Raw genomic sequence first — 144,179 nt, forward strand, 5'->3', positions numbered from 1 at the left:
GCATCCTTGCCTAATATGTTGGTAAATGAAAGAGTCAGAAAAGGGAAACAACACTTTATACTGAGTGGGAAGACTCTTCTGTTGGCTGACCCAATAAATCGAGTCTCCACAGAATACTGAAGCTGGAAGGAGACCTTTGAGGTGGCTGAGTACTCTCATTTTACGGAAGTGGAAACTGAGTTGGAGCTTTTAACCCGCCTGAGTTAATGAGAGACGGTCTCCTAACCCAGATCTCCTGAATCCTGAAGACCAGTGTGCTTTGTGTCACTCCAAGGTCAGCTTTATGGTAGGTTTATATTAGACCAGTAATCACCTTATCCAACATCAGTTACTTGGTTCGTTGACCTAAGCACACTATAGCAAGTATTAGCATTTAAGAGAACTAGTTTCTTACTTTTAGTATTTTTATGTTTGGAATCAAATGCTTCTGGAGAATGGGCTGCAAGCTACTTCTAAAGTTGTCCTAACAGCACCTGGTACACACGCAGCAGTAGGGATGTGAAATTTCTTTTGCAGAAAGAGAAGTTGAGGCTAAAATGGATCTCTAAAATGGGACTACCTGACCAGCTAGCTGGGTCTGTTGAAAAAGAATAGACTGACTCTGATCCTGTGACCAAGTCTATACACATACCCCATGTCTTACTTTTCCTCCACACTTCCTTCCTAAACATTTTGTGGAAGCCACCCTTCAAATTTCTTCCCCTGGTAAAGTTACTGCTTCTGTGACTTTGGCAAAACATGAGCTCAGAGATGCAAATTTCAGTTGCTCCTGTGTATTTCTCCTGTTTACCTGGAAGCCTTCCTCCTGTGCTTGACAGTGAACAGAAAACCCATGCGACTGTACAGAAGCATGCCTTGTTTTTAGACAGTTCGAAGAATGGCTAGAGAATCTAACTAGGCAATTAGCAATTTTCTCATTTGCCTAATTTAAAAGGTTTTTTATAATTGTGTTGCTAACATTAAATTGGTAATGAGGCTCTTAGTGGAATTTTTTTTTTAATCCCAATAATTTTTCTTCCTTGTGCCTCAAAAAACGGTCACATGTATTTCTGTAAACAGTAATTAGTCGTGCCTCCTCTAGACAGCTCCAAGAGACAGCTTCAAGTGCTTAATTTATAACCCATGCATTGGTGGCTTGCTGATGGCAGGCTCATTTTGTTCAAAGGGTTTCAGAAATGTCTGAATTAGTTGCTAGCATTGAGAATCTGGCAGACGTTTTAGAGAAGTTCGAATTCTTCATTCCTTTTGGAAAGTCTGAAGGTCTAGCATGTACACTCTTCTCTGTCCACAGCAGCAGTCGAGTGCTCCTTAGGAGAGAGCAGGTCAGTCAACCAAAGCCTGCCCACACAGTGTTGACAATCCTGTGCGCTACGCACCCTCGGGCACTCCCCAAACACCTCCACACCCATACTTGCCCAGCCTGTCACCTGAGGACCTTGTGGGGCAGGGCAACATGCCACACAGGGAAATCTAGCAGTCTTCAGTGCCCATTCCAATTTTACTACCCTTTTAGGATGGCCCGTGCTTTGTATTCTAAAGTGAGAGGGGTTAGACAGCAAATCTCTCCCTGCACTTCTGGTACTTTTTATTTAACTCAGGAACTGGAAAGCAGAGTGCCAAGAAGAGCAAGTGCATACACAAGGTGAATCATTTTCTTTTACTGAGTGCTGAAAGGAGTTCCCATTGACGTTTTATCAGCATCCCTACGCGGGCTGTAAGCAAAATGTTCTCCAGTTTGGTCTGAAGTGAGGAAAATGCAATCATTAGGGTTCTGCTTCACCCAGGTAGAGATTAGAGGCAGTGTTTTAATATTTGATACTTACCTTGGGACCAAATTTTAGAGTTTAGTGACTGACTAGACACTTTGTTAACTAAATCTATATGAACACTTTATAGCAACTGTAGGCCTAGTTTTCTAGCCTAATTCTTTACAGAACTGCAAGGTAGCTGCTTCCCTTTCTTCCTTTGTAGATAGTCTTCTTTGTTATTGCTATTAACCAAGATTTAAAATCTTTAAAGGGTACATTATTATTATGAATAAATATTTCTGCATTCCCTTAAAACCTTTGGCAATCTATATGACCCTTATATAAGGAAATGAAAAGATGAATAGAGTGATTATTGCCAGAAGCAAAAGCAACTATGACTTGAAAGCTAGAGGACAGTGTCTTCAGCTTAAACCTGCCTTTCTCCAGGTGAAGTAAGGCTGAATATTACCTGTTTACTATTTGTTATCCATCCTTTCCAAGCAACAGTCTTTTCTAAAAGGATGCCCACTGTTTGCAGCATAGGTTCTGAAAAGGTCTTCAAAAATCAGGAAGTCTGCTCCTGTGTCACGTGAGACTGTGAGGGAAGAAGCACTCGCATACGTTGTAAATGTAGAGCAGGAGATGGCCTTCTGGAGGAAAACTGGTGATAACCCTGGTCCCAGGAACTGTGCTGCTCAGAATTTATGTGCATATGTGCCAGTGCAGGATAAGATGTCTATGAGGAAATTCAAGCCCATCACTAAAGGACTGGTGACATAAATTATGGTATATCCAAAAGTAGACTATTAAGCAGTCATTGCGAGAACAGAATGAGGCAGACCTATCTGCACTAATGTGGAATGTCCACATGTAAAGTGAAAAAAGCAAGTCTAAGCCGGTCTAGTGTGCTGCCATTTTTAAAAGATACATGAATGTAAATCTGGTTTGAACATCTGAAGGATACACTAGAAATGGATAACAGTGGTTACTTCTAGGGAGGGGAACTGAGGGGTGGAGAGGGGAAAGGAGATTCCTCACTGTTTTTGTTGTTGTTTTTTAACCACGTGTATGCATTATTTTTTCGCTGCTATGTTTTTAAAATGAACCAGACAAGGGAAATGGTGATACGGTTATTGAGGAAAGAGCTCTCCCCTCACTGGTGTGTTTCTGAAGGGCCTCTGTCTAGATACCAAACCTTGCCCTATCCAGGGGTGGGTATAGTGGATGCTGTCGAGCACTGGTTTTCCTATTGGATTCAGGTCTGCCCTCCCAAGGCCTAACAGCTTTTCCCCATACCAGTAAATACGGACAGCTTTGCTTCTGTACCTCAACTTCTATTTTGTGCCGACTGGTAGGGCAAGTGGACACGCAGGAGTCAAATGTTGGTCTGTTAATGGTAGGAGAACGGCAAGGTAAATCAAAGGAGCAGAATGGATCCAGTGATCTGGATATGTTTGCAGAGATCTGTGTTCAGAAAGGTAGTTTGTTATTTATTAAGCATTTATTAAATACCTTCCTAAAGTTCTGAGATACCACTGGGACATTGAGTTAGGACTGAAACATATGTGCAAGAATGGCTCATACCAAAATATTAGCTCATCAGTTCAAATCCAACGTAATTCTCCCTTGAAATAGAACCACATATTAACTTGAAGTAACCAGTAATACAGCATCCTCTAAAGATTTTAAAAGAAAAACATAACCAGAAGGCCCGGTTTTCAAAACTGCTGCTAAAGGCCAACAAATTAGCTGGAAAGGAGGGATGAAAAGGAATAAATCTACAAAGTACTCTGCCACAGAAAGCAGATCCTTGTAGTTTTTTTTGGTCTCTTTCCATGAGATAATCACTACCTTGCTGAAAATGGGAAAGGCAACCCCTGCCCATCCCAAAGGGGAAAAAAAGTATTCACCCAAACAGCTTCTACTTGTTTTTACCATATATTCCAGGTGTACGTGTATGTGTAGGGGTTTTTTTTGTTTGTTTGTTTTTACATTTATACAGTTTACATTGCTTGACCCATAAATAACACTTGTAAGATTAATAGGGCCATAGTTTTAAAGAGTATTTACATAGCCCCACCATGCATACAGAGCCTTTTTAATATTGAAAAAAAAAAAGGGAACTTTCCATCACTAGGCAATATAAATTTGACCATCTAAACTTATAAACCCTGACTAAAATACAAGCAATCATTTCATCCATAAATGCTGTTTCTGGTTCCCTAACAAATCTAGCACTGCAGTGTAACAAACATCTTACATTTCAGGGATATAAAAATATCAGCTTTAAAATCTGAACTGTACAGTATATACATTAATATTTGCACCGTTAAATTAGGAATACACTTAAGTCTATGAAATACTACATTATAAATAGCAATGTTCTTTTCGATCTCTAGCTGGAGCTAATACAATATAATGTTTACCTGGCTAATGAGAGTTGGAAGGGGACGACGTGGCCTCGCATGATGGGACGCACAGTGTTGGCTGGGTCACATGACTACGTGCATGCCACACAACAGGACAGACTGTCAGGACCTGGGCCAACCTGGTGCAGATAAAGGACAAACACTAGTGCTTTACAAAGGTGGCTCAAGTTCTCCATTGTCTAAAATCGACACCCCCATCCAGTCACCTCTCAACAGGTTCTTGAGGCTCTCTTGAGGGTTGGAGATCAAAGCAGCTGTATCAAACTGTGATGCACCCAACAGGCACGAGAGGTCACGTCCACCTGGCACCATCCAAGGAGGGTAAATGGAGAAATCACACCTTCCAAAGGTTAATCTGACACTGTAAACAGCAGTCGGGGTCTCATTTACATGGGCAAAGCACTTGAATCTATTTTAGCAACTTTCCTATGGAAGAAAAAAGATTCGATGTAAGATGGTTAATGGCTAAGCTTAACCATCTCCACAGCTACTCGGTTAAGAAATGATACAGTTTTTGCCCTTGTGTCCCTTTTTCTTCTTGGATTTAGTTGTCCTCTGGCCAAACTGAGGAGTGGGGAGTGCGGAAGTTGGACTAGAAAGGTCGTCTGTATAGTATGCATATCTCTGCGGCCGGGGCTGAGGAATTGGTTGTCCAAGAAAGTATCCTTCTTCTTCTGAGTCGGAGGAGGAAGAGGTGGTGGAGGAGCACCAAGAGCCGTCGTCCTCCCCGTGGAGCCCCAGGAATCGAGGGCCCCCCGGGCTCCGCAGGGTGTAGCTGGAAGCGGCACGGGCGTACTGCCCATAGAGCTCAGCGTTCCGCACGTAGGCCTGGATCTCCCGCGCGCTCTTACTCTGGATAAACTTCTCATAGTTATCAGGGGCGTAAAGCCGCAGCCTGTCCTTGGGAGAGTATTTTCTTTCTGTAACAAGGTTCAGAGCATTGTCCGAGCGGGACTTCCTACTTCTTCTGCGGCGATGGTGATGAGACCGGAGTCCCCTTTCTTCAAAATGGTACACCCGTCTCCGAGTTCTCTCGCTCATCGGTGGCTGCCGGATTTCGATGTTCTCATAGCTTCCGTTGTCAATGACATCATCCGAAAACTTGACCTGCTGTGGCCTGGACTGAGACTTGGACCTTCGGAGCACTGGCAGGTGGACTGGTTTCTCCTCAGGCAGAATTTTTTCTGGACACAACTCTGAACTGAGACTCTTCAAGGACTCTGTGCTCCTGTGCAGCATGGAAGAGTTCAAAGTCCCCATATTGCTCATTTTCTCACAATCTTCTGCCTCTATTTCCTCGAAGTTTTGCAGAGAATATAACGATGGCCTTGGCTTGCTTTCTCCATCCACCGAAGCCCCTAAAAGAAAAGCCAAGACAAGATGTGATTCTCAGTAATCCTGACACTCTGACAGTTCTTACCAACAAGCTTCTGAAAGGAAGCATTTCAAAGTGAAGTCTCTCAAACCTCAGTATCTGATTAATGATCACTAGGCAAAACCAACATACTATAATATACACTTAATTGACAAGAGGTATGAATTTTGTTATTGAAACAAAGGGCCCAGCATCTCCTACGAGCCCAGCCGTTTTGGAGCCAAACGTGAGTTACAGCCCATGGGATGAGCACCAACTTGAAAAGCTCTTCGTAAGAGTCCTGTCGTTAGCTTATTGGTACGACACATAGAAGCTTCTGTCTCTCAACCCATTAAAGTCAGATTGCTTCATCTGAACGTCTCTGAATGCAGTCCTTCCCTTTGCTGTCACACGACTAACATTATGGTCCTCTTCCTATAGCCAGACTAGTCTTATACCTGGTTGTGCAGCGCAAGGGCCACGTCCAGCCCACAGCCTATTTGTGGATAGAGTTTCACTGGGACACAGCTACACCTAGTTGCTCCCATGCTATCTATGGTGTCTTCCACAATGACAGAGTTAAGTAGTTGCAACAAAGACTGTAAGGCCCCAAAAGTACTCTCTAGCCCTTGACGGAAGAAGTCTGCCAAACCCCTGACCTAGACCTTCATCCAGTCTTCTGCCCCTTCAACCCATAAACTAATAATGCCACTTCCCTATTAATCTCATTTTAAAACTTTTCTCAAAACCAATATTGTACTCCTTGTTATAACAGGGCTCAGGCAAGTTAAGAGAAATGGATGTAACCCAGACAGCTGCAAGGAACAACAGGAAGTGGTGTGAACTGTTGTCAAATGGAGGCTACACAGCTTCCTACTTTCTAAAGAAAGCCTGTTTTTCAGCCCATCATTGTCAAGAAACGTCAGCACCAGCACGACGTATACCAAATGTTGTCTATTTTTGATATTAACTGTTAAAACACCTGTCATAGGGCCTAGCAAACAGGAGGTGCTTAATATTTAGTCTTGCCCACCATTCCTCAGGTCCCCTTTATTGTAGGCCTTAACATTGACAAGCCTGACCAAAGCCAGGGGAGTAGCTGTCTTATCCCTCCTTGCCCGGTACCTGGCACAGGGTCCCTCCTGGCGGCAGGCAGCTGCTCAAGCCTTTCCTGCCTATGTTACAATGTAACATAACCTTTATGAAAGGACTGAATGTCGTTCCTTGGACTGTAAAACTAGCCAAGTGACAGCAGTATTTCTGTATCCAAAAACTTACTGCAAATGTAAGATTCAGGAGAGCTGGGTTCCAGGTTCAATCTTGTCTTTAAACACGTATGTAAAGTTGGCATTTAGCCTCTCGGCACCACTTGCGGTATCTTAGTTCCCCGACCAGGGATTGAACCCTGGCAGTGAAAGCACCGAGTCCTAACCACTGGACCACCGGGGAATTCCCTAGCCTCTTGGAAATTCAAGTTTCGTCATTTGTAAAATGCAATAATATCCACTCTATCAAGTCATTTTAAGGACGAAACATAGATAACTGACATGAATGTGTTTTGAAAATTATTTTGTGAAATTATTTTATAATCTGGGTAAAAAAAAACTTAGCTCTTTTTGAGCTGTCTGTCACCACAGGGCAATTTAGGAAAATACAAAAAATGTTCTGTGCTTATAGAGTACACATGTTGATTTTAATATCTTGAAATTCACAGCATGATCCAAAGAGTCCAATATCTTTCTTCAGATACAGATGCAGACTCCATGATCCCAATAAATTCATTTCTCCTCTTCAAAGCAGGGATAATAAGACCTATCCCCAAAGACTGTACTGAAAATATATTTTATATGTATGCACACATGTATACACGTGTTTGTTTTGCTACAGGGTTTTTGGCATTTAACTGAAACTCCTTCCTCTCCTTGGTCTACAGTTGTAAATAACATAGCCCCCACTGGTGCTGACCTGTAATTTGTGGAATGAACTTTTTAGGGGCTCCTTTTTCAAATACCCCATAACCCCTAGATTATGTACCTGTGATATTAGACAAAGCCAAGGAATCCATAGAATCCCGAACGCTCTGCTCTGGTTTCAAGTCTGACAAACACTCCAGGGAATCTTCATACCACTGTGTTTGATCATGATTATATCCCGAAGCCCCATGGTCCAGATCCAATTCCTGGAGCCTTCGACTGCTCGCAGGGCCCGGGTGGCTGCCATAAGCAGAATCGCCCAGTCCATCTTGTGACTGTGCCCAATACATATCAGATTGGTATTTTTTACTTGCAAGGCTCTGGTTATTTTGCTTTAACTCGGTCTTATTTTTAACCATGTTATCAGATATCCAGTGCTCACTGGCTCGAATGTCCATCTCATTGGGCTGCTGCTGAAAGAGGCTTTTATCACCAAACTTGAGGAGCAGCTGCGTCATATAATCTTCATGCTCAGCCCATTCTTCAGGGTCTTCTGGGGTTTCGTGCTCTACTCTGCCTTTCCAAAATTCTTCATTGACGAAACTTGCTCCTTGCCTGGAAAGACTCAGATCATCCAGTTTCCGAGAAAGGGTGTCGTCGGCATTGCCTGAAAGGCCAGGGAACTTGTAGTTCAGAGCAGGGGACAAGAGGAGAGACTGTCGACACTGATCCGCTGACCGGCTGCTTTTGCCCATCCGGACACTTCTTCTGGAGTCTCTGGATCGAGCCGACTGGAACGCAGAGTCCGAAGAATCCGAGGCATGGACGTCTTCACCGAGGCTGCATGTCTTTGAGCAATAAATCTGACCTTGTTTGGGAAGGAAGGGGCATCCCAACAGAGAGGTTTTGCACTGGGCGCAGGAAAAGCAGGCCTCTGTAGCGTGCCAGTGCCGCCCGTCGTAGGTCATCTGCGCATGGTCCACACCTGTTTCAAAAAAGGATCCAGTAACAGGTCACAGCTCCATCTTGAAACAAAGGCAGAAGAAACAGAAAAGACAGACTGTGGGCATGAGGGAACGCTTGGGGGTGATGGGACTGTTCCAGATCTTGACAAGGCTGTGAGTTACACAGGGGCAATTAATTCCCATTATTTGCAGATTCCATATTTACAAACTTGCCTACGCGCTAAATATTTTGTAGTTCAAAAATCAATACTCAAAAAAAAAAAAAATCAATACTCACAGAGCTTTCAAGGTCATTTGTGGACATGTGCAACGTGGCAAAAAATTTTGAGTCAAGTGATGCGTGTGTGTGTGTGTGTGTGTGTGTGTGTTCCAGCTGGGGTCAAAGGGCACTACTGCACTCACACCTGCGGCCGATTTAGGGGCATTTTTTCGCATTTTTTGTGCTTTCTGTGGGTGGTTTTGCTGTTTAAAATGGCCCAAGCATAGAGCTGAAATGCTGTCTAGCGTTCCTAGGCGCAAGGAGGCCTTGGAGAAGCAATCCATGTGTTAGAGAAGCTTTGTTCAGGCAGGAGTTACAGTGCTGTTGGCTGTGAGTTCAATGTTAATGAATCAACAACATATATTAAATAAGGTATCTTTAAACCTAAACATACACAAAACAAGATTATATATTGATTGGTTGATGACAATGTTGCGACCAGAGGCTCACAGGAACCTAACCCACTGTATCCCTAGGACCAGTGGCTCAGTGTGGGGTAATTCAGTGTCCACGGCAACTCTACAGAACACGCCTAGCAGAAGTAATGAGAATCCAGTGTACACCCATTTATCAGAACTCATCAAGCTGAAACATTTAAAACCTATACATTTCACGGTATGTAAACTATCCCTCAATTAAAAAAACAAAAAAAAAAGGAAAGAAAGAAAAAAGAGTGTGGGTAATCAGAGACAGACTGATGGATAAGTGACAGAGCCAACCGGCTGGGCCACGGACGCACCAATATGCTCGCCGCAGGTCTCACAGTACTCGGCGTACAGGGACTCGAAGCAGCCGCAGCAGAACGGGCGGCCGTCCTTCATGATGTACCTCTGTCCCCCCAGGACCGTCTCGCACTCAAGGCAGCAGAAGTGTTTCATGTGCCAATGGCGACCCTCTGCTTCTGTGCACTCATCAGCAAAAATTATCTTCAGAGGAATATGAGGCCATAGGATGAAAAAAAATCATTGTGAACGATTTTAAAGGTCAAGTAACTGCACTGGATCTTAAAGCCGCTTAGACAGTGTACTTTGTTTCTTACAGCCTTAAGCTTAACTGACTAACTTGATTTAGCTATAAAACAAGAACAGAAAGTGAAAACATTGAAAAAGAGAAACTAAGTGCATGCTTATGCTTTAAAAAACAAAACAGAATTCTACATTGGATATCATTCACTTGGTCCTATTTCTGCTCCGCAATCACACTTTGTTGGCATAATCTGGCAAAGAATACATTAACATTGAAATAATTTAGCGGTCTGTGCATCTTTTAATAAAGAAAACTCATTAAAGTGGCTGTGGAGTCAACATAGTTAGCGCTCTCTGAATGCTGGATTATGTGAACACCACTTGTGTAGATAACACTTCGTTTGACGGTGCCGTCTCCAGATTAAGGACTTTTAATTTTTTTACATTTTTGGTTTCAAAAAATTTTCAAATAGCACATCATTGAAAAAACTTAAACATATAAAAGTAAAAACTGAAAGTTTACTGTCACTGATTGAAGTAGACTAGGGAGATAATAATGAATAAATGCAATGAGGTTCTCTGGATGGGGTCTTGGAATAAAAAAGAGACATCAGTAGGAAAACTGAGGAAATCTAAATAAAATCTATGGTTTAGTTAATGGTATTACACCAGTGTTAACTTCTTAGTTTTGATGCATATACCATGGTTATGTGAGACGTTTTAACAATAGGGGAAGCTGGGAGAAGGGTACACAGGGACTCTCTGTATCTTTGCAACTCTTCTATAAATCTAAAATTACTTAAAAATGAAGAGCTTAAGGAAAAAAATTTCATTTCACACCACCAGCCCTCCCCTGAGTTAACATGCTCACCACTGTTAACTTAGTGTATGTCTTTACATACCATTTCTGAGTGTTTGCAAATATGTATACAATCTTGTTCTTCCCCCCTTTAACAGAAGTAAGATCAATTGCTGCATACTCTTCTTGCAACTTGCTTTTTTCTCACAGTCCATCAAGGACATGCTACTTATCAATACACAAAGACACCTGCTGCTTTCTCTTTATTAGCTGCATATTATTCCATTGTACCAACTTGAAGGGTTATCTTAAAAACGTACACACAGAGCTCAAGCAGGAGAGATCTGTATTTTGCTTAGGTGTGAACAGTGGAACATTGGCTTACTAGAAGCTTATTTTTTTCCAGTGTTAAGGGATGAACTTTTTTACCTCGTCACATGCTGAACACCGGGGTTTGAGCAGCTCAGCATGGTGCCGGCCACAGTGAATTTTTCCATCCTGATAAAAATAGATGAGGTCGACCAGCAGCTCGTTGCACGTGCAGCAGACAAAACAGGATGGGTGCCAGCATACTCCAGGGCCCGCTCGAGAGGCAAACACTGCAATTTCACCTCCATTTATTTTCAACCCACACTAAAAACAAAAGGATTTAGATCTTAAATGACCCCTTTTTAATGACTGGATTCTCAGCCTTTTCCACTTTATGCTAAATCCCAAGTTTGTCAGCGAAACTTTAATTTTTGTCCCCTCCTATTTTTTTTTTTTTTTTGCAGTACGCGGGCCTCTCACTGCTGTGGCCTTTCCCGTTGCGGAGCACAGGCTCCGGACGCTCAGGCTCAGCGGCCATGGCTCACGGGTCCAGCCTCCCCGCAGCACGTGGGATCTTCCAGGACCGGGGCACGAGTCCGCGTCCCCTGCATCAGCAGGCGGACTCTCAACCACTGCGCCACCAGGGAAGCCCCCCCTCCTGCTGTTTAATGTTGGATTGTTCGTGATTCTCCACTGGAATGAACATGCCTCAGATTTACTACCACACTGGACTGCTCCTCGGACATGCGCAGTGGTTTTCTGGAGGCGTCCTCCTGTTGGATATACTCCTACTCTGAGGACAGCCAGTAAGGAGGCCCCGAATGTCTTCATTACACCCCTGCGTTCTTGAGCACTAGGTGCACCCCAGCACCGCACTCCAAGCCAAGACCCCACGTAAGGCCGTATTTCTCCCGATGCTTACATGCCTCCCCCATAATACACAGCAGTGTAGCCAGTTACCAACACGAATCCCCACGTAGTAAGAAGCTACGCTGCCTTTCCTTCTCTCAGTTTTTGGAGGCTTTTAGGGCCCACGCCTGTGCTGGCGCTGCCACCTACCCCCCGAGCTGATCCACGCACATCACTACTCATCCTAGAACCGGCTACCTGCTCGCACACAGCGTGCATCACTGCTCTGGACAGAAGTTTAATCGTCCCTCTTCCGAGTGCTTCTTTCTTCCGCTGAGCACTGAACACTTGCAACTCTTTTTTCTCCTCTTCACTCAAAGTCTGGCAATACCGCACCTTCACAGAAAGAAACAGAAGCACCACTCTGAAGCAAACAGCGTCCGTCACCAATTCTTTATTTCCAGAATCAAGTTTCAGGAAATAAAACAGCAAGTTGAGCTGGCCTGCCCCCGTGAATCGCCAGTTTAAAAATGACCCCATACGTTTAAAATGACCCCAAATCTTGCAGCCTCTCTAGCAAAAGGGAAGTGCAATTTGAAGGAATAGTCCTTTTTTTTTTTTTAAAGATGAAAAGTTTAATTTAAACTCTTAACAGCAGAGTCACTAAAAAAACATAAGACATGAACCTCTCTACAAAAGGTTTAAACTTGCTAATTGCCACCTTCAGTCTACATTCTACAGGCACTCAAGTCCACTGCAGGCCTGAGCCACCATAAAGCACTGACTCTGGGTGAAGGGGTAGGGAGATCGCAGGAATTTGTAGGCTCCTGATAACTGGTGGGTGGCTGCAAACACTGTAAAAACCAACTTGTGTTAAGTTTATTGCACTGACACCCTTTTCTCTCCTAAAGAATGGAAAGCTGTATTCTCTGGCCCAATTTTAACTGAAGAAGGACAAAAGGGCCCTAGCCAGGGAGGAGCTGGGGTTTATGGGAGGCGCCACGATGCTCAGGGTGGATTTTTTTTTTTTTTTCCTAATTAGCCTTCTTCCTGTTATTTTACCTCATTATCATGTGGTGGCAACTGGTACAAAAGCTGTTTAATTCGGTGTTTCTCTCCAGGGCTGTTAACATAAGGAACCTTTTCCTCTGGTAAGCAAGCAAAATAGAGCTGGATCTGAGAGAGAGAGAAGAGGACGTCAGCACACAGGAAGCGGACACTTCAGCTCATTCCATCTTCGAGTTACCCTGCCCTTTAGGTACTGGCTCTGGCCTCGGACAGGATTTGGCTACTGGTAGCTAATGAGAAGAGCAGCTGAGCCAACTCAGCAGAACTGCAAACCCTCAGATAGCTAGCATCCAGCTGCTAAATTGCTCTTCAGGAATGCAATTCATAGTGACAATTAGGGGCACCATAAATTATGGACCATAAGACATGCACATTTAATGCTAGGGTCAGCCGAGAGAGTCCTAAATGAATGCTGGAAATGACCACACAGGGCTGTGTGACACTGTCCACAATCCAGCCACGACACAACACATTGGATTTGCTCTCTGAATTTTACACGTTGCAAAGACAAAAGCTGTTTTGTTAAACTCTGTAAACTCTCCCTTATCAGGTTCTCTCAAGTTTCAGCTTTCTTTGCTTGCATGGGTGCTATTTTCTAAATATCTGGAGTCAGTTTCCCCAAGGAAACGGGAAGGGAGCTGTATTAACCTGTACTTAGTTCACTTGGAAAGAACTCCGTTTTTGTTTGAGATTTTTTTTTTCTTTCTGTTGTATCTAAAGGAAATCCTTAATGAGTACTGCGAAGGATACTGCAGTGCTGAGGAAAGATGAAAAGGATTGAAGGAAAAAAAAATATGAGATTAGGCAATTTGGGGCCTGTCTGCTTCAATATCTTAGTGTCTCACAAAACCTACTCACCCTAAGCTGCAAGAAGGGTTCTCATTTAAGAAGCAGTTTATCAAAACATTGCTTTCCTACCTGGAGGACCAGCTCGCCACCCTCTTCCACTGTATCAGCCGCAGGAGCTGGTATGGTTGTAAACACTTACTGAATACTAGCTACCTGTGTGCCAGGTATTGTTCTAGACCCTGGATGAATTGGAGCTCCCATCAAAATGGGAAACACAACCATAACTCAGAAGCAATCATACGCCTAGTTGGCTCTTTTAATTTCAAACTATCTTGGCCCTTATGTCTAACACCAGCAATTTTTAATAAGTTCATCATTATAAGGATATTGGGAAGATAAAAATAGGTACACAGAATGTTCTCATCTTCCTTAAAATAACAATACAACAAAGCACAAAATGCGCTCTTTAATTTTTTTTCCAATTTACACCATGTGGTGACAGAATCTTTCACGTGCAAGGTTATCAAAGGGCAAATCCTACGCAATAACACTTCAGATGGTCTCTCACAGCTCTGTATCTCCTCTCTTCCAAAGCAAAGGCACTGCTGAGAACTGACTTGGAAACTTTCCTCTTTCCTTTGATTACCTTTTTGTTGTTACTGAAGTTTTTTAAAAAGTTAAACTCCTCCCACTCTCTCCAAAGGGACACCCCAGTCAGAAATCCACATGACAAATGCATAGGCAGTACTCTGGTCTTCACTCAGTAGGGCAAAAATAGCATCCTTATAGGGCTTCTGGATCCAAGAGTACAAAAGGGATTGAAAACGTCCATGGAGAAACTAAGTGTGACCTTAAAAGCAAACATTTAAAACCATCCAAAGAGTGAGGCCCAAGGACACAGCATGTCACTGTGTGGGGAAAAAAAAAAAAAAAACAACCCTTGAAGACCTTATATCACATTGAAAAATAGAAAAGCAGAGGACTCGGTTCCTACCTGCTCGGGTCTGAGGCCTGGGGGGACCCAGGCGTACTCCTCCAGCGCGCAGCCCGAGTCGTCATCGGACGTGGAGCTCCGCTGGCACCCGAAGGCGAGTTTGCTCATTTTGGGCTCCATCTCCAAAGGCATCATAACAAAGTCAAACAGCCAGCTTCTCAGTCACAGGACATCAGACAGTGGCTGCTGTGGACAATATAAGACAAACCGAAGAGATGAACCCGAAGGCGTTGCTCTCACCCTCCAAGAGCTTTTACTGAATTCCCGCGTACGCACAGCGGGGCCCAGAGAAAGGGACCAAGACGCCAGCGTCACCGTCCCCAGGCCCCCGGAACTTAGAATCTAGGGCCGCGTGATTCGGAAAGAGGCCCTTTACCAGCTCAGCATTTCAGAAAATGCCACCCAAACTAGTTTACTTCCAGATGCCTTGAAAAGGTGCTTCTCTACACACTGTTCATTAGAAAGGTTCTCATGAAAACTGCTTTGCTGACTGCCCACAAATGAAATCCTGCGAAGCCTCGGGGGTTGTAGGAAGAAGCTGGGTTTGCGCCCCCTGCCTTGCCCACTACTGTGTGCCGTGAAAAGATGGCTCCAGTCACCCCACTTGGTTCCCTGCATTTCCTCATCCATCTTCCCAGCGGAGCACGGCTGCCTGCACAGATTGGGTCGGCTGGGCCACACTGCTTAGGTTTCAGGTTTCCAATAAAGTTGGAGAGGCACTGAACTTCGTTTACTCATGGAGTAGAAATAGCACTGTTAAATCCTTTCACAGCACATTAAATCCGCAAGCCTTTACTATCCATGGGCTAAAGTCAGCCAGACGTTCAGTAATGAGTTCCTTCATAAGACAGTAATTGAATCCAAGCACCAGGTTAAAATAAAATCCAGCGTGGTGACAACTCGTGTTTAGCGGTGTTACTAGAAGGCTTCCACTGAAAAGCTCTGCAGTACCTACTGTCCTGCATGCTCTCAGCCTGCTGCGGGGCCCAGATTCTTAAACACTGCGCCACCAGGGTAAGTCCGGCTCTGAAAGTCTCCTCAGATGAAGGCCTATAAAGGTGTCAAGACAACAGTCCCTGACCTACAGCCCAGGAACTTTGTTATCACCATGTGTGTTCCTTCTAAGTTTCTTCCAATTCTGAAAAATCATCCCCTGTCCCCAGGCACTAAGAAGAAAAAAAAGATACAAGACTTTCAGGATCAGATGCAGCTTTTTATACCTGCCCCTTTCCCTCCACCAAAAAAAGGAAAGAAATATACAGATAATTAGCCCAACCCCATTTTAAAGCAAACAAGGCTCGGGGAAGTTAAGTGACTTGCCTAAGGTCTCACAACTGAAAACCAGAGTCTAGTCACACTGCGTGTCTGACACATCAGACTTCCAAAAACTCTTCTGCCTTAAAAAAATTCTCTCATTTGCTGCAACAAGTAGGAAAGACAGTGGAACGTAAACATTGTCAGCCTGACACTCAGTCATTTGTCAGTGACTCTCACAGTGCAACACTAGATACTTGTTGTTAGAACATGGTACCTATTAAAGCCTGTGAGTATGAAAACTGACGATTTTTCTCTGATGAATCAAAGGACACTAAAAAATTAAAATTGTAACAGTTCACAAATGCGAGGCCAAACATCCAATGGCTACAATCTTTATTAGGGAGGACCAATGCCCAACAGTAGATATTATTCCAACTAATAAATGTAACTTTCATTCACCCCAAACAAGAAGTAAAGTGACCTCATTTCCTGCCCCACCACTGGGAGGGACTGACCTTTTACACAAGACATAAGTTCACACCGGTGCACTTCATTCACGTCTGAGGAAAGGCTTTCTAAACATTGGCACATTCCTTGTACTCCTCAGTAAAAAAGGACGTGTTAATGAAAGTCAGAACATTTCTTGGATCTAGTCTTTCCCTTTTGTTTTGAAAAAAAACCACTCCCCCCAATGGAAGGAAGAGAACTAGAGGTTAAGAATTTAATCAGTAGCTCAAAATCCCACACCAGGAGAATGGGTGCCTTCAATGCAAATGAACCTGAATCATGAAATACGCACATCTTCCCTTTGCCAAATCTGGCCGAGGAAGGAAATGTGAAGGTACCTGCTCTGCACAGACTTAATAAGATCATAAATATTAACTAGAACCTAAATCTTAAATGTCACTATATTTTAAAACAAGAGAAAACACCACAAATTAAGACAAACTGCAAATTTTCCAGGCTAGAACAAAGATGCAGATTGCCAAAGAGCTGAATTACTTTGACAGCTATATTGCCTGGTTAGCCTTCTGTGGAAACTGCACAGAAAATGACTACCCTCATCAAGGGAAATAACTTAGCACTCAGTGCCATGGTCCTGTTCTCCCAATCACCTGGACGTGCCGGCCGCGTCTCCAGCCTGCAGCTCCCACAGCCATCCCAGCCTCGGTTCAAACTGAACTGTCACTCACCACTCATCAGCGAAGCGACGAACTTCGTGATGAACTGAAGGAACATGAGTGACACAGGTGCAGCTTTCAGTGTCCTTTGTTGACACTCTGACAGCTACCTCTCACCTCCGTGCCTAGCCTGGCATGATCAGTGCTGTGACATCTGATCACCACGTCAAGCAACCCCACGAGGGCGTATCTTGCTTAAAACCGAGGAGGAAACCGAGCCTCAGAGAGATCCTCCACGGGTCAGCTGTCCAAGGGCAGTGGCCTTAGAACTGGGCTCATTGGGTGACCTTAAACCCCTGCAGCCCTGCACTGCCCCCTGGGTGGAACCTTTTCTTTGGTGAAGTAGTCACGCTGCTGCACTGCAGACATGCACAATGACACAGCCGGACGGGGTGGGGGGGGCAGTCCACTTCACCCAGAGGGGGCATTTTAAGGAGGACATACAGTCAAAAAGGATTATAAAAATTCAATGGCCTCATGAGCTGTTGCTTCAGCATTCTTAAATTTGGAGAAAGCCTCTCGTTTTCCTTTATATCAGAGGATAATTACTTAAAATGACAAAACATTACATTTACTAACAAGTTCTAAGAGCTGGCCAAAAAATAAACATTAAAAATATATATATAGGGCCTTCCGTGGTGGTCCGGTGGACAAGGCTCTGTGCTCCCAATGCAGGGGGCCCAGGTTCGATCCCTGGTCCGGGAACTAGATCCCACATGCAAGCCGCAACTAAGAGTTCACATGCCACCACCAAGACCCAGCACAACCAAAGAAAGAAAGAAAGAAAGATTAAAAAATAGTAAGTTACTTCGCGTGACCCCCACGTGCCAGGCAGTGGTATACATGCTGCATTACCACTAGGTATTTTTTCTCTACCTGATAGCATAACAACCTGAAGTTGGATTTTTCTTTTAGAAATTACCCATCTTGTCAGCAGGTCCAGAAAGCATACTGTTAAGTATCTCGCCATCTCAGACTTCGTCATATGGAAGCAGCATGGTTCTTGCACATGCAAGAATGTATAAAATAACTGACAAAAATGTGATCTCACAAATATACCTTATGTAGACATTTACATTACTACATGGTATTTGCTTTGCGGCACAAGAGAAAGAGGGAAGCCTGGCCATTACTTGTGCTCTCTGGGTGATGACGAAGGGTCTTCCGAATGCCATCCACACGTGGTTGTGTTTGCTTTGCCAAAATACTACCTTTTAGGCCAAACATGAAACCACGCCTGAATTAGATCTAACAGGAAAATTCCGTTCATTCTCTTTCCAGGTGCTGTCTCTTAAGGTTGACCTGTGAAACAGGGCCCACAAATCAGGTTTGCAAGTAAGCTGAATGATAACGGAAACAGGACTATTCTGCTGCGGGCTTTGATATGGAGGGCAAGAGCTCTTCGAGATTTCTTTTTAGCAGAACCACACTTAACGTGGACAAGAGTGGCCCCGTCCTGTGACTCGGCCTTTAGTCATTTTGTATGTTATTCACTACTTTTGTACATTTTTATTTTGATGTAATTTCAAACTTCAGAGAAGTTGTAAGAAGAGTAAGGAACTCCTAGACAGCCTTTCACCCAGACTCACCAGCTGTTTGCATCTTCCTTCCTTTGCCATGTCACCCCCACCTCGTCCTCCTCAGCCTCACCAGCACACCCACACACTTCTGTGGGAACCATCTGGAAGTATTTTTCACATTCTCTTGCCTAACCCCAATTAAATTAAACATGTTCTCTTAAAAAAAAGTTTATTTAAAAACAAATAAAACTATGTGCGGGCTTCCCTGGTGGCGCAGTGGTTGAGAGTCCGCCTGCCGATGCAGGGGACACGGGTTCGTGCCCCGGTCCGGGAAGATCCCACATGCCGCGGAGCGGCTGGGCCCGTGAGCCATGGCCACTGAGCCTGCGCGTCCGGAGCCTGTGCTCCGCAACAGGAGAGGCCACAGCAGTGAGAGGCCCGCACACCGCAAAAAAAAACAAAAAACAAACAAACAAACAAAAAACAACAAAAAGACTATGTGCAAGGTACCGTGTTATATGTTAGAGATAAATAGAATAAAAAAGCCAAAGCAGCTCAGGCCGCCAGTATTCCGTGCTTATTCTGAGGCAGGTTTATTGTCCCGGTCTTGAAATGCTGCCATAAACTGAATGAACTCAATCACAAGTGAATGACAATCATGCATTAACCAATTCTGTGTTAGGTTTGTTAAGGAAATGAACCAGTAGGGATTCCACCGCTCCAATGTCTTTATGATTCTGGATGTAAATAAGTCTGATAAGGCAGGGAAAAGAAGTGAAACGGTTTGAGTCTGACCATGAAGGAAATGTGTAGGGGAAGCAACATCTTTAAAGCTAAAACCACTGTCAAAGAGGCCTGAGGCTGGGTAAGGAGAGATGACATCCTTTTTCCCAGAAACACGAGGATTCGGGGTTGCTCCCCAAAAGCCATGCAACGAAGTTGAAGAGTTCCATTTCCCCCCTTGTCCTTTATTTCCCTTCTTCCTTCAAAATAGTTTTTTAAAAAAAAAGTTAAATAGCTACTTCTCACCATTTAAAAAGACTCAGAGACAAACAGCCGGCAGATGTATGACTTCTCAATCATCATATACTTGTCAAGAGAACACCTGACCCAAGGGACAGAAGCAGTGCTGAGGGAAGGCAACCTGTTGCCCCGGGCATTCGGTAAGCTCAGCCCTGAAGTCCTCAGACCTTTGAAAAGTCACCAAACATTGTGGGACCTGGTTCTTTAAAACAGCAACTATTTTCCTTCCAAAGATGGCCTAAGGATGTGAAAGTTTTAAAGAAGAAAATAATTATATGAATATAAAGAATTAGAGTTACCACTGACATGTCAATCGCCACTGTTACTTCCACTGATTACACACATCTTGAAGCTGACCAGAATAAGAACACTTTAGTAACAAAGACCGAATGTTGACAGGGGAGTTTCATCTTCTTTGTGAGTTCGGGACACTCTAGACTCCTGAAGGGCAAAGAATTTTGATACACTATTGGTCACTACTAGCCCTCAGAGTGAGCTTCTAACCAGTCCCTACATAAAATCTCTGACACAGACATATACACACACACCCCATGTCTGCGGAGCATGGCAGGGTCTTTCCAGGTGTCTTTGGCAAAGCAAAAATTGGGAGCACCCAGTATATGACTGGCTGTGAGATGGCACTTGTTCCCCAAATTCACTCATTTAGGGAGGGGTTCCTTGTGAGATTTACTTTCCAGATTCATTTACTTCACTCACGCATTCATCCTTATATTTAAAGACCATTACTGAGTCATTCTGGGAAACATCAAAAATCAAGGAAACTGACATTTATTCCATTAAAAGCTAGAACTTAAAAAACAAAAAATGTACCCACTGTGATAGGAATGTTTCCAAATTCCATTTGGAATTTCCTTGCTTTCTCTAATGGTGGTATGTGTGTAAGTTACATGTGATTTAGCCTTTGGCTGATCGTTTGTTTTCATTTTGAGTAGAAAATGAATAATATAAAGAACACTGGCTTCAGGATTCCAGCAAATGGAGTTCTAAGTCAGCCATCCAGTTGGGAGGAGGTGAGGGCTCTCTCACAATGCTGAGGTGATGTCCAGAACTGCATGGCTTCAGACACGTGCCTTTAATTTGTTGCTTTCGGTATTCTATAAATTAGGCAAATACAGTTTGAAAAGTTGTCCAAAAGTATACAGAATAATTATGCTGTGGACAAGGGCTTAAGCATTCCTCCCATAAGCACAGTAATCACTGGTTAAGGAAGATAACATACAGTATGTGAAGGTGTTATTCAAACTAAAAAACTGCCTTATTATTTTGCTATGCTGTTTTGGCCATTTGGAGATCATTTATTTTCTACTGGGCTGTATGCTGCATCCAGGATAGTTAAGGATTATTATTTTGATTGATCTTGACATATACATAAATGAGCCTTTACTATTTTCCTTAAAAAGCTTAACAGGTCAACACAGTATATGAAGGTCCAGAGGCAGTAAAGAGTTGACATTTTGCTGGAAGACACGTTCTTCCAAAGAAGCAACAATAGATGACCATGGTCATCTATGCACTGAGTAACATTTTCAAGAATTACACATCTCAAGCAGAAGACTTTGGGTTTAACCCTAATGAGAAAGAACAAAATGCATATGAGTAGGAGGGTGCCACTCCTGGTCTTAAAATTAAAAGAGAAAAGGAACCTGGAAGGGGCCTATTAGCCCACTGCCATCAAGAGAGCCTAAACATGGTGGCTTGGGAAGAGAAAGTAAAAGGAGTCGATAAGAAAGGGGGAAACTGGGTCAAACAGAGTTCTGAGTCCTAGGTGGCTGAAAGATGATGCACCAATATGGAAATACTATATAGGCGAGTCAGCAGGGGACTTAGGATTTGAGAGCATTGAGGAGAATGAGTTCAATCAGATTCAGATTGAGGTTATAACTGTACATCAGTTCTGGTATGGTTCCTATTATTCATCATTTTCTTGGACCAAGTTACCAAATCAAATTAAAATCATGCAAATAGAAAACAATAATTTTCAGCGCCTGCCATTGAATAATGAAGTCTAAGGTCATACCCCTAATTACAAATACTTTTCCCAATGAAATTCCACTGTAGTTCCTATGAGAAGACTACCATAGCATTATAGAATCCCTAGGAAAAAGTATTTCTTGTGTGAACACGCCCAGGGAAGTTAGAAGTCCTTTGATCACCAAAAACCAGAACAGATACTGATTTGTGAAGTCAGTTGGGCTAACATTCCCTAAGTGTCCCCTGCTGCTAAGTGCCATCCTGTGGGCCACAAGCTGCTTAACAACTTCTTTGTTAAACTGCTTGTTAACAAGGCCTTTGTACATAGAAGATGCAGATCACACACACCCATTCAAGAGCTACTCTAATTCAGCCGGGCTAAATATTCAGGTGAGTTAAATTTAGCTACAGACTAATTTGGTAGTACAGAACCTCCCAACACTTCCATCCTTTTCAACACACACACACACAATGTATGCATGTATGTATGTATGCATGTATGTGTGTGTGTATATATATATCCTAGTTTTATGATGTCCTTAGCTTAAAACTTTAAAAAAGTCAGAGACCTGCAAAAGCCATAGGTCTTAAAACTATTACAATCAAGATTTGAATTCTAGTAAATGACACTAAACTGTAATCTCTTTAAAGTTTTCACACAAACAGCACTCAAGCCTACTGTCTGCTAAAGACAATAAAAAAGTCATGGCCAACAGAGGCCAACCCAATTTGACTTATACTGAAATGAAATGATAACTGTAAAATAAAAACAGAATGAAGGTATCCAAAGATATTGCTTACGGAAACATTCCTTGGCTAAAAGGACTTCATACCAGCAATTAGTGGCATTAGGCCATGTGCCCTTTGACCTTTTCTGTATTTTCCAGGTAAACCTCCATCCAACTTGTACATTTTCCGACAGCTGAGTGGCCCGTCAGGCACCATACCATTGCCAAGAAGCTATCCATTTTTCCAAGAGGAAATGTGGAACTCTGCAGGGTTTCAAAGCATTCTTATTTCATGCACAAATACATTCCACGACAGAAAGACAGCCTGCTTAAACAAAAGGAGGAAACATTATGACAAAGCATGGTCCCTTGCTAGAGCGGCGCTTTGGGGGTCAGGTTATTTGGCTGTAAACCGGTCTGTAAAGATAAAACCCGAAACGCTGGCTACGGTGTAAGACGGGCCACGCGAGGCACTGTTCTAATGAATTCACTATTTTCCATAATGGGGGGACGCAGATACTTTCTCAAAATCGTGTTCAAGTCTCCTATTGATTTTTTGAATTTCCATTTTCAACGGCGGCCCAAGGAAACGGCAGCCAGACTTGACTCCAATGTACACACAGACTCGGGTTTCACCCCGTCACCTGTTGGCTCTCGAACAACACTCTTCTTTGTGAAACTTACAGCCCTCATTTGAAACAAGTTTCCAGAGAAAACACTTCAAGAAAGTGTTTGAGAAGTCACGAGACTCGAGTTGTAAAAACAAATTCCACACATAGCCTGACTTAGCTGACACAGATTAACGTGAAAACCCGGGCTTTTTAAAAAGGCCGCGGGAGGGGAGTCGGAGGAAAGGATGCCACCGTCCTTCGGGAAAACCCTGCGGGCTAATTCGAGATGCGCCGCGGGTGATGGGCCGCCGGGCTCCGCCGGGCCCTCCGCGCCCGCCTCGGGAAGACGCTCGGAGCGGGAGCCCGCGCCCCCGCGCCCCGCAAACCCACCCTCTGCGCCGCGCTGGCTGCTCGGGCCGCTAGGGGGCGCCCGGGCCGCGGGTCCCACTCGGCCCCCGGCTCCTCCGCCTCCGCGGCCTCCCGCACCCAGAAGCCGAGCTCCAGACCCAGCGGCGGGGAGAGAAGCTCTCCTCGGCACCGGCGCGAGGCCCGCGAGGGCAGCCTCCCGAACCCCTCGCCACCTCCAGAGAGGGCCCCGCGGCGCCCTCGTCGCAGCGTCATCTCCCAGGGACCGCACTCGCCCCGCGGATCCCCGCGTCTATCCCCAGCTTCGGACGCGAAGCCCTCCCCGCAGTCTCAGCGTTCAGCCGCTGCCGCCCGGCTGCCATAGAGCCCCGGGACCCAGACGGCGGCTCCCCACCTGCGGCCGCTCGACCGAACGCGGCCTGCAGCCCCTCCGCGGAGCCCTCGGCGCGCACTCGCCGCCCCCCGCTCTGCGACCGGCCAAGGCTGGCGGCCAGGCGCGGGTGGCTCCCGGAGGAAAACAGGGCTGGGTGCTCTGCGGGTCACCCGCGCCCACCCATTTCGGGAGGAGACCCCAGCAGGGCGGGGACGGAGGGGCGGGGGCAGCAAGCGCGGGGGCCCCGTCGCGGCGCAATGCTGGCCCCACCCGGCGGGCGAGGGGTCGCCACCGCCCGCCGTGACGCGCTCACCGCCGGCCGGTCCTCCGCGAGCGCCCGTTCGGTGCAACGCGGAGATCCTCACCCGCGGCCGCCAGCTAACCTGCCGTGGGGGAACCGGCAAGAGGTGCCCCAGTTCCCCAGAGACCCTCTGTCCCCGACGGCGTCGCCGACTCTGCTTCCCCCGTATTTGAGTTGCCTACCCCAGGCCACAGCGTCCCCCACGCCCCAGCCCCGCGCCTCTACAAGATCCTTCACCGCGGAAAGAAAAAACCCGTCTCCCCTCTAGCCCCGGGAGCCGGCCCTGGGCCGGCAATCTTCAGAAGTAACCAGAGCCCGCATTAAAGAAAAGTAACCATTTCGCTTCCTGCCGGTCCTACCCTCCTCGCAGCGCTGCGGGCCGGCAGCCCGGCTTGTGATCCACGCCCTGCTCCGCACCCGGCTCCAGTCCGCAGGAGGCGCCTGCCCGGCCTGATCTCGCTGCCACCCGCTTTCCAGGAACTGTCACTGCAAACCCTGCCCCTGGCAGGTCTCCACGAGGTCCCGCGCACACGCTACTCCTCGAAAAGTTACCCCCCCACTTGGCCAGCCTCGTAGCTCGAGCACCTACCTCGGTCAGCCCGCTCCGTTCCCGGGAGCCCTAGTGAGTGGAGCAGCTGACATGCAAATACCCCAGGACGCTTATGTAAACTTCCCCCTCCCGCAGGTGCACGCGCGGGCCACAAAACGCTGGGAGCATATGCAAGGCCACCTCTTAAAGAAATCATCTCCACTCTGCCCATAACAATGATGTCAGCAAATGGCACGTTTAACCAAGTTCTCACTTGGAAGGGGTCATTAACATATGAATTCTCCTCTTAGGACTTTCCTCGCATTTCGGAGAGATTCCTACTGCTTAGCGCAGGAGATTTATTTTTATCAGTAAATAACAGCAAAAGAAAAGGAAGCAGGTCGCGGGATGCACTCAGTCAAGCACATGAATAAGAGTTTTTATAAATAGGTTAAGTGAGTATCATTATTCAAACACAAGAACTATGCTCATACTCAAGGCTAATCTTGTTTCTGAGCTACTTATAGGTACACTAAGAGAAAGCGAAGCTTGACATTAGTTGTCTACAGAAAACAAAGAGAAGCAAAAACAGGACCTCAAAGCAAGCCCAGAAAGAAACGATAGATTAATAACGCACAGCAGAGGACTGAGTCTTCAGAACTACAAATTTTAATTTCTACAATAGCCTCCTTATCACAAGGTGAAAAAATGCCAAAGGAAGGGAGAGAAAAACATGCAATATTTAAGAGCTCTATCAGTTTATAAAATGCACATAAATGAAAACAACTTAAAATGGTCACCAGTTCCTTGGGTATCCTATCTCTTTTTCAGGCTATATATATTTTAAAAAATCCTTAAACCATCAGGATTCCTTGGGAGTGATTTGCAACATATATGTTTCTACAGTATACAACTGAACAATAGCCCATTGTAACTGACTTAAAAATACACAAATAAGTTGCCATAAATAGAGCAGTCAAGTAAATAATTCTGTGGCCAATTTCTGTTATCTCCGCTGCAAGGCAAGGCAGCTGAGAAGCCGCTTTTTTTTTTAAACTTACTTTTTTAAAGTGGCAGAGACAAGAAAAAAAAAAAAAGGTTGCACCTCGGCTGGTAGACTAGCTTGGAAACACTGATTTAGACAACAGGATTTGTAATTTAAATAGACTCTCTGTTGGCAAATCTAGACTCCAGTTTTGAATACAGTTCCCAAACAGTTCTCATATAGAACTCCTCTAGCCTTCAGGTCCTGTGGGGATTTGTGAGAGGGTGGTGGTGGACCTCACAGGTGACCACTTTCCTCTGTGGGGCTGTGAAATTAACCATGAATACCTAGGCCAGATTTCCTTTTTCCTATTTCCTTCCCTTTGGGCTTTCTCAGGGAAGTCATCAACTGACAGTGTACAGTCCATTACTGATTTAAATCCAACCCTGAACTATCGTGTCATTATAATAAAGGGAGTATCAGCACACCAATGCTTCAAGCCTGGTGGATGGATCCTTTTTGAAAGCTTTTAACGGAGAACTACACATTAGCCAAGGCCCCAGAACCCTCCCAACTACAAGCCATAGCAACACTTAGGAGTATTAAATGTCAGCCATTGTAAGTATGCTTCCTCTCATGCAGTTACTTGTAAATACTGTTTGTTACATTTTCAACCAGTACTGTCAGCTTTATTGCCTATTGTAAGTGTTTTCAGTGATGAAGCAGTTTGGAGACAGTTAAGAGCTTCCCACTAAAGTTTCAATCTGAATGCAGCAGACCTTCGTCTGGTCTGAAAGGCACTGTTATTGTCAAGGGTGAACTTATTCAGGATGCGGAGCAAGACCCCCAACCAGCATCCTTTTGTTTCAGCCAGGAGGAATATTCACTGCTTGCAGATCACACTTGCTAGGAGGTTGAGAAAGGAAGCCCAGAAATTCACAGGACTCGGTTCCCTCTTGCGATCCTGGTCTCTGCTCTGCTCTCACTCAGAGAGGCCTTTTCCAACTACCCATCCCAAATATCACCCCCCCCCTTTTATTTGTGCTATTGTCTTCACAGCACTTTGCTTGACATTATAGGTCTATTTGTTCATGTTTGCTTTCTTCTCCCCTAGAAGGTAGGGACTTTGGGGATTCGTCACTATATTCTCAGCACTGAGATTCATGGCTGGCACTTAGCAGACAAGTTCAGTAAACACGAGTTAAATGAAGGAATGATTTTTGGACATTCCTCTCAGGCCCTCACAGCCATACCATACCTGAACAAGGAATGTTTCTAACCTAAAAGCCAGACTGAACTCCAGTGTCCTAATGGAGGAGACTAAGATAGAAAGACAGAAAAATGCCAAGGGCAGAGAAATAAAGAAGGGAGCATTTTGGTTGTCAAATGCCAGTCACCTTTATTGGGTCTGGAAGAAAGAGGTAAACATACAAAATATAAAGCACACCTGGGCTCTATTCCTTGGTTCTCCTATGATTTGTATATAGAGACCTTGAGGTCTTTTCTGCTCCTTCTGTTTTTTCATTTGTAAAACAGACCTGCTTTCTAGCTTTAAGAGTAAGAGTTGCTCTTGGTCTCAGACATTTGGAAGGATTTGTAGCTAAAAGCCAGTCATCTAGGAAGAGTATATTTAAATGACTGGATGTCTAAGTTTCTGAATAGAAAAGAGAAATCAAGGGCTCTAAAATTCATCAAATGATATTTCACTCACTAAATTGAAGGGGCAGTCGGCATAAGTAATGTTAAGTAAGGTGACAGTTTTAGTTTTCAGGACAGCAGTTGGGTAGTTCTGACTATATAGAGATAGGTAACTAAAAGAATCACAACACCTGTAGGATGCAATTTCTAATGAAAATAAAATAGCTTAAAAAATGAATCATAGAGGACTTCCCTGGCGGTCCAGTGGTTAAGACTCCGTGCTTCCCATGCAGGGGGCGTGGGTTCCATCCCTGGTCAGGGAACTCAGATCCCACATGCCGTTCGGTGCGGCCAAAAACAAAAAACAAATCACAGAATCAGGCAATGTTAGAGTTGACAACAACCTGTAGGACCCTACATCTTGTCCAGAAAAAGAAACCGAGATCCAGAAAAACAATCTTAATCATAATTCTTCATGTTTGTCACCAAATTTGTTACCACTAAAAGTTTACGAAAAATGTTTTACTTTCTTGTTAATTTTAAACATTTGTGTCGTATTTCCGATGGGGCGGTATATCCTGCTGGGTCACTGAACATATGCAAATTCTAGCATTAGCTAAATCCGTAGCAGCCCCAGGGAAGGGCCCAAAGGAAGATATCAGCTCTTCTCAGAGTTAACAGGCTGGATGGTGTTTTATAATAGGTTGCAGTTTCTCTAGGTCTCAAATTACTTTCTTTCCCCCTTTGATTACATTTAAAGCAATGTGATTAGAGAGCAATGGTTCTTTAACATTTTCTACACCCAATCCCTCTTCAGATTTACTACTCCAGTCCTCCCAGCCATCCGTCCCCTCCCCCAACTCCTACCTCCTTTGTGAGTGAGGAAAATCCTCCCTGCAAAGTACCCAGATGCACTGGGTTTGGAGTTGGGAGACTTAAAAGTCTATTCTCCGTCAATTAGTAGGCTCTGTGACATTGGGATAAATCATTTATCTAAGGTATTAGTTTTTTTCATTTCTAAAAATGCTAGTGTTTGGGCTAGGTCGGTGGGTAGAACTTCTGAGAAGGGAACGCAACTAATTTTTCAACTAAAATAGCAATCTTTTTTTTTTTTTTTTTTTTTTTTGCGGTACGCGGGCCTCTCACTGTTGTGGCCTCACCCGTTGCGGAGCACAGGCTCCGGACGCGCAGGCTCAGCGGCCATGGCTCACGGGCCCAGCCGCTCCGCAGCATGTGGGATCCTCCCGGACCGGGTCACGAACCCGTGTCCCCTGCATCGGCAGGCGGACTCTCAACCACTGCGCCACCAGGGAATCCCGGCATCTTTTTTAAAAAATAAATTTATTTATTCATTTATGCATTTTTGGCCGCGTGGGTCTTCGTTACTGCGCGTGGGCTTTCTCTAGCTGCGGCGAGCGGGGGCTACTCTTCGTTGCAGTGTACAGGCTTCTCACTGCGGTGGCTTCTCTTGTTGCAGAGCACGGGCTCTAGGCGCAGGGGCTTCGGTAGTTGTGACTCACAGGCTCAGTAGTTGTGGCACATAGGTTTAGTTGCTCTGTGGCATGTAGGATCTTCCTGGACCAGGGCTCGAACTCGCGTCCCCTGCATTGGCAGGCGGATTCTCAACCACTGTGTCACCAGGGAAGCCCCTAAAATAGGAATCTTAATATAGAAACTGATGAACGTAAAACTGCTCTGTTGAAGCTCTGGGTTGGTTTCTTCCCAAACCCCTCCCACAACTACCTCCCCAAACCTACTCTTCCAACGAGGACCTCAGGCTCCTTCATCTCAGACTAGATGCTCCCAGAGGCTCCGCCAGTTCTAATACTTTTTGAGTCTCTTAAATTTTTTTTTTTTTTTTTTTTTTTTTCAGTACGCGGGCCTCTCACTGTTGTGGCCTCTCCCGTTGCGGAGCACAGGCTCCGGACGCGCAGGCTCAGCGGCCATGGCTCACGGACCCAGCCGCTCCGCGGCATGTGGGATCTTCCCAGACCGGAACACGGACCCGCGACCCCTGCATCGGCAGGCGGACTCTCAACCACTGCGCCACCAGGGAAGCCCAGTCTCTTAAAATTTGATAGCTCGTTGTGACACTAATACCAGGCAGGTGTCTTGAGTCTACAGCCCAGGCTGGGTGGGAGAATATGGGGTCAGGTCCTTTGATTTGACTCTCGCTCAGGGTTATGACTTCTAATAGAAAATGGCAACCGTCTTTGCCCAACCCACTCCTCACTTTCAACTGCTCTGAAATAGCCCTTCCCCACCCCAGGAAACGTTTCTTTCCGTGGACAGATAATTAAACCAGGATTCAAGCACATTTCCTTAAGTTCTTCAACTTTCTCTACTCCTGTAGACCTGTGGTTTAATACAAACATACTTAAGATTTCATTGCTGAAAAACTGCCAAAATATTAAGAAATAAAGAATAAATCTTCCAGTAAATATTGAGAGATCTATACATGAAAAGAGATCCAAGACAATATTAAGATGCAAATCCCAATATATAGTATGATCACATTGTTGTAACTAATAATATATGGGCTAGTGTGTGCATAGCAAAACTAGTTAGAGGAATATAAATACCAAACCATTCATATGATTTCTAGGGAAAGGCAGATGATGGGAAACTATCGCTTTTGAGTTTACAGTTGACCCTTGAACAACGTGGGGATTAATCCATGGATAATTCCCTATCCTCAGTTCCTCTGCATCCAAAGACAACCAACCACAGGCAGTGCAGTACTGTGCAGTGCGGTATTTACTACTGAAAAACATTCAAGTGTAAGTGGACCTGTGCAGTTTCAAACCTGTGTTGTTCAAGCATCCACTGTATATTTGTAAAATAAATGTACTTTTATATGTATCTTCACGTTACTTATAAACTTTTTCTTTTTATAATGATCATATAAAAATTTTGTAAATGGTTTAAGAAACATTAGAGAAAATATTCTACAATATTAATATAAGGAAGAAAAGCTCAGAAGCAGAAAGTGACTTTCTTAAGTTATTAGCTGATATAGGAAGAAGTATGAATACATAATTCTTCACTGTGCTATCTTCCGCTCAGTCACAAACTTCAAGGGTGAAATCTCTGCTGCATTATTTATAATACTTTGGGAAGGGCGTGTCACCAGTCCCACATTTCCATGGAGCCAGACATATTGGAACAGGAGCTGCCCCAGCTTATGCCTCATGAATCCATCCATTGATTCACCGATAGATTCTTTGGTTGAATCAAAAGATATTTGTTGAACGGCAGCACTGTTGGACCTAGACCCTCCCCTTAACTTAAGGACTTCGTATTTAAATTTCATATTCTATTTATATCTTAATAAAATAGAGGCATAGAAAAATACACAAGATGAGCGGGGAAAATAAACAACTGGTCTAATTTTCCAAAATACATAACAAACCATGATATGTTGTGATTATACAGTTGAGGTGTGGTTAAAATTCTAATACAGGAACAAGAGGAAATGTTGATCAATCAATTCTGGTTGGAAGGTGAGAATCCAGGAAGGTGAGGTGACATCTGAGCTGGGCCTGTAAGGATTTGAATAGTTAATCAGGGTAACGAGTGGAGTTGGGTATAGGAAACAGGGCCCAGGTTGAGCCAGTCAAAGGTGCACCAGGCTCTAAATGGCTGTGTGCCAGGACTGCCGGGACCGCTCAGCTATTCCAAGGGCTACAGGGAGCCACAGAAGCTTAAAGAAAAGTGACATGACTGTATCTATGCCCTCGTTAGAAAGAGGGCAGAGAGAACAGTGCAGGGAAACCAGATGGGAAGAGCCTAGAAGCCGCTCCAGCAATCAAGAGCAGAAAACACAAAACAGTGCGTCTGAGGGCGTGATTTCTGAGGGTGTGATTTCTGAGGGCAGACAGACTGGACTGTGGTGGCCCAGTGTGTATGGTGAGGACTGAGGGGTGGCCGATGGGGGCTGACATTCTGAAGGAGTCAGTGTTCCCTTAGTTTACTGGAAAGACAACCAATGCTTTAGCCCTGATATAAACTCCAGCTTAAAACCGCGGATATATTTCACTGCCCATGGGAGACAAACTCAAGGTAACCTGAAGTATTTACATTTCTGCTCAAACTATCTTCCTGTTGGAATCCACCCTTAAAATATAGCATTGGCGGGCTTCCCTGGTGGCGCAGTGGTTGGGAGTCCGCTTGCCGATGCAGGGGACACAGGTTCCTGCCCCGGTCCGGGAAGATCCCACATGCCACGCAGCGGCTGGGCCCGTGAGCCATGGCTGCTGAGCCTGCGCGTCCAGAGCCTGTGCTCCGCAACGGGAGAGGCCACAACAGTGAGAGGCCCGCGTACCGCAAAAAAAAAAAAAATATATATATATATATATATATATATATATAACATTGGCATCCTCCAGTGTTAAAGAGCTCAGGGTCCATCACTATGAAGGAAACAGGCCCATGACTTTCAGGTTGAAAGATAATCTACGCAGAAGAACTACCCAACCAACGCAGCTGCAGAGATGAATCGAAAGTGGAAACTTACTGTGTTATGTGGGGTCTACGCCTAGCAGTTAGTGTTTTGTACAAAACATCTACATAATAAATATTGCTTTGTCTTAAATTTTAAAGTTATAGAATATTTGCTGCTTTTCTTCATGAACTACATGATCAAAGCTATTTCACTCACCTGTGTATTTTCTTATGCTATTTAAACTCTCCCCTACCTAAGATGGTTGATTCTCCACAATGAAAAATCTGGGCCAATCAAGGCAGGCCAGCTTTTAACAGTTACCGTGTACAATAAATAATCAACGCGTTCTTACAGGGACTTCCCTGGTGGCGCAGTGGTTAAGAATCTGCCTGCCAATGCAGGGGACACAGGTTTGAGCCCTGGTCTGGGAAGATCCCACATGCCTTGGAGCAACTATGCCCGGGTGCTACAACTACAGTGCCTGCACTCTAGAGCCCGCAAGCCACAACTAGTGAGCCCGCGAGTCACAACTACTGAAGCCTGCGTGCCTAGAGCCCGTGCTCTGCAACAAAAGAAGCCACCGCAATGAGAAGCCCGCGCACCGCAACAAAAGTAGCCCCCGCTCGCTGCAACCAGAGAAAGCCCGCGCGCAGCAACGAAGACCCAACGCAGCCAAAAATAAAAAAAAAATTTTTTTAAGTCTGTGGCTTACAAAAAAAAAAAAGCTTTCGTACAGAGGTGTCAGCAAAGAATTATTTCAAGCAGCCTCTTGCCAAATGAAAAGGGTCAGCCAAGCTTTCCATAACATTTCTTTATCTTATCTAAGATCCCAAGTCCCTTTCTGCAACTTAAACAAGGTGACTTTGTAGTGGGGACTGGTTTACAAGCTTTAATTAGATTGTGCCAGGGCCAGGAGTAAGAATTCAAATTGTTCTATTGGATTGACTCACATAGTTCTAGATAAGTAACTGTCTTTTTTTTTTGAAATTTATTTTTTTTTTAAACAGCAGGTTCTTACTAGTCATCCATTTTATACCCATCAGTATATACATGTCAATCTCAATCTCCCCATTCATCCCACCACCACCACCTCCCCCCACCCCCTGCTTTCCCTTCTTTGTGTCCATACGATTGTTCTCTACATCTGTGTCTCTATTTCTGTCCTGCAAACAGGTTCATCTGTACCATTTTTCTCGGTTCCATATATATGCGTTAATATGCGATATCTGTTTTTCTCTTTCTGACTTACTTCACTCTGTATGACAGTCTCTAGATCCATCCACGTCTCTACAAATGACCCAGTTTCGTTCCTTTTTATGGCTGAGTAATATTCCATTGTATATGTGTACCACTTCTTCTTTATCCATTTGTCTGTCAATGGGCATTTAGGTTGCTTCCATGTCCTGGCTATTGTAAATAGTGCTGCAATGAATACTGGGGTGTATGAGTCTTTTTGAATTATGGTTTTCTCTGGGTATATGCACAGTAGTGGGACTGCTGGGTCATATGGTAGTTCTATTTTTAGTTTTCTAAGGAAACTCCATACTGTTCTCCATAGTGTCTGTATCAATTTACATTCCCACCAACAGTGCAAGAGGGTTCCCTTTTCTCCACACCCTCTCTAGCATTTTTTGTGTGTAGATTTTTTGATGATGCCAATTCTAACTGGTGTGAGGTCATACAGCAGCAATTTTGATTTGTATTTCTCTAATAATTAGTGATGTTTTGCAGCTTTTCATGTGCCTTTTGGCTAACTGTATGTCTTCTTTGGAGAAAGGTCTATTTAGGTCTTCTGCCCATTTTTTGCTTGGGTTGTTTGCTTTTTCAATATTGAGCTGCATGAGCTGTTTATATATTTTGGGGATTAATCCTCTGTCTGTTGACTCGTTCGCAAATATTTTCTCCCATTCTGAGGGTTGTCTTTTTTGTCTTGTTTATAGTTTCCTTTGCTGTGCAAAAGCTTTTAAGTTTCATTAGGTCCCATTTATTTATTTTTGTTTTTATTCCCATTACTCTAGGAGGTGGGTCAAAAAAGATCAAGAATGTTCTTCTTATGTTTTCCTCTAAGAGTTTTATAGTGTCTGGTCTTACATATAGGTCTTTAATCCATTTTGAGTTTTTTTTTGTGTATGGTGTTAGGGACTGTTCTAATTACATTCTTTTACATGTAGCTATATACTTTTCCCAGCAACACATATTGAAGAGACTATCTTTTCTCCATTGTATATCCTTGCCTCTTTTGTCATAGATTAATTGACCGTAGGTGAGTGGGTTTATCTCTGGGCTTTCTATCCTGTTCCATTGATCTATATTTCTGTTTCTGTGCCAGTACCATATTGTCTTGATTACTGTAGCTTTGCAGTATAGTCTGAAGTTAGGGAGTCTGATTCCTCCAGCTCCATTTTTTCCCCTCAAGATTGCTTTGGCTACTTGGGGTCTTTTGTGTCCCCATACAATTTTAAGATTTTTGTTCTAGTTCTGTAAAAAATGCCATTGGTAATTTGATAGGGATTGCATTGAATCTGTAGATTGCTTTGGGTATAATAGTCATTTTCACAATATTTATTCTTCCAATCCAAGAACATGGTATATCTCTCCATCTGTTTGTGTCATCTTTGATTTCTTTCATCAGTGTTTTTTTTTTTTTTTGTTATTTTTTTTTTTGTGGTACGCGGGCCTCTCACTGTTGTGGCCTCTCCCGTTGTGGAGCACAGGCTCCGGACGCGCAGGCCCAGCGGCCATGGCTCACAGGCCCTGCCGCTCCGCGGCATGTGGGATCCTCCCGGACCTGGGCATGAATCCATGTCCCCTGCATCGGCAGGTGGACTCTCTACCACTGCGCCACCAGGGAAGTCCTCATCAGTGTTTTATAGTTTGCTGAGTAACAGGTCTTTTACCTCCTTAGGTAGATTTACTCCGAGGTATTTTATTCTTTTTGTTGCAATGGTGAATGGGATTGGTTCCTTAATTTCTCATTCTGATGTTTCGTTGTTAGTGTATAGGAATGCAAGAGCTTTCTGTGCATTAATTTTGTATCCTGCAACTTTACCAAATTCATTGATTAGCTCTAGTAGTTTTCTGGTGGCATCTTTAGGATTTTCTATGTATAATATCATGTCACCTGCAAACAGTGACAGTTTTACTTCATCTTTTCCAATTTCTATTCCTTTTATTTCTTTTCCTTCTCTGATTGCCGTGGCTAGGACTTCCAAAACTGTGTTGAATAATAGTTGTGAGAGTGCACATCCTTGTCTTCTTCCTGATCTTAGAGGAAATCCTCTCAGTTTTTCACCATTGAGAATGATGTTTGCTGTGGGTTTGTCATATATGGCCTTTATTATGTTGAGGTAGGTTCCCTCTATGCCCACTTTCTGGAGAGTGTTTATCATAAATAGGTGTTGAATTTTGTCAAAAGCTCTTTCTGTTGAGAAATCTATTGAGATTATCATATGGTTTTTATCCTTCAATTTTTTAATGTGGTGTATCACACTGATTGATTTGCGTATATTGAAGAATCCTTGCATCCCTGGGATCAAATCCCACTTGATCATGGTGTATGATCCCTTTAATGTGTTGTTGGATTCTGTTTGCTAGTATTTTGTTGTGGATTTTTGCATCTATATTCATCAGTGATATTGGTCTGTAATTTTCTTTTTTTGTAGTATCTTTGTCTGGTTTTGGTATCACGGTGATGTTGGCCTTGCAGAATGAGTTTGGGAGTGTTCCTTCCTCTGCAATTTTTTGGAAGAGTTTGAGAAGGATGGGTGTTACCTCTTCTCTAACTGTTTGATAGAATTCACCTGTGAAGCCATCTGGTCCTGGACTTTTGTTTTTTGGAAGATTTTTAATCACAGTTTCAATTTCATTACTTGTGATTGGTCTGTTCATATTTTCTATTTCTTCCTGGTTCAGACTTGGAAGGTTGTAACTTTCTAAAAATTTGTCCATTTCTTCCAGGTTGTCCATTTTATTGGCATAGAGTTGCTTGTAGTAGTCTCTTAGGATGCGTTGTATTTCTTCGGTGTCTGTTGTAACTTCTCCTTTTTCATTTCTAATTTTATTGACTTGAGTCCTCTCCCTCTTTTTCTTGATGAGTCTGGCTAATGGTTTATCAATTTTGTTATCTTCTCAAAGAACCAGCTTTCAGTTTTATTAATCTTTGCTATTGTTTTCTTTGTTTCTATTTCATTTATTTCTGCTCTGATCTTTATGATTTCTTTCCTTCTACTAACTTTGGGTTTTGTTTGTTCTTCTTTCTCTAATTGCTTTAGGTGTAAGGTTAGGTTTTTGTTTTTGTTTTTTTTTAATTTATTATTTTTACTTTTGGCTGTGTTGGATCTTCACACTTTGCTGCGGTGCATGGGCTCTAGGCACACGGGCTTCAGTAGTTGTGGTGTGTGGGCTGAGTATTTGTGGCTCACGGGCTCTAGCGCGCAGGCTCAGTAGTTGTGGTGCACAGTCTTAGTTGCTCCGCAGCATGTGGGATCTTCCTGGCCCAAGGCTCAAACCCGTGTCCCCTCTTTGGCAGGCAGATTCTTAACCACTGCGCCACCAGGAAAGTCCCAGTTAGGTTGTTTATTTGAGATTTTTCTTGTTTCTTGAGGTAGGATTGTATTGCTATAAACTTCCCTCTTAGAACTGCTTTTGTTGCATCCTGTAGGTTTTGGATCGTTGTGTTTTCATTGTAATTTGCCTATAGGTATTTTTCAATTTCCTCTTTGACTTCTTCAGTGATCTCTTGGTTATGTAGTAACTTATTGTTTAGCCTCCATGTGTTTGTGTTTTTTACGTTTTTTTTTCCCTGTAATTGATTTCTAATCTCATAGCGCTGTGGTCGGAAAAGGTGCTTGATATGATTTCAATTTTCTTAAGTTTACTGAGGCTTCATTTGTGACCCAAGATGTGATGTATCCTGGAGAATGTTCTATGGGCACTTGAGAAGAAAGTGTAATCTGCTGTTTTCAGATGGAATGTCCTATAAATATCAATTGAATCTCTCTGGTCTATTGTGTCATTTAAAGCTTGTGTTTCCTTATTAATTTTCTGTCTGGATGATCTGTCCATTGGTGTAAGTGAGGTGTTAAAGTCCCCCACTATTACTGTGTTCCTGTCGATTTCCTCTTTTATAGCTGTTAGCATTTGCCTTATGTATTGAGGTGCTCCTATGTTGGGTGCATATATATTTATAATTGCTATATCTTCTTCTTGGATTGATCCCTTGTTCATTATGTAGTATCCTTCCTTGTCTCTTGTAACATTCTTTATTATAAAGTCTATTTTATCTTATATGAGTATTGCTACTCCAGTTTTCTTTTGATTTCCATTTGCATGGAATATCTTTTTCCATCCCCTCCCTTTTAGTATGTATGTGTCCCTAGGTCTGAAGTGGGTCTCTTGTAGACAGCATATATATGGTTCTTGTTTTTGTATCTATTCAGTGAGCCTGTGTCTTTTGGTTGGAGCATTTAATCCATTCACATTTAAGGTAAGTATCAGTATATATGTTCCTATTACCATTTTCTTAATTGTTTTCAGTTTGTTTTTGTAGGTCCTTTTCTTTTCTTGTGTTTCCCACTTAGAGAAGTTCCTTTAGCATTTGTTGTAGAGCTGGTTTGATGGTGCTGAATTATCTTAGCTTTTGCTTGTCTGTAAAGCTTTTGATTTCTCCATCGAATCTGAATGAGATCCTTGCCAGGTAGAGTAATCTTTGTTGTAGTTTCTTCCCTTTTATCACTTTAAATATATCGCGTCACTCCCTTCTGGCTTGTAGAGTTTCTGCTGAAAAATCAGTTTTTAACCTTATGGGACTTCCCTTGTGTGTTATTTGTTGTTTTTCCCTTGTTGCTTTTAATAATTTTTCTTTGTCTTTAATTTTTGTCAATTTGATTACTATGTGTCTCGGAGTGTTTCTCCTTGGGTTTATCCTGCCTGGGACTCTATGCACTTCCTGGACTTGGGTGGCTATTTCCTTTCCCATGTTAGGGAAGTTTTCAACTATCATCTCTTCAAATATTTTCTCAGATCCTTTCTCTCTCTCTTCTCCTTCTGGGACCCCTATAATGTGAATGCTGTTGTGTTTAATGTTGTCCCAGAGGTCTCTTAGGCTGTCTTCATTTCTTTTTATTCTTTTTTCTTTATTCTGTTCCATGGCAGTGAATTCCACCATTCTGTCTTCCAGGTCACTTATCCATTCTTCTGCCTCAGTTATTCTGCTATTGATTCCTTCTAGTGTATTTTTCATTTCAGTTATTATATTGTTCATCTCTGTTTGTTTGTTTTTTAATTCTTCCAAGTGTTTGTTCTTTAATTCTTCTAGGTCTTTGTTAAACATTTCTTATATTTTCTCAATCTTTGCCTCCATTCTTTTTCTGAGGTCCTGGATCATCTTCACTATCATTATTTTGAATTCTTTTCCTGTAAGGTTGCCTATCTCCACTTCATTTAATTGTTTTTCTGGGGTTTTATCTTGTTCCTTCAACTGGTACATAGTCCTCTGCCTTTTCATTTTGTCTGTCTTTCTATGAATGTGGTTTTCATTCCACAGCCTGCAAGATTGTAGTCCTTCTTGATTCTGCTCTCTGCCCACTGGTGGATGAGGCTATCTAAGAGGCTTGTACAAGCTTCCTGATGGGAGGGACTGCTGGTGTGTAGAGCTGGGTGTTGCTCTGGTAGGCAGAGCTCAGTAAAAGTTTAATCCACTTGTCTGCTGATGGGTGGGGCTGAGTTCCCTCCCTGTGGCAACCCAACACTGGAGCCTACCCGGGCTCTTTGGTGGGGCTAATGGCAGACTCATGCCAAGAGGTACTTCCCAGAACTTCTGCTGCCAATGTCCTTGTTCCTGCAGTGAGCCATAGTCGCACCTCACATCTGCAGGAGACCCTCCAACACTAGCAGGTAGGTCTGGTTCAGTCTCTTACGGGGTCACTGCTCCTTCTCCCTGGGTCCTGATGCACACACTACTTTGTGCGTGCCCTCCACGAGTGGAGTATCTGTTTCCCCCAGACATGTCAAAGCCCAGCAATCAAATCCTGCTAGTCTTCTAAGTCTGATTCTCTGGGAATTCCTCCTTCTGTTGCTGGACGCCCAGGTTTGGAAGTCTGACGTGAGGCTCAGAACCTTCACTCCAGTGGGTGGACTTCTGTGGTATAATTGCTCTCCAGTTTGTGAGTCACCCACCCAACGGTTACATGATTTGATTTTATTGTGATTGCACCCCTCCTACCACCTCGTGGCAGCTTCTCCTTTGTCTTTGGATGTGGGGTATCTTTTTTGGTGAGTTCCAGTATCTACCTGTCGATGATTGTTCAGCAGTTAGTTGTGATTCCGGTGCTCTCACAAAAGGGAGTGAGCGCACGTCCTTCTACTCCGCCATCTTGAACCAATCTCAGTAACTGTCTTTTGATGAAAGTTACTTTCAATAGTTCCTTTCTCCTTTATGCTTGGAGCCCTTGCCTCTTCAGCATTGTATTTGCATTGAATTATACAGGGGCTAAGGGCAGGGATCTCACCTGTTTTGTTTAGTGATGGATCTATCCCAAGTGCTTAGATACACAGGCCTGGTCCATTAGGTACTTTGCCTGCTACATAGTGGAGTCTCAGTGAATATTTGTTGAGTGGTCAATGACTGGTTCACATTTGACCTTCCATAAACCCTGACTCAGACCTTGTTAAGCACTCCTACTTTTATATCAATTATCTATCTACTGATTCTGTTTTTATTTTTATTTGGATAAAAAAAGTGAGTCAACTAATTTAGGGTTCAGTTCTCTAGTTTTAATATTTAAAGGAACCTCATCAAGTTTATCATTTAAGTTACTTGTTCTTTTTAGCATATAAGATCTGATATGAACACAAACCAATTGGCTAAATTGAAATCTCTTTAGAAAGCTCAAATTGTTAAATCATGTGCTCCACCCACCTCCAGACCAATAGCCTCTTTCCTCCTCTATTCCAAGTCTGTTTATGGTACCACCAGTACTCCCAGTAAGCCAGACATCTGACCATCACAGGTGCTTCCTTCATTAGGCGCCCTCCCTCTTGCCTGCCCTCAGTCAGTTGCTTATCAAATCTTTGCATCTTTTCTATTTTCTCTGTTGATATAGAAACAGAGTGTATATCCCATCCCTATCCCTCTGTGTATATCCCTCTCCCACCCCTAAAACTGCTGCCCACCCATCTCCCCAGCCCTGGGATGCTACTGCAGCCTAACATCGCCTCAGGGCTTCTCTTCCCTACACTCATTCTCCCTCACTTGACCACCACAAAGCTATGTCATTCTCCTTTAAAATTCCCTTCTTCAGCTTTCCCAACACCTCCATGGAATAAAGGAAGGTCCTCCATTTCCAGCCCCTACTGATCCCTCCAACCCTATCTCCATCACTTGTCATACCTCACCTTTGGCTCCAGAACTGGTGGTTTCTAAGTGTATCATGTTGTTTCAGGCCCCTTTGCCTAATCCCGCTGCTTCCTCTACTTGCAACTGTCTAGCCACTCACTTTTATTTGCCTGGCTAACTCTTACTTCAGGACTTAATTTGGGATGGGTCCAGGAATGTTCCCTGAGGCCCCATCAGACCAAAGGTTTCTACGCTGCACTTCCATTGCTCCAAGACCCTCCATTAGCCCCAAGATACCTATCTTATTCAGACCAGTCCCTACACCATAATTACTGCTTATTTTCTTTTTCAGTTAGAAATTCTATTAACTCAAGTGACGTGTTTCTCTTCCTCTGTGCACACAGCTTTGGGATAACCCAGAGGGTCAAACTTTCCACTCAGCAGCTACACCAATGAGGATAGGCTGTAGTCACTATTTTGGTTAATATTAGTGTATGGAAGAGATATATTTTGAGAAATAGACCTCCTGATGTTCCTAATTCCTTCAGAGAGCTTTCCCAAACAAAAAGCAGTAACATCATCCCATGATGATCATGGTGAGGAAGCTGTTTGTCAGGGATAAAACTGCGGTCTGGGTGGATCTGGAGGCTACAAACATCCCTAGCGCCCTTTGGGGAAAGGGAGTGCTGCCTCATAGCAGGCCATCGAGTACCTCGTACAGGGCCTTCCTTTCACTGAACATGCAGTGACCTAAAGATGGGGGTGGGATAGAATGAGCAGTCAAGTATGTATTAGAATTGCGTGTCACTTTGGACATATAGTATGATGTTACTGCATTTTATCTGGTGATATATCGAGTAAGAACATAATGTCAAGTGAACCTCTATTATGATGATGATTATTAAGCAGCTATAACGTATGGAGTACTTGTATGCTAGGCCTTGTGCTAAATCCTGTACATTAAAGACAATCCTGATAACCACGTGATAAGGTAGATCCTATATTCCTCATTTTACAAATGAGAAAAGTAAGGTAAGTTGCTCAGTCATCTCATCATCAGTGACTTAGTGCAAGAGCCTGTATTCAGAACTGCGTCTGACATCAAAGCCTACAGTCTTAAACCACTACGTTATTTGCTTTTGAAGCAGAGCTTCTTATAAATAGTGAAATAAAATGCTTTGCTTTCCCTAACTTGTCATTCAGTGATATCACCAGAAAGTAGGAAGGATAATTCTAGAAGTTTCATACTGCATTATTTCATCTAGAAATAAAGCAGTGATCGTCGGTCTCACTGAGGGGAGCACAGCCAACACACTGGCTGTGCTGACCTCTAGGACCAGTATGTTGCACAGCTCAAAGGAGCTGGATCACCCTCAGCCCCCAATCCTGCGGATCCTCAGACAAATGCGGCTCTGAGCTTTTGGAAGCAGTTCACTGCACCATTTTAATTTCTACAGATACAAAATCATTTATTGTCCAAATACAACAAAACTGGCCTGTATTTGAAGATCATTTATATAACAGTTGCTCTGATGCAACTATTCGTCATTACAGTATCAGGGTGTGCTAAGCTCCTACTCAAGTAAGGGTATCACTCTCGGATGGGTTCTGAAGCCCACCATAAGCTCCTCAACTTAGAGGAAGATTATGCTGAACAAAGGGCAAACCGTGAGAACGGTTCGCTTTGTAGCTCGTGTGTGACCCACTCTGCTGAACGCATCTCACACGACATCCTGAAGGCAAAAAGGCACTGAAGTAATAACGCAGCCATTAATAAGCCTGTCAGACAAAATTGATTACAGCTCAACTCCCAGGACCATAATCCACTATTATTATTATTTTACTAAGGTCCTTCAGTTCAGTTGTAGCACATGAAAGAAACAAAAGACAATAGAATTAATAGTCTGTCTGGCAGCATTTCTTGGCAATTGTAATTGCCAGTATGTTCCCCAACAAAAATTTGTTGCAGATGAGCACAAATAATAGGAAACTATTAAGACTCATATAATACCACACAGGCTTGTAAAGACAATCTGCTTCTTACTGAAGGGCACACATTTTTTACTTAACACAAACTCTAGCTCTGATTTAAGACTGCTGACTACTTTGTTGCTTATGTAATAGAACAAACCACGTTTCCATTATCCACCATTTCTGAAGTTTTTAGCTTCTTTCAATAGATGCTAACAAGATTCCAGGAATCTCTGAAATGCTTCTCTCCACCTTTTGGAAAGGTAAGTTTCGGAGGGGGAGTAATTTAGTGAAGACTGAACGTATCATTAGCAAAATAGTTTTATGACATAATGCTTTCAGGATGTAAAGAGTCAAATGTTTTTTGAAAAAAATCCAACGACATGGTTAGATAACCTCTTCAAATGGAGCCACCATTCAAAAGATAAAAGAGGAGCGCCACTTCCTGCACAAGCAACATTTCTGATCATCTTCTTGTCCTTCCAAGAATCTTTACAGTGACTTTCCCGAACATGTAACTCTCTGATTCCTAAGAGCACCGTTCATGAAGTGCATTTTTTTTTTTTTTTTGCACAGTCAGGGAAATTAAAATCTACAGAAGAATGCTTGTCACTCTACAGAAAAATGTTTCTCATGCCTAATTAAGAGAGTTCTTAGGGAGAATAAGTACGATGTTCACATACGTAACTATTTGGGTTCCTTGAAAGCCTATAGTAGGAACATCTAGGCATTTTGACGCTGATGCTGTGTAATAAAAAGTTTAATTTGTAGTGGAATTATAAGGGGAAAAAGAATTCAAGATGACCACTAGTGTGCTAGCTAGGCTGCAAATTTTCTGTGCGTCGTGAGGAAGATATTCTCACCGCTAACAGCGCTAGGACAAATTAGGAAACAGTGGGCTGGGACCTCTGCCATGTGACTCCTAGAAGCTTGTCAACGGGTATGGCAGCCAGGACCCTCACTGGGTAGATGCTCGGTGGCAGTTTTTGTTTTGAGTAGGTGAGGAACTGTCAGTTAATTTAAAGAATGGCTTGGGAATGAATGGACATTTATGGTTCTGTTTTTTTTCCAGAGGGTTTTATGTGTTCGACAGCTCTTAAAGGGGAAATATAGGGGCTACTTACCCAAGGTATTAATAGGCATGATTTTATTTTTTAAGTATTTGCTTCTCTGCTCCTTTATACTTCCAACTCTCAGGGACCCACATTTTACACTGGCATGTATTCTTAGGGCATATGGGGAAAAAGGGCCAAGTTTCAGATGTCTCTTTTCTCTATTTCTTTCCTTCATTGTAAGGTTTCCTTATGGAGCTTTCAGTCTTAGGTTTCCATAACCTCCTAATGCAAAACAGGCTAAGAGGAGCAGTGAATGTCACAAACCACGTGTTGCTCTGCTTTCCTTTTCTTGAGGAGGAAAAATCCAGCTTACAAGAAGAGTATGCAAATTTAGCAGTTCACTGAAATTAAAGATGTTATAAAGGTTTCTTAACCCCAGTCTTGGCCATCTTGTAATATTTTAAAATATAAATTGAAGCATATGATTGTGATAAGCTCTGATTTTACTTAGAAGCACAGAGAAGATGCTAAGACCATGGATAATAGTTCACAAAATTAATTTTGACTTATGGGGCAATCTGAATATTTTCACCTCAGCCAAAGATAAGAGACACACACAAGAAATAAACTGTAAGGATTTCATTGTGAAATGGACACTAGCGCTTTCTGAACCCTGGATTAACAATCTCTATCTGGGCTTCCACAGACTTGCATAAATTATTCAAAATTTTTATGGCTCAATTCACCTGTCAAAGAGAAGGGCCTTTTGACAACACTTCACACCTGTTACTTATCTAGAACAGTTCTGGGCTTAGAGACTCCCCACCTGGATGAGCATGTCCAGACTTCCCTCACACTCATTTTACACAAGGGGATAGATTCTTTGCAGTGCTGGGTAGTAAAGAAATTAAGACACACACTAAAATCCCTGGAATTTTCCCAAATAGACTATCACAATACAGATCTTAACTAAAGTAATCACAGAAAAGAGCACAGACCTTTACAAAACCATCATAAGAGACAGTCTATTTAGAGCTCTTCCATGTAACACTTACACAAAAAACAAACAATTAAGGGCCATAGACTTCAATGTCTGTTCTAAGGAAAGCACCAACCAACCAAAAACAAACAAACAAGTAACAAATTATGAAAGCTGATTTTTCTTCTAGGTCCTACAGTCCTAAGAAATGTGAATGTCCAAAATAAATTCTCATCAGAATATTCCCAGCTGGAGTAACGCTCGGCTGTGGAAATCTTTATCCCCACACTTTCTTCCTTCCCTAACTCAATTACCATAATAAAGGGATGAAGCCTAGGTCAAGTTTGAGATTCCCACATCCTCCACAAATCCATCCCTGTGGTCCTCCCATCATCAATCTGCAAGTAATTCGAAAGGGGGTCCTGGTTATTTAATTAAGTGACAAAGGGGATTCTTGGGGAAAAGAGGTTTGACACAAACATCTACTTTAAATTTTATGTCTGTGGAAAAAACAACAACAACAACAAAACCCCCACTTCCTCACAAAAATCATACATGGATTTTAGAAGATTTAAATGATCATCACACTGGAGTATTAATTCTGCTGATGGTTTTTTAAAAAGGGAAATGAGATGCGAAGAAAAGTGGAGTCCTAGGAAAAGTCTATGTCATAAAATATGAGGGTATTTAAAAAGCAGGGGATGGGACTTCCCTGGTGGCGCAGTGGCTGAGAATCTGCCTGCCAATGCAGGGGACACAGGTTCGAGCCCTGGTCTGGGAAGATCCCACATGCCGCGGCTAGGCCCATGAGCCACAGCTACTGCGCCTGCGCGTCTGCAGCCTGTGCTCCACAACAAGAGAGGCCGCGACAGTGAGGGGCCCGCGCACCGCGATGAAGAGGGGCCCCCGCTCGCCGCAACTAGAGAAAGCCCTCGCACAGAAATGAAGACCCAACGCAGCCAAAAATAAATTAATTAATTAATTAAAAAAAAAAAAGCAGGGGATGTTAAAAGTTGAATGCAGATTTCTGAAAACAGAGTAGGCTCAGAGGCGCCTCTCCGGGACCAGAGTCCTGGGAGTGGTGCCAGGAAAGGAAACTTCTTGTTCAGGGAAATCTGGTAGGCAGAGTATAGGAAAATTGCTTAGTTATAATCCAAGGGTCTTTAAGGAGAATATTCCGATGATGAACAAGTGTACCTGCCTCCCAAATGAGCACATTTGGGCAGAACGTCTGAGTGCAACTTGGGTCACTTGGAACCGATTCTACAGACGGGGCTACTTCCTCTCCCTTTTGGTGGCATCCAAGCATGGTAAGTACATTAGGGAACTATACTGCTGCAAACTGGGCTGTGTTGAAATTAATGAGGTTTGTATTAGTGAGGACACTTTTTGTAAGTAACAGAAACCAGACTAATTTAAGGGAAAAAAGGGTGGGGAGTGATCATTTGCTGGATGGATACAAGAGGTGTCTCAGGCAACACAGAGCAGGATTGTAGCTGAGCTTCAGAAAATGTGATTCAGAAAGAGAAAGGCTCAGAAAACTAGACAGTATTCTTTCTTCCTCTAGTCTTCTGTCTGCTGCTTTCTGGTTAACATTTTGTGCTTCTTTCCTTTCAGACAGGGCTTGGTGGCTCCTTAGTCTATGAGGTTAAAAAATGGCCCCCTCTCAGTTCCGGTGTTGGAATGCAACATGACCGCCAAGGGCCCCACTCCTTGACCATGTATCCACGTGGGTACGTGGATTTGGATTTGGGCATCTGTGTTTTATGGGCTGCAGGCCAGTAACTCCCAGTGAAGGTGGACCTGTTTCTGTCCTGCACAGATACTCCAAAACTGTCTATTAAATGGATTAAAAAATTCTATTTGTACAATGGGGCAAGAGAACTTGCTATTAGATATTATGGACGGGCATTGTCCCTAATAACGGTGAGCCAAGAGAAATTGATGCTGAGCTGGTTGACAGTTTAAGAATCACCTGGAAAGCCTAAAAATATATAGATGCCTGGACCACATCCCTATAGATTTTGATTCAGTAAGTCTGAGTTAGGACCCAGAAGTTTGCATTTCAGGCAGTCTTCCCAGGTAACTGCAGTTTGTAACTGGGTTTAGGAACCAGGCATTGGTCTGTAGACACCATTCACTTTGGTTACTAGCTCTCCTAAGACAGTGGTAAATTTGTGGAATGAAAAAGAGAAGCTACTTCAAGTTCTTATTGAGTAGTTGGTCGAAGCAAAATTCTACCCTCCAGCATCTTCAAAATTGCTTATGAAGCAGGCATGCTGATGAGTAAATCTCAGATCTCTTTCATAAAAAGTTCTAAAGGGATACATATCATTTTAGGGATCTGACCCACCTTAGTTAAGATGTCTTGCTCAAGTGAAAGTTAACTTCTCTTTTATTATATTAGGTGAAACTCTTCTTTTAATGTGACCTGTGGTGCTGGTTTTAATCCACAAAACATTTGAGAACTATGGTTTCTAGAATGGGTTAGAAAAAAGCATGAAGTGAGAAATTTAGAACTCAAAGCCATTTAATATCTAATATTTAAGCCCATAATTGGGGGGACATACAATGCTTAATTTTATTTATGCATAGTTTCTGTCATTTCAACACATTTCCTCTGCAGAAGCTCCACTCTCAGGATGCTTTTGAGGCGAGTACTGCTCCCACTGATGTAAATTAACTGCTGTCCTGCTGGGTAAGGCTATTGAAACTTGAAGGTTGCTGGGAAGCTGCTGTCTCCCTGAGTTCTGAGTGTTCATTAGCGTCCCAGCACATGGACACATCGCAAGCAGATCACATGTCATTTCGGGAGACAGGGGATATTTACTGAAAATACTAAGAAGATCAAGGTGTGTAGACAAAGCAGAAAAATAATAAATCACGTGACCCTCACAGACATAAGCTGGGAAGGTGTTTGAATTAAACTAATTCACTGGGAGAGCACTGTCTTGGCAGAGGATAGAAAAGCCTTCCTCTATCCCACAACTTGCTGTCTGTCCCAAAGTAACAACAACAAATGATTCACTGTCCACAACTATATCTCTTGCTCTTCTCTGCTATAGTATTTTCCCTTTCTTCTTGCACCAGCTTTTTTCGTGCTCAGTCTTCTAATTTGTTTTATTACATGGAAGATTTTTTCCTGCAGATATTATTAATATTACTGTAAGAAAGAATTATTCTGGAGGAACTAACCTCCAATCCCCATCACACCATCAATGGAGGTTGCATCGCGCTGAGCAGAGAGCAGAGCCGACATGAGGTTGATGGACATTTCCAAAGCCAACGCATCTGTGTTGATTTAATGCAGGGAAACAGAAGGTGACTATGGTTAGTCATGTGACAGATGACATAGAAGCTTATCACCAGGCTGAATCACAGTATTGACAGGATTAGTTTTTCCTCATTAGTCAGAGAACAAGATAAATACATATCTGAGGACACAGAGTAGGATAGGATTGCACCTCCTGTTCCTGTGTGATTTTTATCAGGATATGAAATGCAATTACATCAATCTTATTTGAATTAATCCATCGATTTGTCACTATGGGGTTTTACAAAAGTTAACTGTAAAATAAGCAAAAGTGAAAATATATTTTAACGACGATTGAGAACACTGCTTTTACATTAATAAAAAAATCGTGAAAAGATAATAACCCTTCTTTTGTAATGGTCACAGTGGAAAATGAGAAGTATGGAGAATGTGGCTCTGAGAAGGAAGGAGGGAACAGGAAAAGGGGAAGGGGGTGGAATGTTTGTCCTAGACTAAGAATTTTTATAAAGGATCCTCCCCACTCATGCTGCTTAAGGGCACTAAGAACTTATTATATGGCAATAATCTTAGCACAACATACTTTCCTGTTAGAATATCCTGTACCATGGAGTTTTTTGGCTGAAAACTGAAGTATGCCTGAACATAATGTGTAATGTAATTCCCACAAATGAGCTACTGTTTGGGGGGAAAAAAAGGCAAGTGGTAATAAATCTGTAAATCCCTACTCAGTTTTTAGGATAACCTTTATTGGTCTGGGCTCAACAGTTTTATGTATGGGTATATAACATATACCAAGTTAGAAATTCATCAATGGAACTCATTGATAAAGAACTGTTGCATAAATAGCTTTATTCTTTAGAGTTTTACTTATTACTTAGAGAGCTATTATAAACAGCATTATTATTTAGTTGTTTGTTTAAAGGAAAAACAATATAGAGAGACATTTAGATTAGGTCAAACGTGGGAAATCGCTCACAACTGCGGGCTTCCAACACAGATGGGCAGAGAGGTCCCAGAAGCGGTGAGAATGAAGAAGTGTGATGGAAGTGGGTGGGCACACTCTCAGGGTCCTGGAGCGGGGCTGTTCCACTCCGGATCTGGGTTGGAGGGGAGGGCAGGGCTTGGCATAGTAGTCCTGCCTCTGGCAGTAACTGGCTGGAAGACCTTAACCCTCTGGGCCTCAATTTCTCATCCACAAAATGGTAGATGATCTCTGAGGTCTTTTGGCTGTGAAATCCTCTAATTCTCTGAATTCTTCGGTCTAGAAAACCTAGGAATGGAGGTCAGCTGTATGCACAGAGGCCACTTTAACCAAAGGCTGGTTTTAGCGTTTATTGCCACACCCCAGCATGGTGAAGTGGACCCAATGCCCGAATTCCCAGCGAGGGCAGCAGGAGAGAAGCCCACACACAGTGATGGGCCTGACCGTCTGTGCAGCCTCACGGACCCTTCTTGTCTCTTTGGGGTTTAGACGGTACAAAACTTCCAATGAAAGTTCCCAGGCATGTACCCTAAATTCCCCATCTCATCCGCGGCTCCTTAGTCTGAATAGAAAATTCTATTTCGGGAAACCATCTCAAGATACATTTAGGCTAACGTGAAGGAACAGTTGGAAAGCAAACTCGGACATAAAACGTAGATACTCTCAAAGAACTGTTGAAAAAGGAAAATGAGATTCTTCCTTTAAAGCGCACTCCAGAATAAAGTTCTAAAGGACTTCTTAAGAATAATGTTGCCACAGCACTTCTTACTTCCCTACCATATTCTGTTCACCCTTTAATCATTTGTGTGATGTCTGGGGTCTCCACTGGGCTGGAGGACTTATGTAGATGGAGAGCGTGATGGTCGTGCTCAGCACTGCCCCTGAAAACAAGCCTAACATCCATCACGCCCGTCAGGACTGACAAAGGTTTGTTGAGTGACTGAATGGTTGAATGACGAGTGCCATTAATTTTATGAGAATATCCGAGATGTGGAACATTCAGGATATTAAAATGTCAATTAAAAAATGATTACCATGTACCCAGTTTTTCTACTTTCTGTTCTACCAATGACCTTTATTAAGAAATAAGTCATGCCATTTGGTCTGAAAGATAAGATCATTTTTTAGTCAGAAACATGACATTTTCTTGAAAAAGTCTTTAATTGAGTTTCATTTGTATTTTATTCCTGGTACAATTCATCTTTTTGTTATGAGTAAACAAACATATCCCCCAAATTGATACTATTTCCCAAAAATCTTCATTGAGATGGGCAACTGGAAGGTTTACATGTTTGTCAAAAAGGAGCTCAGGTCCTAGCCTGTGTCATTACTGAAGAGCTTGAAAAAACCTTTATTTACCTGCCTAGCGGGGCCACTAACCTGCTCCATTTAGAGCCCTAATAAAAAGTGTGTGATAAAAATGCCAAGGCTTGCTTATCTTAAAAGATTCTTCCTAGTTCAAAGGGTCAGTTTCACACCAGGGTCCCAAGTCTTATCAGCTAGCTCTTCAGAGTCCTGCCATTGTAAAACAAAGGATTCCTCCAACTGGCATGACAATGGTACAATCACCAGACACTTCAAAAGAAGCGGGCACCGCACAGAGGATGCCCTGAGTTTGCCCCTCACTGGGATGTTTTTACACACGCATTCCAACAGCTCATCCCACGATAAAGGCGAGGCGGGACAGTCAAGGGCATCACGCCTGCAGAGTAGTCAAGGACTCTGTCTTTACCAATAAAGCCAGGGGAAACTTCAGTTTAAACACCATTTACTCCCAACATGGAGTTCTCAAAAGCCAGGGTCTCCTTTTTCTACTAGGGTGAGGAAGCTGCAAGGGGATGGAAGTGAGCTTCAGCGCAGCGTCCTCAGCGCATAATTAGAGAGAGACAGAGAGAGAGAGAGAGAGAAAGAAGTATGTCTGCAGATAACCCAGAATCATCTGCAGGTGTCCGCATGAAATTTGCAGATGTGGATAAAAATAAAAAAGTCTACACTGGCTTCGCAGGATGCAAAGAGAAAGCCTACAGGTACGAGGATAACAGAAGAACAGAATCTGCTGTATTCCCTCTGAGGGTCTGGCCTTGTGATGGGGGCTCTGATCTGTTGGCCTTGTTTGTTTAACTTTCCTGAAAATCAAAAACAAATACGAACTTTCCCAAACCAAGTTCCACAGGAAAACAGGTATGGAAATGATTGAAAAACTTACCTTTGAGGTTTGCCAGGCCTTTCTTGGAGATGTGTATTAGAGACATGTGTAGATAGGTTATTTCAAAGAAACCCAGGCACTTAGATACTGGGAAGCAGGAGGCCGAATAAGGAACAGCTTGATTTTGTCGACATCAAACAGTAAGTTATAAGGTTTTCTTTATTTTTCAAAGCCTGTACTTTGTACATTCTAGGATATCAAGGGTGTTTTCAAAACAAGCAAACAACCTCCAATTATTATAGGGAACCCTTTGTACTTTGCAAAGAGCTTGGTGGCCTTACTGAACACCAGTAAGACTGTGAGGTCTGGGCAGTCCTTTAAGCCATCACTCGACCCCCAGTGGGGTCGTGCTACTCAAGCAACCTCGCCCTAGTTCTTTTCAGGTTCCTGTCTATGCTTCAACCCCAGTGAGGAGCCTGAATGCCTGTAACAGCGCATGTCCTACTAATCAACCAAAGGGGGGAAAAAGACGCGTTCAGACAAGGTTCTCAGGGAGATGGACAGATTTGTTTTTGTCAAGAAATAATTTCAACAGGCATTTTAGTGAGCCCGTTATGTATCCACCCAGCCCTCTCTCTGCCCCTCACTTCTCATCTCTTTCTCCCGCGTTATTTTTCTTCATAGCTCCTAGCCCCATCTCACAGACTATTATTTTGTTTGGCCCCTGCCTCCATCCCTGCCCCCAACACCACTAGAATGTAAGCTCCACCAGGCAAGGATTTCTGTCAATTTTGTTCACTGATGTAGCTCCAGGACCTCGTGCATAGTAGGTTCTCAATTAATATGCATTCCATAAATGGATATAAGCAACCGTGCTGGACACTGCGGCATAAAGAGGAACAACAGCTGCTTTTTGCCCTGAAGCAACTCACTACTCCCTCTATTTAAATATATACTGTCAATTCTTTCCTCATTTTTATGTCTCTCTTAAAGCTTTAGTGTGTCTCTTTTAAAAAATTATTACACAATAAAACATGGATATAATCTCACTGTATATTAGTGAGCTATTCAATTTAGTATATACAGTAGCCCCAAGACTATAACCATTCCAATATATATTTGTTGTCTTTAAAAATCCTTTGAGACATCTTCATTGCAATAAAATAGTCCAACAGTAGTTTGGTATACAAATATATCCCCAAATCATGAAACATTAATGATCTAATAAAGCAATTAGTTTCAGGTTACAGCAAATGAAACTACGTCTTCCATTCTGGAATTACAGATTCTTTTATTTTCTGCATTTCATATTTTCCTCTGTGTGTGCTGCGAGACTATTAAACCCCCCACCAGACAGAACTCTTATCTCATGGTTATTCAGTGGAAGAAGAATGATCATCATCTATTTTTTTTTCTGAATTTCTTGTGAGTGTTCTTATAAGAAATAGATATCCAAATACGGCTTAATTTTTGTTACAAGAGAATGATTGCACGCAGACCAACAAAAATGCCTTGGGAAACTCACTGGCTGATAAGCTAAAATTAAATCTGAACAATTTATCTATTATACGTTGTCAAATTGAAAGATCTACATTATCAAAAATGAAAACAAAGTTTCTTTGCCCATCCTGGCCTATTCCACTTTTCAAGTTTCTTTTTTAAAATTTCATTTCATTGAAATTATACAAGCACATACTTTAAAAATCAAACAATTCTAAAAGGCTTTTTCTGAAAAATAGCAGTCCCCTCCTGTACCTCCCTCTCCTGTTTTCTGCTTCCCAAAGACAGCCAAGTTCATCGCCTTTTATTGATCCTTTCACTATTTATCTCTACTTCTCTAGATAGGGCAGAGATATTAATACTTTGATTTTTCTTTTTTTTAAATGTATTATCTATTAACTCCTACCCTCACTCTATCTCTCGCACCCTTTCATGGGAGGTAAACCTGTCGAAACCTCGCATCCCTGATATTACCATCACCTACCCTTAACTTCAAAGGACACTTTGATGGACTAGTGAATTCTAAGCCCAAACTGATTTCTCCAGAGAATTTTGAAGGCACCACTCTGCTGTCTTTTAGCTGCCAGCGTTGCCATTCTGATTCTTCATCCTTTACATGAAACCTGTTTTTCTACTCTTTCTGAAAGGTTGTAGGACCTTTTATATTCCTAGCATTCTAAAATTACCCGATGATGTGCCTTCATATTGAGTCTACTTTCATACACTGGACAAGATATTTGGTGGGCCTTTCAATCCAGAAATTCATTTCCTTCAGTTCAGGAAAATTTATGGAATGATTTCTTTGATGATATTCTCCCCTCCATTTTCTCCTCCTATTTAGATGTTGGTTCCCTGGACCTGACTTCCCATTTTCGCATCTTCTCTCTCAGATTTTTCATTTCTTAGTGCTTTCATTTTACTTTCTAGGAGATTTTCTATTATTGTAGCTTCCAAGGCTTCTAGGGGATGGTTTTTCATTTCTTATTTTTAATTTCCAAGAGTTGCTTTGTTTGCCCATGAAGGTTCCTTTTTTTGTAGCATTCTGTTCTTGTTTACTGGGTACACTATCTTCTCCTTTCTCAGACAATACTAATTATATATATTTTTTTCTTTTTCTTTTTTTTTTTTAAGTGTTCTTCCCCCTGGGTAGTATCTGTTCTATCAGTACTCTCTCTCTCTGTCTGTTCATTTCATATTAGATATTTCTTCCAATGTCTTCCAGACATTCTTCTAATGTCTGATGATCCTTGGCTATCTGTTTATATTTCAGAGTGAGACACTAAAAATCTGATTGGACGCTGTCTGTTTTTGGGAGAATGGGATCAGGGGAAGGGAGCTTTTTGACTCTGTCTTCACTCTAGACTAAGATAATACAGGAACCCCCAAAGTCGGTATCTCTAGTTTTGTTTCATCTTTTGCCCACTTTTGGCTAACCAGATTCTCCAGAGAACACTTCCCATCTCCTGCCTACAGGATGATACTCAGCTGAATGATGTGGAAGGTAAGTTGAGGCATGTTACCTGACTCCTCTGGTTTTGGTTAGGGATCCCTGTATGGTCAGGCCACCCAAGATGCCTGTTCTCTTGCTCTCTGTACAGCTCCTGCTTGACCAGTGCCTGCTTTAGCTACATGCTACTCACATGACTGACCTTCCTACATACTTGCCCCAGGCCCAAAGCTAATGATTGTTCTAGCTTTAGATCAGAACTCTCCACTATGCTTATCAAAGGGGTGGTGAGGGCTGTGCCTCTCTGCTAGCTTCCTGGCAACCAATGAGCCAACCTGTTGTCAATTTCCCTTATAACTGGTAATCTCCCCTTCCCCCTGGGAGCAAAGGCTGCCGCCACGTCCTGTCCTCTGTCCACTGCACACAGTGGGTGTCACTCCAGGACCTTGCTTCAGTCATGTAAGCTCCCCCTGTCCATTAAACCACTGATGTCTCTGCTGCTGACTCCGGGCTCTTTCTTCGCTCTTGAAGCTGGGCAAGTGCAGGCCTAGTGGGCCTGTGGGGTGCAGCCCGACAGCCCCTCCCTCAGTTGTGCTTGGTGTCTCACAGGCTAGAGAGGCTTGTTCTACTCTCCCAAGGATAAACCTTCTTGAGCCTTTTGGGACGTCTACGGAATAACTCAGGTTGCATCTCAACTTTCTCTAGTTCTAGATTAGGATCTGCTTCCTTGAGTCTTCTAAGTCCATTACCAATTACAGTCATCCCTCAGTATCCACGGGGGATTGGTTCCAGGACCCCCCCATAGAATGTTCAAGTCCCTTTATAGTCCACCCTCTGTATGCGAGAATGCAGAACCCATGGGTACAGAGGGTGACTGTATCCTGCTTCCAGCCTCCAAGATGTGTTATTTTCTTCTTTCCCATTCTCATCTTTGTGGGTTATCTCCTTTTAAAAAGTAATTTATTTACTGTCATATTAGTGAAATTCTGAAAGAGGACAGAGGTAAATGTGCATATTCAATCTGCCATCTTTAACCAGAGGTCCCTGTTTCATTTTTTCCATGGGCTTATTTTTAAGGCCATCCTCGAATACCAGTCTCACTGCCTCCTCCCAGCTCAAGGTCACCTTGCAGCTCTTAAGTCCCGAGTTTGAAGGAAAAGGAAAGGAATTTCTGTTGATAAAAGGCAAATGTGTCCTTAAATACTTAACTGGACACTTAACAAGAAGAGTGGGGGCTTTAGTAGTCTGAAAGGTGTTTCTCTGCATAATAAATGGGTTTCTTTCTGCACATCACATGGACATGAATTTCTAGAGCATGAAGGAGGAACTAAAAGGTCTCAGGATGTCTCTTCTAGATTTAAGTTTGTAATTCTAAAAATAAGAGAATTAAAAACCCAGCCTCGGGCTTCCCTGGTGGCGCAGTGGTTGAGAGTCCGCCTGCCGATGCAAGGGACACGGGTTCGTGCCCCGGTCCGGGAAGATCTCACATGCCGCGGAGCGGCTAGGCCCGTGAGCCATGGCCGCTGAGCCTGCGCGTCCGGGGCCTGTGCTCCGCAACGAGAGAGGCCACAACAGTGAGAGGCCCGTGTACCGCAACAAAACAAAACTAAACAAAAAACCCAGCCTAGTATAATGCCTTCATTTCATAAGCAAGAAAATTGATTTTACTGTAAAAGTTAGCTAAATTAAAAGCATCAGAAATTTTTAAGGACAGATATCTTTTTTTTTTTTTTGCGGTACATGGGCCTCTCTCACTGTTGTGGCCTCTCCCGTTGCGAAGCACAGGCTCCGGACGCACAGGCTCAACGGCCATGGCTCACGGGCCTAACCTATCCGCTGTATGTGGGATCTTCTCGGACCGGGGCACGAACCCATGTCCTCTAGCAACGGCAGACGGACTCTCAACCACTGCGCCACCAGGGAAGCACAAGGACGGATATCTTGATAGCACTATGACTGCTTGCCTCCTAACAAGAACAACTTTTTATACCCTGGATAATTTCTCATCTTTTTTCAACTGATGTGCCTTTCCCTAATAAGCACAAACAATAAATATACGACATGCTGAAATCCATATGTTGTGGATTTATTTTTTAACGAAGCAAAGTTATTTAAGTTCTGACACAACAACAGCTGTCAACTTAATTTTAAAATGTTAAAAATAGCTCAGGGGTACTTAATTTTTCTATATTTGTCCTTGCATCTGTCTTCCAATTTTAAAATGAAAACATTCTTGAATTCACCCATATAAAAGTTATGAGATGAATTTTAATCCTATTTTTATTTAAAACTGAACTGTATTCTACATTAGCATCTAGTCAAATTGATCCTGAAATTTATTTGGCAATATCTACTCATTGAGGCAAGAATAATACATCTTATATTTCTAAAAAAAAAAAAAAAAAAAAAACCTATCAACAATAACCCTACAGCCTTCCAATAAACTGTAAATTGCACTTATTGACAAGATAATCTTGGAGCCTTGGTTCACACAGCAGCTTTGCCACTAGCTAGCTGTGCCACCTCCCTGTGCCTCTATTTCCTATTCTCTAAAATGGGGGCAATAATAGTACCTACAGCATAACGGTGCTGATGTGGGCAATAAAAATGAGAATTCATATAAAGTAGCAGGTCTTCCATGAGAGGCACTGTGGCTTCATAATGGATAATTCTCTGCTTTATTTAGGAAAGTCAGGCCTGAAATGTTGAAAGAATGGCTACTTTATTTCTCCCTCATGTACATAACCCTCAACAGTAATCACTGTCATCTTTAATACTGAAAAATGTCTTCAACATGACCAATTCTTAAATAGCACTCAGGGAACTAAACTATTGCCTCCTCTGTGTTTTTTTGGTCGGTTGGTTGGTTGGGTTTTTTTTGGCTGCACCACGTGGCAGGCAGGATCTTAGTACCATGACCAGGGATCGAACCCACACCCCTGCGGTGGAAGCACAGAGTCTTAACCACTGGACCACCAGGGAAGTCCCTCCACTGTGTTGTTAATAGACATTGAATGAATTTTTAGCTCTAGCTTTAGACTTTTACCAAAGAAAAGGGATACTTCAAGACTTCTGTGGCTTAATGTACTTGATCAACTCCAACCCCTTCGCTGATCTTGGTGAGGAAAACAAAGCAGAACTTTCCTGTGGCTTTGAGTGTTTTAATCCAGTGTTTACTTAGCAATTCAAATAACATTAAAGGCAGACCTGTGTGTTTAGCAGCATAGGCATGTGCTTTTTTTTTTTTTTTTTTTTGCGGTACGCGGGCCTCTCATCGCCGTGGCCTCTTCCGTTGCGGAGCACAGGCTCCGGAAGCGCAGGCTCAGCGGCCATGGCTCACGGGCCCAGCTGCTCTGCGGCATGTGGGATCTTCCCGGACCGGGGCACGAACCCACGTGCCCTGCATCGGCAGGCGGACTCCCAACCACTGCGCCACCAGGGAAGCCCAGGCATGTGCTTTTAAAAACAGTTGAGAAATACTGCTCTAAACCAGAATTTTTCAATCTTCTTTGTCCCGATCAGGATCAGTAGCTGTCCCCACTGTGGTGTATTTCAACCCACAGCACTCCCTCCCCTGCAGTTCTGATATGGCACACCCTCCCAGCAACCACTGCTTATGTAACGTAACCACACGCCCCATTTTGATTTGGAAAATCTTAGTTTGTGCCTCCTTTCCACATACAATTATTGACGTCACCCTCTTTCAACCTCTCAAGTGTTCAGGTTTGGATAAAAAATGATAAGGTCACTGTATACCTATGAGTCCCCAGATCTATGGTGGATCTGGAGTCCTGGAAGTAAGAGAGTTATATGGAATCTGCACAGGAGAACAGATGATTCCCCCAATACACCCTGGCAACCGAACCGCTCACTTTGTTCTTCCGCCATAACCAACCTAACATGTGGAAAAGAAAGATGCAGGGCCTTGGTGGACGACATACATGAGAAGAATATTAAGAGACAGTGCACTGTGCAGAAGGACAGCCCTGAGTTAGAATGCCAGCTCTCCCATTTAGTAATTTCCTGAGGGGGGCATGTCACTTCACTCTCTCTTAGCCTCATTTTCCTCCACTACGCAATGGAGATGTAAAGTTTCCTTCAAGTTGTGATGGGGATTAAATGAGATGATGCATGAAAAGTGCTTAGCACAGTGGGGAGATTCAGTGAACAAGATCCATGCCAAACAGTCCTTTACATTGTTTTAATTTGATTAAGTCTTCACTTTAGTTTGTGTTATCTGTATAACCTAACAATACACTTTTAATTCAAAAGGTTTTGAACTTAAGAAAAAGTTCTTTAATTTAGGCAGAGCCTCAAACTGTTGATTGAATTTGGTTGGTTAGCAATACAGTGAGGTATTGCAAATCAGAATGTAAGCGTCAAAGAAATTTTTCAGTATATGCACAATTTGAATCAGATGTAATGTCATGTTTGGTAGTGTGTGCTTACATCTACTGATACAAGGAAAATGAGTTAATCTAGGCAATTTATATTGTATTAATACAAATGTTGATTATACAATTGAAAGTCAAAAGAGTGATGGCAAAGAAACTTTAAAACCTTATTTTGAGGAACACTATATTTCTTTGCCAATTACACAGTTAATGGATGAAGAGAAATACTTTTAAAACCACAATGTATTTCAGTTTCAAGACCGTTAGGAAGGGAATACAGTTAAAAGTGATTAACAGTGGAAATTAACCAACCAGTTAAAATTCAGAAGAAATGGTCTGCTGCAATCTGTCCCATTTCTCCCAGCACTGAGAATGTCTCCTATGAAGACACTAGCTGTATAAACCAACAGTGAAGAGTGAGACAACTACCCTCAGAACAACCCAATTTGGTTTTAATTATCTAAATACTTCAAATGAAATCAGGGGTTTTTTAGGACTGCCATTTTCTACTTTGCTTGTACAGCTAGAATAATGTGGAATTAAATGACTACAGTCCATTTGCAATAGAACCAGATCAAAGCAGACAAGTTTTACTGAGTTTTACTCAGATAATTCAGGCTATGTCTTGGCCTTGAAATTTGCAAGTTTGGTATTGTAAACCCTGGTTTCTAAATTATACCACAGCACAGTCCATAGAATTACCACCTAATGTGACAAGAGAAAGTATATTTATCTGACAATGTATCTTGTTTTAATAAATGTAGCCAACAGTCAAAAAATACCCTAAAAATTTGAAAATGAGAGCTATGTACATCTGGCGGGGTTTGGGACTTGGCCACATTAATGCTCCTTTCCTTTGCACCTCCTGTGGCACTTTGCCGTGGGAAGCCCACCACGGCACCAAGTGAGTTTTATTACTTTGGTGGCTGAGCAAAGTTTTCTTTTCTTCCATTAGCAAACAGAATCTTTCTTTAAAGCAAGACACTGGCAAAGTTATTTTTAAAGTGGATATGTTACATAAATTTGATCTTAAGGGATCTAGGAATTTTCAGTGAACTCTCATAAAGAAAGCAAGCTTTGTGCTACTCCACCCGTTTTATCCTTAACCACTTTAATATAAAGACTGCCCATGTCCCAAAGCAGTTCATGTTAGTTGAAAGGTGATTAAAAAAAAAAAAAACAAAACCTCTTTTACAAAGTTCTTTTTAAACTTGGAGCAGGCATTTAAAGGTTAATCAAGTTGCCCATTTTCTGAATTTCCCTCTAGCCCAATTGATGCAGGGGCATCTCTTGAATTGTGAACAGGACACAGGGAACTAGGTCTTTTAATGGTTACTTCACAAAAAGGTCACCTGGTAAATATTTCAATAAACTCTTTTTCACACAAGTGCATCTGTTCCCAACCTGTGTGAAAAAATAGGCTGATACTAACCACCTTTCTTGAGTCTTCAAACGACCAAGAAAGGAAAGAAAGAAGACGGGTGGAAGCAATGGATTTTCATATGCACGTCTTTCACATTCTCAGGGAGATGGCTCAAGGAATGCCCAATTATAAATAAGAACCCTCTTGGTGTATTAAAGGGTAAAAATCTGGGGGTCACATTACGTAGTACAGATGGAAATACATCTTACAAACACAGTCAAAACAGGTGATCTGTATAAACCTGCAACTTTTATCTATCTGCAAACTTAACCAAACTTATCCCATGCTTAAATGAAATTAAACCGTGTCAGCCACAAAGTTCAGGATAAAGATCTTGGATGTCAGGGACTTCCCTGGTGGCGCAGTGGTTAAGAATCCGCCTGCCAATGCAGGGGACACGGTTTCGATCCCTGGTCTGGGAAGATCCCACATGCCACGGAGCAAATAAGCCTATGCGCCACAACTACTGAAGCCCGTGCACTATAGGGCCCGCGTGCTGCAACTACTGAAGCCCGCGCGACTAGAGCCAGTGCTCTGCAATAAGAGAAGCCACCACAATGTGGCCCATGCACCACAATGAAAAGTAGCCCCCGCTCACCTCAGCTAGAGAAAGCCCGGGTGCAGCAACAAGACTCAACGCAGACAAAATAAAAATTTAAAAAAAAAAAAGATTTTGAATGTCAAACATAGCATTCTGAAGCAAGTTTTTATTAACTAGGCATTTTGTAAATAACATTTATCTTCAAAGTACCAAACACAGTACTCGTCCCCAGGCAAATAGTAAGTGCCTAGGAACAACAATTCAACAATGTTGAATTAACTTATGACCCTAAACATTCTTTCCTCTGAAATATATTTTAACACTTTAATTGAATTGACCATGCCTTCATTGATAAAAGGCACTTCCTATCTTTAAGCTAATTTTATTTCCATTAAAATGGCCTTTGCAACACAGGTAATTTGAAACAGCAAGCACACCTATAATACAGCAGCTTTACAAAGTGTTGTTTTGTATAGAATGTGTGATTATGAAAATCAAGGCTATTCTGAAACACTGCAAATAATAGAAAAACAAAGAACCAGTAAGTGCAAGCACCTGAATTTTAGTCATGTAATCCTTTTTAAATTAATTTTTTCCTACTAACCCAATAGTAGATTAAAGTTTTCCTGAAATAAAAACCAAAGTTAAATTATTGAGTAAATATTATTGTAATAATTACTGTTTAAATTTTTCACATTTACCTTAAAACTCTTCTTTATTAGTTATGATCCTTTTTAGAAGAAATGTTTGTTTGGAAGACAGTAAGGCACAGTGGTTAAGGACATGGGTTCTAGAATCATCAAGACTTGGTCCATATGGCAGCTCTGCCACTCACTAGCTGTGCCACCTCCCTGGGCCTCCATTTCCTATTCTCTAAAGCAGGGACAATAATGGCACCTACATCAACAGCACCAATAAAAATGATCATTCATATAAAGCACTATGCCTTCTACACAGTAAGTGCTCAACAGATGTTAAATGTCACTATTACGAATGGACCAAAGACCATCATAATGGGCAAGGAGGGGATGAATGCCTTTTCCCAAGAAATCCGTGTGTTTTCCTGCCTAGAGGGTAGTGAGAGGTTCCGTGGTTGAGAAACAGAGAGTGCAAGTGCAAAATCGTGGCCAGAGAGGTCTGGAGGGTGGGCTGGGACCACTTTGCAAGGGCCTTGCATGAGAACTCCGGTGAAGGGTGATCCATTGGCATGTTGTAGCAGGGCCAGGCCATGATCAGATTGCTCTTCAGAACAGGGACCATGGCTGCAGTGTGGAAAATGGTTTAGAGGAATGCAGAAAGAAGCCTAGGCAGAAAGACTAGTTGGGAAGCTGTTAAATAATCACGGTGCCTTAAGTGTGGCAATGAAAATGAGAGGAAGGCTTAGATTTGAGGGCGAGTTCCCAGGAAGACACAATAGTCTATGGTGCTTGAATGTTACAGGGGCCATTGTGAAATGGCCTTGTCAAGGACAGTGTGTCCAATATCAAACTGTGGACCAGCATTATCTCTACACATTCAGATGATCAAGCAGTTAAGAAAGGAGAAGTGAGGAAGTCAGATTGGGTCACTGGGAAAGGGTAGAATTTAAGGGTGTGTTTTCCTAAAGGAAAACTGCCTCCTTCTCTCTTCCTTCCAACCCAAGATGCAACTCAAGATTCACTTAGCAGGCAACAAGCACTACTGGAGGCCCCATCTCATGACCAGGACACCTTGTCATGAGAAGACTTTACTGGGAGCCCATGAAGACATGGCATGCAGAGGGCACTTAATAAACGCGTGTCCGTGAATTTGATAAGCAGGAAGTGAATAAAACAGTGGACTGGGTCTCAAAACTACTTGAATCTACTGAACTCCTGTGTTTTGAGTTTTTTCATTTATAAAATGGAGATGAGGGCTTCCCTGGTGGTGCAGTGGTTAAGAGTCCACCTGCCAATGCAGGGGACACGGGTTCGAGCCCTGGTCCGGGAAGATCCCAAATACTGCGGAGCAATTAAGCTCATGCGTCACAACTACTGAGCCTGCGCTCCTGAGCCCACGAGCCACAACTACTGAGCCCGCGTGCCACAACTGCTGAAATCCACATACCTAGAGCCTGTGCTCCACAACAGGAGAAGCCACTGCAATGAGAAGCCCGTGACAAAGAGGGGCTCCCGCTCACCGCAACTAGATAAAGCCTGCGTGCAGCAATGAAGACCCAGTGCAACCAAAAATAAATAAATAAATAAATTTATAAAATGGAGATAAAAATGTTAGGAATTAGAGAACGAAAATTCTTAAAATAAGCAAGACCTGATCAAGGAGTATTGATGTTGGAAAGGAATAACTACCCAAGTTCTGTATCTAATGATAATCAATCTACTAAAAATTTTATATATACTCTATACTCTTTAAAGTCTATCTAAAGTTTTATTTTGTATCTTTTTGCCATAAAGCAATTAAACAAATAAAATGAAGTGCAAGCTTTCTCAAATTTACATGGGAAAGCTAAATCTGTATGGAAGTCTTACTGTGGAAAACATTATATTTAAGGAAAGTTTTGAGAAAAACTTCTTAAGTTTGAGAAAAACTGAATGTTTGCAAGAAGTCTTCATATTTATAAAAATAAGAACATAATACTTATGGCCTGGTTTTACAGTTGCCTTTAAACATTATTTCATAATAAATCATTATTATTTTAAAGATCTTAGGCATTAGGAAAAAGTTAAATGTATTAAATTTAAATTGCCAGAAATTTTTATAGCTATCAGTCAGGCAGAATTTGATGTAATTAGAAATGTTTGGAATATAACATGAGACTTCATTTGATATTCTCACAGCGGCTCAAAAAATACCCACTGACACTGGCCAAAATTCAGAAAACTGACAACACAAAATGCTGGTGAAAATCTGGAGCAATAAGAACTCTCATTCATTGCTGGTAGGAATGCAAAATGGTACAGCCACTTTGGAAGACAATTTGGTGGTTTCTTACAAAACTAAACATACTCTTACCATACGATACAGCAATCACACTCCTTGGTATTTACCCAAAGGAGTTGAAAACTTATGTTTACAGAAATATGGATGTTTATAGCAGCTTTATTCATAATTGCCAAAACTTGAAAGCAACTAAGATGTCCTTCAATAGGTAAATGGGTAAATAAACTGTAGTACATTCAGATAATAGAATATTCAGCTCTAAAAGAAAGAAGGTATGAAGCCATGAAAAGACATGGTGGAAACTTAAATGCATATTTCTAGGTGAAAGAAACTAATCAGAAAAGGCTACATACTGTATGATTCCAACAATACGACATTCAGGGAAAGAAGACAGTAAAAAGATGAGTGGTTGCCAGAAGTTGGGGGAAGGTGGAGCACAGACGATCTTCAGGGCAGAGAAAATACTCTGTATACTACAATGATGAATACAGGTCGTCATATCCCATACAATATACAACACTATGAATGAACTGTATGTAATGTAAACTACGGGCTTTAGGTGATTATGATGCATCAGTGTAGGTTCATCAATTGTAACTAACGTACCACTGCGGTGAGGGATGCTGATCGCGGGGGAGGCCGTGCACATGGCAGGGCAGGAGGTATGTGGGAAATCTCTGTACCTTCCTCTCAGTTTTGCTGTGAACCTAAAACTGTACTAAAAAAATTTTCTTTTAATCTGTTGAGTGTGAAAAAATCAAGAAATAATCATCACATACCTAACATGTAGGTGTATGACGAGCATGTGAATGAGCTGTATTAGCTAATTTTTTAAGGATCGCACAGACCTCCAGCATCTTAGTTAGAAAGCAGTCCTTGTAGCCTCTCACATAAATCTTCATGTGAAAACCAAAAGATGGCTCTTTGCCTCTGAAGTACCACCACTAAGGGCAGCTTCCCTTGAAAGCAGCCCCTCTTCCTCTGTACTTTTTTTTTTTAAAGAATGGATGTGTCAGATTTAGACCTTCTGCTCTGTGGCACTACACACGGAAACACTTATAAAATTACACTAAAAAATGGCAGGTTCTTTTTTTAATTAGGAAAAATTTCTAGTCCTTCAAAACTAGATATTTTGCTTTGATTTTATTTGTAATCAAAATATTTCTCTGGAAGCATTTCCTGTAGGCTTAATTACTCAATTAAACATGTTCCTGTGTGACTTGTATGTCGCCACTGCATGATAATCCTGCAGATGGCAAAGATTTAATATGGAATTAAACTAAGCTATTAATTATATATACAAGTTAAAAGAAATCTAAATGAATGACCTCTAAAAAATGTTTCTCATACTTGTCTACTTACCTGGGAGATACAAGAGTCAAGCTAGAAACAGAGTAATGATGAAGTGCTTGTACTTTGCTACTTGTTTTTATGAAATAAATACTAGCCTTTTATTTAAAATGCCACCATAGGATAAAAATGTGATTCTTACAGAAGTCAGGTCATCTCAGATCTACTGCTACTATATCCGATCGAAAACAAAACTATCCCAAGCTAGTACGACATGGTGTACTTTCATGTACGTTGAACTGAGAGGCAGACAGCAAAGTCTGTAAAAGATGATTTTCACTGAAGACTCATGTTAAAGTGAATAAATGGAGAATCTTTTTTTTTTGCAATCAGATGGCAAAGATGGGAAACATTCACTGCAAGTTAGGAATAAAAGAGTTATGTAAATATTTTTATCTTGGATGGTTATCTCCTCTGGAGGGAAGACAAAGCAACTAAATAATAATCCAAAATGTACAGATAGTAGAGTCTTACATAACATTATCTTCGGGGACTAAAAATTCTTTTTTGGTAGTTCTGAATACCATTCCATTGAAAGTCAGTCTTCTCTTCTCCCCTCCCTCATAAGGGGAAAAATCCAGCTTGGAGTTTCTGTTCATGGAGGTAGGGTTTGGATCAAATTCATTAGATCCAAAGTTAGGAAAAAGGAAGAATTTGTCAAGTTGGATTAAATTATGGATTTTTATTTCTGCTTCTTCCATTGGTAGACAATGTAGTTCATTATTTTAAATGAAACACTGACAGAGAACCTGAAACTCTTTATTTTCTACTTTAGAAATGCCATGAATCATTCCCCCTAAATTATATTGAAGTCACTGTTTAATGACTTGCTAACTTCCCTAGTCAAACATAAGCTCTCTTTTTGAATCGGCATTTTCTTTACTACTCCCCTGGGGAAACGAAAGAGAGTTCAGTAACTCCTGAAGGTTCCTGACTTTTTCTCTAAGAGTCCCTGAGACGCTAGAGAAAAGTACAAAAGGCAAAAACCCTAAATAAGCAAGGAAGGTTTCACAGAGGATCTACTGGCCAAGTGACACAAAAAATTAAGTGCAGTTTGTCCAGTTAATATTACAAGAAAAGCACAACCTTGTTCATCGAACATATGCCTTATCGCTAAACATCCTAAGGCTTTGTTTTTAATGTACGATAGTGTTAAAACAGTGGTACCTTTCCACCAATGATAGATCAAATACTCTGGATCTCTGATAAATGATCTTTTAGGCTCACAACCCCCTCCCCCTTCACATGATGTAGTTTTACAAAGATAAATCAGAAAGGTTTAAAAAACTATATACTGTTAACCTTTTCCATTTCATGATTGTCTACAAGCAACAACCGAGAAAGCGTATGCGTTTTAATTCGGGAGGAAGAATAATGCTGAGTCCAACTCTGAACCCCTTACAATTCACATAAAACATGAAAATTCGAGCCAACTTTACAGACAACTTAGAGCTAATTTTGATTTATTTGAATATAGTCGACGTGATATTTTTGATTCAATGTAAAATGAGCAACAGTTAATAATCAGAAGCATATCTTTATGAGGATGATAACATAATGAGAAACAAAAGCATTATTTTTTTCTTCATTTATTTATAACGTATTTCTCATTTAAAAATTTCTGTTCTCGGGCTTCCCTATTAGCACAGGGTTAAGAATCCGCCTGCCAATGCGGGGGACGCAGGTTCGAGCCCTGGTCCGGGAAGATCCCACATGCCGCGGAGCAACTAAGCCCGTGCGCCACAACTACTGAGCCTGCATTCTAGAGCCTTCGAGCCACAGCTACTGAAGCCCGCGTGGCTAGAGCCTGTGCTCCGCAACAAGAGAAGCCACCGCTCACCACAACTAGAGGAAGCCTGTGCGCAGCAATGAAGACCCAACGCAGCCAAAAAAAAAAAAAGGAATTTCCATTCTCCCAGCATTTCTACTTCTAGCAGTAAATCCTAAAGAAGTAATCAGAGATGTGCAAAAAGATTTATGTACAGCGTGTTCCAAGAGTAATTTTTAATACTGAAAAATAAGAAGTACCTTGAAGATTCAACATTATGGGACTGATTAAGAATTAGTTAAATAATTATATTCAAGTGGTATAAAATTGTGCAGCTATAAAAATGATGCTATAGAACCAGTGCTGTCCAACAGAAATAGAGTGTGTATGATATTTGTAACTTTAAATTTTCCAATAGGTGCATGAAAAAAAGTTTTTAAAAAGTGAAATTAATTTTATTACTATATATTATTTAACCCAATATTTCAACAGGTAATCAAAATAAAAATTAATAATGAGGCATTTTCCCTTTTTATGTACTTCCTCTGGAATTTGATGTGCTTTTTTGTAGTCACAGCACATCCTAATTCTAACTAGCCACAATTCTAGTGCTTAACAGTCCATGCTGCTGTGGTGACAGTACTGAACAGTGCAGTCACAGACAATACTTAGATCTAGAAAGTAGTTAATAATGTATGAAAATTTCAAAACAGATTATATGAACTATCTATAGTATGTTTCTAATCATATGCTTTAAAAATTCATGAACAGGAGAAAAAAGCATAGGAGGGTATATGCCGAAATGCTCACGGTATTATTCTAGGAAGCAGGATTATAGTTATTTTCTTGTTTTCTTTTTTCTCTTCTGTATTTTCTAAATGTTTGAAAATAAACCTGTATTATTTTGAATTTAAGAAATGATTCTGTTAACAGGCTCCAGTCAGCACTGATTAGATTTATGATGACCTTAGACATTCAACTCTTTCTAAGAATTTGATCCCTGAAAAGTAACTGTATTTATTTTGTATTTCATACTAGTGAATACAAATTTCATTGTCCTCAGAGAATAATTCACCACTATGTACAAGATTTTGAGCATGAGCCCTAACATTTGCCCCTTGAATGCAGTGTGTGTGTTTACAGTATAAGAACTGTGAGTAAATTATTTCATTGCCTGTTAAATAACCATTTCAAGTCTAGACAAAAATCATAAGTAGCCATTATTTATAAAGTTTCCATTCAAGGTACTCGGGAAATTGTATAATAAATAGGCAATGTGACCAACACCTCCTCGTACCCCAAATCACACACAAAAAAAGAGAGAGAAAATATATTAAATGGGCAAAGATGCTAAATACAGACAAAATCCACTTTGAAAAAGTGAGACTAAACTAAAATGACTGTTACAAGCTCGGCATCCACCTTCAAGCAGCAGAGAGCTTACTCTGCTGACCCTCTTCATCACTGTAGCCCACCCTCCCAAACCCCACACAAAAGGCTCTTAAGACAAACCAGCCTATATTTCCTCTTCAACCATCTCTTCTCAATATTCCCCATCACTGTCTAGCTCTCTGGCAGTCCTCATTTTATCCTCAGCAAAATTCCTGGGGCCCTTAAGGAGGTCCAGAAAACGTCTGACATTAACTAATTTTACTGATAAATATTTACTGAGTTCCTATTTACTGCATTAAAGTGGGGCTTATATCAGATAGGAGAAATATACAAAAACATAAAAATACAAAAATAACTTTAAATGGTGGTAAGGAAAATAACGGAAAAGAAGAGAGTGCTATGGAAGAAGATAATAGACTGGGGCTTGGGGCAGGAGCAGGGTGGTGGTCAGGAAAGCCCTCTCCAATGACAAAGGACAAACCCACTGTTGCTGAGGCCTGATGGATGAGAGGGAAAAAGCGGGAAGAATTGCCTTGCTGAAGATGTGCATGTCCCAGCCCCGGGTGGACGAGAGCAGGTAAATTCAGGAATCTAGGGTTGGCTGGGTTAGGGTTAGGGAGTGGAAGAAGGCTGGAGCCACTCCAGCCTGTGGGAGTCTAGCAGAGGGGCCAGTGTGTAAGCATGGTCATTGCTAGTATTAACAACGACAGCAGCAGATAAAATATAAGCACTTTTGAGAAGCTAGGCACATGCTAAGAGCTTTACACACAATCATGGACTAATTCCTCACAGCAGCCCTTTGAGATGGGGATGATGAAGCACCTGTGAGGTTAGAACCTTGTCTGAGGTGACATGACTTGTAGAGGGCAGGGTAGGGGGTCTGCTGACACAGCATCCTCTTGGATGAACTGCCTCTCCTTCCAAGTTTTGCATCCTGATCCATTGTCACCAGAGTTATGGGCAAAGGCAGAGTGTTTTGAAAGAGGATACTGGAAAAAAACAAAGAAACTGAGATTTCTGTTCCTAGAAGGAGAAACCTATCTTATGGACACGAAAGACCAAATTCGCTCATGTCTGAACCACAGAGGAAGGACAAAGAAAAATATGCGTAGCACGCTATAGGAGATACCTGCAGGTTTTGTCTTCCTGACACATTATTTTCATTTTTTTCTAGTAAAAACTATTTTCTTTGGGCAGCTCTCCCTCCCCCACTCTCAGTCTACAGTGGTTTTGGTAGGGCAGACCCTACCCCTGGCTTGCTTTAGGGCTGAGCACATGACTCTTCACACCTAGGCAACTGGAACATTTCATTCCCTAGAGTTACTGGCTGCTCGAGGGGTGCCAGACTCCGCGCTGTGGTGCAGAAATATGTTGATGAACAAGACACAGTCCCTTTCCCCCTTGGAGTTCATAGCTACTCCAGAGGGAAAAGGAAGGAAGCACAGGTGAGCATACCTACATCATAATTTACCTACAAACTGAACACAGTGCAGTAAAAACAGCACCTGATTAAAAAGAAAGTCTTGGTTCTCTAGTCTAGACATAAACATCGTCCACTGAACTCTATAATGAAAGGCTCGAAAGTGCAGAGGCCAAAAGACAGGGAGACCTGGAAGATGAGAGACCAGCCCTGGTAGCAGCAGCAGCTATGGGCAGAAAGGCTTAGTTAGAACCAGAACTGCAGGAATCTAAGTGGACTCTGGTCTGTTTCCAGAAATAAAGCTGCTAAAGAAAGAAATCAATCTAGGAACTGAGAAGAGAATGTCAGGGGGGACACCACAAAGAGCCATGGTGAAAAATGCCTCCAGCTGCTACAAAAGGACATGAACCCTGCAAGACTTTTCTGGCCTTTACCACCATAGCTCTCAGTAGCTCATCTCTCCTCCTGACCAATTACTGTATTTCCCTGAGCAGTTCTATATCTGGCTCCCTCCTCAGTGAGGCGGGACATGAACTGCTCTGCCAAACGCAGGATCCAGGGCCCCAGAACTTACCAAGAGCACCTGGCTTCTGGGTTCCTACATTCCTGTGTGTCCAGCCTTCAAACGGGGCCTCTTCCCAACTCGCTGTGCAGATGTGTAGGTTTTTCACCCTACTTGCTATGAAGACTCATTAAGTTTCATGCCCAAATCACAGATTTAATTCATATTTAGTGGAGGTGAATGCTCTTCAATTAACTGTTTGGAAAAATTGCATGTAGCCCACCTAGAGTTATATTCGTTCTTCTCCATTCTACAAGATCTCAACATAAAGATCCCATTTGGGTGTTGCTAAATTAAAACGCCTCACTCAACACAAATACGCTTCCTGAATTATCTCTTTTGTGTTAACTGGGACCTGAGGGGAGACTATTCTTGAATAAATGCACCAAGGAACAAAAACCAAAACCCAGTAATAATGGACCAAGTCAAACGGACTTAAATACCAACTCTAATGATTTGAGCAGTCATTTAACCATCACATTGATTCACTTATGCAACAAATTTACAGTGAGTGTTTACTGTGTATCAGACAGTGATCTAGGCTTTGGGGATAAGGCGGGAACAAGACATTTTCTGAATATTTTGTATGTACTGAGTACCAAACTATGCCCTCCTCCTTCATGGAGATAAATCCATCCTTCCTTCCTACTTTATTGACTCTTCCCAGGATATACTCTTAAAAATGGCATGTCCATGTCAAGACTCAGTTGTTCAAAGAAGCGTTCTTTCAACAAAAGCAGTCTTGTAACAGTAATACAAAAAAACAAAAAACAAACAAAAAAAAACAAAAAACCCAAAACAAACACAAAAAACCTTTAAGATCATCTAATTCAACCCATCATCTACAGATGATAAACCTAAGGCAAAGTAAGTTAAGGGTACTTCCCCCAGGTGGTCCATATCATTAGTGCTGAAACAAGTATTAAATCTCTTGGTTTTTCATCCAGTGCTTTCTTCTCCTGCACCGTCCAGTACGGTAGCCACTAGCCCCATGCGGCTCTTTAAGTTTAAATTTAGAATTAAAAATTCAGTTCCTCAGCTGCACTACCTCCGTTTCAAGTGCTCAACAGCCACATAAGCTGGTGGCTCTTGTATTGGGCAGCGAACAAAAGAGACTGTTTCCATCATTGCAGAAAGTTCACTGGACAGTGCTGTGGGGTCTAAAACACACTGCTTGCCTTATTCCAGCTCAGCACTTCTCAAACTTTAATAGGCAGAGTACCCAGTCAGTGGGGATCATGTACGAATGCTGATGCTGATACAGTATAGGTCGGGATGGGGCCTGACATTATACAGTCCTCATAAGCTTCCGTCCGCAGAACTGTGCTGGGTCTGAGGACCACACTTGGCAGTATGGAGTGTCAAGGTTCTGGTTCAATACTGCAGTTAATACTGCAAGAGTTAGTGTCCTAACAGTTTAATGTGTATGATGTTTTTGTCTGCCCCATGAGATTTTAAGCTGCTTAAGATAGAGCACCACATCTTATACTTCCCATCCTTCATCATGACTGCACAGCGTAGGGGCAGACCAGGAGTAAGTTTTCCTGTCTATAAATGCATTATATTTGGTGCAAGTTACTGCAATGCTACACATAAACACACACACATAAACAGTTTCTTTCTTTTTTTTTTTTTTTGCCACACCGCACAGCTTGTGCGATCTTAGTTCCCTGACCAGGGACTGAACCCAGGCCCTCAACAGTGAGAGCACGGAGTCCTAGCCACTGGGCTGCCAGGAAATTCCCTGTTTTTCTTTTCAAAAGACACCAGGTCTTTGATCTAACCATTCATTGCCTTTGATTTCCCAAAAGTGAGACACTGGTAGCTGTACTATGTCAACTTCAAGAAAACACATAGGAATTAATTGTATTTAATGGTTTTAAAATGAACTGTGAATTTTACTAAAGCATACATATTTAAAATAATTTTTAAATAGTTGAGAAAAAATATATAAGGTATATTTGATAGCTGAATGGATGCTAAATAGTCTCCTGAAAGTACAATTGAATATCCAACTTCTCTCTAAAATTAGAAAATGATTAAAATATTTACAAAAATAATACAATAAGAAATTTTATCTGTGTCTTTAAATTACTGTGGCCTTATTTCCTAGCCTGGAAACACAGGGCACCCTTTCTTAATGGGACAGCTGACAGCTGTCTTGGTATGAGCAGGCACTTCTATAATTCTTATCATAGTTTTCCATCAGAAATTTCCTAGAAATTTCAGTGATTACTATATGTAGTCAGTTATTAATTAAGAACTTTGCATTAGGTTTAAGAGTTCAATCACTTTTGTATCTAAAAGTCACATATCTATGCATTAAGCTTTTAAAGAAATGAGTCCTTTGTGCCTTTCTAAATGTATTCCTTATAAAGCAACAAGAAAAAAAAGTTTTATTAATGCACAAGACTGAAAGAAATGTTAAGTATGCTAGAGTTCTGGTTTTGATTTTGGACTTCAGAGAAAGTAAAAGAAGCAGTGGAACAGAAGAGCCCTTTAATTACAATCCAATGTCCTAGAGAAGACTATCTGATATCTCTTCCAGTTGGCATTCGAGCCGGTGTAAGAAAATCAACTGCGATGAGTACAACACAAAATCATCCCACCTCGTCAAGATGATCAGGAATTACACTGTGAGTATGTCATGAACCTCCCTAGTTTTGTTTAAGACCTTCTTGGACACATTAAAAGATGGAAATGTTTCAAGAGTTAAATCAATAAATTTATTTATGCTACACAACCTAAGCCAATAAAAGTTTGTGCTAAGATTCCTCAAACTCCCACTTCATTTTGGGGAGGGTAACTAAATGAGCATTTTTTCCCCTAGGAGGAGAGTAGACTGCTCTCTGGCAGGAAGGTGGCAGCAGTATGATGGTTGAGAGTTTGAGTCTGGAGTTACTGGCTGCATACAAATTCTCCACTCAGCCTCTTCATCATGTCAGCCTTAGGAAAATTAGCTATCTCTTTAAGACTCAGTTTCTTCATCTGTGAAATGGGAATGAGAACAGGATTGCTGGGAGCATTTAATGCAGTACTGATCATATGGCACTTGACACAGTAAATAAGCATGTAACACACAGTAAGCTTTAAATGAACCTTAATTATTTTTACTAGATCTGAAAGGGATGTATCATAGCTCAGTGGCCATGAAATATTTTCCTTCACTTTCATCAAGCTCCTTTAAGACCTCTTACTTTGTGTTTGCATCTAGAAATCTTCCCTTAAAATATTAAAAAAAAACATCTATTTATGAGAGAAATAAAAGATGTATTTGGGGATTTGTTTTTTCAAAACAAGTATGTTATCTGCTCACCTGGAAATGCTCTATAGCCCCTATTCAGAGAGAAAATGATTCAAAGACATTGAAGTACAATCTCAATAAATATAGTATCAATACCCAGATTGAGTCAGTAACATTAGATACACTCCTCTAGAAGAAAACTTTCAGTCATGGGGTTGCTGAAGTGAGGTCCAAGTAGCTGAGAACGAAGTAGAAGTAGACAAATACATAATTTATATTGCACAGGGGGAAAATTTGACTTAGTTCACACAGAGGACTGTTTTTGTCCTTCAGTATCTAGTTTGGTTGTTGCCTACACAAGAATCATGTCAACTCCTCTCTTTCCTTACTGAGCGCAGAACTGACAGAGAAAGAACAAGAACCGTTCTCCTCATCAGGGACAGGAGACAGTGGTCCCAGGAACAATCGCGCGGGCTGGCCAAGCTCCCATCATCAGCCAAAGAAAGGGCTTGTGTGTCAGCACAGTCAGGTGAGAAGGGGTCTGATGCGCACACTCCCTGCATCAGGGTGACCTGTCTCTGAAGGGAGGGCGGTGGACACATTCCCATTGAAGATGTTTATGACAGTGCTAGTCAGTAACAGAATCCAGGCCCCCTCCAGTCATATAAATTCTCCACTCAGCCTCATCATGTCAGCCTTAGGAAAATTAGCTATCTCTTTAAGACTCAGTTTCTTCATCTGTGAAATGGGAATGAGAACAGGATTGCTGGGAGCATTTAATGCAATACTGATCATATGGCACTTGACACAGTAAATAAGCTTGTAGCACACAGGTGCGGGGCAGGGGGGCGGCCCAGGCGCGGGGCGGGGGGGGCGGCCTGGAGCAAGGAAGAGAAACAGGCTTGACACTGCACGTGTGCATAGCACTGTCCCATCGACAAGGTCATAACAGAACTCACTTGACCATGGTCCTCATGAGGTTGGTACAGTTATTTTATCTCGTCAAGAAATGAAGGTCTGAGGGGAAGATGGCATGCCCAAGAAAACCAGCAACGTGGCAGAGGTAGGAACTCCATCCACGTCATTCTGTGGGCAGAGGGCGAGAAAAGGGCTGTGGGGAGGGAAGCACTGAGAACTCGCCTGTGGCAGCACTAGATTTCACCAAGATGTGGTTCTTGTGGCCTTTGGTTTTATTTTCTCCACTGTCAAAGCAAGTAAGGTTCTAAAACTAGGGTTTTTATATAATTTTTCATAATATCATCAAATATTTAATCTCTATTCAAAATTTTCAATTTGTTTTTCAATTTCTTTTTTTTTTTGGCTGCGCCACTTGGCTTGCGGGATCTTAGTTCCCAGACCAGGGGTTGAACCTGGGCCCTCAGCAGTACCAGTGCAGAGACCTAACCACTGGACCACCAGGGAATTCCCTAAAATGTTTTAATAGCAGCTTTTTCCTCACCTAACCAGGATCTGAACAAAGTGGTACACTGCATTTGGTCACTAGGTCTCTTTAGACCTTTTAGACTAGAATAGTGTCCCCATCATTTCTTTATTTTTTTTATTTTTTTGTTTTTTTTGTTTTTGTTTTTGTTTTTTGTTTTTTTTGCGGTACGCGGGCCTCTCACTGTTGTGGCCTCTCCCGTTGCGGAGCACCGGCTCTGGACGCGCAGGCTCAGCGGCCATGGCTCACGGGCCCATCCGCTCCACGGCATGTGGGATCTTCCCGGACCAGGGAACGAACCCGTGTCCCCTGCATCGGCAGGCAGACTCTCAACCACTGCGCCACCAGGGAAGCCCTCCCATCATTTCTTTAAATCACACTGGCTTTATGAAGCATCACAACTGTTGTCTTCTAGAAGGGCCACATTCTGGATTTGGTTGTTTCCTTATATCGTCTTTTAACATATTCTGCTAGCCCCTCTATATCCTGTAACCTGGGTCAGGTTTGACTGGATTCTTGGAAAGAAGATTTCACTGGTGGTGGTATGTTTCACATTGTTTCACATCTCACCTTGCTTCCTATTGTTCTACATCAAGAAACATATAAGATCGCCCCACTGTTACGGAATTTCAGAGTGATCACTCCGTTTAGTTGGTGAGCACCATATTTCTCCATTTTAAAAGTGGGTTTTGTTTTACTTTGTTTTTGTCAATCGTTAGTATACGTAATTTTTTTGGTACTATGTAGATAGGCTATTCCTCAACAATTTCTCAATTTTTGTAGCTATTTTTTATGTTATGTTTGTAAATGTATCATGTTTTACCAATTAAAATCCTTCTGCAACATTCATTATTTGGGTTGGGAATCTGGTGAGCCAAATCTGCCCTACTTCCACCTCCCAGTGTTACCTTCATGGACCCAACTGCAGGTTCAGGCCTTTTCCTCCACCTGCCAAGTAAAGATGGTGGGCCTTACCTTTTGCAGGGCAGGGGAGTTCCATCAGGATATGGACAGAATTCAATCTCTACCCAAAACTCTAAGAACAATGCTAACCATCTGGTAAAATTAGTTATGCTTTTGAAAATGTCTATTTTTATCAAAGATTTATATACACACACACACACACATACACTTTTTAAAAGCAAAACAATGCTAAAAGGCTCACAACAGAAACAGTAGTCATTTGGCCACCCTTGACCAACAGAGTCAACCACTTTTAACTCTTGTAGTTATTTCTTCCACTACTTACCTCCATATTTCTAAATAATATGTAGAACTATTATACTTAATTTAAAAATTTTAGTCATTATCTCTGACTTCCTCTTACAGTAGATGAGGATTAGCTGCTTTTCCTAGTACTGGCTTTGGAGGAGAAGTGAACGTGAACTCCTAAGGTGACCACACTGAATTTTTTTTTTTTTTTTTTTTTGCGGTACGCGGGCCTCTCACTGTTGTGGCCTCTCCCGTTGTGGAGCACAGGCTCCAGACGCGCAGGCTCAGCGGCCATGGCTCATGGGCCCAGCCGCTCCGCGGCATGTGGGATCCTCCCGGACCGGGGCACGAACCCGTGTCCCCTGCATCGGCAGGCGGATTCTCAACCACTGTGCCACCAGGGAAGCCCGACCACACTGAATTTTGACAACCACTAGCACATGGTTAGTGGGCCTTAAAAATACTGTTGAATGTCATTGGATGAATGATATAGATATCCAAATGCATAAAGCCAGGATGCATTCTGCAGTTTCTCATAGCAAGTATGCATTGAGCAGAATGTAGGAGAAATACCTCATCTTCCCAAATCACATACATTAAGTCGGTTATTTGTATTTTGTTTTAGTATGTTCTTAGAAAACATTAAAATTCAACACATTAAAATATTTTTAAAAGAGGAATGTCATGAAACTAATTTAAAGGACTCAGGAAAAACATCTCTGCAGCCCTAAGATTTTTTTTCAAGTAAATTCTTAATTGGCAGTAGAGAAAGAAATCTCTAGTTTCTTACTTTAGATGTGAGAAAGTAGTCTTTTCTAAACAATGATGAGCAAACATGCTTGAAAATATATGGGAGACCTTCCCTGGAGTCACGCAGGCTCAGAATTCAGCCCTTTGCCTCACAGAATTTCAAAGTTTGACGCTAAGCCAAAATAAAAGTATAAGTTATGAATACTCTGAAAAGACTCCCACCTCATTAATATGTCTCAAAACACATTGCTTAAGGGTAAAGTTAATTAAATCACAGTCCACATACATTTGAAATGGACGGATAATCAATCACAGACAAAATTATGTTATACAAAGACAAAATAGGTGTAGTGGACACTAACAAAAGTTAAATGAAAACAGATTCATACAATGGAAGGAATTTTTCACCTGACTTGCTGCTGCCTCTTTGTATTATCCAGCTTTCGGGACTATCTGAGGCAAATTGATGAAAGAATTAAATATTCTTCTTTACTTGGAAACCTTTAAAGTGCAAATCTTCCATTTAGTACTTGAGAATTTCTCAAGCTGACTTCAACCAGCATCAGATTTTCTAACAAGGCACGAAAACTCTTAAATTTACTGGCTGAATTACGTAGCTTTGTGCATTTTCCAAGAACTCACTCTCCATGTTTTGTTGTGTGTCTTTGGGCCTTTCACTTTCATTGCATTTCAACTATTTTGCAAGAAGAGAAAAGAAAGAAACCGAAACCAGCCATTTTGATTACTTGTTAACAGTTCTGACAAAAGAGACCCTGAGTTTTGTTTTTTGTTTTTGTTTTCTGTAATTAGCTGCAGGCTCCAAGTATGCACGTACTATTACTAACAGGAGCAATCTGGAGCAGATGTGAAATTATTTTCTGTAGCTGGAATAATTTCTATCCCCTGTAATATTATTTCCCTTATATGTCTAGCTTTGATAACATTGAATCTCAGAATGGGGAGGCTCTTAGAATGAGGTACTTTCAAACCTCCACCTGAGGCATCTTCCTAGCAAGGGCTGATAATAGGAAGTGGTGCACCGTGGTCAAAAGAGCAAGGGGTTGGGAGCCAGATAGTTTTAACCACTTCTAACAGAGGCTAACAACAGATACCCAGGAAGTACTTGGGCAGTTATGTAATGTAATAGACACACAAGAGTCAGTAGCACAATGCAATAGACAAAACCCCAGGATGTAGAGTTGGAGCTGTGTGTTTCAGGATAGGTTACTTCTCTTCTCTGAGGCCCAGCTTCCCCGCTGCCAAATGGAGAAAATACTACACCTAATTCACAATGTTATTTTTAAAAACCAAATGGGATAAAATGTGTGAGGCTCAGAAAGTATGAGCTACCATTATTAGAACAATTCAGATTAAAAACCGGGAACTGGATAAACCTACTTTCAAGGTTCTCAGATGAACAGTATTATGTACCTAATGAAGGCAGCGATTTTTATAAGTGACAATTTTAATTTACGAGAGAAGAAAATCAAGGTTAAAGTTCACAGTATATGTAGTAGAAAACATATCCTCTATCTTTAAATCTCCCTAATATATGAACAGAAAAATATGTATTCATGCTTTCTAAGCATAAGCGTAATACAGGCGACAGAAAGGACAATCCTGGGTCCTCCCCCAGGGACAGTCCATCTAGGAGTACACAGCAGTCACGCACACCGGAATAACTACACAAGACCGTATAAGCTAAGTGGTGAATAAAGGGTCCGGAATAATAAGTTCCAAGGAGCAAGGGCTGGCTCCCTTTCAGGAGGTGTGGTCAAAGCGGGGTGGGGGGGCTTCCCTGGTGGCGCAGTGGTTGAGAGTCCGCCTGCCGATGCGGGGGACACGGGTTCGTGCCCCGGTCCGGGAGGATCCCACATGCCACGGAGCGACTGGGCCTGTGAGCCATGGCCGCTGAGCCTGCGCGTCCGGAGCCTGTGCTCCATAACGGGAGAGGCCACAGCAGTGAGAGGCCCGCGTACTGCAAAAAAAAAAAAAAAAAAAAAAGAGTAGGGGGAATTTGAGCTGGGCCCTAAAGGTCAGTTTTCCGGAGAGGAGGTGGGGAAGAGGAAGGTCATTATTTCAGATGGAAAGAATGTGCTGGCCTGTCCAACCCCCATCTACAATTTAAACTAATGATAAAGCTGCAGTCCAGAGTCTCAGAAGGTTCCCCGATTTGGCATAAGAAGGGAGAGAACTTGTAACTTTCTAGATAAGGTCGCCTCCCCCCACAGGAAGCTAGAATAAAGGTATGAGGGGTAACATTAAGGAACAATTGGCACCCATCCCAGCGTTCCTCATCTGCCCTGTGGCATTGAGGGGTCTTGCTGAAGCTGGTCAGAGGTAAGAACATACATCCAACAAGCTACAGCAGAATCCACACCAAATGGGGGTTTGTGAGAATACAAAATAAAGTGTAAGAAACACAAGAGGGAACGGGTTGAAATACCTGTTGTTGTTAAGCTTATCTTGACATAGTTGCATGGGTCATATGCAGAGTTCTCAGAGTGGGGCTTCCACTGACTCAAAGTCTCCTTTATGCCCTGGGATGGTGTAATGCCCCCATCTTCCACCCTACTGCTACTGACCATCTCCACTTGGGTGACTCTAGGCACCCTTTCCTTTCTCCTTCCACAGTCTATCTCATAGGATACGCATGCCTCCTCCCAACAGTGGCCTAATCCAGAAACCTGAAAGTCCCCATGGACTTCTGTCTCTTCCTTAGATTCTTTAATGGATGGGTCACTATCTCCCCAGTCTGGTCTCACCTCCTATAATCTATATATTCTCCAGACTGCTGCCACAAAGAGTATCACTTGCAGGATAAAAATCTCAACTCCTTTTTAGCAAGGCAGAAAAGGGCATCATTATCTGGCCCCAGCCGACCCGTCTGACCTGAGCTTCCAACACTCTTTCCTTGAAATTTGCACCCTGGCAACATCTAATTACCTGAGAGGTCCGGGAACCCACCCTGCTTTGGGGCCTCCCCGTGTTGCAAACACTCTCTCCTCCCACTGTGCTGACAACTTGGAACATTTCTATTCATCCTTCTAGCCTTAGCTCAAGTCCTTTCTCTGCACTGATTCTTTCCTGACACCTGCCCATGTGCTGAGATGCTCCTGTCCATGTATAGCCTAGAACTGTGACCATTTACAATGTCTGTCTTTGCACCTGCTTTGTAAGCTCCTTGAAATCAGGAACAAAAACCTTTTTCCTTCCAGCTCTAGCATCCTGCACACAGTGCCCACCCAAACAAAACTTTGTTGAGCAAATGACTAATTTTAAAATGAAAAAGAGAGGAATCGATATTATTTGCTTAAAATCAACAAGTCTGAAGAAATCCACTGCAAACATTATAGTCTATTTAATTGGAGGTGGGGTGGACTTGCATGGGGATATTCTCCAACAGTTTATCTTTTCTTTGAAACTGTCAAGCCAATGAAATAGACTCACGCATGTTGTACAACAGGGCAAGGAAGCAAAGGAGCATTTGTTTAAAAGAAATGACCTCTATGGTACTACCTGAATTTACAGGGTTTTGGAACTCTTTTCCACCCTGCTGATACTCAAATTTAGAATATTTTCAACCTCTTCTCTACTACCAAAACAACAGAAATACCACAAAAATTTAGAAGCAGCCAGACAACAGAGACCTAGCACTAACTTAGCTTTGAGAACTCTCAAAATTACATTCAAAGGCCCCCTATAAAATGGGCGATGTTATGAAATTGTCTTTGCATCCCTCGAGGAAAAGGGTGACACACAGACTCATGCTGGAAATCGTAGGACTGAACTCTAAAATCCTCAAGTTTTGAGTATTTGGTTAATTGCAATCATTTACTTTCCTTGGGAATTAATAGAAACCATCTGCTTAATGATAAAGCTGAGCTCTGCAATTATTTGAGGAAACATGTGCTGTAGTCAGCGTCTTACTGAGGAAGCCTGCTAGACATACGTATTTTTGTTTTATAATTAAAGCCAATCACATTCATTAATTTAAAAATGCTGGGTTTTTAAAATTTATCAGCACCACCCTTGTTAATATGCACCTATGCAACCTTTAATTTTAAACTTATGGTAGGTTAAATAGCTGTAATTGTACAGATGGCTGTGATCACACATCAGAATGTTGAGGTGATCATGAGAAAAAAATAAAGATGAGAAATAAATGTCCACTCTGAACCACATACCCGCCTCTGGGTCTCATGCCTGTGTTCGGAGGGATGTTTCCCTCTCCTAGCAAACAGGAAAATGGCTGAGTGCTCCAAACAAAATTCCTTTGAACTGGCCATCTCTCAAAGCTCCTGCTAAATCTAACTGCAGTTCTGCTAGCAGATGTGAAGAAAAACAGGCAGCTTTTGTTACACGGCAGCCTAGAAAACGGGAAGAGCCAACGTCTCCTCTGAATGGCTGTAAATATTGATCCACCTGTAAAGAATAAGGGTGCCATCTCTGAATGGTGGCAAATAAATAAAGCAGGAGGAGAATAGAGGAAAGAGAAACACACACGTTGGGCCAAGAGCTCCAAGCCAGTTTCTTCTGTGTGTGTGTGGCCCAAGGGAGGAGGAGATGTTTATTTGGACATCTTCCCTTCCGAAAAGAAGCCAGCTGACTGTCTGCTTTTGTATGCATCCACTGTTAGAGCCCAGTTAACTTCATAGGCAAAGACTGTCCAGTTTTTAACCAATGTAACGAAGGATTTTGAATTTTTAAAACCAGTTGGTAAGAAACAGCTAATCCTCACCACTCCAGCCCACCAAAAAAACCCACTTTGGCTCTACAATGTTTAACTAGTTATTACTATGGTCCTTAACCTACAGAACAGCAGAGGGGTTAAGAAGACGGGTTTTGCAAAGTATGACAGACACTGATTAAAATCTCCATTAGCCATTCACTACCTGTATACATTTAAGAAAGTTACTTAATGTCCTAACACCTTATTTTCTATTTCTGTAAAATGGAGAAAACAATAGTATCTACCATAGAGGGCTGTGAAAATCAAAAAAGATAATGGGGCTTCCCTGGTGGCACAGTGGTTGAGAATCTGCCTGCCGATGCAGGGGACACGGGTTCGTGCCCCGCTCCGGGAGGATCCCACATGCCGCGGAGCGGCTGGGCCCGTGAGCCATGGCTGCTGAGCCTGCGCGTCCGGAGCCTGTGCTCCGCAACGGGAGAGGCCACAACAGTGAGAGGCCCGCGAACCGCAAAAAAAAAAAAAAAGATAATGTATGAAAAGTGCTTAGTCCAGGGCCTGGAGCAGAGAAAGTGCCCACAAATATGAGTTATCTTTGTCATTTTTATTCTTATTATCATTATGGCCAGTCTTACGGTAGAAACTAGCAGGAAAATCTTAGGAATCATCACGATTCCTGAGGGATCACCCCTGCCAGGGGCATCATTGCCAGAAAGAAGGCATCCTCTCTCTTCTTTTGAAAAGGAATCCAGGGAGGAAGTTGAAAGAGTTGGGCTGAGATAGCTGTGAGCAGTACCACAAGCGGCCGTTCTATCAGAAATGTACATAAAGACCCTGTTTTAAAGCTGAGTAAACACAACAAATCTTTTGGCAAAGAGGGAAGAGGTGTTTTAGGATATGAATATTTGTATGCCACCCTCAGTTTCTTTTTTTAAAAAGTTTCAAACAAATATGTCCATTGTATTATGTTATCAAAAGGCATATGGGTTCTAGAGTCAGGGGGACCAGGGTGCCTCTCCCGTGCTGCCACTTACCCTAGGTGACCTGGGGCAAATCACTGAATGTCTGCCTCAGTTTCCTCCTTTGAAAAGGGGTGATAATAAAAATACTCATCAAGTTATGTAAGCATTAAATAAGCTGATACTACAATGGGGCTTAGAACTGAATTCATTTTGCTTATCATTGTAAAGATCAAAAGAGATAATGCATGTATGTAAGCCTTGCAGGTATTAAGTGCTCACTACACAGTACCTATCATTCTTACTGTAAAGAAATTAGAAAATAAAATGAACGAACCAGAAAAAAGTAAAATAACTCAATTTTTAAATGGAAACTTCTAGAATTAAATAGTATAAAAATGACCAGAATTGTGGTTGGAGAAAGACACTATTTCTAAGAAAACTATGGAAATTTTTTTCCCTAATAATCCTTTTAAAAGGAGTCTGGACTAAGACGTTCCAAAGGTGGGAGATGACTTCTGTATTTCCCTTTTAGACCCATTAACAGTTCACAAATTATTCAGTGGAGGAACTATTAATAGAAACCTGTAAGACAGCAAAAGTATCACACGAAGCAAGGCAAATGCCTACTAAAATGGGAAGCTCCAAGTTCAATAAAGACTTTTAGCCAAACCCAAGAGAAGCAAGGGAAAGCATTTATTAATGTCAACAAGTCCAAGTCCTATTCGAGGTGGAGGTTTTAAAATATGGAACTTTCCCCCTAAAACCCAGGTTCAAGTTCCCTTCATCAACTCTTTCCCTAAGGCACTGGGCAATAATGGGTATTAATATGAAAATTTCTCTAGTCTGAATCACAGAGAATGGACCTAGACCTTTTTTTAAACCAAGAGTGCCATACTAGGTAGTGTGATACAAACACTTGGAGGGGATGGTCCACTTAAAAGTATTGCTTTGAGTGGGCAGCTTTAAAAAAAAATTTCAAACTCCTTTAGAATACACAAATTCTGTTAGATTATAAAGGAAAATAGAATAAACTTAGGCCAAATATGTTGGGGAGTTTAAATAATATTATTTTGTTTAGATATGTGGAAAACAATAATCTTTCTGTGGGACTATAAAATCAGTTTAGCAATGTTTCTTTGCTTTCCTTTTCTTATCCCCACATCCAAAATTTAAAATCTTTCACAACATATGTACTGATTACTACATACATATAATTAATTTTTAAAATAAGAATGTACAAAAATAATTATTTCTAATGTATTTTCAAGTTTCAAATGACACAAGAGCTCAGGGTTAAATTTTTTCTCATGTTTTTTTATGGTCTAACACATAATTTTGAAATGTGACACACGAGTATTTGTAAATTATAAGAGTCTAAATATTTTAACAATAAGAAATAAAGCTTACTTATTCAAGAAGAGCTTTTTAAAATCGTCCCTCTAGGATCCTTCTAGAATAACCATTATTCCTATAACAGCATTTCTTTGTATGTTACATGGTTACTCAGAATTAGCAACAACCTTACTCTTATTCCTAGCGCATATAAACCTTTCATTATCCTAGGGAACCCAGAAAGTAAAAAGAATTACACCTTTCAGCATTTAATCACCAAATTTGATTTTCTTTACGAATAGCCTGAAGGTAGGTCTGTAATATTATGTACCTCTTAACTCCACTTTGAAGGTAAGCAAACGTTTACCACCCCACTTAGTTCCTGAATACAATCCATATTCTTGTCTGTGGTTCAGACATAAAGCCCTATTGATTATGTTCAAGTGGCCACTTACAAGGGTGCCTTAAGCAAGCGCTTGTTGAATTCACTGAAGGAGGTTCTCTGGCCTTGATAGAGGCAAAACGCTACAGACGTCACCACCACCGTGCCCCAGCTTGAAGGCTTTGAGGGCTTCCTAGGGTGGAGGATGAGGGCCCAAACTGGGAGATGTGGTCCTCCGACCTTTCCGGCTTCATCTCACAACATGCTCATCTTTGTTCTTTCTAATAACCACCAACAGTAATAACTACTACCCACACAGGACCTAAGCACTGGATATAAAGCAATTAATTTCGTCCTTACAACACCCTAGAGTGGAGGGACTATTATTACCCCCACTCTACAGAAGAGATTAAAGGACCTGCTTGAGATCTGCCAGCTAGCAAGTGCGGCAGCCGGGATTCAGACAAGCATAGTGTGGCTCCAGGCCTGAGCGCTCCCATCTTGACACTTAGACAGAGATAGGGTCTTGCACAAAGTAGGACCTCAATAAATCTTTATTAAATGACTGAACAAATGACTTCTACAAATAGTCAAGAAGTCTATACAGTCAATCCTGACTTCCCAGTTTCTACACATAACTCCATTATGAGTTTCAAAGGAGGATTTAAATGGATAATGCAGAAATTTGCTCAGCAAATGTTGCAGAGCACCTACAATGTGCCAGGCACCCAGGCTAGAAGGGGACACTGCCCTGCCTCCAAAAAGCTCTTGGCCCAGTGTAGGACACAGACCAAGAACAGGCCACTAATTGCTACCAGAGTGGTGACTGCTGGGTGCTACTCAGCTACAGAATAGCTCATCTGAGCTGCAAAGAGCTAAGCCTTGGGGAGGGTTCAAGACAACAGTGAATGCTCTATAAATAAAGCCAGTTTATTCAACACATATTCGTTCTGCTTTAACCTTTTGTGAGCTGGCCTGGGACAGTGCCTGGCCTGAGGAGCAGCTCAATTACTGTTTGTTAAATGGATGAAGGAAGTCAAATGAAGGCAGCAAGCCAACTGTGACTGGTCACCTTGTTTGATGACCTTGGAAAATGCATTTCAGGTTCTAACCAAACTTGCAGGCTCATGTAGTTCAGGACTTTCATTATATCAGAGCAGGAGAGGAGCCATAGTTAACAACTCCCTGCCCCCCACATATGCTTCCCTTAAAAATGAGGGGCAAACAAACAAAAATGAGGGGCAAGTCAAAAATCAAAATAGCAAATGGAACTCCAGATTTTATATCACCTATTCACACACCACCCTCTCTTCCTTTCTGCAAATGCTTTATTTTTAAAGATGTCCATGTTTACTTAAAAGATGCTTTAGGGACTGGAAAGGCTGGATCCCTCCTTATGTCATCTGTGACACACGGAATACTTGAGTTATTAACAATTCTGAGCTTTCTGTGGGAGTCATTTTGTTTTTATAAAACTGGCAAATCAAAATTCTAGGTTTCATGACTGCTTTATGTAACCATGCAAAGTTTTTCTCTCTATATAAAAAAGGTTCCTCACGCACATTAGAATATTCCAAAATCATCACATTTTTTTCAATCAAAAACTGAACAGCTTTGACATTTTAAAATAAACTGTCACTTTCAGAATTTGATTCAACTATTCTAATAGCAAGCTGGAGTCATTAAAATTGGCTTTTAGAGAGATACTTCACATGCTTCGTAACTGGCATACTGTAGTGGCGACAGCCTCCAAATCAGGTTTCCAAGGAAGACAGTGTCTCTAAGGACTGGATAAATGCATGTCTCACACGAGCCGCCCATTAGAAATGTGTTTCAATCTTGTTTAATCATACAAATGCTACATCTTCATAATAAAGTAATGCTATTTTGCATAAATAAAATGTAGTATTTACACTTTAGTGCCCACATATTCTTGTGTTAGAAATGGAAAGATATTCTGGGAAACACGCTACTTTAAGTCAAAAGTAAAGTACAAAAGAGCATTTCATAATTCTTCTCTTTGTCCATTATTACCATTAAGGGTGAAAAAGAGAGGGAACAACCCATAATTTGTTAATGGTTTATGAGAAAAATGCCAGGTTAATTAAACCAAAAACGGCACAATGTTTCCTAAGATTTACTACCATTTTATTGCAGGGCAAACTTTCTTTAAAATTCCAGATGTGAAAGTGCCTTAGGAAAATTCCGATGCTGTTGTGGAAAATGCGGTGAAGGTCTCCAACAGGACTCGGCATGTCTGGGTCCCCAGCAGCTCTCCCGGGAGCAGCAGATGCCAGCCGGGAGTGGGCGCTGGACCACAGGCTCACTGGACAAGCATCACTTTTGCCTTGGGGTCACTAAGCTACAAAGAAACGCTCTGTTTTAAAAGTCTTCTTACAGAAAGTAATAAAGTGCTATTTCTTGGCTTTTACGACCTTATATTCTTTTTTTTTGGCTGTGCCATGTGGCATGTGGGATCTCAGTTTCCTGACCAGGGATCGAACCTGGGCCTCCTGCAGTGGAAGCACAGAGTCCTAACCACTGGACCGCCAGGGAAGTCCCATGACCTTATATTCTTTTAAAGAACTTCCTTTTCCCATAGAGGAGCCAGAGCTGATGTATACGGTTGACATGGTATAAACCACAGCCAAGGGAAGCTAAACTGAGAAGGCAGAAGATACTGTTGGAAATACAAGTATATTGAATTAGTTAATTTTCTTAGGCAGTCAAATAGCTACCAAACAGGCAGGATTTTTTTTTTAATCTGACATTTAACCAGGCGTACTGAATTGAATGATTTATTTTACATGTCTTTTTTCATCTGTGAGACGTCCTAGCTTTTAGGTTGCAGTGTAGAGGGTACATTTCTGTAGAAAACTGAGAAATTGGGAGCAGTAAGTAGTTTGAAAGAAAAGAAAATCAAAGGACAATGAGTTCAGGCCCATGTGAAGTGCTAGACATGCACTGAAACTCCTTCAAAGAAATCACTTTTTCTTCTTTGTCACTAATATCATCTCTCATTTCAACAGCCACTCTGTTTCCTGGTGGCTTTTAGAAAATAATGGTAACCTATATAATCCATTTAGCCATCAGAGGTCTTTTATTTAGAAGAGTTATTTTGATGTCAAGATGCTTAAATGCTCCTTCCTAATTAAAATGTACCAAAATAAAACCTACTTAAGACTTTCCATGCGAAGGGAAACATCCTGATCTCTCTTCCCTTAGATATAGGCTACCGACCTGCCCTTGGCTCCAGTATTGATTTTACCTGATTTGATTGACCACAATTAAACAGGTTTTTACCACATTCTCAGAGCGGGGGAAGTACATTCCAGGTGCAAAGTCTGGAGCCTGTGCTGAAGGTGTTATACGATACACAAATCATTGGCAAGCAAAACAACTGTATCCATGCTCCCTAAACATTGCTTCACAAAATTAATGTGCTAACCATTAGTTCTACATACGCTGGAAAAGAAATAAATAGGAACAAGTTCTTCAAACAAAGTAGAGATGATATAAATTTTTAAATATCACAGATAAAATGGGAAATCATTCAACATTTAGATATTCTTAGTCTTTGAACTCAGTATTCAAACTTATGTATACCATTTCTATTGTCTGGACTATTTGTTGAAGAGTGTGGAAATAGTACCAGAGACAGAGTGTGGGAGAGAGAGAATAAGTGATCCAATTTTCCATTAAAGGCAAGCTTTTGTTAATTCTGGACTAGGCAGTTATTTAGTTACATCTGTGCTTTGCCGTGGCTGAAGGCAGTAGCCCCAACCCTGGACAGTCACTTCACACATGGCCACTACTGTTCACAAGGAACGGTAGGCAAGAATGGATGTGCATCTGATTCTGGAAAATATTTCCCTTAATCTTGGCAGGTCCCAAGCACCATCTTCATGCAAGAAACACATGTACCATTGGCAGTTCTAAAAACCAGTAATAATATTGCTAACTTGTGTTAATAATATAAAAAATATTAATAGAATACTACCCCCCAAAAGAACAAAAATGTCTTCCAGGACTTGTGATGCCTGAAATGCTATAAATCTCTGAAGACAGGTTATATCCTTCCCACTTCCCTGAGGCATCTGTCACATTGCCAGACAAGATTAGAACCAGATAAGCCTCAGACACTTTTTGAAGATATTAGAAAGATCATGTTAGGGGAAATGGCTTAGGGGTTATACTTTATCAAACCAACATCCTTCAAATGCCTCTTACTAATAATACACTGTTGTCTGCTACAGCAAGATGGTGGGCACTGAGGCAAGAAGGGAACCATATACTTAGTAATAACCTTTATTCTGTTTTCCTTTTCTGTGTGCTTGTGAGGGAAAGATCTATTAAAAAGATAACACAATAACACAATAGAAAATAAGACAATAGAAAAGTCTCCAGCACCAAAGGCATTTTTCATTTTGAAAGCCCTTTCTAACCACTCCCAGTCACTTCTCTGACCTTCTTTTTTCTAAACTTTCCTGTTACTCCACCCAAATTTTTCTCCTGAATAGTATTTTTTTTCCTACTCCATTCGACTCACAGTTTTGTAACACTCAGTCACAGAATAGCTTACTACTGGCATCTATCTTGGGTGAATATGTGTTTTCAAATGCGTTATTTACAGTAGAAAGTTAACGCTATTCTGTCCAAGAACTAATGAACTAATTTGGTTTAAATTTAAAGGTCATACTTTAGAAGCCCACAAATGTTTTTCAATTGCAGGCAAATATATACATTACAAATCCTCACTAGAGATTTTAGCAGAGTGTATAATGAAATCTGTCTTATTTTCCATTTTAGATGTCCGTTTTTAATGAAAATGACTCAACGCTTATGTACAGTAACTATGAAAAGTCATCTCTAAGAATGGCCAAGATACATTGCTAATTCAAAATCACTGTGGGAAATTTGTCAGTCATTGAAGTCACCTTACGGTTGCTCCCAGACAAACAGGTGAAAATGTAATGTCTCACCCCCCCCATTTTCAAATCAATCAAAAGGCAAAGATATCTTATCTCATTTATTGTATTAGAAAATTAAAATATATGTGCTAACATGGTAAGAATACAAAGGGAAAGATTAGGAGGGGAGGAAAACCTCACTAGAGATTGTCTAGAAGAGTGAAACCCATTTTGAAGATGTAAAAGATGTTGATAACAGACTCAAAGTATATTATACACATAACAGAGCTAAAGGAAATTAAGAAAAGTTGCTAATGTACTTGAAATGTTCCTGAAATCAGCTGAAGTGAATTCTGAAATAAAGCACCTCTGGAAGATATCTTAAAAATAAATTTAAAAAATGAAAAAAATTAGAACTAGCAATGAAAGAAATGAGAAATGAATAAATGAATGAATATATGTAAGAAAAGCCAAGATGAGAAAGAATCAAAGCAAGGCAAAGATCTGCAGATAAAATTTAAATATCAACTTCATACTGTGGTGAAGACGCAAACTCTTCTCCTTATATGAAGAGTGGCTTCAGTACCCTAAATCACAGATGGAAAAGAGAAAAAAATAAATGATGTAACAGTGGAAGAAACTTTGCTGCTAAGACAGATGATGGAGATCACTGGCCAGAAACACTGGATCACCAACAAAGACATAGCTTGCATTCAAATTTTAGCAAATTTAATTAAAATTTTAAAATCGTGATCAGGACAATTTCACAGCTCTGGAAGATAAAGAGCTAAGTTACTGCCACAAACAGAAACTTGCCTGTGGTGAGCCAAGTTCAAGCAGGGTGAGTAAGAATACTGACTGCGGCTTTTTCAAACTACACTTACATATTGGGTTTTTTAAAAGCCATTTATATATATATATATATATATATTTGCATTTCTTTGCAAGACTTAATTACAGACAAACAAAAATCCTGATCAGTTGTTTCATAATTAAATAGAATATAGTTGGGAGATCATATAATTTATCAATGCAAACCAGGACATTTTTTGAGTGCAACTAATAACTATGTTGGGACAATAGACATAAACCAGGATGTATAGTCATCCTAAATATAGCACAATTCTAAAGTGAAATAACATTAAAAAAATTGGACTCACCACCCCCCCTTCTCCCACTATGAAAAATGTCCCTTTCCAAAATTCTATTGCAATCCTTCTGGAGGTCATATTTTAAAATGTAGGAATAACATTTCCCAAACTTCACTGAAGAATTCAAAGAAATATCCTCAGAAGGGTTAGTTGTAAAAGGATTTAATTTAATTTTTGTCAGTTTCAGAATCATTTGGATTCCAAAGTCCAAGTGGAATGTAAACAAAAGCAAAAGGATACATTTACTGTAATGTATCCAGATGTAGAGCTTAGTGACACTGGTAATAAAGAACAATAATTCAATTATTGCAAAAAGGATTAGCTTGCATTTAATTTGCATTAAATAAATACAAATACATTTTATCTGGGGCAAGACACTAGCACTAGCAAACTGAAAGTAAACAAAGAATCTCAAAAGGAGTTGACATTGATACCACATGTTTGAAAATATCGTTCATAAATATGAGTCAGTACGGTCAAGGTCAAATACAAATATTAATATCTCAATTAGGGTTCCCAGATTCAGGGACATCTGAGTTGCTGCTGGATATCACCAGCCTTCTGGGGACAGCAGCTCTCTCTGTGCTGAGGAACATTCAAGCAGCACAGCAGGACTGCTGTGGGTGACGCCTAAAGGGAGAGGCCATCAGCGCTGAAAGTTTTAAAACAGGGGGTTCTTCCAAATTCTCATCAGCCAAGCAAGTTGGAGATAGGGGAGAGCAGTGTGGGGAAGAAAACCGGTGGGTTGGGTCACCTTAAGAGCCCAGAGAGTCTGGGAAGTACCTCCATCTAGGAGGGGTGTGTTTTGGAGACAGGGGGAGTAGAGCAGGGGTGTGGGAAGCAACTGTCCCACCTCAACCTCCCCCCATGCCCCATTCCCAAAGTGGTGCTTTATCAGAGGCCATAAAGACCCTGATGAACTGGCATTAAAGAAAGCAACATGGGGCTTCCCTGGTGGCGCAGTGGTTGAGAGTCCGCCTGCCGATGCAGGGGACACGGGTTCGTGCCCTGGTCCGGGAAGATCCCATGTGCCGTGGAGCGGCTGGGCCTGTGGGCCATGGCCGCTGAGCCTGCGCGTACGGAGCCTGTGCTCCGCAGCGGGAGAGGCCACAACAGTGAGAGGCCCGCGCACCGCAAAAAAAAAAGAAAAAAAAGAAAGCAACATGGAATATAGGATGGGATCCTTAAGGGACACAGGGAAAGAGAAGAGGTAAACAAAAAGGGAGCCCTTTTTATGGGTTCACTCTCCCCAACGACCAAAGGACCAAAGCAGCACATCTTCCTTACTGGTAAAGCCTGGCTAATCCTGCAATTTTTTTTTTTTTTTTTTTTGCCTCTTGGCTTACGGGATCTTAATTCCCAGAGCAGGTATTGAACCCCGGCCCCAGCAGTGAGAACACCGAGTCCTAACCACTGGACCACCAGGGAATTGCCCAATCCTGCAGTTTTATCCATTTGTTCTGTTTATTTGCTTGCATCTGCTTTTTTTTTTTTGCTAATTGCTTTTCACCCACAGCCAGTTCCCCTAGCTTCCTTTTTTCTTTTTAAATCAGCACTGACCTCATGATCCCAGAGGCTGGTGAGGGGAGGTTGCTGGAGACGGACTGGGCTAAAGGAACTGATGGAAGAACTACAACTACCCTCTGAGGAGCTTTCCTCCAGGTCTCTGGCTTTAACGCCTGATTCTGTGGCTTTTATACTCACCTACAGTGGGCCAGAATGAGAATCTGGGGGTGGGGGGAGGGGGAGGGGGAGGGAAAATGTGGTTCTGACCTGGAAAAAGACAATCTAAGTAAAATATGGGGGCACTCTGTCTGGCCTGTGTTGCTAGATGGTTAAAGGCAAAGAAGAGACTCGAGTGAGATGCTTGACGGGGTGGGCTCAAGAACCAGGCCATGGAGGGCTCATAGGAGAAGCACAATTTGAATGAAGAAGTGGCACAGTCAAATTTTCATTTTAGATCACTCTGCACTGTGAAGGCAGCACGACTAGAGTCCAGCAGTCTGGATGGTGGTTTAGTGAACGAAGATGAAGAACTGAATCTTGGAGAGAACAGGATAGCTGGTCCCAGAAATGTTCAGGAGGTAAATTAGATGGGACTTGTGGTTGAAGGAATGTGAAAAAGAGGAGTGGAGGATAACATTCAGGTTTCTAACTTGGACAACTAGGTGGTTTATGAAGTTACTGTATAGATATAGGACATATATAGATGGTGGGAAAGGTTTGAGGATGGACAGTGGCAAGCAGAGTGGCTGGCCGGGGAGGTGACAGTGGTGTCTCAGCGTAGGTACCCTACGTGTTGATCTCAAGCAAACTGGGGCGAGAACGTACTGGACTCGTGTAAGAAGTCTGGATTCCAGTCTGGTGCTAACATTTAGTAACTGTGTAACCCACAGTGATTCTCTCAACCATGGGGAACCTGATTCTTCATGTATCAAATGAGACAACTGACCCACAGTTTGTTACCAGGACTAAATGAGAATGTGTGTAAAAGCATTTTCAATGCTGAAGCATTGAAAGTCTGAACCTAAGAAAGTCTCCACACCCCCCTACACTCATCAAACGTTTGGTACTATTTTCAGCCAGGAACCAGAGGTACAGAAGTGGACAGTAATCTCACAGGGGCTGATACAGTCATCAGGATCTGGTGTCCCAAACTTGGTTTTTCACTTGAGAAACATTTATTTACTCATCAAGGAAAAAAATTTTGAGCCCCTACTTTACACTTATTCTAAAAACAGAAACACAAGTAACACTGTTTTCCTTAAGAGCCTCAAACTTCAGGGTGCAGGAGATAAAATATAAAGAGATGAATTACAATATGTGTTCAGCACTGTAACAGAGGTCCGAGGATGAATGAATTGGATGAATTTGCATGCCATCTTTGGCAAAGGGTTAGCTGAACTCCTTACTATTCCAATTTCTGTATATGAGGGGCAAAAAGATTATTACTACTATTTTATTTTATTATTTTTTTACTACTATTTAATTTTAATTTTATTTTTTTTGGCCGAGCAGCAGGCAGGATCCAAGTTCCCCGATCATGAATTGAACCCATGCCCCCTGCAGTGGGAGCACATAGTCCTAACCACTGGACGGCCAGGGAAGTCCCTATTTTAATTTTTCAATTGAAGTATAGTTGCTTTACAATGTCCTGTTAGTTTCAGGTGTACAGCACAGTGATTTAGTTATACATAGGGTAGGTGTGCTGAATGCATTTTCGACTTACGGTATTTTCAATTTACAATGGGTTTATCGGGACACCTAACCTGTGGGCTGAGGAAGATTTGCATATGGAATACTTTTCCATATCAGAAGCAAAATTTTATATTGTGATATTAAGCTTCATAATGCCCTTATATTTGCAATTTTTATAAAGTATAGTTCAAGTCCACATTCATTTGGAACAGAAGTGACTGCTTTTAGGTAATGCATTTGTTTTACGAAAGGAAAGGTCATTTCAAATTTGTTTAAGACTGCCATCTAGTGCCTCCTTTCTCCCTATTGGATGCAGAGGCTTTCTGTGAGCAAGTTTAAGGAGAGTCTGTAGTTAACTTTCTGGATTGGTTAACTCAGGTTTTAGATAGATAGCAGTAACCTTTTTCAGCTTGGATGGCATTCTTACGGTACCAGCTGTGCCGATTAAGGAAATTAATTGTCCTGCTCAGCAGTCTTAGAGAAAAAGTGAGGCACAGACTTGAAGTAAAGTAAAAAGCAGTCATTTATTATCCTTTGTTGACCTATGCAATTAGACATGACCCTCAAAACAAGACAAATTAACTCCTTTGTGGTGATGTAATCCCTATAACAGATGGATTGATGATGGAAACATGTAACCCCACCAAAGTTCATGTTTAAGATGAGCAGTGTGGCACTGGAAACTCTGCTCTAGCTGGTACAGCTAAAGATTATGTCAGCGGCTGAAGAGCACAGATTCTGAAATCAGAGTCCTGCAGAGACACCTGCTACAGACTAGATAGTCACTGTGTGACCCAAGGCATTCCTTTGTGAATCAATGTGAAATCAATGTCCCAGCATGATGTTAGGTGGAATTGTGCTAATGGACAAGTAAACCAGTAAGGGACACACAGCAAAGGAGACTTCGGCCTTATGAGCTCATTAGCCAATTGGAACTGGAATAGTTCCAAGACACCTGTGTGGTTATGTCCACCTACCTGAATTACACTGGAAGTTTCAATTGGATATAGTTCCCTTCCATGAGTCACAGATTATTTAAGTTTTACTGTGCACTGTTAAACAATTGTCATATTCCACGCTTAAGTGGCTGCCTTCCAAATGGGGTATGAAGTGATTTTTGTCATAAAATTCACTGGAGTCCTAAAGTATAAACGAAGTGTACTGATTTTAGATAAAATTCCATCTGGAAGCTCAACTTATCAAGACATTGATTTGATTTCAACAGCTCACAGAATTATGATGAGGCAACTCTGAATGGCACCCATATTTCTCTTTCTAGAAAATACCTAGTTTACTCATAAGTAAAATAAATCTTGAAGAAAGTCCTTTCATATTTATTTCAGTTTAATATCACAAGTTAAAAATTCCAAATTCAGTGAGTTCTTGAAAATTATTATATAAACTTTAAAATATATAGTCAAAATAAGAAAATATTTAACTTTACTTTGAAGCAACTATTTTGTATATTTGGGAAATTATTTTCACAAGCATTTATGTGTTAAGGTCAACAATAACCAGTTTAATTTAATACGCAATAGTTTGTGCGAATGTAACCTTAACCCCAGAAGTTGTCTGAGCAAATATAAAACCTTTAATTTCCTAGGCTTTATCGTGCAAATCCCCTCAAATCACCTGTCAAATTCTACCTTCATCTAGCCACTGAAAAATGTAGCCTATTTGCACTGTGAAAGTAAGTATAAATGTCATGGATAGGTCATTTTTGCACATGTTAATATTAGAAAAGAAAAAAAACAAATATTTTGGGTTTCTCCATATTATAGACTTGGTATGAGTTTCAGAGTCAACAAAAAAGACCAGTAAAAGGGATTTTATGAAGAAGTTATTTCCTCCTCCAAGAGAATTCAAAAAGAAGCTAATAGGAAAAAGAAAATATCCCTGTAGCTTATATTATATGTTGATCAAAACCAAAATCCCTGAAACCAGCCTAGGGGAGGGTAAAACCAACTAGCACAAACCCAGTCTGTAGTTAAAGCCAGTGGTGAGAAGCAGACGAACTCCGGGCTCCCAAGCCTTTGGTTTGGAAACAAGCAGGGATTCTGTGGCTTTTCAAATCCAGCTCCTGGGATGGAAGCTTGCACTTGTTTTTATGGTACAAGATGATGATCCCCCAGCAGGACTCAGGTGACCTGGGTCTTCAGGTCCTGATGTGCCAACAGCCTCGTGAAAGTCACTTTCATTCATTGAGCATCAGAGGGCTCATTTACTAATGCAGGCCAAGCATCCTTCCTCTTGCGTGAGTGCATTCCCCAGCCCAGCCCACCACATCGTGGCGTCCTGAAGGATGGAGCGGGTGGGTCACATCTTTGGATCTTCCTTTCCTTTTGCTTCTACTCATCACCCCCTTTCTTGTGTTGTACAGGAATATGTCTATGTTTCTTCAATAAATATTTGTTGAATGAATAAAATGAATGAATGAGAGATAAATTTTAAGTGTGAACAATTCGGGTAGATTTCATATTACAATTAACCTTCAAAGATATATAAGCATTTGCAAATGAAAACTATCTATATTCCAGATTATCTTCATCTATATTTTAGAACATTTAAACAAGGAAATATTTATGGGTTTTTCCCCTGCCAAGAAACATGTAAAATATATCACTAATACTTAATTTCCTTATTTAAAAAGTAACACACCTACAGCATAAACTATGGAAAAAATGAAAAAGGGACACAAAGTCATATCCATTCCTAATCTACCCACCAAGAAATAAACCATTACTAACATTCTGCTGATACAAAAACTTCATGGAGAGTCAGTAGGCCATCCACACAGGGCATCAAACCCAAAGCACCTGGGGACCCATAGGTCCAGGAGAAGGTCCTCAGTTTCTTGTATGTTTTTAAAAGACTTTTCATCAGTTAATCCAGGGAGTTCCTCGAGCACTGCAGGACTGTTTTTTCCTAAAGAAATTTAGTGGCTTCTGATCGCTAATTAGACTGTACTCAGTTACACTGAGAAATGTAATGGCCAAATAAATAAGAATATTCCACAAAGGAGTCAGCTTGAGAAATGAAAATAATAGTGAGGGCTACTTTAAAATTCTGGAGCAAAATAACCGAATTACCTTAACAGGCATTCTCTTCAAGCCAGGACCACTAAAACATGTGCATGTCAACTAGACCAAAAGCCAAGGATGGGCCCATGCAGGCACCTCTCCCTTGGGTTGCATTAGAATCAGGCTCACAAGCTCCCATCCATTTTTCTCTTTATGGATGGACTCTATTTGGCCAACCTGCAATCCGGATTTACCATCAGTTCTCCTTCCTCTTAAATTGCTGACTTATACGAATAGGTGACTTGACAAACATTGTTCCCAAAGATCGGGAGACTGAAGTATTTTTTTTTTTTTTTTTTTTTGCGGTACGCGGGCCTCTCACTGTCGTGGCCTCTCCCGTTGCAGAGCACAGGCTCCAGACGCGCAGGCTCAGTGGCCATGGCTCACGGGCCTAGCCGCTCCGTGGCATGTGGGATCTTCCCGGACCGGGGCACGAACCCGTGTCCCCTGCATCGGCAGGCGGACTCTCAACCACTGCGCCACCAGGGAAGCCCTAGACTGAAGTATTTTATCCTAAGAATAAATTTTTGTATACATTTCTTCTATCTGTGGCTTTCAAACTGTGTGCTAGGAACCAAGACCCTCACCTGGCTGAGGAGGAGACAAGGGCACTGAAAGGGCAGGGCTATAAACGGGAACTTTGAGTTGCCAGGTAACATACAGGGTGCACGGTTAAGTCTGAATTTCAGACAAATCATCAATCATTTTTTTAGAGACATGCAATATTTGAGACACACTTATACTAAATATTCTTAATTGTTTACCTGAAATTCAAATCAACTGGGCATCTTGTGTGGTTTTCTTATCTTGACAAACCTGGCAGCCCTATCACTAACTCCCTTTCTCCCTCCCAACAAAAGCAGTTTCTACTTGACGTGCTGGAGTTCCAGATTATCTTGTGTTTGAGAAAAGTGTTCAGCTATCCAAAAAAAGTTTGTAAACCACTTTGCTAGACGAATCTGGGCAACACTCTGAACTCCACTGTCTGCGGACTTCTCATGAATAAAGCAGAGTGCATCTGGTTGTTGTGAAAATTAATTAAAGCTTGTAAAGCCCTTTGCGATTGGCATGTTCACCCACATATGCTACAAAATATTTATCACACGCCAGACTGCCTGAAAACATACTGATTGCTCAGTGAACAATCAGATGGCAGAAATTCTGGAAGATGTTAAATCACAATTTTAATCTCACTACACTGAAGAACCACATATTGAAACACAGCAGGCCTTCCAGCCTAAGAAGTGAACTTACCTTTGAAAAACAAACGTAACGTAATTTGCTTTTAAAAAGTACGGTATTCTAAATTATACTGTTATGGATTTTTTTCAGCTGAATCATAGTTTTTGAAACAGGAGATCAAGAAATAACAATCAGGAAATGAAGAAAATAGTTCATCTCCTACAAGTCTACTGTCTGCTGTTTCTGCTTGCTAAGGTTTTTTAGACTAAGAAAAAGTTTTTATGAAAACAAAACAGAGATACGAACACAATAAAACACATCTGGTGGCCACTTGGTGACATTTAGGCTCTTTTTTGTCCCAACCATTAGCTTTCATGGAAAGCACTTACAGTACTAAAGCAGATGTCATAAAAGTGCAACACATTATATAATGTTGTCTAAACACTTGAGTCTGAAATTGAAACCTGGCAGGGAAACTGAAGAGTAAATAAATTTAGATTGTACCAACATAACAATGAAAAGACACAAGGGTAAATAAATACGTGGCGGGTTGGCCAGGTTAATGCAACATTTAAGGAGAAGAGAGAGCCCTTATTCAGAAGCTTAAAGTCAATGACAGAGAAGAAAGACAGGGTCACAATTAAAGTTGTCAAAACTCATCTCTTACTTCTGATTGAAACTGAAGTTTTATAAAGGTGACAATAAGTCCATGACTAAGAGCATAATTAGTCTTAGAGCCAGATAGAAAGATCTGCAATTCACTGAGCATCATGCTTGTCTCATGTTTCCTGCCTTTGCACACACTTTGCCTTCTCCCCAACCTGAGTCATTGTCCAATTCTAATGGCTTGGTCATCTCCTATTCAGTCGTCAAGACCCATCTCAACCATATCCTCCTCTCTGGAGCCTTCCTTAACATTTCACACAGAACAAATGACTTCCACTTTTGGCTTTGTGCCACTACTATATCTAGTACATTTCTATTCCTGCCTCTACCACAGTATTTCACAAGTGCTTAAATGCCTTCCTTCCCTACAAAATGGTGAGCTTTTTAAAGACAGGAACCATTCTTATTTGATGTTTGTATTCCCAGAGCCTAGCACAGTGCCTGGCAAACCACAGGACGCAATGAGGGTGTGCTGAAGTGAAAATGGTGCCCCCAACCTGAAATAAAAATGGGAAGTTTAACATTAAATGGTTAACATGTGTTTGTAAGTGCAATTTCTTCTTACCTTTCAGAGGAGAGAAAAGGCGGTAGAGAATATGCAAAATAGTTACCATCACTTTGAAGTGAATAAACGGTCAGGAAATGAGGCAGAAGATGAAAGGTTCTGTATACCCATTTAAGGAGCTAGAACAACAGAAACTACTGTGAGCTGTCCCTAAAACATCTCTGCAAAAGTATGCCAACTGTAACCTGGAGGGCTGGCCTCCAGACCAAGGAGCAGATGCGACTTTATTTCTATTCCTCCCTCTAACCTTCTGCTGAGAAGGCCCACAAAGGTGTCATTAAGAGATGGAATGCCTTCTTGCAGCACTTTCACACACTCATTACCATCTGATAGCGTTTGATCTCTGAGTCATGGCTGAAGCGACCCAGATTCAAACTGGTGATTATTAATGTCACATTTCTAGAGTACTTCCTATTGGAACAGCACTTATAGTCACTTGCAAATCTGCTGGGATCGGGGCCACGGCTCATTGAGTTGTTCATCTGAGCAACTCACGAACTCCATCTTCAGAGATATAAGTAGTACCCTACTTCCCAGTGGGCGGCTGTAACTTCAGGCTCAGCCTAATTAGAATGTGAATAAGATCCAAGGGCCTGAGAATCTGCGTAAAAGTTAGTGATTTAATTAATCACAAAAATGATTTTTGCTACAAAAATGGAACAGCCAGGCCAGTAGGTATGGTGACACAGGCCAGCATGTATTATTTAAGATTAATACAGAAAGAGTTTCACCACTGACTGCATATTTATACCAGCTTTTATTGGGAGGGTGGGGGGAGATAAGAATATTATTATGGTTTAAAAAATATTAAGAATGCAACTAAAATGGATGCTGGGCTACTTTTATTTTCCAGCAAACCCTCTCTAAATCTCCCCCAATTAATTCCAATTTGGTCAATGGACACACACATTTTAAACAAAATTATAATCACTATTGATTACATAAGTAAGTGAACATACTACTTTGAGTCTTACTTTATAAATTTTCCATATTTCCCATGTATAAACACAGTACTCACGTTTGTAGCTTTTAGTATGAATATAACTATGCCATTGTTGTAACTACATCAGATTCCTAATTTGCTCTGAATATTACTGCATTTTTTTAGCTCCTCATATTAAATTATAATGTAACTTATTAAACCAGACTTTTGGTAAGGGGAAGTGTACATTCTCTTAGGTCTTTAAAACACAGCTACTGTTGAATTTTGAATTGGCCACACTGAATCATGAATAAAGAGACCAGTTTTAAAAGTTGCACCTGGTTAACATGAATAATTTTGAGTAGATTGTTAAATAATTCTAGTCAGGGACTTAGGTAATGATGAAAATTAATAATGATAACAATATTAGCTCCCGTTTGTTAACTAGTCCCCTAAAGTTTTAGCCTCCAAAGGGAAGTCTAGTATTTTAGAATCAAGGAAATTTTGAGCCTAAAATGTCATCAGGCCTCTCACTTATCATTCGGGAAACTGAGGCACAAAGTGGGTAAGAAGTCCAAAAAATTAAGTGACTTGTCCAAGATTACCTGTAAGTTAGTAGCAGTAGAGGCTATAATTATCTAAAAGCATTTAATATAGAACAAATATAAACACAGCAATGTTTACAAAACAATAAAACTTCATCAAACTACTTTAGATAGATTGTAAGTGCTTGCTTATTTTTCCTCTTTCTTTTGTTTCCTTCTCTAGAAAAATTGAACTACTAATTTATTTAGGAGTCATCAAACCAAGGCTCCTTAGGAAGGTGCATCTTGAACGAACAGGCAGCTTCTCCATCAGTAAATTGGGGATAACCTTGGTTAGACCTCTACACAAAGATGCAGTGAAGGTAAATGAGATGAATCTGAAATTGCTTTGTGTACTTTGGAGGTATTAGCCATATTAGTAATAAAGAACCCCTGAGTTAAAACATGATAATTTCTGGACAAATACATTGGCACAGCTCCTTAACAGGAAAGCTGACTCACCGCCAATTTAGCCCTGGAACCTGAGACATTAAAATAATAATTTCAAGCAACCAGGTTTCCTACTGAGCTGGCTGAAATCACTTAGAGGATTAGCTTTTCACCTCTGGAATTTAAGTTAGGATTTCTTGAGTGAAAGATAGTCCATCATCCTTATTTTAACATAAAAGTCTGTCAGAAGATACTACCTTTTTTTTTTTAAGGTTACAGAACAGCATGGGTGCATTATGAAGTGGGAAGTCACATAGCTCACAAATATTTGGTCTTGCTTCTATTAATATGGCATCCATTCGCTATAAGATTACATATCATTGAGCACTTTGTGGTGGAGAGAAGGGAGGAGGGGTATTTGATCAGTTTCTTTTCTCATACACCATAAGATTTCTCTGGCTTTACTCAGATAAGGGAGGAAACAGCTCAGAAACTCCACTGTAGCTGCCCCGCCCCCAGCCAAATACACCAAAAGACTGTTTTGGAGATTTTCTCTCAGATAAAAACAGCAGTCAGGTCTCTGTTTTGTTTTTTTGTTTTTTTTAAGGGTTATTTTATGACATATAGATTTTTCTTTTTTTTTTTTTTAATTTATTTTTGGCTGCATTGGGTCTTTGTTGCTGCGCGCGGGCTTTCTCTAGTTGCGGCAAGCGGGCAGCTACTCTTCATTGCGGTGCGCGGGCTTCTCATTGCGGTGGCTTCTCTTGTTGCAGAGCACGGGCTCTAGCCACGCGGGCTTCAGTAGTTGTGGCACGTAGGCTCAGCAGTTGTGGCTCGCGGGCTCTAGAGCGCAGGCTCAGTAGTTGTGGCGCACAGGCTTAGTTGCTCCACAACATGCGGGATCTTCCTGGACTGGGGCTCCAACTGTGTCCCCTGCATTGGCAGGCAGATTCTTAACCACTGTGCCACCAGGGAAGTCCTGGTTTCCGTTTTTACTTTATATATAACATTAAAATGGTCCACAAATGCCTACTCTGTAAAATGAGAGTGGCCATTTGCTAACTTTATGATTCTATTATGAGAATGAGAATGTAAGAGTAAAACCCTCTAACTAGCTTATACACATTATTATACATATTATTAGATCAGAGAGGGGTGTTCCAATTCGAAGCTCCCCAAATATTTGCAGTCATTCATTCTGCAGGTATTTATTAAGTAGTGCCCTACTATGTGCCAGGCACTACTCTAAGAATGGGCATAAAGCCATATACAAGACAGCATAGAGATTTCTTCCTGGAACAAACAGCTACAATAAGTAGATATCTGTCCAGGAGTGGTATGTGCTATGGAGAAAAGTGAAGCAGGTTAAGGGGTTTTGGGAGTGCTAACTGGTGGCAGGGAAGGCAGGGGCACTGGTGTTTCATGTAAGGTGATCAGGGAGGGCTTCCCTGATATCAGATGCCTTTTGAGCCGAGACCTGAAGGGATGGAGTGAGCCATCTTCCCACTTGGAAAAACCAACACGTGTGCTTTTATATTAGCTTGAAGTCCAGAACAAACAAGATTAGCTGTGAAACTTCAGGAAAGTGAAACCTACAAATAATAAGGCTTACACCATACTTTGGACCAGCCCTCAATTTCTCTCCAATGATCCTGAAACCCTGTTTAGCGACTACTTAATCTCTTTCCTGACTAAAATGCCTCACAGTAGTATCCCTTCACATAATGACTAAGAGAGAGCTTTCCTGTTGCGTTGTACAAACAACCCAAGCAGATAACTCAGGTGTCAATGTCCACTCTGAGGCCCTGATTAGTTGATTTGGCAGTGGGTGTAGGAAAAAAGAGCTCACGCTAGCTGATTTTGCTACTGGCCATGCCTTCACAGTGAAAAAGTTCAGAGGAAACTGGACAGTTATCCAGGTTTTAGAAAGGTGAATTTTTAAAGTTCTTTTAATTAAAAACAAAACAACACCCTCCCTCCTCTCAAGAACAGCAACATACAATAACAACAAAAAAATCAAGTAAACTAGGTAAGTATCAAATGTCTCCTTTTGTTCCTATTATGCAGACACAGCCAGCAGTTATACTGATTGGTTTAAGTTATTTTTATTTAGTCTATGTTCTACAGTAATGGTAATAATGGATAATGATAGGAAATAACCCAATTTTTCAAAGACTGAAGAGCAGAGAAACAAAATGAGCAACAAACTCTTTTAATCAATTTGCACAAAACTATGCAACCAAGAATCTTCCTACCCTTGATAATAAAACTTTCAGATGCATCATAGTTATGAGAAAAACAGAGTGTGCTTCTCATATTTTATTGAGATTTTCTGATTTATCGTATCTAGAACAATATACAGATGTGTGTACATATACATATATCTGTGTATACACACATGCACTGTGGATATGGACACTTTAAAAGCACTTTATATGTTATGAAATATATGATGTGGAATCATGTCTGTAAAAGGATCCAACACAATTGCTGGCTATAAAAAACAATTATAATTAGCAATCGATTTAAAAAGTTTGACCTCTGTAATTTAAAATATTTTAAAATAAGACTTAAAATTGTAATAAAGTTGTACATTTGTCAGATAAGCTCTGAAACCTTTATAGTGATTTGGTTGGGTTATACTTCTTAAACTGACACACATAGGTCACGGCAGAAAACTGAACAATCATTCATTCAACAAATGCAGGAGCCCAAGAGATAAGGAAACATAAGACACATTATGGTTTTCATAGGATAATCTGTTTTTCATAGTACATTAATTGCACTTTCAAGTAATATGCTTAGTATCTTTTTTGTCAACCTCCAGGTACCTTTTCAGGTGATGTAACTCCACATTTAAAGCAATGAGGCCAACTGTTAATCTCGGAAAAACTACAGTCAGTACAGTATAGAGTATCCCAAAAGTCTGGAAACATAAGGGAAATAATGTATTTATTATGTTACCTTTCAGATGAACAATTACATCCATTGTTTTAAACTTGGAGGCACTTTACCTGAAAGGTACCTGAAGGCTGACAAAAAACATATTGAGCATATTATTTTACTTTATTTCATTTTTAATTTATCTTTTATTGAGGTAATATTGGCTTATAACATTATATGTTTCATGTGTACAGCATTATATTTATACTTCTGTGTACACTACAGAATGTCGACCATATTATTCTAAAATAACTAACATCACATTTTCAAAGATTCCTGAGTTTTGGGACTCTCTGTTGTTGAGTGTCCACTATGTGCCAGGCACTGTGTTAGGCGTTGGGTATGAAATGGTGAACTAATGTGGTTCCTCCCTTATATCAATTACCATCTATTCACAGGAGCAGAACATAGATCTTCCCAGAACTGAGTTAAAATGATGTCTATATTTTGACAGCAACATTAGGAATGAACGTAGCTGTTAAGAATGAATGAACAAATGAACAAAACAGAAAGGAAGGAAGGAAGGAAAAATGTTCAGTCTAGTAGGATTAGAAACATAAAATTTTAGAACTGGAAGGAAATCTTAGAGATCATCTAATTTAGTGGCTCTTAACCACAGCTGTGTATCAAATTACTTGAAGAGCTTTTTCAACTTAAATGTACAAGACCCCACCCCAAACCTGCTGCCTTAAAAATCTCTGTGTATTTGCATTTTGAAAAAGCTCCATAGGTGTTTACGGTTCAAATCTTTGGTTAACATGCACTGACCTGGCCTAATTCCCTTACTTTATATATGAGGAATTGAGGCCCAGAAAGGCTGAGTGGCTGACTAGAAATCACACAGCTATTATACTACAGTCCAAATTTTCTGATTTTCAGAAAATGATGGTAGAAAAACTGACTTTTTCTGTACTATTATATTGCATCACCACTGTCTGTTCTTGAATCTCTGCTCAAGAAGAAACAGGATAAATGGACAAGTACTTGACCAAAAGTTACTGAACCAAAGTAAAAAAAGCTAGTGTGTACAGGCAACATGAACACATAAAAAACAAAGACCCATCATGTACCACTGTAACCTGGTTGCTCCCTGCTTAAACAGCCAAGTCAAGCCAGTTTAAAACTCTCCCACACAAATATCATTATTCCTATCAGTTTCTCATTTCAGCACTGCACTGAATAATAATTTTGGCTTTTGTGGGTAAGGAGAAGAAGAGAGTGATTTTTTCTGGTTTATTCCTAAAATTCAGAAGGTTAAAAAAAATATGTTTCCAATACCTCAATATGAAGAAAGCTTGGTCTGCTTTTAACACGTTTGGCAGTACTTGAGGACATGTTTTTGGCTATTAGCCTGACAAGCTGTTTAAGCTTATAGAAGACCCACAAAGGGAACTTATATGATTAAGTTAGTTAAACACAAACATCTTCTCTGTATATTTTATTCCCTCCCTTCACATTCACAAAAACATAAAAGGCTAAAGCATTTCAGAACTAGGTGAGGGGGCAAGTTATTTATCACTTCAGCTCCCTGCCCAAGGCTTGTGTAAATAAGAACTGAAGCAACTCAATGAAATTATTCATATGATCCTTGCAAGGAACAAAAGCTAAGCATCAGAAAGGAGTTCAAAATTCCTAAGAAGCATATGAATTTCCTTACAAGAAACATCTGTGATGCTCTAATGCACTTCAGAGCTAACTTTATCTCTTTCTAAAAATTATGTAACATGCACATACTTCAAGCACTGAACATACTTATTAATTACATAGTCACGGAAAAATTTAAAATGCTGTCTCCTTTTGACACACATTATAACAAGTATTTCAACACTAGAGCACTAAGGAGTCTTCTTACATAAAATCTAACAGTTCCTGAAATTGTTTGGCAGAGATATTTTATTTATTTATTTTTAGGTCTTTTTAAAAATTAGTTATCTATTTTATACATATTAGTGTATATATGTCAATCCCAATCTCCCATTTCATCCCATCACCTCCCTCCCTTCCCCACTTTCCCCCCTTGGCGTCCATACGTTTGTTCTCTACATCTGTGTCTCTATTTCAAGGCAGAGATATTTTAAAGCAAAACAAAATGCCATGCTATCTAGGTCTTTTTCAGATCCTAACGAAGGAACATAGATTATTCAAGCATGTAAATAACAGAGCTGGAAACATCAATTACAGTTAACAAGTTATGAGTTTCTTCAGAAGAATACCATACTATTTACTTATCACTGAGATAAAAGACAAAAAAGAAACAAGTACAAATGCCTCTCGTGAAACTATAACATGGTCTAAATCAGTTTACTATTATTAGATTAAAAGAATGTTGTGTATGAGTGTGTGTGTGTGTATCCAGAAGGCTGCACTGCAATGAGGGCAGAGGAGCTGGCCAATATAGAAATGGGTTTTAATAGACTTTCTACTTCAACCATAGTTACTATAGTGGGTTTTGTCACTATAGCAATGGACCTGGGTGGGCTGAGTATCTGGCAGGCTGGGGTGCTCAGCTGGGAAAGCAACATAAATCTCATTCTACCTTGAGTTGAATAAATTTCCTCTGAGAAGGTTTGCTTAATTGAAAGAGTTTTCAAGGAGAAAGGACAAGTCTAAGTGTCGGTTGGTAGGTGCTTCTTACACTAAGGCTAACCTCGCACCCTCTCCTAGCTTTGGTCAAAGCCCCCCACCATCATTCATTAGTGGTGGGACATTGGATGCAGGCAGTAACTTAACCTCCAGGATCTCAAGGATCCCTGGCAGCCTGGGTTAATTTCAGCTGTCTCTACAGGGGCTACATGAAACATGGCATTTACAAATTTGGATTACACAGCACTATTTATTACATGATGGAAGATTTCCAAAAATGCCAGAAGAGATGTTGGCATTTATGCAAGTCAACTACTATTCAACCCAAAGAAGCACTATATTCTATAGGATGTGTTTGCCAGGATTGAAAGAGTCTATGTGAAAACACCCTAATTGGGACCATCTTAGCACCTCAGCTATTGGATACCCTCTAGCTCTAGGTGTTATGTTTCAAATGGGCCAACAAACCATCCTGGAAACAGAACCCCCCAGTCTTGCAACTAATCCCTTCACTCTAAATCCTGAAAGTGTATATTTTCTTATTTTCAGATTTAATAAGTCAAGTATATCTGGTAGCTATTAAAAGATTTAAGCCACTACTGTTTTAAAAGGTTTCAGTGTTCAGAGATTTCAAGCCCACAGAGTGGGTGATCTGGAAGGTTTGGTTGCTGTAGAATGGTGAAATTATTTCCATGGTTCCCTCCCTGCCCCGCCCCCCACCCTATGCCCACTGTTTTAAGAATATTCTTATTGAACTTTCTCTACCTTTTTAATGTGTCTTTAACGTATGTTCATGGGCTCACAAAAAGAAAAGTAGAAGAAGTTGAACAAAAGACGCTGTACCCAATAATCTTCAGTGACCTAAATTGATAATTATAATGACAGATCCCTAAAGAAGGAGGGGGAAAAATTCGAAAACGTTGGCTACTTACAATATGTGATCAGATAACCTTTCCTTCTTTTCTTCTTTGGGGAAATCCAAACTGCTGTACAATGTTTCTTTACGTTTTCCTTTACTGAACAGTCCTCATGCTTGCACAAAGCCAAGGGCCATCCTAGAAAACCAGGGCCAATACTGTATCACATTAAGTGGTGGCTACCTTATATCAGACTTTTTTTAAAAGGTGACAAAAATGGGGTGGGGGAGAGAAGGTGGTTATAAAAAGCTTCCCAGGAAACCAAATAGCCTTTATTTAAATTAAAAGCAATCACAGCCTGATTCTTGGAACACACTTGGAAATGCTTTTTGGCATGCAGCTGCTACATGCCGCCAATATTGTGTGTAATTGGAAACATTTCAAACAGAATTGTTACCAAAGTCAAAGACCATAATTGTAAGCTGTGGGATCTGCACTGCAGATAAAAGCAGGGCAGCTGAGGGAGAGCACGCTGCACCCAGGGGTCTCCTTAAGGCCACATCTGACTACAATATTTTCACTGTATTATTGACAACTCTTTCTTTCCAGAGGCCCAATGAGACAAGAAGGAAACAGAGAGAAGCGTACACAAAGCAAAAGCTGGTGGGTGCTATAAATCAGCAGTCGGGACAAAACTCTTAGAAAGGAGTACATGACTTCAGTACTTGAACAACTGAAATAACACAGCCCGCACTTTTTTTTTTTTTCTTCTGAAGTGTAATCCACTCGAAATGAAAGGCTTCTCTCCCAAGACTTTAGGACAAATCTACCAGTGAGAAAAAATGCAACTGCAGTCGAACCGGTCCGTTGTTTTTTAGGATCGCTTCAGACGAAGTTATGGACAGGAAGGAAAAAGTTAAGTAAAGGGGAATGACAGTTGCCCGCTAGTTTACAGCTCTAAGTTTTAAAATGTTTACACTGGCTTCTGTCTTGCTGGTATTTTTATTTTTATTTTACATTTAAAATCTCTCTTCATAAGGAAATGAATCTGGAGAGGTCTAATCAGTTCAGGCTGGGCAATCGTTCTTGTTCCAGAGAGGTCCATTCAAAAGTGACCAAAATGCATTTAGAGTTTAGTCTAAACAAGCACACAAAACAGAGACACAGGAAGAATTACTGCATTCTGTTTGCGAGGTTTGTACCCGCCCCCCCTGCCACCCCCCGAGGACTGGAAATAGAGCCAGTGGACCACTGGCTCAGGAACGGTTCTTGGAAAAATCGTGTCATTCTGGCACACGGGAGAGGGGTCCGATTATTCTGTCGTGTCTCTGTGCCAGGAGTGTCATGACATCAGCGTGCTCCATCTTGTAAAGCCTGTCTCTTCGCACCATCCCTCCTTCAGGAGAGAGGAGAGTGAGCGAAATGGAGAGTGAGGTGGACCCCCGTGTGCCATTTCCGGCCAGGCCTTTTCCACTGTTCCAGAATGTTCCTCCACCAACACACACTTAGTTAACCTCCGCGACTTCAGTTGTGCACGGCCACAGACAGGAAGGTTGGCTATTGGTTGCTGGCGGCGCTGAGGTGCTAGGCTTGTGTGCATCCAGAGACGGAAGAGTCCAGAAGGGGGGCCGGCTGGGTCCTGGCACTTGGCTCTGGCTCCACGTACCGCCTGAGGTTTCGAGGAACTGCATCAAGGCAGGACTTGGCACCAGGACTACTGTACTTCCCTCTCCCAGCTCGTCTGCTAACACGACCTTCTGAAGACATTAGTGTGTAATACGGTACTGCTTTATTCTGTGACCAGAAGACAAAGCAGGAGTGCTCCCTCAAAACACCAAACAACCAACCAACCAACTAAGAAATATAACTCATTTACTTTCCTAATTCCTCTTTATTGTGAAATAATTGGATCTGCATTTAAGTAATCTGAATATTCTCACATGAATAAGAGTTAAACAATTAACATTATTTTATGTAACCTGGAGGGAAAAAAAGAGAGAGAGCTATTTTTTTTCCCAAGGGGAAGGAGTATACCCTGGTCTACTGGCATCTTTAACATTTCTATGCACAGATGAGAATCACTTTGATTTTCAAAATTACTTTCCTTCTTTAAAAGGAAAATTTTACTCTTTAGAAACTACTTTAATGGGAAAATTAACAGTAGTTAACTAGAATAATCTTTTCTGAAAATTGTTTCCTGTAATATGGACAACCCAAACTATATCACTAAAATAGTTAATTACTGGAGAATCATTTTAAAAATTCTTGTTCTATCTCACGAGTATTATGAAAAGTCACTCATAATACTCAAGTATTTGTATTTGGTTTTCAAGTAATTATAAACGGTTTTAGAGAAATTATCTTACAGTGTCACTTTTTAAAACTTAGATTTCAGCTTACTTTTTAAAATTCTGACTTAAGAAATTTTAACTTGTCACCTTTTTTCTTTTGTGTCTTTTCACAGTTATCATAGCAGAGGACATTAGGAATAACCAGACTTTTACTCATATCTGACTCTAAACTTAATAGTTTAGCTATTAACCCTATAAGGGTCTTTTTTTTCCTCCAGCTGATATTAGCTTTTATTTGGGTGACCCAAGCTGACTCATTACAACCTCCTTTATTATAGAGAAAAGTGGCGGTTCCATGGACCTTGATTTTAAAAACATGATAAACTTTTAATTAAAGGTTCAGTGGTATTGCTGGCAGAACTGATTGAATCTGTCACTTGAGTAAAATACATCACTTTTCTTTGAAAAACCTGTGAACCAACAGGCTCCCTCAGTGATAAATCACCAATTAGTACCAAATTAAGGATTGAAAATTAATTTACAAAATCTATTCTCTCACGTCAATATAGCTACCCCTATGTCCCATCCAGTCCTTTAGCCCTCTCTCCCTCCCTCCCACACTGATTCACAAGAAGAAGTCACTATTGTTAGCCATGGTTTATTAAAAGAGAGATTTTCAAGTTCATCAGCAAGTGTGCTAACTTTCAACTGTGGGTAACGTCCATTCATTTCTAGCACCTTTTAGTATTAATATGTAGAACACATGCATTGTTAACCTTTAAATCCTTTGTATAAACATTTCTGGAAGAGCTTGTAAAATATCTCCTTCTGTGTTTCCTGACTCGCCAGTTGATGGCATTTAGGAACCTCCTGGTACCAGCAGGTGCTGTATTTTGTTTTCTTCAGGCTCCAGCTGGGCTACAATGACAGATTCCTGTCCCAGGCCCGGCCCAACCACGCCACCTAGGCTAGGACCACATGGAGGCAAACTGAACCGGGCCCCACCAGACAGCAAGATAAATGGCTGCTGTTTAAGTTTAAAATCCCCTAGTGGGAGTAAATATTGTTCCAAAGAAAAAGGCTTGACAAATATTGCGTCATCCTTCCAGAGCTGTCTTGATTAAAGCAGAATCTTTGGATTAAGTTGGTGCTCAATTCAAAATGTATCTATCTTGCTGTCATGGGATTTTTTTTTTCCTTCCTAGAGTCTGAAAACAGACATATTGTTGGGGATGGTGAAACAAGGCTGCCACCTCCCAAGGGGCTAGAGTCCACTCTGATAATAGAAGGCGGCTGAACATTGACACTTCACTGAGGATAATGGAGACAGCAAAGGCTTAGTGGGAAAAGGCCAGTTGTCACCTAAGTGACAGGCAACAGCTGAGCTCACACATCTGGAGCCAGACCAGGGCAAACACTCAGCAACCCTCACCCATCTACACCTTGGGTTTGTCTGAAGTAACAGACGGAAGTTCCTTTTACTCCAAAGGCACATTATAAATTAACTGATGGTGAACCGCATCAATTATATAACATCAGCTGCAGACAGTGCCTTCTGAAGTCTGGTTAAAATCGGGGGGTAGACAAAACTGTACCGGCATGCACAAATACAATTTCATTACATGTAATCTGTCCTTCATAAAACCCGTCCCCAAAGCCACGTATATATGCATGCTTTTTGTAGCACAAATGCATCTTAACTCCTCGGGAGAGGCAAGATCCTTACATGTTCTTTTCCTTTAGGCAGTTCCCATGCTGTGTTCTTCACCCTGCTCAGGGCCGCAGCTCTGCCTACCATACTCTTCAAAATCAGCAACCAAACGTATTTGGCTTAAGACTCTGAATCCTCCTCAGGGAAGCTGGAACTCAGGGCAGTGCCAGCCATCCTCCCCCCACCCCCACCTCCTTCTTCAGCCTCCTGAAGACAATCTGTGGACAATTTTCCCGAAGTCCCCCAAATAACATGGCACTGCCAACAGTCACTGGCGATGCCGTCTGTTTTTCTTAGAGGGCAATGAAAATTTAACAGCTTTCTGCTGCATCCTGAGTCCCGGTCCTGCTAATTATTAACATGCCCAGTTTCTCCAACTTTTTCTGCCTAAAGGGAAGAAGACGCTCCCACTCTTTCCCATATACGTGCAAAATCCAGAAAACACCACTGCTGGGGCGGGAGCGGGGGCGGGGGCGGGGGCGGGAGGGGGGAGCTGATGCACCTCAGCCAAAAAGCAATCGGCCCTTTCCCCAGAGCGTTAGGGGAGAATAGGCACCCTGCCTCCGGACGCCAGTAGGTGACAGGCGATCCTAAGAGGTGGACACAGACCAATGCACCCCGGCCTCCCCGCGCCCCGCATCGCCCCAACTCTGGGGCTACTGAACGGGTTTCCACGCAGGAGAGAATCAAGGGAAGAGTTGGTTGTGATGCCGCAAGCGGGAGCCGTGCGGGCAGCCTCTCTGAAGCCCTCTTGGTGCTGCAGCCCCAGTATCTGCTTTCACTGGCTACCAAGCTCAACAAACCGATTATGCCCATCTCCCCCATTTTCTGCGACACCGACCCAGTCTGGGTGTCACAGACCCCCCGCAGTGACGCGGACCGTGCCGGGCCCTTCCCCGCGGCGCTCGCCCCTCACCACCGCACCCGCAGCCCCTCTGCGGAGCCCACTCACCCCGGCGAGGGAGCGGGACTCGGCTGGACTGTCGTCGGTGCCGCGGCGGGTCTGCGGAGCTGAGGTCCGCGGCGTCAGCGGCGGGCAAGGGTGGGCAGCACACGAACCATCCGAAGCCCGGGACGTGGCCGTGCCGGCCGCGGTGCCCCTCGCGGAGGTCAGCGCAGGCTGTGCGAGGCGGGCACGCTCCGGGGCGCGCTGTCGGGCGCGGCGGCCGCGGGAGGCGGCGCTCTCTGGGCTGCAGGCGGAGTGCGCCCTGCTCCGCAGCCCGCGCCGCGCTGCAGCGCACCCCGCCCTCGGCAGCCTGCCCGGCGCTAGCGAAAACGCGGAGCGCGGACGCCGCCGCGGGATCAGGGCTGTTCGCGCGCCCACGCGCCCCTGGCTCCGCCTGGAAAGGCCGGGTAGGCGCCCGGCTCCGGCGGCGGGGCGGGCAGGACCGGCTCTGCGCAGCGGGAGGGCTGAGCTGGGCGCGGGGGGACGGGCTGGATGAAGTTCGCCTGGGCGCAACCCAGGTTCTCAAGTGCAGTTGGGTTGTCTCCTCTGCCCCGCCCCCGATCTTACGCCTTTTTTTTTTTAACCAACCATTCTGATGGATTGAAAGACAGGAAGGGTGAAGTGGGGGAAAAGACAGACTCAATTTCCTCTGATCAAACGGTTTGGGGGTTGCCTATCTGGGTTTCTTCTCCTTCGGCGTGGAGGGGGGGTAGTTAATTAAACTCTTACTTAGATTCCTTCCGGCGCGCCTCGCCTCACTGGGGACCCGCTTGGACTCGATCCTATCTCGTGTAATCCCACAGGCTGGGCTGTCTCCGCCTCGGAGCACGAAGCCAAAGATTCAGCCTCTAGTCTGTTCCCTTCCCTCCCCGACGATCCTGGTCATCTCAAAAAAAAAAAAAAAAAAAAAAAAAATCTCTAAGTTTGGGAAGTGCACGTGAGAACCTCAGCCCATCGCAATGTCCCCAACCTGACCCAAGTTAGCGTGGCGAACTTAAAGCCGTGTTCAAAGTGTTAATTTGATCACGATGATCATTTTTCATTGGCCAAGCTACTCTCCATGTTTTCATTCTGCCCAGTTCCCAGGGCTGGGCTCTCAGGTGCTTTTGCTCAGGAGGAACTTGGACTTAGCCTGTTTGAAAGTTCTGCCCTGACGTCTGGGTTACCTTAGAACCTTAAAACCCTTCACTCGTTCCAGTTCCAGATCAGTGGAGTCTCACACCGTGGGAGTACTGTTTCCCCCGTTGCAGAGGGTGAATCCGACAGCAGCTGCTGAGCCCAACTTGACAGGTGTCTCTGCAAAGCTGGAGCTCCGTTGACCTCTCAATCCCTTCTACAGCCCTCTAAGACACTGTAACATCTTCCAGAAAGATGAGGATGTGTGTATGTGTGTGGGGGGTGGGGTGGGGGGAGTGTTGATCAATGTATTTTTTTTATTCCTTTAAGAAAAATCAAAACAGCCAATTTCTGGACTTTTCAGAGCACCAAATCTCCTTGATTTCCATTGGGAGTAAAACAAGGGAATACAAAACAAATTCGGAGCCTATGAAAAAGAGGATGTAGAGCAATAACATCTAAAGGCAGAAGGAAGGAGAAAAGGTACAAATCTAGGAAAATGTTTGACCACAGCCCTGTGCTCTGTGATTCCAAGTCAGATTCAGATCTCCCTACACTGTCGAAACCCCTCTAGATTCACGACTGAGTTTCTAAACCTCTGAGCATAGATCCCTCAGGAAACAAGGCTGTTGCTTTTGAAATAACTCCACTTGTTCCTGGTGTTTGTAACTAATGGGAATCTAGGGAAAAACAATCTGGACTGTCTTGCTCCTCGGCATTTTATTGGAGTTGGCCTTTTAAGTTGTGTCTGTTTATCTTGCCAGGGTTACAAATGCTTCTATTAAGCTGTAAACTTTTATCTTCTACCTGAACTCCAGAAATGCCAGGAAGACTGACAAAATGATTTATTCCACCCATGAAGATCATGAAAATTAGTACTTATAAGGGCAAAGAGTCCACTCTCCTATTAGCATCTGTGGGTGCCTATCTGTCTATTGTCTCAATGGAGACCTTCAAATGAAAGCAGTTTCCCAACACACTGAATGACGCAGTGGAATAGAATCAATGGAGGATGGAGTGGACGACAGCATCATTGAACTCCTGCAGCTGTGTCTTTATGAGAAAGTCCTCTTTGATGGACCAGTAGACACTTGTAGCAGGCAGAGCTGAGTATGGAGAAGCTCAAGAGGAGGATATTTGTGGAAACTGCACTTGGCTCTCCCTATTAACTGGAGACAATGCTACTTTCTTATGATTAGAAATGAATCTGATATCAGAGGACTTACAGCTCTATGGTGACTTCACAAAGGTTTTGTTTGTTGAGCACCTATTGTTTGGTATCAAACATGTTGGGCACAGGAGGACATTCATAATTGTCCCTTAAGAGGACTGTTGCCTCTTTGGACAGTGCGCTGGGCAGCATCTTTTGGACCCATTGCAGAGACGAACCCTTGGTCTTCAACCAGGACTCACAAAATTACTTTGGATGTTACATGTGATAATTTGTGGTCAGAGAAATTTGAGTTCAAATCTCAGCCCAACTGCTTACCAAATGCAGCCTAGGATAATGTAGTTAGGATTAAAGCGGTGCTTGGCTTCTTATTTGTAAATGAGGATAATAATATCCACCTCAGAGAGCTGTTGGGAGGATTGAATGCTAGGTATGCAGAAGAGACTCAGTAGGTGGAAAGTTTATACAATGCCATTGTATAAGGCATTGTCTCACACCACTCTTCTCTACACCAGCCTCCATGCGAAATCCTACAAATTAGAAAAGAACAATTTTGAACGTAATCTGAAAAAGCATTCTTCATTGTGGACTATTCGGTTGCTTCTGGGTCTTTTATATTAATGGTGTTATTTTCTTTGTCTTTACAAACCAACAAGTACCAAATCTTTTATAAATAAATCACTGTTCACTTAGGGAATGTCTACTTTTCTTTTAAAGCTTTGATAACAAATGCATCTTTTTGTAAATGATACCTTTATGCATTGAAGTGTCCTCCAAATATTCATGTGTTGGAGTTCTTGCTTCCAGTATCTCGGCATGCAACCCAATTTGGAAATAGGGTCTTTACAGAGATAATCAGGGAAAAAATTAGGTCACGGGGTGAGCCCTAATCCAGCATGACTGGTGTTCTTCTAGAAAGTGCAAACAGACACGCACATAGGGAGAACAGCATGTGAAAAGGCAGAGGTCAGGGTGATGTGTCTTATAGATAAGCCCAGGAACCACCAGAAACTAGGCACGCGACTTGGAACGGACTCTTCCTGTGGTTCTCAGAAGGAGCCAACCTTGCTGACACCTTGATCTCAGACCTCTAGCCTCTAGAGCTGTGAGACAATACATTTCTCTTGTTTAAGGCACCCAGTTTGTGTGCTTTGTTATGGCAGCCCCGCTCACAAATTCCATTCCCAATCAAGTCATGCTATGGATGCCTTGGCTCGCTGAAGGGGACTTCCAGGTGAAGATGAGGAATTCACGACGGTTTAGGCCACAAGCTTGGGACTTCAAAAAGGAAGAACCTGATGGTGTTGTCAGGCTCTGTTTGATTCCCTGGTCTGCTGGGTTCCTAGGCTTTGCTTGGTTCCTGTTCCTTGTGTCTCTTGTTTGCCCACATCTGGGACTCTTTTCCCTGACCTGCAGGCTCAGCCCCACTTAATGTTTCCAGAATGAGTCATCTTGACCCTGGAATGACCTGCATGGGCTTAGCTGTAAGGCATGTTCCCCTGTTGAGGAATCCTACATAGACTTCCCAGTGCTTTCTGGATAGAGTGCACCCTATTTGGTTAGCCTAAAAGGTCTTTCATATTTGCACTCTGCTTATCTTTCTACTTTATTTTCCTACCACTCCCCATCCTATTTGCTCTTACCATATTAAGCTATTCACAATTCCTTGAAAGCATCAAGCTATTTTATGCCTCTGTGCTTTGAACACACCTAGAACATTACCCACTGGCAAAAGGTCCTCTTTATTAGCTAATTCCTGCTTATCCTTTAAAATTCAACTCAAGCATCAACTTCTTGACAGTCCATTGATTTGCATATTTGTTGTTTTGTCTGCCCAGCATTTGTTTCTCCTTTGTAACACCCCAGATTTCCTTTGGGGAACCAGCTTCCTTCACTGTGAGTGCACAAGCTTTCATTGCAGACTCATCCCTGGTTTTGCTGTTGGGATCATGTGACCCAGACCTGGAAAGGGAGAGCTCTGGATCCCCCTGATCAAAAGATTGGTTCAGGGAAGGGTATGCGATCCAAGTCAGGTCCTGAGATTTGTGCACAAGCTTTTAGGAATTCCACAACAACAAATTCAACAAATATGTACTGAGCACTGATGTACCAGCCACCTTTTTACTGGAAATCCAACAGTAAACCAAACAGACAAAGTCTCTACCCCTGTGGATCTTCTTTGAGCCCCTGGATCAAACCCTACCTGAAAACAACTACCACTGAACTTGTCAGATTACATCAATATCTTTTTGTTGTTATTTAAGCCAATTAGGGGTTTAAATGACTTGAAATTAAAGAATACTAACTGGTATATCCCTCCCCCATTTAGATGTCACTTTTCTCTGTTCAACTTTCCACTCCTTTATCACTTTGCTTAATTAATTAAACCTGACGTTATTCCAGAAAAGATCTAAGTCCACTTACAATCACGCAACAATAAAATGCAGCAAGTTAATGTGAAATTGTAATTTGAAAATAGTTATGAACTGTGAAACAGAAATGAGACAAATTCATAAAATTCATCCCATAAAGAGTGGGACACAATTTAGCTTTTAGTTTTCTAGCAGCCAGTATAATAAGGGTTACACAATTCTTACACAATTGAAAATGTATTTAAGGTAAAACAATCCTATTAAGAGAAGTACAACTATTGTTAAATCAAAGAGCAGAAAGTAACACCCTCACCCCAGGTCTTTATGAAGAAGGCTCTAGAAAACTGACAAACAATATCCTCAACAAAATCGTCCCAGAAGCACACAACAATGGGTCTCTTGAGGCTGTTTCTCAGAGCACCCCTCAATTCACTCTTCAGAAAATCCGTGTTTCATCCAATAAAGATGGTAAAAAAAAAAAAAAAGGAAAATCCATGTTTCAGAAGGAGCAATTTAATTCACTTCATTTTGTGACCGGCACTTCACAGAGTGTGAGCAATGACATTAAAGGGAGAGGTCCAGAGTGCTCTGGTAGTGCATAGCAGAGGCAAGCTACAAAGCTGAAGGGGACAGAGGTAGAGCGAGGGAAGGCTTCCTAGAAGAAGAGTCATCTGAAAGATGAGTTAACCTAGGGAAAGATGTATGTGTGTGTGTGTGTGTGTGTGTGAGTGTACATGTGTTTAAGCATTTTAGGCAGAGGGAACATCACGTGTAAAAGTGAGGAGGTGAGTGTAAATACGGCGAATCTGAGAAACGGAAACATGTTCCGTCTGGCTGCAGGCTGAGGTACTGGGGGAGAGTGATGGTGGAGGCTTGGATGAGCCTCGAGAGGTGGGCAGAGGCTGGGTCATGAATGAGCTTAATAGCAGGGACAAGTTTGTTGGGGGAAGATTCAGTTCTGGAAGACAAGAGAAAGTAACCTTCAATATTAGCTAAGAAGTAGTTAAAGCAAGTGGAAGGAGCTAGGGAGAAAGCAGTGTGCGAGAATTCAAAAGAAGAGAGTATTTCGAGAAGAGAGTAGTACCTACCCTCTTCTGCTAAATTTTAGACTGTCCAGAGCAGACTATGTTCCATGGAGCCCTAAGAGTTCTATCGAACCCCTAAACTAAGAGGTTTGATGGAGGCTCTCAGAGGGCCTGACGGGCGGGTCCCGGGCACCTCGAGGGGTTTCAGCAGTTTATTCATATCCATAAAGTGGACCAACAAATCTGCATATCCTTCAGGCAATCCTCCTTAAATAAAAGTGCACTAGGCTTTGGGGAGTTTGACCAGCAGTGATCTTGAAATTATAATCCCTGGGAAATACTGAACTATTCCATGTTGCTCATTTTAAAAGGAATTGTATATGTTAACAGTCAGCTGAGCCCAGTTGATGATCTCTTGTAAAAATTGTGCCTACTCAGGACACCTGAGAATTGAAGGCCATTTCAAAGGTGAGTGGAAGGAGATCACTGGGTCAGGGTCCACTCGTCCATCACAGCAATCTTTGTGGTCTTTAATTTGCTGTCTCTTCCACTAGTCTGGTCCTTGAAGGCAGTGTTGCCTCTTTCAATGTTGTGACTCCAGTGCTTGGCACAGAGACTGGAACCCAGTTGGTGCTCAATATACACAGAATGATAAGTGAACACTGGGACCCAATGGAGAGCTGCTGGGGAGGAGGGAGAGAGGTGGAGGCAGGTAGGGCTGGTCTTCCCACCCTAAGGTGATCCAGCCAAGGCTAGTGTGGTCCTCAATCTGCAGGAGCTCAGGACCAGGCCTTTGGGCAGTAGGGACTCCATAGATGGAGAGGCAGTGGGCTAGGGGAAGCAGCAATCGGGGTTTAGGGGCAGGGTCTAACATCCCAGGAAGATGGAGTGTCAGGTTGTCAGTGTTCAACCAAAGGAGCTGAGGTTCAAGGGTGGACCAGAGTCCCAGTGGCCAAATTAGAAATCAGGGTGAAGTCCAGTGGTGTCTGTGTGTGATAGGGTCACAGCTGCTGCTTAGAGAAGCCCTATAGGAGATCCCCAGCTTTGGAGAACAAGATGAATTCCAGACCTCCGCAGCCAAAATGAGGAGCTGGTCTGGAGAATAGATTGGTGTTTTATTTATCTTGGTTCTCTGATTCTGGCGTCCTTCTTTATACTTCAAACCAGACACTATCGATTTCACATACCTGTGAGTTTGAGAAAAAGAGAGGAAAAGTTAATGTCCTCTCGCTCACAGCTGTTAACCCTATCTATTTTTTTTTTACATCTTTATTGCAGTATAATTGCTTTACAATGGTGTGTTGGTTTCTGCTTTATAACAAGGTGAATCAGTTATACATATACATATGTTCCCATATCTCTTCCCTCTTGCATCTGCCTCCCTCACACCCTCCCTATCTCACCCCTCCAGGCGGTCACACAGCACCGAGCTGCTCTCCCTGCGCTATGCTATGCGGCTGCTTCCAACCCTATCTATTTTATTTCAGGTCTTTGTGCTATGTAGAGGCACTAAGACTAATTCCTTCGCTTTGACAGCTTACAAAACTTAAGACAGTGGCATGATGGCTTCTAATGACCTTTCTGGAAATATCCTGGGTTAAATGGTGTTTTATTTTCTCTTTTTTTTTTCGTCTGAAAGGAACTTTGGAAGTTGTAGTTGAATCACTGAAGGAAGACTAAAGTCAACCCTTTGTCTCTCTAATCTTAGATTTTACTACCTATTTTCTCTTTTTTTTATAAAAAGTAGCAATTCCTGCTTCAGAATGTGGCTTATTCTTTTGGCCCCAGGCTTGAAGCTCTCCTACAGATAACACATGGCATTCCATAAATATCTTCAGGTATGACCTGCAATGTCTGAATTAGCTTTTCCCCTCACTAGTGCTTTGGCTGGGACAGAAGTTCCCAGATGTTGGAGTTTAAATAATCCCACGACTCCTAATCATACTTGCATCCCATGTCCCAACTCCCACCCTGAGCCCAGCATTTGTGGGTCATTAAAATAAAACAAAGCTCGGGCTTCCCTGGTGGCGCAGTGGTTGAGAGTCCGCCTGCCGATGCAGGGGACACGAATTCGTGCCCCAGTCCGGGAAGATCCCACATGCTGTGGAGCGGCTGGGCCCGTGAGCCATGGACGCTGAGCCTGAGCGTCCAAAGCCTGTGCTCCACAGCGGGAGAGGCCACAACAGTGAGAGGCCCACGTACCACAAAAAATAAAAAATAAAACAAAGCTCAAGCAAGCATAAAAAAAAAAATAAATGACATGCTCAGTAGTGTGGTTATGGGCTATAAGTGTCTAAAAGGAGCAACTTTCAAATAGAGATTGCTAGATTTACATCCATTTTCTTCTGGAGTTTAAGACGGGAAGGGCGAAATTGTGGGGTGCTGACTGCATGCCATTTCATGAGCAAAAACAGGAACTGTTGGCTTTGCTTAGTAACTCTGAAAATTCAGATACAAGCCACAGGGTAGAAAGAGGATGAGGGCAGCATTTCTGATCCCCTGAGAGCGGGCTCCCAGGCTGGCACCCTCCACCAGGATGTGGTTTTCTGGTGAGTGAGAGCCACTGATGGGCCTGGAAATTAGCCTTTTATGTTAGTGTGTTGACCACGTGACTCTCCATTACTGTCCTAAAGCATTAGCAAAATGACCTGTCACTCGTGATGTGGTTGAGAGAAATGTACAAAGGAAATGAGTTTACTAACTCCATTAGGATAAAAGGCAAATGAGAGACTGAAACCATAATCAAATGGTAATATTTTAATTTTCAGAATTAGTTATCTGACAGGGTATTTCTCTTTTAATTTAGCGTTCTATATGGTGAAATGATGAAGTTTAAGGAGCTTAATAGAGGAACAGAGGAAATTAGGGTGCCAGGCAAATCAACACGCTTAATCCGCTTTATAGAGTTTCAGAGTTACAACCCATTCTTGCTAAAAAGTACTATTCCAGCCGCCAAAGCAGAATAAGTCAATATGAGAAAAAGGAAAAAAAAAAACCCACAAAAAACCCCACCTCAAACCCCACACAGGAGCTGAAAATGAAATCAATGAATTTTCCCAAATGAATGACTCGAGATGGTGAGATCCCAGCCCATGCTTCTGCATGGTGCTTGAACTTCTATGTTTGCAAGTTATATGAAATCTCTTCTAGTCTGAAATTGGAGTTTGCCTGGAAGCAGCTATAATTCTCTTACTGTCTCATTAAATAGGTTAAAACAGGCAGGCAGTCCTGTCAGCAGGGCCTAGGAGAAATGTGAATACAGTGGAAAGTTGATGTCTCTGCACAGCGATTCTCTCTGCAAGAATCAGCAAAGGTGTGTGGGTGACAGTAGTAAGGAGGAAAAGGAAGAGAAAGGAGAGGCAACTCTCAAAACACAGCCAAAGGAAATGGAGCTCTTGTCACAACCCGGAGGGAATATACTGATACTATTTTTCCCCAATTGCAGTGGATGCCTCCGTCAGGGAAGTGCTCTCCGTGGGAGCAAAGTCCTTGGAAACAGATCTAAGCCATTCCATTTATAGTGCAAATGCCTATCAATGGACTCGGCTCTGGGCAAGTTGTTATTGTTACTCTTATCGACATTATTTTTATTGGATTCTTGAGGGTTAATACTGGAGGATGAAGTTTTCTTCTCACTTTTAGGATTTGATGCTGAAATTGATTTAAAATGTTTAAACAAAAACCTCAGCTTATTCACTGATTTATGGGCACCATAAGGATGGGATGCTAGGTGTGTTATTGTTAGTATTTAAGTGGTGCATTCTCTCTCTATTCTGTTTATGAATGAGGTTTGCTGACACAGCAGCTATGTGGTGGCAAAGTTTTTACCATCTCTCCCTCTCATCTGGCACTTTGCATATCTGCTTTCTTTTTTTTTTAAAGGATACAATTTTTAAAAAATTAATTAATTAATTAATTTTATTTTTAGCTGTGTTGCGTCTTTGTTGCTGCGTGCAGGCTTTCTCTAAGTTGCGGCAGGGGCTACTCTTCGTTGTGGTGCGTGGACTTCCCATTGTGGTGGCTTCTCTTGTTGCAGAGCACGGGCTCTAGGCACACGGGCTTCAGTAGTTGTGGTGCACGGGCTTAGTTGCTCCGTGGCATGTGGAATCTTCCTGGACCAGGGCTTGAACCTATGTCCCCTAAATTGGCAGGAGGATTCTTGACCACTGTGCCACCAAAGAAGTCCTGCACATCTGCTTTCATATTATTTGGCATGGTTTGTGTGCTTTAAAGCTCCGCCGATTAGATTGTTAGCCCTTGGAAGGCAGGGGTCATTTAGAAAGATTTAGAAAGATAGAAAGATTTCTTTCTATCTCTCCCATATACCTATGCACGTGGAACTGTGTCTTCACACTGTCGGAAAGCAATACATGCTGGTTGATGACTCACATTGATTAACTGAGTATTTCTACATCCTCAATGTACTCTGAACACAAAATCATAGAAGAGTTGTGGGAGACTCATTTTATAGAAGAGAAAACTGAGAAGAAAGAGAAAAACTGTGCTCATAGGCACAACACCAAGCGGAGATTAGAGCTCAGCTGTCAGACCCCTATGATTTCCTTTTGTTCCTTCCCAGTTGGAGAAACTGGTTTCATTAAGTAAAGTTCAAGAGATTAGGGGCTGATGGTAAAACGAATTCATGGCACACATTCTGGGATGCTAAGGCATCGTTCTTAGCTTTGAGTGTGATGGCTGTTTTGTAAGTAGAGCACAGGGTGTTCTGCACATCACTCAGGACCCAGGGCTATCGGGAATGCTTCTCTGCCTTGATATGGGACAAAGAGAATGTTCCACTAAGCAGTACCTCCCAGGCATGAACCTAAAGAGAAAGATGAGAACGTGGCAGCCAAAAGTGTGCTGCTGGCTTTCTTACCCGAGGCCTAGGCTGCCTGGTTTTCTGTAAAGTTTCTTTTTAAGCAGCTATTTCTGGACACTGGCCGCAGGGCAAACATTCTTTTCTTTGACCACAATCCAAAAGCAAACATATAGGAGGGCTTTTTTCTGTTTGCATCCCAAATAATGGCCTCCTTTCCTCCCTCTCTTCCTTCTTTCAAATATTCTTCTGAGAATATTTGTTGATCACCTACTACTATACGCTGAGCACAATGCGGAGGAGATGATGGGGAGACAGTTATGAAAGACCTCTGCCCTGCTCTGGAGCGCCTGGGTTTATTAGGGAGATGAATGTCACCATTATTCACCCAGCAGTGAGATAAATGCTGAAGGAGGCATCTCCGAAGTGGGAGCACAAAGGAAGGGACAGCTAATGACGTCTATGAGGCCAGGCGAGCGTTTTCGAGGAAGTGACATTGAGTCTTCATGGAAGAGTTATCGGGTCAGGTTTCGCTGGAAGAGAGATGTCCCTGGCGGAGGGGGGAGCATGTGCAGCTGCAGGAAAACTCGGGAGGCTTAGGAACCCAGAAATGTTTTGGGGTGGTAGAGAGTGGGGAGTTGTGTGGAGGGGACCTGAAAGCCAAGGCAGGAAAGAAGAACTCTAAAGGACATTGGATGCTGTGCTAAGGAGTTTATATTTTAGCTCAAGGTGATGGGGAGGAAAGAACCAGCAGAGCAGAAACCTACAATACTAATGTCCTTTTCCTCAACGTAATACACGTTGCTAAATATAAATAGCTCTGCTGAAGAAAAAACAGACCCGGGCTCATTTTATTTTCCTATAAAGATGAAAATTAGTTCTTGGAGATACCTTTTTCTTTTGCAATTTTTAAGTCTTTCCCAGTGGTATACAATAGTACTTTTATAAAGCAAATCATGTTTTTCATGGACTTAAAATGTAAAGACTGTCATACAGGGTGAAGTAAGTCAGAAAGAGAAAAACAAATATCGTATATTAACGCATATATGTGGAATCTAGAAAAATGCTATAGATGATCTTATTTGCAAAGCAGAAATAGAGGCACAGACATAGAGAACAAACGTATGGATACGAAGGGGGAAGGGGGTGTGGGATGAACTGGAAGATTGGGATTGACATATACACTACTATGTATAAAATAGATAACTAATGAGAACCTACTGTATAGAACAGGGAACTCTACTCAATGCTCTGTGGTGACCTAAACGGGAAGGAAATCCAAAAAAGAGGGGATATATGTGTACATATAGCTGATTCTCTTTGCTGTACAGCAAAAACTAACACAACACTGTAAAGCAACTATACTCAAATAAAAATTAATTTTAAAAATAATAAATAAATAAATTAATTAATAAAAATTAAAGCAACAACAAAAAGTTAATGGAAAGGGCAATGGAATGGAAATTGTGAGACCTGGTTTCTGGGTCCAGGGCCCCCCTTAACAGGGGAGGGTGGGAATCCCCTCTGCTCAGGTTTCCTCATTCATCAGGCGAGGGAATTGGAAGAGGAGACTTCCAGGGATCTTTCAGCATTAAGATTGGAGTGTGTAACTTGTGTGTATGTGTGACGTGTTTCTGTCTGTCTGTATTTGTGTATTTATATCTAGTCTAATTCCAGTAAGAATGTGAGGCAGATTAGAATAAAAGGCACTGATTCAATAAGAGTCAAAATCTTAAACTTAATAAGGTTAGTATAAAATAAACAAAGCAAAGTAAAACAGCCTACTGATTCTCACCATAACCAGGGAAGAGAATAATATTAGAATAAAGAACGGCCTTCTGAGTTGCCATCATCATGCCATCTTGTTTAAAGTTTATTAATTTTTTAGATAGAAGATACCTGCATAAGTTTCAAAATTTGAAAGTTAAAACATACATACAATAAAAAGCCTCCATCTCACCCCTTCTCCTAGCCACCCAGGCTTCCTCTCGCCAGGCAGGCACTATACTCTCTAGCTGCCCAGATAAGGTAGGAAATAGGACAATTTACAAAGTTCTCAAGGATCAAGGTTTATCACAAAAGAAAGGCACTTTTTTTTTTTTGAGGGAGGAGAATTTTAAACTTTTAAAGAAATTTGTCAAAAGGATGCCTACACAGCAAATGCTCTTGAGTAAAATCATGGAAAATAAACTCAGTAATATCTATGGACAACGTAGAGGAGTTCCTCCTTTCTGAGCTCTTCATCTGTTTCAGAATTTAAAGAAATACTTTGTGGAATTCCCCAAATTCTGTCCCATTAAAAAAATCAAGAAGAACAGACTTTGACCTGGGTATTTTGAGGGAAAAATTTACCCCAAACCTCATTTATTTCTGCCCTCGAGGAACCTTAGCTCCTGAGTTATGTTTAATTTTGAAAAGGACTGCAACCTGATTTGATTCTAAGATAATTTGTTCCCCAGATGAAGCGCTGTGTAACTGAATGGGGAAATCTTTTGGCTAAAATTGTTTAGTGTTATCCATTTACATATGACAGTGCAACTGACAGGAGTTTGGTTTGACATAATTACTATTTAGCTGTCCTCCTAGGCAGTAATTGGTCAACAGGTTCAACTGCTTTTAGAGGCCACTCCTGGAACGTGAAAGTGGTACCATGTAATCAGCATAAAAAGGGTCCTTCTCTTCTGTTGGCCAAATGGGTACCTTGGATTTGGAGCTAGTACCAAATAGTCCAGGTACAAGTTAAACTCAGAAGGGGTTGTGTGCCACTGAAAAGATGCTATAGTCGTCAGAAAGTGAATCCTGTCAGCTCTGATTCTCAGACTAGTAGGGAATTAAATGCGGTAAAGTGGTATTAAAAACCTTGGGTCAATGCACATTATGTAATCTGGCCATAAATCATTGCCTGTAGAATGAAGGACTGACACCAGATCAGTAATTGCCAGAAAAATTAAAATTTTCATTAAGTGAAACAAAAAGCAACATTTGAACAGTTAAACCTCAAACCAGCCTGCTTTCCAGGGGGCATAAGAGGTGGAGTGACCCAGGCCTGGACCTCGTTGAGCAGAACTGGCATAGAATTCCGAGGAAATGAGAGGAGGTGAAATGGGTCTATATCTCATTTTTGTTTTCAATGATCTTTGGGTCCATCTAGTTAATGGAGGTACAGATTTCTCCAAAAATCAGACCTGTAAATTGCAGTAGGTTAAAGAGCTCCCAGGGCAGGGCTTCCTTGGGACCCTTCTCTGGCTTAAGACTTGTCTTAGGGAGTGTTCTGGAAGCAAAACAAGAGCCCTTGTCCCGAAGCTGCAGCAGCAGAGCCGGGCCTTGACAGATCTGTAAGTCACAGTTCCTCCTGTCACAGTCCTGTGAAAACAAAGCCCCAGCCACCAAGTAGAGTCTAAGGGCCAGGCCTCCCCCTGAGGTCTGTGGGAGCCCCTCCCCTGCCCCTCCTCCCCCACCATGTGTGAACCCAAGGCAGCTTTCTCAGAAGTACACAAAAACCACGTGTTTCCTTGCTAGTCTGCCTCTTTTTCTCGGCTCCCTAACAGTTCCTTCCCAGACATGGGGCAGAAAAAAAGGGGCTGGATTCTCCACCAGAAAGCTCTGTTTCTAGGTTTAATTGATCTCCAGTTCATGGTAGCACTGGCTCTTTGGCCCACCCTGGCCTCTTCTCATCTTTCAGCCAAATAGTTAGTAACCTGTAAACAAATAAACAGCTGTCTAAGGGGATCCAGATATTAAAAAAGCCCTGAGGTGAATCTTTTGTGAAGCAAAGCATCTTTTTTTGTGATGCAGATATGCTTCCTCTGATTCATCTGTTTTATAGGTTAGTATGATATAGGGCTTTCCAACCATAAAGGTATCATTTGTCGTTGTAGTCAGAAGAATGCTGATGAGGTTTCCAGTTAAATTCAGATAAAATGAGGTCCAATTTCCTTATCGTGGCATAATGGCCATTACCTTAAAATGTCTCATTCCAACAACCCATTCTGCAGCGCTGTTTCACATTAAAGATCAGTGTTTTAATGGTTTCAAGTAGCAGGAACAAGATGAGTCTCCTCTCCACCAGGGAACTGCACATTCCTCCTGCCCGCTTTGTTGCCTGGAGAGGTGGGTGAAGATCCTTTGTGACGAAAGTAATGAACTTGGAGAGAGGAACTTCTGGAAGGGGGTGCCCTATCACAGGCAAACTGGGAGATAGTGCCAATGTCGGAGCTGAGTCTCTATTTGTCCACCCCTGGTCTTTAAACTTCCAAGAATGCAATGTATGGTTGGAATGCTTTATCTTTGTTAAAAGAAGTATTATTCCACAAGGAAAAATATTATATGAATACACAAAGATGAATAGGCTGTTTAAAAAGGAGTAGTGTTTGGATAACTCCCATTCTATGGTTTCTCTTCTACTGAAAGAACATGCTCATTATTAAAATTTTGAAAAATATAAAAAAGCACAAAGAAAAGTATTCTCTGGTCTTTTTTTTCCCCTGGACATACATATATTACAGAAACTGATCACATTGGACAAGTGAAACTCGCTTTTCAGTTAATATATAATGAACATTTCTCCATGTCAGTATTATTTTACAACCATTATTTTATAGCTATAACATACATTTGTTGGCCATTAACATTAAAATAACTTTGAAAAAATAAACATTCTTTAACTGGTGATGAGCATTCTTTAGCTAACTCTTTGTGCTCATTCATTACTTTCATAGGATAAACTTGTGAAAGGATTTCTGTTTTCTAAAACTGTATTTATCCAAAGTGAAGGGAAGAGGACTAACTAGCCCTGACTTCTAGGTACTAATATCGGGGGGCAGCATAACACAGTATTTAAAAAACACGGAATTTGCAGTCACACTGCCCTCATTTAAACCCCACTTCTACCTTATGGATGCTCAGTTTCCTCATCTGTAAAATGGGGATAATAATGTTACCTATATTCTAGGTTTGCTGGGAGATACAAATGGCTTAATATAGAAATGTGTGTCTGGCCCATTATTGTATTTTCCTCCTTTATTGCCATTAATGGCTCAGTTAGATGGTATTATTATGGCTAAATTGCAGAGGAGGAAGCAGATGCCCAGAAATGAGAAGTGACTCACCCAAAGCAGTTAAACACAGATTCTGTGTGTCTAGCTCCAAAGTGCATTCTTTCCCCTTTTATACAATAATTATTAATTTAATCCATGTAGAAACTCAAATGAAACATTAGTTCTAGAAGTACAATTTTTCAGTCTCCCTTCAGATCTCTGCCAAAGTATCACTGCCCCAGAAAAGAGCAGCTGCCTATCCCATCACTCTGTGTTTTCATCCCAGCATGTGTTGCAACTTTTATGATCTCTTAAACTCATTTTCTATTTATTGTCTGTCTTTCCCATTGGAATGTATGCTATCTGAGGGAGAGCCGTGTCTTTTCAATGATTTAGCACCAAATCTGGCACTTAGAATTTTTTTTTTTTTTTCCTTTTGCGGTACGCGGGCCTCTCACTGTTGTGGCCTCTCCCGTTGCAGAGCACAGGCTCCGGATGCGCAGGCTCAGCGGCCATGGCTCACGGGCCCAGCCGCTCTGCGGCACGTGGGATCTTCCCGGACCAGGGCACGAACCCGTGTCCCCTGCATCGGCAGGTGGACTCTCAACCACTGCGCCACCAGGGAAGCCCTAGAATATTTTTTAAAAAATAAATTTATTTATTTATATTTTATTTTTGGCTGCATTGCGGCGCACGGGCTTCTCATTGCAGTGGCTTCTTTTTTTGTGGAGCACGGGCTCTAGGCATGCAGTCTTCAGTAGTTGTGGCACACGGGCTCAGTAGTTGTGGTTCGCGGGCTCTAGAACACAGGCTCAGTAGCTGTGATGCATGGGCTTAGTTGCTCTGCAGCATGTGGGATCTTCCCGGACCAGGGCTCAAACCCATGTCCCCTGCATTGTCAGGTGGATTCTTTTTTTTTTTTTTGCAGTACGCGGGCCTCTCACTGCTGTGGCCTCTCGCTGCGGAGCACAGGCTCCGGACGCACAGGCTCAGCGGCCATGGCTCATGGGCCCAGCTGCTCCGCGGCATGTGGGATCTTCCCGGACAGGGGCACGAACCCGTGTCCCCTGCATCGGCAGGCGGACTCTCAACCACTGCGTCACCAGGGAAGCCCCGGACTGAGATTCTTTAGTGCAGTGATCATGGCCTTGCATTCCCATGGCCTAGAACGTTAAAGCATGTTGTAGGTTCTGCTGAATGAATGGACAAATGAATGAATGAATGAACTATTTGTGTGAAAATGTGCACTTAGATTTTGTTAAGAGGGCAACAAGGCACCAAGGGACGTCTCTATTTTCTTTCTCCAGATTCATTAAAATGTAATTGGCATAAAACATTATGTAATTTTAAGGTGTTCAACATGTTGATTTGATACATTTATATACTGCAAAATGACTACCACCACCACCCAAGGGAGGTTTTGTGTGTGTGTGTGTGTGTGTGTGTGTGTGTGTGTGGTACACGGGCCTCTCACTGTTGTGGCCTCTCCCGTTGTGGAGCACAGGCTCCGGATGCATAGGCTCAGCGGCCATGGCTCACGGGCCCAGCTGCTCTGCGGCATGTGGGATCCTCCCGGACCGGGGCACGAACCCGTGTCCCCTGCATTGGCAGGCGGACTCTCAACCACTGCGCCACCAGGGAAGCCCCAAGGGAGGTTTTTAAGTAAGGACATAGCAGGATCCAATTTATGGTTTAGGTCTACATGTTTGACTGTACTTAGCTCCACCCTAGTCCTAGCATTCAGCCTCTTAGGCACATGAGAAATTGCTGAAACTTACTTTTCTACCTTACACATTTCATTTGAAAACATTTTGTTTCATTTTTGGGTGCCTCTGTAGCCTGGCCCTTCTTTCTGAAGATTGTAATTTATTTACTTTTTTTCCACTAGATTTTCTTCAAATGTCGGGTGATACTTTATCTTGATATTTGATACTTCCAAAATGTCATCTTTCATAGCACTGAAGCAATTTGACGGTGGACAGCAGGCGGAAAATGTGCCACATGCTTCTCAGATAGGGTTAGGACTTTCAGGCAGGATTGCCAAGTTTCTAGGGTGTTCCAAGCAGGAATATTGCATATTGTTTCTATCACGGGTTTTCTTCCACCCACTGAACCCCCCTTAAGAGCAGTTTTGATATCTTATTTCTTGTTTCATCTCCAGCATCTAGTACAATGCCTGGTACATAGTAAATGTGGAGGGAAACAGTGTTCGATAAAATAATGAAAGACTGACTGACGGATGGAAGGAGAGCTCATCTGGATTTCAGGAACACTGATAGTCCCCAGAAGGGCAAGAGTGACAGAAGCTAAAATACTGTAGGTTTGTAACAAGGCCCTGCCACCAGTACCCCCTTTGGAGTTAAATGGTCCTAAGGTCTTGGGAAAACTCTTCGGCAAGAAGTCAAGTAAGCCCATGAAGTTCATCTTCTTTCACAGGGAATTTATAAACTCTAAAGCATATTTCTCATTACCAAGTTGAGCGGTAATGTCATTTGCAGGCTTTTGCTTTGGGAATTAAAAGTCAGCAACACCATTCCTTTATTTTAAATGGGTTCATGTTTGCCCTGATCCTGTTGATTCCTCTTTTTTCCTCTCCCAATGTCTCAAATAATACTTGCTGTGCAACTGGAGCTTCTAGGAGGGGAGAAGAGAAGCAGAGAGGGCAAGGATCTGTTGAGACCTGTATCTTTCTCGTGGAGAATGGGTGTTCTGCTGGGACAGATGGGAGGAAGGTGACACATCAGGTTTCTGAGTCCTGGGAGTGGGCTGCAGCTGACGTGGGCAATGCGGCAGCCTGCTCACAGCTAAGCTCTGGCTGCTGCCTTTGCATTCATCGCTGTGATTTAGATTTGGGCCTTCTAGGATGGACGCTCTTTAAAACACAGTAAGTGTACATTATTAGATTTCATGCTGGTCCTGCCAGAGACATTGTAAGTCCATTCATACCTTAAAAAAAATTCTACCCACAAGGCCCTGCCCTTGTTCACAACTGGGTTCCGGCCTTTGGGTTTAAGTCTGGGAGGGTCCCTTAGGGAACGTGAATGTAAGGTGACAGCCTTGTGTGGTACATTGCGCGTCCTTACCCTTTGCAAAGACACTTCATTTTCTCAACATCCCGCTTATGTTTGGGAGATGCTGTTGCCACGGTGACATTTAACAGACATGCAGGAACTTAGGACACCCAGTGGGCTGGATTCTGGGTCTGGGAGATGTTAAGTGGTGAGAGCTGTCTCTACCCAGAGCCTGGTTTCGAACTGTTCTTTGCTTTAGGCTGAAGGGATCACAGCCAAAGAAGCAGACTGAGGTGGAGCTGACTGCTGAGGACGCGGGTTTTCCCACAGCCTGGACGAGAAGGTCCCGCTCCTTTGGTTTCTGGGGCACAGCAGAGTGGAGCTCTGTTACAGCTCAGTCAAACGCTTTCTTCTAAAGCTGTCCCCCTGTGCCCTCATCCTCCTTCCCCCCACTGACCCCAGCTCTCCCACAAAGTTTAAAAAGAAAACTGTCAGAGTTTACGAAGCCTCACCCTACGTCAGCTGCAACTCAGGGGGATCATTTTCCTGGGGATTTCTGAGGAGAGATGAGAAATGCTTCCTCACAGGTCACCCAGGTTACACATTTGATCTTTCTACTATGCTGGATTCTATGTGATTTACAGTTATTTAAGCCTTGTCTGTCGCAAATATATATATATTTTTTAGGATAAAATAGTCGGTTTCTCTTTCCTGTCACCCTGACTCCACTTCCTGGTTGGTTTTCTTGGTTCAGTCACCGGGTTGTTGCTTATCTTGTGTCTGTCCAGCACGTCACCACTCGCTTGGCCCTTCTGAATGGTGGGCTCCCAGCAGTTCTAGGGGAGATGACTCACCCTCCCCAGACACCGCTGATTAGGCCAAGGGTGTGCAGTAGGGCCAATCAGAACCCCTTCTGTGGGATTGTGAGGAAGAGTCTGTCTCTCGGAGGGGCTGGAACTTTAAGAGTTGAACCCGGGAGCAACGGGTGTCCGTCGTATATTCACTCGGTTAAAGAAAGTAACACCAGGGGCTTCCCTGGTGGCGCAGTGGTTGAGAGTCCGCCTGCCGATGCAAGGGACACGGGTTCGTGCCCCTGTCCGGGAAGATCCCACATGCCGCGGAGCGGCTGGGCCCGTGAGCCATGGCCGCTGGGCCTGCGCGTCCGGAGCCTGTGCTCCGCAACGGGAGAGGCCACAACAGTGAGAGGCCCCCGTGCCGCAAAAAAACAGAAAGTAACACCATGTTATGGAGGAAGAGGCTGAAGATTCTGGAGGAGAGGTGGAGAAATTCTTGACCCCTTTGCATTCTCGTTCTTGTATTCCTGAAGCCTGGTCACATTCCTGTCCTCGGGGTGTGAGATCACCTCTGTATCATCATGATAACACTCCCACTTTTTTTTTTTTTTTTTGGTTTGAGCAGGTGTGAAGTTTTCTTCTGTCACTTCTAATCCAAAGAATCGTAACTAGTTCGTATTTACCCAGTCCTTATTTCATTTGGCACTCTGCCACAACTCCAAGGGAGCAGAGAAAGGTAGAGGAAGAGAGAGCAGTATAAACAAAGAGGTCTTCATCAAACTGGGAAATGGGAGGTTTTCTTCCTTTCTTTATCACAGTCACACACTCCCTCCTTGAGGGAAACTTTGTGCTGTGTGTGTGTGAGAGGTTGGATCCCAGAGACCATGGCAACAAATCACACAGAGCATGATGTAGCTACAGTCAGGAAAGAAATACGTTTTGAAAGACAGGGTCCAAGTGTAAAGTTTCACATGTGCAGAGTGTATGCCCAACAGAAAGATCCCGGTCCTCTTGGGCAGATCAAATGTTGGTTCTTGGATCCCTCCACAGGACACATACCATTGGTAGGAGCCAGGAATGATTTGTTCTTCAAGGTCTGATTACGATATTTTGAAATTTGCATATTGTCATCTTATTTGCATTCTGGGGGAACTGAGAGGGCCTTGAGAGTTGTTTTGATAATTACCACTCCCTTTTTCCACACTGGACATAGATAATTCATATCCCAGTTATGATGTGACTGATTCAAATATGATTATTATTCAAACATAAATAGTCTTGTATTTTCTTTGCTAGAAAATAACTTTCTACTTGATAGAGCCAAGTTATGGAAAAGTCAGCACTGTCTGTTTTTCATAAAGCACATTCTTTCTCTGCTTCATGCCAAAATTCTGTCTCAGTTGAAAATAAAGTGGAAAAATCTTCATTGTGGTTGATGTATAGCTTTTTATGAGAAGGGACATATTATGATTCTAACTCTATCCTTTGACCTTCTGTTCTGATTTAAAGTTACATGCATAGGATATTTAAAAATCAGAGAGACTACTTGGAATATGGATATAAAAGAGAAATATTAGGAATTTTTTTATTTTGACATTAAAATATTTTTAAAAGTTATCTAAAAACTTAAAGAAAAATCTTCCATAAGACAGTTTTTTCTTTCACTTAGGAAGGTCAAAGCAATGTTATTTATCGATTCTATCAGGCAGAGGTGCAAATTTTCTCCCCAACGAACTTCATTAAAACTGTTGCTTACCACAAACTTCTCTTGGCAGAACTTAATTTCAGACCTTGAGTTTCAATATTATGTACACAGACTGGGATGTGGGTGTTTCTATCACTAACCTAGGCTGTTCAACTTTCTATTCCATGTTAACTAGATGGGTTGGAGTATATCATCTTCCATTTTTATATTCCTTCCCAGCCTGAAATGAGCAAATGTTTCATGGATTATTCCTTCTTGCTTTGGTTTCCCCTTGTTACACATTTTGCCAGATGGCTGAGTTTCATTTAGAGAAGAATTTTCCATAATAACATATCACTTGGTACTCATGGCCAATGGTCCCACTCCCCACTGCCATCTGCAGGAGCCATGGGATGGAGGAAAGTGGCAAATGAGTCAAGCCTGTCAGAGCCTGGAGGAAGAGGGAGAGGAGAGAGGCTTGGATTGGGAGAGACAAGGAAAAGCCTATCACAGCAGCAAGGGCTGAGTGGGGTTGTTGAGGGAAGGAGACGGGGAGACAGGGTGAGAGGGAGAAAGGGAGAGAGAAGGGAAGGAGGGTGAGAGAGAGAGTGCCACGTGCACATACTCAGGAGGAATTGTGTATGTAAGTATTTTGGAGTGTGTAACTGCTGGAGGGCATTCTGACAGATGTGGAACATGTGTGGCCCAACTTCATACAAGGGAGGGGAAGACCGGGGGAGAGAGGAATATCACTGAGCTGCCAGAAGAGACGAGGCTAAGATCCTGGGTGTGCCAGGGAGGGCTTGGTGAGGGAAACAGTACTAAGAAGATAGGACAAACTCACGTCGCGCCATTCGCCGTGTCTGCCAAATTTTCGTTATTAGAACAACAACAAAGAAGAAATGAAACTCTTTACCCAGAGCCTGAGTTTATAATTTTCAAGAAATTGCATGACTCATGGAGTCTGCAGGCAGAGTCGCCATCACACAAAATCTAAACAAGGGGCTTGCTTCTGGAACCAGAACCTCCACTCTGCCCAATACAAAACAGGTAACTTGCAAATACGGTATTCATTTAGACTGGAGTTCCTGAGAGCTAACTTTTCGACTTAGTGACTTTCAGCAAATTTTATAGCCTCTCTGAGCTTCAATTTCCTCAATCAAAAACGAAGCAGTTGGTCTAGAGAAGTGTTCTCTAAACCGTTCTCTATGATTCCTACTAGAAAGTGCCTCTCCCTCACTTTCAGGGTTCAAGCAGAGCTAATAGGGCTTTCCCCACTTATATCCAGTCTTTAAAGAAGGCATTCCACTGATTAAAAGGAAAAAAAGATTTGGGATTCGCCAGTTTGAACTTTAAGCTCCCTTCTAGCTGTTATCCTAAATATGTTCACCTTGGGGTTGATGTGAACACATTCTGATCCATTCAGTCAGTCAACAAACACCACGGAGCATCTGTTATTCACTAGGCACAGTTATAGGCATGGAGAGTAAAACAGGAAAGGAGACAAAGCCCTTCAACATTCTAGTTGAAGGAAAGATAATAAATGAAGTAATTACAGATGGTGCTTGGTATTTGAAAGCAGGACATAGAAAGCTCCCCAGGGTGACATTTGAACAGACACCTGAACAAAGCGAGAGAAAGATTGTAAGGATGTGGGGAAGAGCATTCCACGTAGAGGGAATAGTGAGCAGAAGATCTTGGGTGGGTACACGCCTGTAGATTTATTTTCCTACATGACCTGATCTGGGCCTTCAGGCTCCAAGCTCCCTTAAGGAAGGAAACACTTGGTTTGCTGACGAATAACATTGGAGTCTCTTCTGCTTTTGGTAATGCCTTGTCTTAGTGGTTCCTTCTTGCCCTTCTCCAGGGGCTCCTTCCACCTCGCCTACACAGCACGGTGCTCACTTCCAGCCGAGGGAAAAGTCTGGTCCTGTTCTGTCCCTGGGGCTCAGCCTCTGTCCTTGCTCTGTCTGCCGAGGTTCATGCAATGTGCCCTGACCCTGTTCTCCTCTTCCGCACTTGAATCTGGTCACCACCACTGATAACCACTGGCCTGACCACTGCCCCCAGTCCCCAGGATCCCTTGCCCAGCAGCTTGGGGCTCTCTGTACAGACCCCAGGCCTCTTTGGTCCTCTCAGCACTGCTCAGGCATGGAAACTTGATCTTTGATGGAAGGGGCGTGAGAGGCACTTGGGACCGAAGCTCCCAAGCCTCAGCTCTTGAGTTTGTGTTCTGGTTCTGTGGAGCCCGGTGACCTCGAGTCTCTTTGTGTTTTTCTTTGTCTCAGTTGTTCAACCTGGAAAAGAAGGGTGATCATGATGGTAACTCTACCTTAGATGGTTGTTGTCAGGTATAAATAGGTTAACATATGCAAGATGCTTTTGAGAGTACATGATACAGAGTAAATACCTGATAGCTTTTTGGTTTATAAGACAACCCGAGGACACTGCCCTGGGTTTCTTGCTCAGCATTGCTGCTCACCTGCCCTGTAGCCCACAGAACTCCTACTTCTCTGAGAGGCTCAGAGTACCCCAGAGTGGGCTGCAGGAAGTGATGCATCAGCTGCTGTGGTCTAGGTTTTCCTCAACTGAATGGGATCCTCGTTTAGAATTTAACATCCAACCACAGATGGTTTGTACTTAACAATATTTTCACGAGTTATTTTATTGACTCCCCAACATGACATTGTGAAGTTTGAATTATTTACCCCATATTACACATGAGACTTAGAGAGGTTGTGACTTGACCACACAGGTCATCAATAGCCAAATTCATACTTTTTTAAAAAAGAATTCTGCTTACCGAGTTCCTTTCAGTATACCTCAGTTATCACTAAGAAAATCTTTGGAAAAACACACAGGTCAGAATATCAGGCAGATGAACTGGCTAAATCCAAGTATAGAAATAACCTGTTTTATCAAAGTCTTGCTTCTTTGTTTTCCCACCTATTTTTCATGTCATTACTTAGCCTGGTCCTCAGTCACTGAAATGTCATGAGTGAAAATGGAGTAGACAATATAACTTTGAATTATTTTAGTACTTTTGTGTATTATTTTAAACACCATTTAAATAAGGCTCATTTAAAAAAAAAACTTCTTGGAAGAATTCTCTCTCTCCTTTTTATTATATTTAAAAGTAAATTACAAAATAAAATCACTAAATCAATAGATTGATTATTCATCAGAGACTTGTGACAGGTCAAGAAATCAATTACTCATCATTCTAATTGTGAGAGAATGGTCTATGGAAAGAATAAAAGTGTTAAGATAAATACTGTCGGGTTTCATACCAACCAATCCCTTTCAAATTACAAGTTTTACAATTAAACCACAGTGCAATTAAAATGTGAATGGACTGATTGCATAGAGTTTCTATCTGCAGAGTCCTGGTCCCAGACAGTGAAGCCAACGCTGCCACATTGACTCTTTTTCTGTAGCCATGACTCCAGTCAAAACCCAAGGATATTCCAGTAATTACTGTCTTTTTTTCCTCCAAAGATCACATACAGTTAGTATACAGTATCTTTTGATAGAATATCTAATTGTTAAAAGTAGTTTTTAGGAGAACATTTTAAATGTAGAACACAATCTTGGAGGCAAAGTCCTCTGTTTTATTGTGTGAGAATTTTTTTGGCTTGGCTTTTCAAGACCACTGTCTGAGTTTTGTCGACTATTAGAAAGCTGCTCATAGTTTCGAGAGTAGGGCTTTGGCTCTGACTGTGTAGCTGGCTTTAGAGAACCTCGGTGGTAATGTTCGTTGGGCGAGATCCTGCCTTATGCCGCAGCTCTGTTCTTGCAGCCATCGCCACGTGGACTTGTTATTTGCGTGTGTCTCTAGCCCGTTTGCTCTGCCAATGATGGTTAGAGATGATGCCCCCACCCCCACCCCATGGTACCCAGGTCTACATCTCAATGACACAACCTGAGCTTTGGCCAGCGGCTTCCATTTTCTCCATCTGAAGCTCCTATTAATTCATGTCAAGTAATTTCAAAGCTGAAGACTTTCTTTTCTTTCTAGAAATCTTGCCAAGTGCATTCCTGCCTGGGGAGTCACTGCAGGAAAGTTCAGAAGGATAAAAGAGACATTCCAATTTCCATGATGTTGACCAAGAGTGGCCACACACGTTACTTTACAAGGGGTATAATTTAGGTCTTCATTTTAATCTGTGTCACTGTTTATGGCAGGAAACTGGGCCTTTTTGCAGCTCCTTGCTTTACAGGAAATCTCTATGGGGCTTTACTAGGAGACTGTGCACCCGTTTTAAAAGCAAATGCAACTTTCTCTTCTTTTTACGCTCACACGTCTGAAAGGAACACTGTATTTTGAGAGCACCACCGTACAGAGCAGAGCTAACTTTAATTATCTCCTTGAGGTGTCAACAATTAGGGAAACTGAGGAAGTCTCAACTTCTGAGATGAGTGAGGCTTTTCAGGTAACTCTAAGAGGTTTTAAAAGATACCTTGCGGGCTTCCCTGGTGGCGCAGTGGTTGAGAGTCTGCCTGCCGATGCAGGGGACACGGGTTCGTGCCCCGGTCCGGGAGGATCCCACATGTCGCGGAGCTGCTAGGCCCGTGAGCCATGGCCGCTGAGCCTGCACGTCTGGAGCCTATGCTCCGCAACGGGAGAGGCCACAACAGTGAGAGGCCCGCGTACCGAAAAAAAAAAAAAAGGTACCTTGCCACTTTCGTGAGTGCAGTTTCCCAACTGCTCTTTAATTATCTGTCATGAATGCACACGAAGAAAGCATTGAGACAACTGAACTTGTCTGAGAGAATAAAAGAATATATTTTTCTGGTGAAATAGCTAAAATTGAAGCTGCTTTAAGGCATTAAGTGGGGAAAATTGATTTTAGTCTGTTTTCTCTCTGTTGCAGTTTTTCCAGGTGACCAAGAGCAAATTATTTTAAGAGAGGGTGACAGTTCTGCCCAGCTGCCTTTTAAAACATAGAAACCAAGTTCATTCTTCCTCGAAGATTTATTTTTACGTGTGTTCACCTTGGGTTGGAATCTGTAGCCTAACATGGCTCCATCATCTTCAGGCTTCCATTTCTAAGAATGATCAACCCAGGAGGAGAGGAATTTTCTTCTCCTCAGTTACATACTAATATTTCTCTTTCTTTACAGCTCAGCCTCTGTCACTATCCTACTCCATTAAGATTAGGATAATCGTCTCGGACTCCAGGCCCATCACATAGACTTGCCTTTCACTGTCCAAGAGCAGCTTTATATTCTGAAACCTAATCAGAGGTTTCAGATTAGGTTCACCCCCAAAATGTTTCTTTTCACAATGCTTATTGAAGAACAGTTTGCAAGGCTCTGTACCAGATGCTGGAGTAAAGGGGGGAACCAAACAGAGAAAGATCCCTGCCCTCCTGGAGCTTATGCTCAAGGGGAGGGGAGATCAGCTTCTTACTGAAAATATAGGTTGGTCTACCTTATATCTTCCCGAGCTTTCTCATCCCAAGATGTGTACTGGTGCAGTTTATACACATTTTACCGAGCTCAGGACAGAATTCTTATTAAGAGAAAATTGTGTTCACTATGTTAAGGTTTTGGTAATTCAGAGCCATGAGCGCTTTCTGCTATAGATATATTAGTCTGGTCATCAAGATTACATGAGGACAGAGAGCCTGAAATCCCTGAGATCCTTGTTTTAAATTTAAATTTAAATTGAAAGGTGAAGACAATTGAGAAGCAAAACCAGAAAAGGCAAAAAAATTCCTGCTTTCATAGAGCTTGCATTTAGTTGGCGGGAGGCAGAAAACAAAATATAAGTGAGTAATATGTGTCATTGTGTCAGGTGCTGTTAAGTGCTATGGAAGTACTGTTGTCTACACAGTTTGCAAAGTAATCTCACAAACACCCTTAATTCATTTAACCAATACTTATTGAGCATCCCATATATACCAGTCATTTTGCTTGTAACAGCTATATAGTTGTTACGATTTTATACATATTTTAAGACTGAAATACTGCAGTAAAGTTATTTTTCCAAGGTAATAGAGCTGGTAAATTGCAAAGCCAGGACCCAAATTCTTATTTTCAATTTCCGAGTACAGTGCTCTTTCTGATGCAATAGCTGTAATTTAAAAATCTGGGCCCTGAAGCTAACATTTCTTTAGAAGTGTCCTTGTTTCTTCTTTCACTCTGTCACTTACTATTTAATGGCAAAATAAACACATTTCTAGGGAAATGGATTTCTAATTTCAGGGGCTCCTTGTTATGTGTGTTGGTGGATATTTCATTTTCAATTAGATGAGTTTGGTAGCCTAAAATTCATTATGACTTGCAAAATCAAAGTGCATTTGTGTGTTTTAAAATTTGCATTTATAAGCTTTCCTTTAAGTGAATTTATCTATTTATTTATTTATGACTGTGTTGGGTGTTTGTTGCTGTGCGTGGGCTCTAGTTGTGGCGAGCAGGGGCTACTCTTCATTGTGGTGCGCGGGTTTCTCATTGTGGTGGCTTCTCCTGTGGTGGAGCGCAGGCTCTAGGCATGTGGGCTTCAGTAGTTATGGCACATGGGCTCAGTAGTTGTGGCTTGTGGGTTTTAGAGCACAGGCTCAGTAGTTGTGGCACACGGGCTTAGTTGCTCCATGGCATATGGGATCTTCCCGGAACAGGGTTCGAAACCGTGTCCCCTGCATTGGCAGGCGGATTCTTAACTACTGCGCCACAAGGGAAGTCCCTAAGTGAATTAAAAGGGAATCATTTACCATAATCTTCCCCTCCCTGTCTCATATCCTTTAGTTAATTTTATTTCTTCAATTTCCTCTGGTTAAATGAATTCAAAATTCGATCTTTTGACTCTTTCCTAAACTGTATTTGGAGAGTCTTTCAAACCTGTCTTTGCTGGATTCTTAAAAGTCCATGTCATTCTGAATTCATCCTTTATGTGGGAAACGAGAGAGATTCTTGGAAATAATCTGAGTTGACGTCTATTTCTGCTGTTTTACAAAAGTTTCCCAAAGTAGGCAGTATAAAATAAAATTAGAACAATTGTGGAAAAGTCAGCACAGAGTTGTAAATTGTAGTGTTTGCAGGTTAGGGAAATCAGGCTTCTTTTACTGAATTTTTACATAGAGATTTTCCTTGAGTTGTGTTTTTAAAACTCTTCTCATTTCTTTTATTTTTGCCGCGTGGTGGATCCATCTCAGCTAAAAAGTTTTAAACTGATTTTACAGCAGGATGAATGCAGCAATGGAGATGTGAAGAAAGTCAGGACATTACAGTGGACAGAGCACAGCAATTTAAAAAATAATTGAGCAGCTTGTATAATTATTAATCTTTAAAAAGAAACAAAATAATAATCTTTAAAAAATACAAAAACAACTTTTGTTCAATGTAGAGATTGTTACTGTTAATATCTTGGTATGGTCTATCCTTTTGGTCATATTTTCCTCCTACAAAAATATGTGATCATATATTATGGACTCTTCTGTGTCAATTCCTTTTTCTTTTTTTTTTTTTTTTGGTTTGCCTCATTTTTATGGCTCTTTAGTGGACTGATGTATTATGATTTCTGTAACTATTTGTCTACTATTGACCATTTAAGTTATTTCTATTTTTTCACTCTTATTAATAATGCTGCAATAAATATCCTTAAAGCAAAATTTTTAAGCACATCAGTGATTTGTTCCTTAAACTAATTCACAGAAGTTAAGTTGTTAGGTCAAAGGATATATAGGATTTTAAGGCTTTTGTTAGTTTTGTCAAATTTTTCTCAGAATTCTATATTCCCACCAGTAATAAATGGTAAACTAAAACATTGGATAAGAAACTTCAAAAGGTAGAAAGTATAAAACATAGATTGAAAAAGTAGATTTCAGTTAATTTCAACAACTAAGTATGCTCTGATTCTTTATTTTTGGAGATTTTCTATTAGACAACCTTTCCAAAGAAAGAAAAATGGAACACCATTACAACTGAGAAGCTCTTTAGAGTGCGTTAAATTGGCAGTCAGGAAATTTGGTCTCTAGTCCTGGTCCTGGTACTTACTGATGTGTGAGATTCTAAGCCAGCCAGTTAGCCTGCCTGGGCCTTAGATTCCTTATTTGGTTCCAGCACAATAATTACTAGCATCTTACCTTACTCTCAAAGGGGACCACAAATCCTATGCTTACCCTACTTATCTATATGGGAGGTATTTCACCTGTTGACATGGATGTCTGTTGTTTTGGCTGCCTTGCCTGTTTTTGTCATTATGTGTTGCAGAACCACCTTTCCCACTATCACAGACTCTTTCCCAGCCTACACCTTGCAGTCTAACTCTATCCCGAGGCACATGACCAGGCTTGGCCAGTCAGAGCACCACATCCCCTCTGCCTCAGAGATGGGTCTAAATGTGGGTGTGTGGCCCAAGCCAGGCTCTTGTGAACAGTCCTCCTGGATTTCTGATGGAACTGGCCAGGGCCTGCAAGAGCCAATGTTAATTTCTAGGAATTTTGCCAATCAGTTGTTAAACATAGCTATTATTAAAAAATTAGATGATATGAATTTACAATTAAATTCTGTTAAAATAAAGGTACTGAATGCTCAAAATTTACAGCTTTCTAGTTATAGTACTCCATTTTATTATTATCTATTCTCTTAAAGTTATATATGCGTGTCGTACCTTTATGTATGGTGGAAATACTAAACAATCCACCCTCCGTATTGAAGGGTTCCACGTTCGCGGATTCAACCAAAAGATGACTGCAATTAAAATTGGAAACCCCTGGATAGAAGCCAACTCTACTAGCCATTTTATATAAGGGACTTGAGCATCCACGGAATTTAGTATCCGAGGGGTTGGTCCTGGAACCAATCCCCCAGCCACACCAAGGGATGACTGTATAATGGACTAGTGCCCTTCCCAACTCCACGTTTAGTGATGTCAAGTTAGTAGGTTGAAATTGGCCACCGTAGGAGTACTTACACCATGGAAATTGGCGAATGCTACAAACCAGAATTTTTTTTCTGGAAAGCCAGTTGTCAAATATTTACATTATTCCATTGGCTGAAACTATTGGGAGAAGACCTTTTGCTTTTTTACTTTGTTGCTAGGCTAGTAAAATATAATCCTGGAGTAGCCAAAGGGCCATTTTAGTCACTTGTGGAGAGCTTGCCCCAAGAATAGTGCCAAGAAAAAGGAAAGCAGAGCTGAGGGAGGCAGAGAGACAAGATTCTTAAGGTTAGGTAAGCATTTGGTATTTTAGTTGGATGAGAAACAGGCTCAAACCACATTAAGTTTCTGTAACTTATGAATGAAAGTCTTTTGATAATACAGATTTCATCATCTCTAAAACTCCCTCATAGCTTTGATAATACAGTTAATAAGATTCCAGAGTATGTAAAAGGGGAACTCCTTAGCTAGATATTTCAGTGCCCATAGTTACTATCTTTGAAAGAAGTCAAATAAAAATAGTCCCTAGTGAACTCACCCAATCTGTCCTCACTCAAATATTCAGTTCTGTATAATGTTAGCATTAAAAATCTTAGAACTGAATTTTAAAGTCATAATATAAATGGAATAAACTTATGTTAATAATGTTCAGTTCATTTTACAAAATTTTTCTCCTTTTTAAAATGAAATATTGTTTTTAAGTTGATAACTTTATAAGATTTTAAAAACCTATTTTTAATTCTCCTCAGAAAATGAATCTTACCTATATTAAATCATAGCACTCTTACCAGAGAACCAGTTAGAATATAGTTACTCTACATTTTAAGAACACTGCATTTTCCCTCTTTGGATTATTGATTTCAGTTTACCAAAGCGCTACCTGCCAATGTGTACCCCGAGGTCCTCTTTCTTAATTAGCGATTGAGTCTGGAGTAGGTCCTACTGAGGTAGTAGGAATACTCTTCAATTTGACACTGCTCCAGTGTGTATTTAACACCTTACTTTGTCTCACTACAGCTATGACCCATTTCACATATTGTTGATTCAAAAGAATCAAAATCCCTTTGGTATGTTTACTTTCTGGTACTTGACTACTGATAACTCAGAGGTGTTAGTGGTTAATTGTCACCGTTCGTGAAAACCTAGGGACCAAACTTGACAATATGCCAAGTGTTAACATGGTTTAAATTTACACCCCCCACCCCAAATATAGTGTTCTTTTCTTTCTCTGCCTTTAAAAAGATGTTGGAGAAACTCTGTCTAGATTTGGATGATCATATTTAAAAATAAACTCAACAATGAAAATCTTGACACTAGTACTATTAGCTCTGCTAGAATTACTTCTGGATGCCAGAATCTTGGGGTCTTGTTGCCAATAGCTAGCTGCCCTCTTTCAATTCTATTGCTGGTTTGCCCCCTTTTCATTAATGAGGTCTTATCCTGAAGCTATAAGAAAACTGGTTCAAATTAATATGAATGAGAACCATTGTGTAGTGGAACAAATCAACACGTCTTTTTTTACTAAACTTGAGTTAATTCCCTACACCAGCATTTGCATTTCCTAAAGTGTATTCTGAGGAGCCTACTTAGGGAAACTGTCCAGATCAGTGTTTCTAAACGTGCTGGTCGTCTGCATCTGAGCCTCCTGGGGTGTCTGTTAAAATAGAGACTCCAGGGTTGCTGTGGACTCCCAGTCTCTGGGAGTGGGGCTTGGCAATCTAGATTTTTAACAGTTCCTCAGGGTGATTCATACATCCTCTGGGAATAAAGGGTCCAATAAATTTGTGACCCACTTTCTTGAAGATTTACAAACCAAAGTAGCACATTAAAGGCTCTGAGAAGTCCTGTAGTAGGGACTGCTTAACTTTTTAAACCCAGGATTTCCCCAAATTATTTCATTACAAAACTTTTTTGGGGGAGAATATCTGTTATTTGACCAAATACTATTGGAAAAGTTTACTCTAACCAATAGCATAAGAATTGTAGGTTGTTTCAGGTGCTTGCTAGTTTGATACTAATAAATTAATGTCATATCTTAGTAGGTACATTAGACAGGAAGATCTAAGTGTGAATCATGGCTTTTGTACTGTTGGCTCAGTTGCTGACCTTCGTCCCAAGGGAGATGGGATAAAAACATGAGTTAGTACCAACTCAGAACCATTGCTAGAAAACTAATTTAAAGAGAAAACCCCTTTGGTAATGTCATCTTTTATGAAGAGCAACCCATTAATACTGATGGGAATGTACTTTGGCCAGACTTTCTACCTCCTCTCTCTACATCCCCAGGGAAGAGATCTGGTTACTATTTTACAAGGGAAGATATGGAGAGAGGAGGAAGGAGCTATTCTAGAGATGCCAATCAAGTTGAACAGTGGGAAAATAAAAATACATTTGAACAGGAAATTGTGTGGAAGTGAAAGAATTCTTTACCCTGTAGCAGAAAGGGAGAAAGGCGACCCCAGTCTTCCGTTCCATACTTCCTCCTATGAGGCACAAACAACACAGAGAGAGGTAAGGTGCAGAGAGTAAAGAAGTAAGTGAGCATGAACTGGGGAGACTTCAGTAGGTCCTTATCTCTGGGTGGGGCCGCCTTTTGTTTGGCTCTAGAAATAGAGGGTGCCCAGATGGGTCCAGATAAAGGAGGTAGGGGAGACACAAGCTGTAGGGAGAAAGATAAGGAGACCTTGGGGTTTCCTTTTAGATTGCCTGAGCTGGTTCACTGGTGTAGAGAGGGACGCAAGGTCTTGAGAGCATTTTGCCCTCCCCCAGTCCCCCCAGGCATTTCATACCCCAGTGACTTTGCACATGTCACCTCTTTTGTTTCAAATGCCCTGGCCTTTTTCTCTCCTACTTTGTGTTCATGGAACTTGGCTGATTCTGCTAGTTTAATCCCATAATATTATATTAATAGTATGTGGTTGGATTGAGAGTTCTTTAAGGGCAGGGATATATATATATATATATATTTTCACATTTTTATTGGAGTATAAATGCTTTACAATGTTGTGTTAGTTTCTGCTGTACAACAAAGTGAATCAGCTATATGTATACATATATCTCCATATCCCCTCCCTCTTGAGCCTCCCTCCCACCCTCCCTATTCCACCCCTCTAGGTGGTCACAAAGCACCAAGCTGATCTCCCTGTGCTATGTGGCTGCTTCCCACTAGCCATCCATTCTACATTTGGTAGTGTATATACATCAATGCTACTGTCTCACTTCATCACAGCTTCCCCTTCTCCCCATGCCCTCAAGCCTGTTCTCTATGTCTGCGTTTATAGTGCTGCCCTGCCACTAGGTTCATCAGTACTACTTTTTAAAATTCCATATATATGCATTAGCATACGGTATTTCTTTTTCTATTTCTGACTTACTTCACTTCTGTATGACAGATTCTAGGTCCATCTACCTGGCTACAAATAACTCAATTT

General features: G+C 41.8%; 1 protein-coding gene across 1 annotated transcript; it reads right to left on the reverse strand.

The window, feature by feature from the left end:
* Positions 1–3,363: 3,363 nt before the first annotated feature.
* Positions 3,364–106,034, reverse strand: PRICKLE1 (prickle planar cell polarity protein 1). Its single transcript, XM_082666472.1, has 8 exons — positions 105,967–106,034; positions 14,442–14,627; positions 12,653–12,766; positions 11,849–11,986; positions 10,862–11,065; positions 9,408–9,594; positions 7,566–8,429; positions 3,364–5,535 (listed from the first exon to the last, which is right to left on the reverse strand). The coding sequence occupies exons 2-8, from the start codon at positions 14,574–14,576 to the stop codon at positions 4,673–4,675; spliced, it is 2,505 nt and encodes an 834-aa protein (XP_082522598.1). The 5' UTR covers positions 14,577–14,627; positions 105,967–106,034; the 3' UTR covers positions 3,364–4,672.
* Positions 106,035–144,179: the final 38,145 nt, after the last annotated feature.

Source organism: Grampus griseus, assembly GCF_964374135.1.
Source record: "Grampus griseus genome assembly, chromosome: 11".
NCBI classification, from domain to species: domain Eukaryota; kingdom Metazoa; phylum Chordata; class Mammalia; order Artiodactyla; family Delphinidae; genus Grampus; species Grampus griseus.

Bases quoted from the DNA above. Each gene is read 5' to 3' on its own strand.
- PRICKLE1 (XM_082666472.1), bottom strand. From the start codon at position 14,576: ATGATGCCTTTGGAGATGGAGCCCAAAATGAGCAAACTCGCCTTCGGG. The intron at 11,066-11,848 runs GTAGCCGGTTCT...TTTTGTTTTTAG, and splicing joins TGCACGCTGTGTGCGAGCAG to TGTGGGTTGAAAATAAATGG. The intron at 5,536-7,565 runs GTACATAATCTA...CTTTTCTTTTAG, and splicing joins GGCTTTGTCTAATATCACAG to GGGCTTCGGTGGATGGAGAA.